This window comes from Bos indicus, chromosome 6 (assembly GCF_029378745.1).
Source record: "Bos indicus isolate NIAB-ARS_2022 breed Sahiwal x Tharparkar chromosome 6, NIAB-ARS_B.indTharparkar_mat_pri_1.0, whole genome shotgun sequence".
Lineage (NCBI taxonomy): Eukaryota > Metazoa > Chordata > Mammalia > Artiodactyla > Bovidae > Bos > Bos indicus.
Window position 1 is genome coordinate 71,241,409 of NC_091765.1, and position 144,179 is coordinate 71,385,587.

Sequence of the window (144,179 nt, forward strand, 5' to 3'; positions counted from 1 at the left end):
ACAAAGACCCAGTGTAGCCAAATAAATAAATAAGTATTTTTCAAAGCAGTAAAATGTAAAATAAAACCAAACAAGTCATTCCAGTTCACCTCATCATTCACAGTGAATGGTCTCCTTCATCCAGACTATTTTTCTTCATAAGAGTTTATTCAGGCACATGGTTTTGTGCTTTATGGCAAAGCCATGGGTGTTGGCCATCTTACTTTTGGTTCCCAGGGCTTCTTGATAGATCTAAGGATAATCCCATTCTCCTTACCAGTGACTGACTCAGAAATGGCTAACTCTGACAAATGAGCCATCAAGTGAAGTCCAAAGTGTGAGTAGCAATCATTTGCTTGCCTCTGAGAGAGAGCCCAAGGAGGAGATGGTTTCTCCTTCACTTTCTCTCACTGTGGTCTAGACCAACCACAGCCATCTTGCAGATCTTTGCAACTGCTGCCGAAGATCAGAAACCAGAGAGATGGAAATAACCAGGGTATCAGGTGGCAGCGCAGAGTTGCTGAAGTTTTACATCCAGTCTTACTGTTATGTGAGCTAATACATTTTATTATTGTTTAAATCAGTGTTTCATAACTTTCACTGTGTAACAGAATCTCTAGGGAGTTTAGAAACTACCGATCCCCAGGTTATTCCAAGGTTAAGTCAAGGTCTTCAGGGGCAAACTCATCTGAGTCAGGGTTTTCTGTTCATTACACCTAAAAGCATTTTGATGGATGAAGACACCTCTGCAGACACCTCCATTGCTATTTTCCTTAAACCTTCAAGTCAGGGATTTGTTTTGGGGTTTTCTCACATCAGTTCCTCCCGGGCTGAGCTTTTTGCCTCTAAAGTGCACCATGATCAACGTCTATTTCTTGCAGATCTACCAAACCCATCCAACGCCTGTTCCATGTGACTTTGCATATTTGTAACACATTAAGGATCAAGGATGTGGATGAATCTACTCAGGCATTCCATAAAAGTGTTTATTTTATGTTTTCAAAAAATATTTCGTGAAGACTGGGCTTCCCAGTTGGCACTAGCAGTAAAGAACCTGCCTGCCAATGCAGGAGATGTAAAAGATGCAGTTTTGATCCCTGGATGGGGAAGATCCCATGGAGGAGGGCATGGCAACCCATTCCAGTACTCTTGCCTGGAGAATCCCATGGACAGAGGAGCCTGGTGAGCCACAGCCCACGGGGTCACAAAGAGTCAGGCACAACTAAAACAACTTTGAAGCCGCTCAGTTGTGTCTGACTCTTAGTGACCCCAGGGACTGTAGCCTTCCAGGCTCCTCCATCCATGGGATTTTCCAGGCAAGAGTACTGGAGTGGGTTGCCAGTGCCTTCTCCATTTAACACAGTAGTTATATGATATTTTACTAAATGTTGAGTGTAACTATCAAGTGAATATGATATTTGAATATCTTATGTTTTTGGTTGGTACACTGTAGAAGGTATAGGATGCTAGAATCTTCATATATTCTATTTTTATAAATTGCCAGTAAGCTTCAAAAATACTTTTCATGAAAGTACATTCATAAAATCACTGTTAGCAAGGAAACTGTTATAAATAGTACCTGCTTAAAAGAATTCAACAAGGTCTTAAAGATGAAGTCTCTCAGAGCATCGATGCTCAACGCAAACCATCAAAAGCACGATGTCTGAACAGTTGGTGGGTTCAATGGAGGGGGTATGTATCATGACATACATAGTGAGAAAAAAAATCAGAGAGCCATAAATAAGAATGACAACTTTCAAACTGACCCACTACTCTACTTAACCAGGGCCTAGAAAGCAAACTGGTCTCAGGAGGGCCAACCCTGCACCTTCCAGGGACTAACCCTTCATAGAGATGGCTGTACAATTAACACAAGCTGTGGGCTGCCAATGGGCTTCCCAGATGGTGCAGAGGTAAAGAATCTGCCTGCCAATGCAGAAGACACCGGAGACGTGGGTTTGATTCCTGGCTTGGGAAGATCCCCTGGACTAGGAAATGGCAACCCACTCCAGAATTCTCGCCTGTAGAATTCCATGGACAGAGGAACCCGACAGGCTACAGTCCATGGGGTCAAAGCGTGGGACACAACTGAGCATGCGTAACTGAGCACACAAGAATGCCTGTGGGCTGCCAATAAAGCATAGTGAGCTTGCCCCACAAGATGGCAGGACCCCTGTGGGAACCCAGTCCGACCCACCACGCTACCGATGGTGTTCATGCCATTAAACAGCAAGTTAATAATTGTAGTGGTTTATCTCAACACTCCCTGCTGCTTTTAGTGCTTAACTCAAATGTGATGTTCATTAGCTTTTGCTGGGAGCAAGAGGCAGAGCATTATCAGAAAATGTAAAGATCACTTTGCGATTATTATTTCGCCCTAGGGCAAGGCTACCCTAAGTGCCCCCACACGGCTCCTGGTGGGATGTTATCTCCTGAAGGCTCTGGAAATGAGTACAACGGCATTTAGATTTCCATCCATGCCTGCCCTACTCCACCTCCACACACTCTTTTTTAAAAAATTAATACTGGACTTACTTAAGTCGCACAAAGTGCCAATTGATAAGATATGGAATAAGCAGTGTTTTTGTTTCAGCGTAGCCTGGCTGACCTGGTCACTCTACTCCAGTCCCACCTGGTTCTTGCTGACCACAAAGCCACTTACTTTCTTGTCATCCTAAATCTCTTGCACAAACTCCTGTCATCTGGTGCACTAAATGCTCAAGGCAGCCATACTGTCTTACTCTGTGCATTTTACATACAGTGCAAAGTTTGAGGGAAACCATGGGTTAAGAACCCCAGCAGCTTGTGAAGGTCAGTAGTGAGCTGAGACTTTTAATAAAGTGCCTGGTGGAAGACTCTCTCGTCATTTAAGAGAGATTGACAAAGCTTCCACTTAGAGTGAATCAGTCTCTAGGAATCTCCCATCACGAGTTGGTGGACAGAAGATCCAGCCAGCATCTTAAAGAGAGCAGTGACTTCATTAAGCCATCACATCACAACCTGCTTTGGCAAGGAATGAGCATTGGATTCTTAGATCAGACATCATCAGTATTCAAATATTTTTGATTGGAAGCTGCATAGAGGAGGCCAGAAGAGAAAGAGAATGTCACTTCAGAAATTGACATCTGCCACCCAGCCAACCCTTAAACATCTTATCCTGCCCAGGCACACAAACTCCGGGGAGCCCGACAGTTGGAGTGCTAGTTAGCTAATTCAAAGGAAAGAGGCTTTCCTAGGTTCTGCTTAAATATCCAAAATCTTAACTTGTAATGATTTCCCCAGCATCCCACCTGAAAAACAGGTTATTTGCCAAAAAAAAAAAACAAAACTGTAGCTATAAAATATGAAGATACTCATAGAAATAATTACCAGTGTTTTCACTGATTGCTTTGTTCTTACAACATCTTAAAAAGTTCCCAGACAATGTAAAGTTAACTATGACTTTTTTTTTTGAGCCCCAAATGAGTTTCTGAATGTCAGGCTAAATCAGACTGACAAAGCAAGGGGGTGGAGAAGAGCATATTGTTATGGGCTCTATAACATATTTTTTAAATTTTATTTATTTTAATTGGAGGCTAATTCCAATATTGTAGTGGTTTTTGCCATACATTCACATGAGTCAGCCATGGGTGTACATGTGTTCCCCATCCTGAAACCCCCTCCCACCTCCCTCCCCATCCCACCCCTCAGGGTCATCCCAGTGCACCAGCCCTGAGCACCTGGTCTCATGTATCAAACCTGGACTGGTAATCTATTTCATATATGATAATATACATGTTTCAATGCTATTCTCTCAAATCATCCCACCCTTGCCTTCTCCCACAGAGTCCAAACGTCTGTTCTATACATCTGTGTCTCTTTTGCTGTCTCGCATATAGGGTCATCATTACCATCTTTCTAAATTCCATATATATGCATTAATATACTGTATTGGTGTTTTTCTTTCTGCCTTACTTCACTCTGTATAATAGGCTCCAGTTTCATCCAAAAATATGGAACACTTCATGAATTTGCATGTCATCCTTGTGCAGGGGCCATACTAATCTTCTCTGTATCATTCCAATTTTAGTATATGTGCTGCCGAAGCCAGCACTCTACAACATATTTTTGTAATACATCTTATTTTGGGTTGATCTTGATACCAACTGGAGTCTGAGGAATGGCAAATTTCTCCACAAGCCTAGTGGAAGATGTTTCTAATGGGTCCTAAACTATTTACTGTGAGTTTCAGCATTTGAATCAGCTTCTGGGATTAAAACCTAAACCCACTATTTCTTCCTAACTGTACAGTTTTGTACAAATCAGTGAACCTGCCAAAACTTCTATTTCCTCATCTGTGAACTGGTGATAATATCAGTACCTGGCTCATGGGCTTGTTATGAAAACTATATTTTTATAAACTGCTTTGTACCCAGCCTAGCACAGACTAAGTTCCTAATAATTTATTGATTAATATTGTTTCTGTTATTTCTATGAAATCAATGGAGGTTATGAGGAGGTGCCATTGGTACTTGAGGGGAGGGCCATTTAGTAGCTACTTGCCCAGAAATGAGACTTTGAATCTCCTTCTGACGGATGCAGCTTTATTTTATTTCTTTAGCAGAAGGGAACTTTTTTTTTTTTAACATTTATTTTTATATATTTATTTGACTGTGCCAGGTCTTAGTTGAAATACATGAACCCTTAGTTGCAGCACACAGGATCTAGTTCCCTAACCAGGATGGATTCTGGGCCCCCTGAATTGGGAGCATGGAATCTAGCCATTGGACCACCAAGAAGTGCCCAGATTCAGCTTTAATGGCCTTGCCAGGCATCCACAGCTGGCCATTCTGGAGGGCACTCGACCTTCACCAAGGTCACCGGGCAACCTAATGCCACAGTGCCAAAGCCTGTGTTAGCAGGAGACACTGAGCGAGCTGGCTGCCACATGGAACAGTGATGGGACTTAAAAGCCTCTCTCAGAGATGACTCTCACCCTGCCAATAGAAGGGAGACAAATTGGTCCTTGGTGGCTGTGGCTCCCCCAGGTCCTTCCTCCTCAGGGGCTTCATGGTTGCAGAAACTGCAGAAAGCTCAGCCTCTTGATCCATTATCTGTCACCATTCTAATGATCTGGCAGGGAAAAATACCTGCCCTCAGTCCCCCTGGGACAGACTCACATTCATTTATGAGCCAGCAGAGCACCCCTTCCTCACAACTTAATATGTTTAACAGCTAATTGCATCTGTGTAGGGATTACACTTTACATTGTGCAGCTTTATGGAAACAAACCCCGGGCTTCCTCAGATTCCCCTAAACAGCTCCTTATCTTGGAGAGTGAGATCCTTATCAGGGCCATATGTTAGAGGGCCTGGGCTGCTTCCAAATGACCCCAAGAGAGTCTGGGGCCTCATCAGGCTGCAGGCGCCGGAATAGAGTCGCAACCTGAACCAGCTCAGAGCCCCAAGCCAAGGGAGGAGCGTCTTCCCTGCCTTCTGCCCTCCATAAACCTGTCGAAGGCCACTCAGGGCTGGGGTGGCCCACATCAGCTCCTCTCCCCAGGTGATTTCCTGTGCTGTCAAAGCCTGGGGGATTCATGAGCACCTCATGCAAAATCACAGTGAAGCCTCTGCCTGTTCCCGGGGTGCTGTGGAAGCACTAACACATGGCTTTTTAACTCACTTAGGAGCTAATCCCTCTAACCCGTGAGGAAACCAGTTAACACTAATGGCTTCCTTTTGCCAAGATGGCAAGGTGGGCTCCAGCCAGAGAACCAACTTGTTTCACACACAGTTATCACAAGTCTCGGGAGATTCCTGGCCTTGGCAGACACTAAAAACACTCCTTCCCCTGGGTTATAACAATTCAGTGAGAGACCTTGTCTTAAGGAACTCCTGGGGGAGGGAGGTCGGCAGAGCGCAAAGAGCAGGAAATGTCTCCCAGTGAGAGGAGCCTGGAGCCAGAGGGGCCCTGCTGGAGTTTTCCAGCCTGTGACTCATGTGGCTACTTCCCTACTTGACCTGGCCTGGACTCCTGCTCCTCGGCCACTGTGTCTCAGCGCCTCTTCCTGTCTCCATTCCGCCCAGGCCCCTGAACAAAGCAGAAGTCTGGAATCCACAGCAAGGACTGAAGTGTTGTGTATATAGTTGGGCGTCATCTGTGGAAGCAGCTCTTTTGAAAACAGAAAATAACTTCCCTACCCTGAGAAGAACTTGGTGAGCTCTTAGAAGTGTCTACTTTAACAATTGGAGACTGAAACTTTGATTATCATCTCTTGAAAAAGGAAGACCTAGTACATTCGTTTTCATTGATTCATAGTAATAAGTAAGGCACTTGTCGAGCACTTAGGTGCCAGGCACTGTACTAAATGCTTTAAATCTATTACTTTATTTAATACTCACCACAACCTTTTGAGGTCTGTACTGTTGTTATCTCCATTGCATGAATGAGGAAACGGAGGCTCAGAGAGCCTTGTTCATGTACCTTGTACATGATCACTTAGCTACTACATGGTGGAGCTGGGATTCAAACACGGGTCTGTCTTATTCAAGCACTCAGCTTCTTTGTCTCTAATATTCTGGGCAGAAAGGGAACTTGGAGACCAGCTGAGTCAACGGGTACTCTGATCCTCAACTCTTATAACTCCTTAACTCCTTTCCAACAACTTCACAGAACAGTCTCTGCTTACTACCAGGAAGGCAGACCCCGGGAGGCACAAAGGAAAGAGCATTAGGCATCAGATGACCCAGGGTCTGCCGTTCTCATGGTTTTTATCCATTGATCTAATCGCCATTTGGGAACACAGAAGAAAGTCAGAATACTCTCCATGGACACCTCTTCATATATGAAAAGAGAGTCCTTGCTTAGTCCCTTACATCTTCTCCAGTCCAACCAGTTCCAGTTTGCCAACCATTCTGTAAGTAAGGCCGTTGCAGGCACCGTCCTCTGGGTGTGAGGCAACCTGTTAACTCTTAAGTGTGGTTGCAAGAATGGAGAGTTAGAATTAAGTTGGTCTGATCAGCTTGGAGACAGTGGGAACCCTCCCTTCTTTATCTCCCCATACTCACCTAGTTATACAACTTAAAATTTCCTCACCTCTTTGGAAACCCCAACATACCCTGAAAATGCAGTCAACGAAAGTCCTTAAGGTGTTTTGGTCTTGCTGATGCCTAGGAAAGCAAGCTAAAATACCAAAAATCAATTTGCAGAGAGCCAATTGGCTAAAGTTCTATCTACCAAATGATAGATTTTATCATTGCATTCCACAGATACTGAGTACCTACCACTGTCTGGACATTGTTCTAAACACTGGAGATGAAGCAATGAACAAAATAGACAGAAATTCTTGTCTTGATGAAGCTAACATTCTTAATATAATGGAATTGCTCCAGCCACTTTTAAGTTCTTCTGATTGCTTTGAATGTCACTTTACAATGCCTCAATGGGCATATGAGCATTCATCTAGTATTTCTAGCAGTCAGAAAGAACAATTCAGCATTTCACATCAGTGTGGTTAGTTTGGATCCCTTTACAGAATTTACATATAAATGGCAAATAAATATTATAATTTTATGCTAAAATTTATGAACTTGAATGAATCATTGAAAATGATTAAATGTATTCATGGGAAATGTAAGCCTATGTCCATCAATTTCTGAAAAATTGAAGTTTCCATAAAATTCTTTTATGAAGACAGAGTGAAAACCAATCCATTACCACTTCACAGAAATTGTCAGTACAAATGGATGTAAACTTTGTAGATAATTTTTTAAATTTGGGGGCTTATTGATAATTTCTTTTCACTTTTTCAAGATTTTATTTTTTAGAACAGCTTTAGATTTACAGGAACACTGCATAGAAAGAACAGAGTTCTTCTATACCCCATCCCCCAGTGCTGTTTCTTCCATTATTTTTTAATAATTTTTTAACTTTTTATTTTTTACTGTGGTATAGCTGGTTAACAAACAATGTTGTGGTAGTTTCAAGTGAAGAGTGAAGGGACTCAGTCATACATATACCTAGTACCTGATGAGTTAATTATTAGGCAAACCAAGTATCTGACAAACTGATTCTTAGCAAATTGGTCACTGGCTAGCTGATTTGGGGCAAACTGATATTTGTAAACCAATGTAAAGTTATTGCTAAACTGTGGTGCCCCATCCCAAAATATGTGCAGAAAAATCAAATTAATTTATTTGAGTCTCTGACCAGTGAGTTTTTCTGAATCCTGACTCTGTCACACTTCGGTCTTCCCAGGCACTTGTCATCCAGCAATTTGTTCCTCATGCTGAGTCCTTATGCCAGTCTTCAAATCCAAGGGATCAGGGACGGCAGAAAATTCCACTGGAGGCTTCCATCCAGTTTGTCAATGGTAAGTTAATTAGCAATCTTTGAATCATTCAACACGCTATAAACTTAACTTCCCTATCCCCAGCATCATCATAGGAAAATAATTACCTTTATTGAATACTTTCCACTTATCAGGCAGTATGGTAGATGTCTTATGTACATACATCATTTAATCCTCATCAGGCTGAGGGAAGGAAGACTCAAAGCAGTTAAGTAATTTTCATGAGACCATACAGCTAGTAACACACTTTCTTCCCTCTGGCAATCAGATGTTTATTGTTACACTAAGCTTTTACATTTAGTCAAAATGGTTTTAATTTATAGATAAAGCTGCCTGAAAGATGGGAATCCTGAAGGCAACCATATATTAACTAAGACAGTCTTCTCCTGGTGGCTCAGTGGTAACAAACCTGTCTGCCAATACGGCAGACACAGGTTCAATCCCTGGTCTAGGAAGATTCCACATGCTGCGGAGTAACTAAGCCTGTGAGCCAAAACCACTGAGCCGTGCTCTAGGGCTGGGAAATGCAACTACTGAGCCCAGGTGCTGAACTATTAGAGCGCGCATGCCCAAGAGCCTGTGCTCTGCAACAGAAGAAGTCACTACAATGAGAAGCCCAAGCACCTCAACTAGAGAAAAGCTCATGCAGCAACAAAGACCCAGCACAGCCAAAAATAAATAAAATTATATTAAAAAAACGAAGACACTTAAAGGTACCAGACTACCTTCACATGTATCTTTTCTTTGGTTTTGATTTATCAGAAGACAAGTCAGTGCACTGCCTTCCATTAGGATTCCATCCTGATTCCCATCCCAAATATGAGCATGTCCTCAAGATATAAGCAGACAAGATCTAATCCTGGCATGACCTTGCCTCCTGGGGCTTCAAATTTTAACTGCCAGTCTTCACTTGTAACCTGGTGATGATCGCACCTAACATAAGGGGTATGACAAGGATTTAATGAGATAGTATATGTGGAGTGAATAGTTCAATGCTTGGCATATGGTAGACAATCAACGGTCAAGGTTATTTCTCTGTCTTTCAGGCTACTCGGGTCTGAGTGACTGCAGAGCTAATTGAAATGTTTATCACCATGAAACAGAGAAACATAATGAACGTGCAATCCATAATATATGTTTATCTAAAAACACTATTAAACTTGCTCTAATATATATATCATCTGAAATTAAAACTTATTGGTACTTCCTTTTAAAGTGAACATTGCCAATTCTGTAAGTTCTGACTCAGGAATGGTTCCTGGCATGACATTTTCTTGTCTTGTTCATCAGTCAGAGAAGCAATAAGCTCTCCTGCAGTTCAGAAGACTACAAGAGTGAAAGCTGGGCAGAACACTGAAATTTACTGATAAATGAGGTGATAAGGGAAGAATGAGGATCTTTTTTTCTGTCTTCATGACAGGTCCTCAAGGCAATTTGCCAACCATATTAGACAGCAGAGGTGGGGGGAAAGGTACAGATATCATGATCTATTCACAGTGACTGAACTAAAAGAAAATTCTGTTTCTATTGACTTCAGGTATATGCTGCTTAAAAGATTCTCAAGTTGGTTTATACAGGAGCACACTTTGATTTGTAAAACAGATATATTTATGAAATGTTACACCTTACCTGATAGTATTTTGAAATACCCAAAGGGAAGTCATTGTATACAGCAATCCCTACTGAAGAATTCCTAGTAAAACTAATGGCAGTGATGGAATTTACTCTTTCTCTACTTCGAATGTTCACTAACTGGAAAAGTTTAAAATGTGGACGAGTACTATAAAGGTCAAACAATGTTACTTATGACAAAACAAAAGATTCCTTCTGTGTTGCCATAAAATGCCTGCCAACATGGAATTCTTCTGAATGCATTATCAGAATCTCCTTTTGCTATATAAGTGAAATGCAAATTTTTCAACATGAGGTGAACCAGACCAAGAAAAGCCTCATTCCCCCAACCTGCTGTCAAAGAGCTTCTTACCTGATTTTTGCCATGAGCATTCTGACCCAGGTTAAGTTCCCCCACAATAGAATCTATGTATTGTAATACCTAGAAATGTCCTTGAACTCAGATCTTTGTTCAAAAATGACTGAAAGAAGAATGAGCCAATAATGAGAAATATGCTCAGTTGGTTAAAGGGATATCCTAAGAATATGTAGAGAATTCTGGGATAAGATTGAAATTACTCCTTTCCAGGGTTCTGCTAACTTTTAACCCAAGCAGCTAAGAAGACAGTTCTGACCACTAACTGTTAAGGTGCCTGGCACATAGTAAGTGCCTAACAAACATTGGTAGAAACCATCAATGAGCTCCTTTACTGTCTTCTACATGGGCTTGTCGCCGGATCTACACTATGATGCCTCTATCTTGCTTTAGAGTCTCTATTAATTAAATGGGTTAATATTAATAAACTCTTTTCAAAAGAGTGTCTGGCACAAGGTAGCATATTTAAAGTACAGTTAAATACAAACAAACCAATATTACTTGCTTATAATTGAGTATTAAAGGCTGAGTCTTTGGTCCTGATTTCTCTGGAAGGCCTGCTCTCGCACTACAGGCTGCCAGTTTTCTCGTTAGCTTAGGCAATGAATGTGGAATGCTGTTGCCCACTGTGCATCCAGCCTGAATTCTCAACATTGGCTCTGGGCTTTCCTAAGTCCATTTCTGCTCTTTCTGTGGCAATGAACGGAATGTTTTCAATCCCCTTTGTCATGATAAGTCATTTTGGCTTAACGAGATTCCCTATGTAAAGCACCAGGCTCCCATGAAATCTCTTTGCCTAACAATGGCTCAGAGGCTTCTTGATGAGTCATTTCTTGCCCCACATCCTGTGAAAGGCACATGGGATCAGAGTCAGTCAGTGCTACTATCCTTCCCACTGAAGCACTCAACCCCCTTTCCTGGATTTATTCCCCCCAAATATTACTCCTTGAAGAAGGGAGAGGACAAAGAATGGGACAAACTGGAGCAGAGGTCAGCTTCTCATTCCCCGCCTTTTTCTTTTTGTAGCGCATCTAAAAGTCGAGACCTTCAAACAATTCAAGTATGGGGGTATGCTGTCGCCAGTTCCTACTAAGTATGGTGTCATAGGTTCTAAAGTATTTAGTATAAACAAAATGTGAGACTAACATAACATAAAAAAAAAAAAAAATCAAACCATGTGTTTTCATTCTTTTATTTTTAAACCGAAAACTATGAGTGAAACTGCTGAATGTAATACTGTTCTACAGAATCAAGACATTACAGAAAGGTCATATACTGTGTTGTGTAAAAAAAAACCTAAGATCCAATCTGATGTCTTCTCATTAACATTCACTCGTCACATATCTGTCACAGTTTACTGTAATCCTGCTCTTATCAATAGTCTTCCTTAGAATAAGTCTAACTCAGAGCTCTTTCTTATCTCTGAGTCAGACCTCAGCTGAGTCTGTTATGTCCTACCACCTTAGCTCCAGAACTTCAAGCTAACTTGACTGTTATATTTCTCTCCAAGTTGCTACTTCAGATTTCCCTTCTTCTTTCCCTTCTGATCAAAACCAGAGTAAATGTCTTTTGTTTACCTTTTTAACCTCTATTACCTGGGAGCATTCTGTAACTTCCCCCCCAAAACATCAGGCCTAAAATTACTTTCACAAAGACTGCCCAGATTTTCACTTATGTCTAAACGCTTTTATGGGAGAGACTCATGTAGAAAACACAATTTTATAAAAACAAAGTGGAAGCCCCTTTAATCTGTGCTCACTCCTTACCTGAAAGCCTGGGCATGATATGCCTACTGCCCCTATGGGACAAGGGCACACAAATGTGAAAAGTTGTATATTAAGAGCTACTCTCTGATTATATGCCAATTTAAAAAAATAGAGAAATTTGTTTTTCAAAAAGAGCTACTCTCTGAAAAGCATTCACTTTCTGGGTTTGCTATATTTTACAATCAGGGTGATAAATATCTGAGTCAGACTTCTAAGGCATACTAGGGGAGACAGGAAAACTGGGCTAACTACAAAGTGGTGGGTTTTAGTTTTTCCTTTTCTTCTTTCATTGAAACAAAGGAATATGCATTGATAAGAAAAGCTACTCTGTGGGTAATGAACTTAAACCTCCCACCACTCTCCTCTCTCCTGTGGTGTGTGTGGGGAGAAGGACTGCTGGTGGAGGGGGAGGTGGGAGGTTGAGAGGAGAGGAAGTTTAATGGAAAGAGAGAAACAGGAGGTGAAAGGACAGAGGGTTTGAGAGGAGGGAGAAGAACGAAGTAAATCAAGGGAGAAAATGAGAGCGGCCAGGAGCCAAGGGGAGACAGCGTGGCCTCACCTAAAACACACCAAACATCTCCAGTGAAAATTCTGAAAATAAGGCCCTGCAGGAAGCACTTTTAAAAGCTACAAGGTTCTTTTCAACACAGGGGCAAATGAGGAGAGAAAAGGAACTAAGAACAAGGGGCATGGGAAACAGAAGAAGGAAGGGGAGGGCTAAACCTCCCCTCTGAATTATTCTGTCTGAGTTGCTGAAAGCATTTCTTTATGAAGTGCGAAGTTTCAACTGAATCCAAACCCCTGGCATTGGAAACAGTGCCAGGGGCCACTTATGAGAAACAAAATCTCTTTTTCTTAAAATGAAGAACATTGTTTTTCTGTGAAGTCTTCTCCATCTTGAATAGCCTAGACTCTCCTTCCATTCATTTACTGGACAACATTGTAACAATAGGAAAGACAAGACCAGACCTGACCTACAGTTTCTCATCTCTCAGAAGACCCTGCCTCACTAACTCCAGCCAATGGCTCAACCTGTAAGTGCAGTGCCCAGGAGCCACACAAACCTGGAACTGCCCTCTTTTCCATCATAAAGTTGTACAGAACGTCTAAGTGAAATGATAGGGTATGAAAAATGGTACACTGTGTATTTCCCCAACCACAGGGGAAAAGAGGTATATTTAATAAATGACGCTGCTACAACTGCTTGAAGAAAACAAAGCTAGATCCCTACCTCAGTCCATCGTCATTGCTGTTCAGTAGCTAAGTCAGGTCCAACTCTTTGTGACCCCATGGATGGCAGCATGCCAGGCTCCCCTGTCCTTCATGTCTCCTGGAGTTTGCTCAAATTCATGTTCATTGAGTCAATGATGCTACCTAACCATCTCATCCTCACTCCCAAATCCCCAAAGGATTTCAATGTAATAAAAGAAAAAAGACAATTTAGAATTGTGCATTATTTTAGAATTGGGAAGATCTTCCTCAATATGATTTTAAAAACTTAGAAGACATTTAAAAATATACACAGGCATATTTTTTGACTATATAAACATTTCAAAATCTTTTATGAAAAAAATCCCACAAAGAATAGGACTACTCTTCAGTGCCAATAATCTTTAGATAACTCTACTCACTGAATTCAAGCAAAAGTAATCACTCAAAATGGCAATGTTGGATCAGAGGTTCTGACACTGTAAGGATGGTGTGTGTTAGTCACTCTGTAGTGTCCGACTCTTTGTGACCCCATGGACTGTAGTCCACCAGTCTTCTCTGTCCATGGAATTTCCAGGCAAGAATACTGGAGAGGGTTGCCATTCCCTTCTCCAGGGGATCTTCCCGACCCAGGGATCAAACCCCATGTCTCCTGCATTGCAGGCAGATTTTTACTGCCTGAGCCACCAGGGAAGCCCCATAAGGATAGAGTAAAGCGTTATTGAAAACTATAAATATGCTCCATGCTTCCCTGCACTGCTGGGTCTGGTCACCTTTCTCAGATATCTTGGTCCCTGATTTTCATGGTTGGCTGTTCTGAGAGGCATGGGGGTTACTAGAGAGCCAGAAATACTGTTAGAGTACTTATCACATATCTCTCAGTCCATGTTTTAAGAATCTCAAAAGTGCTCGGAATTTAACAAGAGTTTGTGTGTGTGTGAATTATTTGTGCTATGAAGAAGAGGGGAAGAAGCAATTACACCTCAAGCCAGAAATATTCACCCTCAAGACAGCTGTGATAGTATTATACCATTGTATTTTTTTAAACTAATAATACATTTGTTTATAAAGTATATAAGCATTTTATGAAAATATCCTTTATAAGAAGAATAAGAGAACAAGCGAAAATAAAAAACAGCCACAGGAAACGCTGTCAGAATCTCCCTCCTCCATTTCAGAAGTGAGAGAAATGATGGGTATAGTGATGCAACCTTGCAAAGGATTCCTTCAAGTTTTTCGCTTTTTTTTTTTTAATAAAATGGCATCAATTGCTAAAAGCATTATGACCTTTGTTATGCTACATAATACTGATACAAAATGTGAATAGTACAAAGTTCATTATATATAATATAAGGTTTTAATATATTACATTTGTTTCTACATAAACAGACTATAAATATATGTGCCATAGCATTTTATAGTTTTATAGTCATTGCTCCCAGCCTCTCATACTATGGCACCAAACAGAAAATACATCTTTTTTAAAAAGAAAAGAATAAGGGCAGAACCAGTAGAAAGAGCTTTACGTGTTAAAAGTCTAAATAATACAATAGGTATTGTTATAACTTGAGCTACAAGGTAATTTTGAAATCTGGCTAAGAATTACTCAGAGAGTGAACAAACCAAATCATATTTTACTAGGGCATACAGGTCAAATGACTAGAATACTGACTGGCTGGGAGTGGGGAGGTGGGGAAGGGACAGTCAGGAAAATACTGAAGGGAAGGGGAAAGACACGGAGAAGGGAGAAGGAATAAGAGTAAAATCCTTCCTGAAGCTTTGACACCACAGCTCCACACCGAATCTACTGCGTTCAGGCTCAGACATATCACATCAGGACAGATAGGTAGGTGTCCATCCAGAAGAAACCAGAAGCTGGTTCACACAGTCAGAAATCCTCAACGTGACACGGAGCCTCCGTCTGAGTGTCCTTTTCTGTGGCATCTTGAGCAAAGGATCAGTCTGGAGACAAGAAGCCAGAGCTGCATCATTTCCTTCCTGGGGCTTGGCCAGGAGACACGTAAGAGAACGGAAGGAACTCTCATTAGGAGTCGGAAACAGCACAAGGAACTCTCATTTAGCCCAAATGAGAAGAGCACGCAACCTTCTAAAACCAGTCACCTTGTCTGAAGCCTTTACATTTCCTCACCAACCCTACATCCACCACCTCCACACCAGAGCCAACACAACGCATGCGCAGATTCCAGGGCGCTCCCAAAGCAAGTCAGCGTCTTCCTTTCCATCAATCCAAACCCCAGAGGTAAGACATGGCTCCAACAAGCAAAGCTTCCTAGATGGATTTAGCTCTAAAGGTCTTTCCCATCTTCAACACCTAAAGCACTTCCATTGTCTGGTTTATCTTCTAGTTTTACGAGGTGTCCGCTCCCCGGGCACCGCTACTTCTCTGAGAGTGAAGTCATTTCTTGAACTTCTTTTGCTGCAACCCTTGGGGCAACCCAGGGTAGGGTGCATCCACCATGCTTTTTAAATGAATGAAAAAAGGAATAAGGTCAACACGGGGAGAAGACACAAACACATTCTTGGGTCACAAGCATCTCAGGAAATGCCTAGGGGACTGGCTCCCTGCAGTCTGAGGTCCTTTTTTTGAAATGAAAATCAAATGTGGCTACTTCCTGGTGGTGGAAAGAACAACACTTGAAAATCGGAGCAGCACCTCTCGTGTGATTTCCAGGACTGGGGGATGCAGGTGCCTCCTTTTAAATCGGAGGAGAGCTCAGTGTGGTCCCAGAGTCAGGCTGGAGAATCGGAGCTGCACTGCCGACCTGCGGCCCAATCTCCATCAGCTTTAAAAGTTCAGCCTCCTCGCTGGAGTACACAGTGGTGTCCGTGTCGTCAGAATGGTATCCCGACTGGTAGCCGCTCGTCTGGTTTGAGCCTTCGGATGCCACAGACTCCTTGCTTTTGCTGGGCATCAGTCCACTGCGGAAGAGATGGCAACCAAATAAGTTGGCAGAGAGAAGGCAGTTCTTGTGCATCTTATCCTAACCCCATTCCCTACCCCGTGTGGGCTGTCAGTTTCCTGCAGACACAGCTCATCCCTCCCACTTGTTAATCAACATAGCAGGTTTACTCAGACAACGTCTATTTTCAGGTACTAGGATGAAATCTGAGTTTCAGATAAGTCCTCTTATTCAGGTCCAAATCTTTCAAGCCTGAGATGAGATGAAAGGCAGTTCTTTTGGATTATGCAAAGGCTCCAACCAATGGAACCTTTTTATGGCCTTGCAGACTGACAAGTTTGTGTACAAGAATAGGAGCCAAAGGGACTCTTTCATGACGTGGGAGGAAACTGGGATGTTCTGAAAGTCCAATGGTACTTGTCACACACTGCCAAGTAGGGGATCACAAGGCCCGTGTATGGTGTTAATAAAATTCTTGAGCAACTTTAGACTTTAATAAGCCTGAAGTGTGTGTGTACAATCAAGCTAGACATGTCAAAAACTGCTTTTTACTCATCAAAACCACATTCTTTGGAAGCATGGAGGACTGGATCACTCAGCAGCAACCAGAAAATGTTTTCAATGGTGTGGAACTGTGGTAGACGGTAATCATGTCAAAGCTTAGAAAAAAGCTTAAAAAGGCCTTTTATAGCTGGGTGTAGGCTGTGTGGAGCTTAAGTCATTCTGAAGTATAGTGATTTCCCACCTTACTAGGTGTTTTATCAATCTATGCATGTTACAAACCAAAAAAAAAAAAAAAGGATTTTATTAACTCTGTGTTCATATATGGTTTAAAAGTTATTTCAAATAACTAGAAATGCATCTTTTCTTTCAATCTAACCTCAATACAATGGACTTGGTGTCTCAGACAATGGAATGGTATATAGTCATTGCTAAGCAAATAAAATACTTTAAATCGGTGAATAAAACATATAATTGGCTCTCACAATTTCTCATCATGGGCCTAGGACAAATGATAAAATTGCACAATGGCACATTTTAATTTTTTTTTCTTAACAAGAGCATCACTCAATAATGCAAGGGGGCTCCCATTTTATCCAACAGTTAGATTATAGGTAGATCAAAATCTTCTCAATTCATACCTTGAGTGAAACTTCCAGCAAATAAATAACCATTCTACATCCCACTATTGTTGTAAATACAGAGTTTCTTATTTATTTATTAAGTTAAAAGCAGGTGGTGGTGGTTTAGTCGTTAAGTCATGTCCAGCTCTTGCAACCCCAAAGAGCCTGCCAGGCTCTTCTGTCCATGAGATTTTCTAGGCAAGAATACCGGAGTGGATTGCCATTTCCTTCTCCAGGGTATCTTCCTGACCCAGGGATCAAACCCAGGTCTCCTGCACTGTAAGCAAATTCTTTACTGATTGAACTACCAGAGAAGATACAGGAAGCCAACTGTAAAGGCAGGTACGTCTATTCAAAACAACTACAAATTCCTATAGAACCATGTGGAAGATATTATATTCAAAACCAAATTCACTGTTTTCCCCACAATTAAATACTCAATAATTCAGCCAATAGTATTTAAAGCAAGTAGACAATGGTTTACTTAAAGACAGGGGCACCCATTTCTGTTCAGGTTTGAAAATTCTTCACTGTAGAGTCCACAAAGATTTTAACTATCTCAAGAGTTTTATTAAAGATTAAGCCAGTGATCTCTTTGTCACTTAGCCAATATCACACAAACCACTGACCAAAGCAAATATGCTCAGAAATTCCTTAGTATACATAAAATCTGGTAAAAACCAACCAAATCCTCTTATTTCAGATTCTTTTTAGACTTGCCAGGTAATGTGTTTGTTTCTGTTCTTTATTAGTTAGGTTGATGCAAATTTGCCTAACCAATAAAGATACAAAAAAAAGAAAACTCTGCGCTTATGCTCAAAGTCCTAAGTTCCTTCCAAAAATTCCCCTTGAAATTTGTCTTTTCTAGTTGGCTGAACCTTACCTAAAAGATGGGGCTAACTTGGTTCTGTCTTCCAGGGTTTTCAGCTCTTCAGATGCAAGAACCATACCACTGTCCGTCTGGCTGTCCTTTTTAAGAGACAATGAGATGGCACAGTTGATTGAGTGTATATACTGACCAATCACTTAATCAAACTGATTTCCTAACCCATCTCTGAGACAGCATTTTCATGTTCTGCAGAGAGAGGTAAAGGTATTATAGCCAGAAACTGTACCGGCTATGAGAGGAAGCAACTGCTTCCACAATAGACCCAGGCCTGGAAGAAGAGAGGAATTTAGGAAGAAGCTAAGGAGACCCGTTTCTATCCCTCTTTCCACAATATTATTTACACTTCAATGGAATTGGGCATGAAGCTCAATTGTCTTGAGCCTTAACTAGGGGTTTCACTTATGGAAAAAACAAGGCAGCCCAATAAGTTCCATCGCTATAATGATCCCAAGACACATACCCACAAGGGAAGCCTCATAATGAGGCTCCAAGACTCCAATGCTTAGGCTAATATTTATCTAGCTAATGTTTCATCTTTGGTATTATTTCTAAGACTATTTTTAAAAGATGTACTTACATCTGGGATGACTTTTACTTCTGGTTCTTCCAACGGGATATCTTCAAACGTTTTTACACTGACGGGCCGGCTCTTTCGCTTACTGTTCTGCAGATACTGACTGCAAAAAAACAAATATTTATATTTTAGTAGTGGTATATATTGACTGCAGATTCCACAAGTGATACCTAAGTTCATTATCTTTGAACCACAAGTTTAATAGCGACCTGCAAAACATCCTCTGGAAAAAGAAAAACAAAACAAATATTTCTGCTAGCACACACCGAAGGCTTAATTTCCTGTTAAGTCCATTTAAAAGTATAATATAACGGAGGGGCCTAGATGAGCCCCCTTTCCTTTGAATCTTGCTTCTGAGGTCCAGGGCTGGACGGAAGGCTCAGTGGTCTGCCTACTACTTGGCTTCTTGATTACCTGCGATTCCTCCACTAAGCTCTCAGCATATCGCCGAGTGTTTCACATCTTTCTGGCCATCTACTAGGCAAATTATCTAGACAACGTCCACAGAGCAACCATTCCACGAAAGATGGGCAGAGGAAACACTCCCAGATTTCACTGGGTTCAGTAAAAGATGCTGAACCCAGCAGACTCTGGAAAGCACCTTCTCCTGCTATATGTAATAGAGGCTTAACGGGTCGAGGTGGGCTGAATCTCACAATCTTCTATTTTTGGCCCACAGAGCTGGGGCTGTAGTTTGAGAATCATGAGATATTCCGTCTATTTCCAAGTTTACCATGGATTACACAGACTTGGGAAAGCCACGAATATATTTCTATGTCCCTGTTTCCCCATCTTTAAGATGTACAGGCCAAAGCTTTCCTTCCCTCACTCACAAAGATATCTGGAGGATGAATGAGGTGATCAGTGGTGGGTGATAAAGGATCTTAGAAACAGTGATGATCCATCAACCAAAGCTCGTTTTCCTCCTTTGAATTTCAAAGACTACCAGTTTCTTTCAGGAGTCCAGAGGACAGGACATGTCAGATAGCACATCACCTGTTCCTTAGGGGTGCTTTTTCCCTGCCATGTGACTTTGGGTGAGTGGGAGTGGTTTTGTGAAAATCAGCCCAAGTGGAGAGAAGCAAAGTTGTTTTCATAGGAAGGGATAGCAAATTCACTCTTCACTTGAACCCCACTGTACTTCCCACCTGAGGAGCCTTTCAGATATATTGCATATTCCTTGTGTTTTCTGTGACCAAGTGAAGAGAGGACTCATTTGGGCAAAGGAGGATAATGGAAACCAAGTCTTCCTCCCCTGCCCGAGGAGGCTGGTTTTTCCTCTACAAAGAGAGAATGAGGCTCACCAGTGACATCCACACTCAGGAAACCCCATGGGAAAGAGGACACAATGTATTAAAAATAAGGAGATTGAAAACCCTACTTCTCCTAAATCCAGTCCCCAAAAGTGATAGTTCTACCAAATTACTGGTACCATAGTCAATCATTCATTCATTCACTCATTCAGGAACCCTCCCATGTGCCAGGCACTGTGTCAAATGATCCTCAACTACTATCTCATGGCATCTCCATGGTACCTCTCTAGGTGGGTTTCCTTAGCCCAACTACAGATGTGGAACTAAGACATAGAAAGGTTAAGGAACTTGTCCAAAATCACATAACTAGACTACCTGGATTATCATCCTGAGGGCAATGAGCAGCCACTGAAGAATTTTAAGCATGAGATTGACAAAGTCAGATACACCTTTTAGAAAGATGACTCTGGGTTCAGGAAGGTAAGACCCAAAATCATGAGATCAATTAGGGAGCTGTTCCACTTATCTAGGAGAAGGAAGGGCAGCTTGACCAAAAGGTGATGCCTCCAGGTCTGGAGAAGTAGACAGATTCCAGAGGTATTTGGGTTGTAGCATCAAGTAGAGTTGGTGAGCTTCCTTTGAAAGGCCACTTTCTTGGTTTCTGAGCCCAATAATTCCAAACATTGTTCAGCCAGTCTCAGTTGGCAAGGCATTTTCATATACATTGTTGCATCTGTTCTTAACAAATCTACACAGTAGGTTTTTCTTATTTCTTATTTGGAAAAGAGGAAGTGATGGCTTAGGGGGGTAATAACTAGAACTGGAGCTCAAACTTAGGTTTTTAGAGGCCATGTAGGGTTGTTTTTGTTTGTTTTTACCTCACTCCACATTGATGCCCTTGGAATAGCATTAGGAAGGAGAAGGGAGAAGAGGGCACTGGATATGATTGTTCAGTTCTTTATTAAGCACCTGATATGCATGCAGCCCTGCACGCTCCCATGTGTGCACTGAGCGTGCAGTGATACGGAGTGGAGGAGGGGGAATGTGGGCTATGAGACAGACAAAAGGTGAAGAAAGAACAGGTTCATTTCAAGCAGTCTAATATCAGAGCCAAATCCAGGAGCATCTAGCCAGCAGGCTGTCCCTGGCATCAATCTACAAGGAGCATTTAAATCATCACTAGCAATTAACCAAAATGAGAAAAAAAAAAAAAAAAAGTATGTGCCAGAACCTTTCTCTGGGAGAGAACTGAAAAGAAGTCTTTGATAAGCTGCTTGGAGTGGGGGGTGAAACTCCCAGGGGAAACAGTGGACCAACTGCAGATGGTCCCCAAACTACCCTGTAAGGAAGATGAGCCCAATTAAGATGTGTTTTCTTGCAGGAAGCATGCAAACTGGGGGCCGGAGCTGATTCATAGGGAAATTAGAGACAAAGCAGAGTCTAGACACTAGTGGTCCTGCCTCCTCACCCCTCCCCTACACACCTCTCAGCGTCTTCTCTAAATAAATGCTGAACAAATATTTTTTAAAATAGTTAATGGGGCAAAAAATCAGGAGGTTGGCTCCCACAGGGATGTCTCTGTCCTGCTCTATTTATAACACAATGAAATTGAAAATTATAAGCAGGAAGAAAGTGAGAAAGACACCTCTGCTCTCCTCCTTGACTGGCAACATGAAGATAAGGGAACAAGTCCCCTGAAGGGACCCCAACCTCTCCTCTTGCTCCTCAGGGAAGCAGAACCACAGGAGAGCATCAAAATGAAGTGTGCTGTGTGGAGACGCCTGGACTCTGCCTCTCTTTTAACCTAAATGATTAAAATGTGAGCGTGGTGTCTTATTTTTAGAAAAGGGAAAAAAGTGGAGGGGATTGAGTGGGGATGCAGACGAGAGATTCCAATTTCCGTTTTATTTTTCAAATTATGGCTGGATAAAAGACAAACTGGACTGCAAAGACCAATTCAAAAAGCACAGACAGCAAATAGCAGCCAGGCCTGCACTGGGAGTGTGGTGTCACATTTGTCCATGCTTCTGGGGATAAATGTTAGCAGCCCTGCTTCAGATCCAGCATTGCATTTGGCACTTCCATCACACATGCATGACTTCATCAACTCTCAGCACCATATGCAAAGCGCCCAAGCGAGCCAAGAGGCTGCCGGCTGGGTCCTCACCCCACCTCGTCACAGAAAACCCAAGGAACACAGCTCATGATCAAATGGCTTTCTGATCAAGCAGAAGGCAACAGTGTTGCAGGAATAATTACCACACCAGAAGGCCAGTTAAACTTGAACTAGGACTTTTTAAATATGAGGGTGGAACTATGGATTTTCAGATTTTCATTTCATTCCTCCTTCTATTTGAGGCCCCTTCCTTGGTTTGGGAGAAAACAGTCCTGAGTTAGATATCGGAAGAACAAGATTCATCCCCAGGATGTGTTTTAAGCAGCTCACACAATAGCTATTATTTATTGGGTATTCTCCAGATACCAAGCAGTTAGAAACTCATTATGTCATGTAATTCTCAAAGTCATCATTTTTGTACAACACCAGTGTCCTGGCCTAGGTCACACTGAAAATTTGCCCCAGATCAGAGCTGCAAAGAGCAGACTTGGGAATCCAACCCAGTTATGAAGTCAAAGTGTTAGTCACTCAGTCGTGTCTGACTCTTTGTGACCCCCTGGACTGTAGCCCTCCAGACTCTTCTATCCATGGGGATTCTCCAGGCAAGAATATTGGAGTGGGTTGCCATGCGTTCCTCCAGGGAATCTTCCCAACCCAGGGATCGAACCCAGACCTCCTACACTGTAGGCAGATTCTTTATCATCTGAGCCACCAGGGAAACCCAATTCTATCTGACTTTAAAATCTGGATCTTTAACCACAATATCATATTCTCCCAGGTAATTGCTCTGAGTCTCATATTCAACACTTACATCAAAAGATAATAGTATCTACTTTGCCTAACTCTGGCAAAACCTGGTAAGAAAACGTTCTTTCAAAAATGCCAAAAGTTCTTGACACAGATGGAATGGACAGCTTACTAGCTGGCTTCTACCCACTCTGAGCTTTCCTCTCTCCCATGGCAGCACTCCTGCTGCCCTCCCTGTGCAAGTCCACAGGGCACACTGACCAGGGTGACTCCCCACCTGCCATCTGGCACGCTGGCCACAGGCTAGAGCTCCATTCCCCCCCAACCCTGAGCTTCAAGGTGCTCCCTGCAGCCTGTGCACACTCAAGGGGGAAGGCTGGGCCTATATGGTCAGGGGTGCGGTTACAGGAGGAAAACACCCAAAGGGGTGGGAATGGGAACAAAGTGAAGTGAAGTAGTCCCAGGCTTAGGAAAAGACAATTTTAATATCATATTGTAGAAACCATATCAACTCTTTCCTTATGCACAGGTGCTGGGAGAGAATAAAAAGAAAGCTGCCTTTAGAACCCTTCTACAAATCAGGAAAATACTGCAGTGCATGTGTTTTAAATAAGCCCAGAAGTCCCATTATGCAAATAAAATGCTGAAAATCAGACTTGGGAGGGGCTTCTGAAGATGTGCTGTCCGGTCTAATTCAGGACACATCCCCACGGCAACTGTATCCCAGCCAGAGAGGCAAAAGTGTGCTTTCATAAACGCACAGAACTCTTCCTTCCTGAATCTTTCCTAAGCTGTTTAATTCACATTAATAAAAGAGTACATGGGGATAATTTAAATACAGATGTCTTTGTAAAATCGGTCTCTTTTTCTGGAGATTAACAAACTATGGCATTCCAGCTATTTGCAGCTGCAGGGCTTAGGATTCTGAAAGGAAGAGCTTCGGCCGCAATGTGGACCACAGATGGGAAGAGATTCACCTACCCAGGCACCCTCCAAGGAGGACCTCTCAGGGCCAAGGGTGAACGTGCAAGTGAATGCAGCAACTTCATACAATGTCCTTCCTCCACCCGCCTCCCCAGGATGACCTTGAAGCCCCTTCCCCCCAGGGGATGTTGACCTTAGACCGTACCTGATTCCTGCTGTGTTGTCATAATGGAATTTGGGGTCACATACTTCCTCTTCCTCCATACAGGAAACAGGTGAGGTAGGCAGAGAGAGTCCCGAATCCTCTTCCATGCTCAAAGTCTCTGATATGGGAAGAACAATGTAGTCTTTGCCATCCTGAAACAATAAACATAGAGTGCTATTGTTATGGCTTCAGTCCTTCAAGAGCCTTTACATGAAAAACAAAGCCCACGGGGGCTTCTTGTTTATGGGGAACGTGGCTTTCATATCTGAAGGTGAAACTTTAAGACAACTTTAAAAATGGCTTGTCAAAAACACAAGGGCACTTGAAAGGGATGTGTATATGAGAGTATACTTTAGGAACGAACAAAACACGAGATGGGCAAAACACAGAGGAGTACGCAGGCTGTAGTTACAGCTGGAGCAACAGAACAGGCAGAGCTCCGCAGGGCTTAGAAATCATTTCTTCACAAAATCCTATCTACACCAGCCAGGTCCTTTAAAGGGCATGTCATCCAATTTTAGCCTCTACACTTCAAAGCAACGGAAAAACTGATGACAGTCTAAAGAAAAGCAATATATGTGCAGGAAAATGGGTCTTCTGAGAAAAGGTTATGCAACTTAACATTAGTTCATGGAGAGAAAGAAATAAAGGGCAATTTGATACTTCTCAGTGTTTGGGAGGTTTATTGATAAAGACAGATTTGACACATTGTCCCCCAGCTGTTCAGAAGAAAACCAGGAGGAAATTGGCTTCCATTCACTGTGGTAAGAGGTGTTGACTGGAGAGTAAATAACTTTCTAAGGGTAAAGACTACAATAAAATCCTCTGATGGAAGTTATGGGGGCCTGGGATTTCATGGAGGGGGAAAAAAACAGAACATTTATTTTGCAGGATTCAGATATTTTTTGTCTGAAGAATGTATTTAAAATTCCTTGAAATTCTGTCCACTGTTGATATTCACCCACTACTGATATTCACTTAATCAACGAGGTTTTGTTTTTTTCAATTTGGGGGTTGTATTTGTTGTTTTTGTTTGCTTTTTTTTACTTCATAAGAGTACCCGAAGACACCAAAATATACATCAGTAAAAATAAATGTGATCAGCTGCCAGGTTATGAATTAGGATCTCATCTGTTTAAAGAGGCAACTAAGACTTTTAGAAAAGCATTACTGCTCAGATCTGGAATGTGGCTCCTTATTCAGTGGCTGAGAGGACAGCGTGGTGGCCATGAGAAGGCAGCAAGAGGGCCCTGGACAGCTACGTACTCTCTGCAGAAGCTTCTTGCATGGAGGTCACAAACCTGTTGAGCGTTAGCTTGTAACAGATTTCCCAGATGCTCCACCAGCTCTGAAAACGTGGGTCTCTGATTGGGATCCCCATGCCAGCAGTCAAGCATGGTCTGGTACCTAGGGAAGCAAAACACTGATGTCATCAACTGCCTCTTTCCTCCTGATCTGATGCTGAAAATAAGCACTTGAATGAGTAAACATTTATAAAGAGTCCACCATGAGCCAAGATGCTAAATAGGGATATGAAACTATGTAAGACATAGAGCCCTACACTTGGAACATGAAGTGTGTACAGAAAAGGAAACATCATAAATCAACATCTAGTAAAAACTGACTGGTTCGTACAGATAAACTGCTGTCATTTCAAGAAGGATGACTCTGTGGTTGAGATTATCAAGGAAGACTTCAAGGGAGAAGTAAGACACACACTGGGTCACAAAGGAGGTACACAGAATGGAAAGTCTTCTAGGCAGGGAGAATATTTGTGAGTAAAGAAGGAGGATAGAGAAATATGTGTAAAATCTTACATTTCTGGTGTGGTGTAATCAGGGGCTCTCATTCTAGTTCCTTCTTTCAGTCGCCTACAAAATTCCTCATCAATCTTGACTCCAGGATACGGAGAAGCACCTGAAAGAAAACAGGAATGGGACACAATTGATTAGATTTTCTCTTACAGAAATCCCTGAGTCTAATTCACATATATATGAGCCTGACTCACACCTTCTTCACATGTATACCTTTTTCCCCCTTTCTTTCTCTCTCTTTTTTTAAGATTCTTATAACCCAAAGCTTCCAAGTAAGTTTCATCCAATGAAGGTGAGATACAGGAGTAACTGACTTTTATCATTTTCTTTGCAGCATGGATGGAGGAACAAGGAGAAGGGACTTACCTAAGGAAAATATTTCCCAGAGCAGGACACCAAAAGACCACACGTCACTCTGAATTGTGTACACTCGGTCAAAAATCGTTTCTGGGGCCATCCACTTCAAAGGGAGGCGAGCCTGTAAGGGTAGAAGACAAAGAATGAAAACCCAACTTGGCAAAAACCTGAAGAAAAAACTTCCATTATCCCTGCACACAGCTTCTCAGGCTGGCCCAGGAGAGTTTGGATTCTGCAACTTAATAGATCGCAGGGTGCATCTTTGAAACTTACATCTCCTTTTCTGACATAATCTGGGTCTTTATAAATATCCCGGGCCAAGCCAAAGTCACAGATTTTAACCACGTTCTTTTCCGACAAGAGGATGTTTCGCGCTGCCAGGTCCCTGTGGATACACTGCAAAAAGAATTGTGTGCATTAGAGTTCAGCCTGGCTGATCTCTTCTACATCTGTTGTGACCTCATGCTTTAGAAAAAAAAAAAAAAAAAACCCACATCAGAAAACCAACTGATTAACAAGCACTGGGTTAACATCTTTTATCAACACTTCGGGAAAAAAGAAGTCTGTGAGGTTCACTAAGACACACATCTGCTTATTTCATAAACAGCCTCGGACTCTGAAACTAAATAATTAAGTTATAGCATAATGATGGAGTCATAAATAGACTTCTCTTGGGCACAATTAAGAATGTGTTTCTGGTCACATCCACACATCCCTTTTGCCTGGCACCATATCGGGTTAAAATGTGTTATTCTAAGGAGGCCCTCGAATGAATGAATGCACGGAAGTCAGAAACAAGGGGCTCTCCTTGGTTTGGTGCCCTTTGTTGGTTTCTCCATTTCATATGTAACCGAAGCTGGACCAGCTCTGAGAAACAATTCTGAGTGGGGCTCACCCTGTTTTCAAAGTGCTGGCTTATCACAGAGGCCAGTGAAGGCACTCTCAGCCTCTTGCCCATCAAGGAGATTCTCTGATGCACACAAAAGGAAAAGCTAGTTCTCCTTGGCTTTCTTTCTACTCTGTTCTGTCCCTCAGTTTCTCTCTTCTCTGCATCGCCTAACTTCATGTAACTTCCTACACTAAGCAGTTCTATCTCCACTGGACAGATCTGTGACGGAACAAGAGCCTTGGGGAACATTTAGAAATGAATGAAAGGCTCAGATGAGACACTCTTAGGTCTGTGGAACAGTGATGTGTGAGCCAAGCATGAGGGACCCCACACCTTGCATCTCTATAGCACTTTTCCTCTGAACAAGCAAGGCACAGGGATATATTGTATAACACGGGGAGTATAGCCAGTATTTTGTAATAACTGTAAATGGAGAAAAAAATTCTATACAAATTTCAAAGAAGTTTTTTACAAAGCACTTTGTATAGTATGATTAAGCAAACCAGGAGACTCCAAAAAACACAGTCCTTCCTACTTCCTTCTCCAAGCCCTACCAAAGAGCTTCCTTTTTTGAAGCAACCAGGTGTTATTCAAGAATCAGCTGGTATATGCAGGGAAATGAAAGGATCCTCTCCTCCATTCCCTTCCCTGTGAAAGGAGCCCTAACTAACTGGCAGGCTCTGACCTTTAAAACATAATAAAATAAAATCGTCAGGAAGGGCAGAAAGCCTTTCTCTTTGGGAAAATCCTCTAAGATTCCACTTCTCTCCCTTCTCCTTGGGAGCAAGAAGACAAGAGTTCCCAGGCAGAAACCTCTGGGATCCTGAGGCTCTGAAAGCTGTGACAAGCTTTAAACTCCAGAAAAAAGACACGGCTGAGGGATTTCACTCTAATTTAGAAACAAACAACAAAATAAAAATGTTAAGTCCTTCTTCTCCAAGTAGGCTGCAGCAATTGCATTCTGTCAAATGATCATTTTTCCTGAAACTTGATTTGAATTTGTCTTGTTCCATGTAAAACCAGCCACTTTACTCTTGCCAGGGTGGTGACTTCAACCTCACTCCCTCCACAATGTTTACAACCTTTGGAATGTTTGTGACTTGTCACGTACCCACCTCAGCCTTTGTTCAGCCTATTTTTCTAATTTTAGCTCTTTCAATTGCGCTCTCTAAAGGCTGTCCTTCCTGGTTTCTAATTATACTACTAACAAATACTTTTTGATGGATGGTGATGAATGTAAAAGAAATGAAAAATAGGCTCTCTTACGCCAAGATATCTGCAAGGCTCAGCCCCTCACCTCTTCCAGGCCATTGCTCAAATTCCATGTTTCCCTCAAGCCATGGGAAACACTCAGTTTAAAATCAGTGTACAGAGAGAGGCAGTTGTACATACAAACATACAGCTCCTACAGACTATAACTCTTTCTTGCTTATTTTTCTACACAGTACCTGCTCCCATCTAAACCACTTGTTTCTATTGTTTGTTCCACCCACTGGAAAATAATCTCCATGCAGGTAGACAGTCTGCTTACTCGCCCACATGGTGTCCTTAGTGCTTAGAACAGTGGTCCCCAAACTTTCTGACACCAGGGATCACTTTCGGGGAAGACAATTTTTCCATGGACTGGGAGTGGGGGACGGTTTGGGGATGATTCAAGAGCATTACATTTATTGGGCACTTTATTTTTATTATATCAGCTCCACCTCAGATCATTAGGTATTAGATCCCAGAGGGTGGGGACCCCTGGCCTAGAAGACTGCTGACACTTGGAAGCTATTTATCACATGAATTAATTTCATGAGCTCATAATATCTCTTTAATGAGTAGAAATGGAACCTCCCCAATAGACTCTCTTAACAGTCCCAGGAGTGGTGAATGAACTACAGTTCCAGAAAAACACGAATGGCTGGCACTGGACATCTCATTTCCAAATTTGTAATGTAAAGAGATACTCTGTCTCACCTTCCGTGATGCCAAAAACTCCATGCCCTTAGCCACTTGGAAGCTGTAACAGATGAGATGCTCCAAGGTCAGGAAGTTCTTGTACAGATCTTCAGAAACTGTCAGAAGATACAGGAGCACAGAGATTGGTATTTCAGTCAGAGAGTATTTGTTTCTAAGCTTAATAGAGTAATCTTCATTTTAAAAACTGGGAGTTAAATTTCAGGAAATAGAAACAAACAAAAAATGCTTCTCTCTTCTGTAAGTATGCTGAATCATGGTATATTATTAGCCCTCATCAAACCTTTTAGCAAAATATTGGTTTTTTCCATTTTAGCCAAATTGGGTGAACAAATCCAGGAGGCAAAATGGAGGTGAAACTGGCATAGATAACAGGGAGGTAAAAGAGGGCTTTTACAAATTTGCTGTTTTAAACTTGTTTTTTTCATGTACCCAGAGGGATAAACAATAGTTTCATATCAAGAACTCTAAAAATAAAACAACAATCTCCAGGGTCATTGAATCTTTTCTCTACAAGCTTTGTCCTAGGATAAAGGCCAAAGGTCAAATTATAATCTACAACGGATAACTAAAAATACCAAAAATATATTTACTTCTCTCACTTTCAAGCTGAGAAAATGCTGTAAACACATTAAATCAGGCCTGTGAGGATACTTCTTTTCCTTCAAGGATATGAACCAGAGATGACAGGAACATCGAAAGAAAGATAAACTTATGTAAACTCATGGTATTTACTTCCGGGCAAGTGGTACAAATAAACACTAAGACATTACTGGGTGTTTCAACATGATCTCTTAACTTTGGTCAGATAAGATAAGACATGGCTTCTCTCTTGGAGACAAATACCAGAGTAAATGAAAACTCAGATGTAATACTAGCCTTGTAAGTAATAAAAACACTTGAATCTTTTTCTCAGTGACTTTCTATGCTTAGGGCTGGAGGCCTGTCCATGAAAAATTAGTGAAACTTCTTCCTTTTCTAAAAAAACGAAGGCAAAATTCCAGGCCAACACCCCCTCTACTCCAATGGTTCCCTCAAGCTCTTGGGTTTCCCGCTTACTGGCCACCATTTTGTGAGAGAGAAGATGGGGCAGAGACTGCTGCACTCAGTGTGCGCTGGGTTATATGAGCTCTAGACAACCCCACCATGCTTTTCTAGACCACGTTCTACCTCACACCGCCTGCTTGGCTTCTCTGGGAAAGAGGTTAGTTTTATGTTCTGTGGCCTCATGTCAAAGGGAACAGAAGTGGGTTTCTTCCACTATTTCATAACAGAACTCTTCTATGCTTATGCCTCAAGAAGAGCCAGATGTCAAGAAGCCCCATCTCTTCCTCCACGGGGCTGTCTCTGCTCCTTCTGAGGGAAGCAGATATACAGGGTATCCTGAAGATGAAGAGGTTCTGGAAGTTAGGCTGGGAGCACAACCCCACTCATAAAGAGCACCAAAATATCAGTGGAAGCATAAGTGGATAAGGAAACAGGTATTTTCCAAGACTCCTCTGAAGAAGTATGGAAGACTTGATAAGCCACTTGGGATGGGGTAGAGACAATAGAGGCCTTTTCCAAGGCCTACACTGCCTTGGAAAAGGTTGGGTATGATTAACTGAAGGACTTCTGTTGTGCCGCTACAGCAAACAAGGTGGGGCTGAACCCCTGTGGACAATGGGGAGGCTGATCAACCACTAGGGAGTCTCCTTCACACTGAGCTTCTCCTGCTGATACATGTTGAACCAACTCTTGAAGAGCAATGGTTTGAGTGTTGCCAATTGCTTAGCTCTCCAGGAACACCAAGGTTTCTCAGGCTAGCCATGCTCTACTCACAACCTAGCCCACTGCTTCTTTAGACCTTCTGCCCTTCACTTTTGGAGAAACTGAATGGAAGCCTTCTAGAAATTTAGGTCTCTTCCAAATACTAGGTAAGACTTTTCCAGGACAAAATTCTTTGTCACATCCCGTCACCTGGTCTGTTCCCACAGAGCATGTATTGGGCATGGAGGAAGCAATGGCAGGTACCTTCCTCCTCCTCCACGTCACTGAGGGACTTCTCCTCAACAAACCCAGAGCTGGCTGAGCTCTGGCTGCTGGTGATGCTGTCTAAGCGGCGTTTAGGATCCATGGTGATCTCCCCAACGTATTCTTTCCCTTGCCGGAATTGTGCCCCTTTGGTCTATAAAGAAACAGATGAACAAACTCCTTGAATACCAGAAAATCTCTAAGATATAAACTATAGAAGCAATTGTAACTATTAGAAGAAGATGAGGGACATCAATTTCAGGATCATGAAATCTCTGGGCTGAAATTTTGGGCAGGTGTGCTAAATAATATATTTTCTTCCATAAAGCCTGGTTCCTTTTTAACTTAGAGATAAAGGCCTTGCTTCCAGTTTCCCTCAGACACGCTCCCAACATTAGGGCATTTTGACAGTGAGATTGATACTCAATAGGGCCAAATATGGCCAAGGAAGAGACAGAATAATCCTGAGCTGTTCTCCCCTTCTCATTCTTTTTCTTTAATCACCCACCTTCCCCTACTCAGCATCACCTGTAATGGGTCAGTAGATTACACTCCCAAAAACAAAACACGAGATGTGTCCTCCAGAAGGTAAAAGAGAAAAATACAACAGCCAAGAAAGTAACATGAAAAGATTCCTCACAAGTTCCTCGCAGAATTTTACCAAAACAATTCATCTGTACCATTTTGAGTTTTCCTCTGCTTTACGATGTGGCCACAGGTGAGGTAGAAAATGACATACCTTGTAGGGGACAAATTCATTTCTCTTGCTTCTTAAGTAAGTTGACAGGTTTCCAAACTTGCAGAACTCCACAATCACCATGAGTGGCCCTGCAGACAGCACAGCATGCCAAGGAAAATGTATTTTCACTCATGTTTCTCACCAAGTGTTTAATACATCAATGAGTCAGAAAACATCACAGACAAGGCTACAACCTTTCACTGGAAGCAGGATCATAGAAACCAGCTGCTTGCCATTCCCTTCCATTGTAATTTTTTTCTTTTTCTAACAGGCCTTTCCATAAAAGATTAGTCAAAATTTCAGAAGAAAATCCACCCACTTGCTTTTCCATACAACCATGTGAGCTGATTTCATTTTAGGGGGAACTACTCTTAAATTCCTTTGCTCTCAAATTTGGGAAGAAGTTTACTTTTCTCCTCTGAACACCTTTTACATAGGAAGCAAACTTTATTATAGTGATATGGCATTTTTTAATTCATAGGAAGTTCTAGAATAATCTATAGTTCCCATTAAATCTCCATGAAATATATTTATATCTAGGAATCTGCCAAAGTTTCCTAATTTAAGGAAACCAAGGCCATGGGAGTTGGGTGGTTCCCTCAAATACCAGCAGAAAAGTATATGCTGAAATCCCACAACCAGAGCTATCCACAGACACTTACCCCCTGGCTTGGTACAGGCACCAAGAAGATTGACCACGTTGAGATGGTGGCCAATATGAATAAGGATCTTGAGTTCGGACATGAGGGCTCGGTGTTCACCGTGTGTTGCTCCTTCTACAGATACAGAACGAAGAAGGCAATCGAACATGAGGGCATTACCTTAGGAGGGTGAATGCCACACTGCATGCATCTGTGCAACTTTCCCTCCAGGGATAATATAACTACGAGCCAATTTACAGACGAGCTACATTAAAAGACAAATATAAGTTATATTTTATAATTCTAGATCAGATTCTTTAAATGCTTGATATTAGAAGGAAGCCATTGTGAGGTCTTCTTGCAAAGTGGAGAAATACATCTGCAAATGAAATCATGCCCAGATTTTCTTCTTTTACAAAAGTGGATTTTCACATATCAGGTTTACCATGCTTCTTAGGGCTTGATTATTTCAGTGCTTCCTCATAAGGAAGCAACATCATGTATTAAATATCCTCATGTGTTATGGGCTCTGCTGAAGTTCCCATCAATCTGTGCCGAGCAGGAAACTTAACAAGGGCCAGCTGGCAAAGCCAGTTGGCACATGAGGCTGATGAGGCTAAGACTGTGAGTTTGATCCTGTCCAGATGGGTACACTTCACTGTGATTCACAGACCTGGTCCACACCTCAGACCCTGATGAGCCACCTCAAAATTACACACTCCCTTGTCCACAAGGGAGAAGAGGCAAAAGGAGAGAGATGGCTTCAAGATGCACAAGACCTATTGGCAAAGGATCAGCAGCACTGTCTCCATTAGTGAAAGCACATCACAATTATAGCACAGAGCTTTATAGGCATGACCTCCCCCAATTAAAATGGGAAGACCAGAATACCATTACTATTAGGCTTAACAGTTGTTTGCTCTTATTGTTTAGTTGCTAAGTCATGTCCAACTCTTTTGCGATCCCATGGACTGTAGCCCGCCAGGCTCCTCTGTCCATGGGATTTCCCAGGCAAGAATACTGGATTGGATTCCCATTTCCTTCTCCAGGGGACCTTCCTGACCCAGGAATCAAACCCGTGTCTCCTGCATTAGCAGGTGGATCCTTTACCTCTAAGCTACCAGGGAAGCCCCTAACAACTGTTTATTAAACTTTTAATTCTTAAAATGTCACCCATAATCCTTTTTACCCCAACACAACCATTCTTTTGCATATTATCGTTTATATACTCCAATTCTAGGGAACATGGCTAGTATTTTTACTTCTTAGATCAAATTTCTTTTTCTGCTTCTTGATTGTCTATAGTTATCTTGCTAATGCACCACAGTACACTAAGAAACAATTTTGAAGTGACCAAGCTTTTATTTTCCTATGGCCCAACAACTAAATATATATATAGTTGTAAAAGCTGTTTCTTGTATGAGGGCTCTCAGGCAAGGTGGGGCAGTAGGGTAGCTGAAATCTATCCCAACTTTGCCCACCAGGCCATGGACCCTGGCATGAGAGGAACTTTTTATCCAGTTTGCCCAAAGGCATTATAGAGTCTGGCTGCAAGTTTGGCTAGTGGGGCCATCTAGCCACAAAGCCACTGATACAAGCCTTTCATCATGTTTAAAGGATGGGATGAAACAGATGGAGGGACATATCACCACATAGTTTTGCTTTTACCTTTCAACATTTTGACAGCCACTGTCTTGCAGGTTGCTGTCTTGTCAATTCCAAAGGCATCGGCTTCAATCACTTGTCCAAAGGCACCACGACCAAGAGGCTTACCTAGAGTCAACAACAAAACAGACGTCGACTTTATCACTATTGAAACCACAGGCAGAGATTCTGACTTGATGGGATGACCATACATCCTAGTTTCAGGGACGGTCCTGTTGACCCCCTCATCCTGGCTTAGTAATTTAATACCTCCCTCTTCCCTGGTGGCTCTGATGGTAAAGAATCTGCCTGCAATGTGGGAGACCTGGGTTCGATCCTGCGTTGAGAATTTCCCCTGGAGAAGCAAATGGATACCCACTCCAGTATTCTGGCCTGGAGAATTCCATGGACAGAGTTGCCTAGCAGGCTACAGTCCATGTGGAGGGCAAAGAGTCAGACACAACTGAGACTTTCACTTCACTGGGCTTCTCCCAGTTCCTCATTATCTTCACTCTCCAAATGTCCTGCTCTGAGCAATTATACAAGCAGCATACTTCTCAGTGACTAAATGGATGATTACTTGAATTCAAGAGATGAAATGAATTTTCTAAACCAGAATCGAACATTTGAATAGACTAGATCTGTCATCAGCCTAAACGAGGATGAGACGGCCTGGTAAACCCAATAGCAAATCAATATCGATTGAAAACACACCTAGTTTCAGCCGGTCTCTGGGGAATTCCCATTTGCTGGCATCGTAAGGCAGGCGTTCACAGTGCTCATCCAAGGGGAGCTCGTCTGGATCCATGACGATGGATAAGTAGCCCGTCTTCAGTTCCCCTCCATTGGCCTGGAAAGCATTACTCTTCCCGGTCACACACACTCTGTTGTTTGGCTGTTGTTTTGTGTGCTTGTTATTGTTGTTTTATAGAAGCCCCATTCTTGGTGTCTCATTTTCTAAATGGCTCATGGAGTGTGAGGGCTGTCCTAGTATAATTCTGTTCCCAGTGTCCCCTCAACCCGCAAATGAGCTCAGAGTTTAATTCTCAAATCTTAATTACACTAGACAGTCCAAGCCCATTTCTTCTCCAGTTGCTTCTATCAATTAAAGCCCAGTGGTCCAGCCAAAAGTAAGTGGGTAAGAATGTTATTGTATAGAAATAAAATTGTGCCTATTGAGCCAGTAACAATGGAAAGAATCAACTCAAAGAACTCCAGTCAGCTTTCATTAATCATGAAAACCAATGTGAATGGGACAGAAGGAAAATTATTCTGTTACCCGCTTAACGGTCCGTAGAACGATGACAAGAAGTAGCCAGAAGAACATAGCAATCACTGCAGTGCCTACTAGAATAATGACTTCCAAGTTTGTCTTTTCCTGGGCACCTGGCAATACACAAATGAATGAACATCAACAACTGGAAACTCATACCTTTTGACATAAAACAACAAAGTTCAATCACTAAAGCAAAATTTCAATCTTATGAACTCAGAAAAATCCTAGGCATTAATAGTCACAATCTCTAACTTGGATGGAGCTTATAATATTCTTAATGGATAATTTACAGTTTGCAAAACATTGCTCATGAAAACTTCCAACACTAAAATTCTAAAGTAATTAAGGAGAGAAATATTAATATCTTAAAAGGGAAACAAGGTGTTTGTAAGAAGAGCAGACTTTGATGGAAAGAAAACAGATCATGTTCTATAGAAAAGAAAAGTATCGTATTTGGAGAAAATGTATGATTTTGTGCTGCTAGTCTATATTTTGATCTGTATGGAGTTTGAGGAGGACTGTTTAAGAAAACAAGCAGGGAAATAAATGTATTCCTTTGGCCAGAGAACTATTGGTGACCATGCACCTACTAACCAGGTGCACATCACTTTAAATATGTCATGCCACTTAAGTCTTCTCAATAACCCTCAGTTTTCAGATGGAGAAGACGCTCAGAGAGAATTAAGCTATTTCATCAAGGGCACACAACAAGTTGCTGGAATGGTCAAGAGTTGAATAAGGTCTGTTTAACATCAGCTAACATTACATTACCCCATCCTCATGTGGTAGCAGCCTCAGTGAGGAAAGAGAGAGAGCTTAAGTGAGTGCATGAGTGCACAATCACTCATGAAAGGACAGAGAAGAGAAAAAGCTGAAGGTCAGCAAGGAAGCTGCAGATGCTCAGGACTCCAGAGGACAGCTCTGAGGGGGGAAAATTAAGCCCAGAGGAGGCTTTCAACTAGAGTGATTAGCAAAGTGGTGATAAGGAAGCAATTATCACTTAGGGTCACCTGCCTGTTGGAGGAGTGCAATGTGAATCAGACTGGGCCACAAGCTGTGAGCGCGGCTCAGGCAGCCTCAAGAAGACAGGAAGACAAGTAATTCATTAGTTAGCAAAATAAGAGTTACAGTTGAGAGACAAGCATCAAGTCCGCTTGGAAGCAAGCAGACTTTGTTTTTCTGGTGGTCTTACTGAAGGATTTCTTTGTTTATACACAGAGATTGAAACATCTGTTTGTTCAGAGTAGGAGGTGCAAAGATACAACTGTCTATATAAGTTGGAGCATTAATACTCCCATATGAACATTTGGGAAACCAGCAGGAGCATTAAATACGTACCTCATCCTTTCTTAATATTCTCTGCTGGTGAAAAGTAAACATAATCTCAGTGCCAATGTTACCTAGTTAGGCCTCCTTGAAACCAGCTGCAGAAAGCTAACAGAGCTGAGGCAGGGCATGGGAGAGAACTGGAAATCTCCCTTAGGATTTGCCCTAAAGCATAAAGCAGTTTGAATGTGACCAACTGCCATGCCACTCGAAATCTTTATTTGCAAGTGCAGGTTATAAAATGGCAGTAAGCCTACAGATTCAAAACGAAGTCAAAGTATTGAGATGTAACACTTGGCATCATAGATTAGACAGATTAAAGGGACTAAAATCTAGACCCTGAGAGACAAATTAGGATGAGTTCAGAGAAATCTGTCAATTCCTCCATCTATCAACACTCCTCTCCTTTCCCCCTGCATACCATTCCTTCACCCACATAATACAGTTTCATTGTCCTGTTCGTGGCTTATTTTTTTTTTAAGATAGGGACACACTTTTGAAGATAAAATATTCTGTCACAAATTACCTTTCCCATCTGAGAAAAATGCTAGATTTCACATCATTCCTGCATATTCATTTAGATAAGAACCCCAAATTTTCCATTTCAGAGAAGCAATGGTCCATTGTTCACAATTGAATCTTAAGTATCTCCAGTCCAATAAAAACTATGAACCTCTGTGACTCTCTAGATAGCACTGATTTTCATGACTAGGCAGTAATTCTACCCAATAAATATAGGGGCTTAATTTTCATAACTAGTTAATTGAGCCAGACATATGAAGAAAGAATCAAGGAAAGAAAGACATTCTACCTGCCGGGCTAAGAATTTTTTCTGCAATGAGAACTGCAGAGATAGAAATGTGATGCAAGCAGAATTAAAATAACATTAATTATGTTTTCTGGTTAAAATAAATATATATTTATAGTAGAAAACTTACAAAGTACAAAGGATATTAAAAACCAGCCATAATCCTCCTACCCAAAGTACTTGAGTACAGATACAAGCTAATTTTTAAAAGCAATCTGATTGTCTATGAATTCCCACTGACCTTCTACTATGAAAAATGCCTCCACTTTTGCACACCCAAGAACACTGCATGCCTGGCAGGTGTACAGGCCTTCATCCTCCTTCCTCACCCTGCGGATAGTTAGGTTTCGGTTCCCATCCTTTAGCACAATGCCTGAGAAAGGGAGAAAATGCAGTTTTTGTTTTATTCTTAAATTTTTATTTGAATATAGTTGCTTTATAATGTTGTGTTCGTTTCTACTGTACAGCAAAGTGAATCAGCTATATGCATACATATATCTGCTCTTTTTTTGGATTTCCTTCACATTTAAGTCACCACAGAGCATTGTATAGAGTTCCCTGTGCTGTACAACTGTTGTTTAGATGCTGGGGTGTGCCTGATTATTTTGCAGCCCCATGGACTGTAGCCAGCCAGGCTCCTCTGTCCATGGGGTTTCCCAGACAAGAATTACTGGAGAGGATTGCCATTTCCTTCTCCAGGGGATCTTTCCAACTCAGGGTTTGAACCCATGTCTCCTAAATTGACAGACGGATTCTTTACCATTGAGTCATCTGGGAAGCCATGCTATACAGGAGGGTTTTTATTTTATGATGTGGTCTGGTGGAGCTTTCCAGGAAAAAAAAATTAATATACATATTTCCCTTTATCTTGGGCTAGTGTCTGACTCCAAGGAGTCAGGGTCAACTGCTATCTCAGTACCCGTGGCTTCCATGAGAATTCAGCAGGCTCTGGATACTTGAGCTCTGAGTCTACAAAATGAGTCAGACCACGGACACTAATACTGCTTTTTGTTCTGCCTAAAACAAATCAATTAACAACATAGATGTTATACTATATGACCCTTCTATGTGGAATCTAAAAAAGAAAACAAGCTAGTGAATATAACAAATAAGAAGCAGACTCACAGAGAACAAACCAGTGATGACCAGTGGGAAGAGGGGAGCGGGTAGGGGAAGATACCATAGGGTACGGGATTAAGAGGAACAAACTGCTATGTATAAAATAAATAAGCTACGAGGATATATTGCATAGTGCAGGGAATATAGCCCATATTATGCAATAATGATAAACAGAGTAATAATTTTGAAAAGTTGAGAATCACTATGTTGTCCACCTGAAACTTAAATAATATTGTACATCAACTATACCTTAATAAAAATAAATGAGTAAGTAACTAATTTTTTTAAAAAGATATAATATGGACTTTAGGTAATATCTATAGGAAAATTATGCAGCCAAGGTGAGATAGACATGCTCTGTTCACCTGAGTCCTCCACAAGCGTCTCATTATCTTTAAACCACGTAATCTGTGGAGAGGGATTCCCAGATGCTGTGCAGGAAACTTCGATGGTTTCACCAATACTTGTCGTCTGATTCTCCAGGTTTCCTGTGATCATGGGTGCCATGCGCTCTGTGTACACACACAACACACACACACACACACACACACACAAATCACAGGACATTTAGTTATGACTTTTGAAATGGTTTTCATATCAGTAAACTATTAAACCATTTAGTAAACTATTAATTTACTAAGCTGAAAATACACAGAGGTGGACAACAGGAATGTTGTTCACTGAGCAAAGTTAAATGAAACAAGTCAGTTCAGACAGATTACTGCATCTCTGAACATTCATACTAGTGATGTGACCTGGTAGTCAACACAAAATTAAAGTTGTCATTCTTATTGACTTCCCTCCTATCAAACAGATAGATAGATAGATAAATTCTAGCCACTGATACCCAAGAATTCTGCCATGTTGTTTCTCTTGGAAAGTATATAACTTCAGTGCAATTCAACAAAGAACACCTTATACGTATTTGGTGTTTTTTACAAAACTCATTTGTCCTACTTCTGTTGCTCACTGTCAACTCTGTGATGGGAGTAATAGTCTTATTTTGAAGATGAAATGGGTTAAACAACTTGTCCAAGTCCCTGTAACTAAGTTAACAGCTGAGTTCAGAATCTAGCTGGCCAAAAGGTTAGTTCAGCACTATTTCCACTAAAACATAGACAAAATAATAATACTCTAACAAAAGTCAAAGATTTTTATTTTTAAATGAAGCCCATGGGTACTTGTTTAAATGTACAGGACAACTTTAGATTTAACCTTTCCTACAAATCAGCAAAATGCTATGGAAATAATTTGTCCAAACTAACTGAATATCAAAAGGAATTTTGTTGAAAGAATCCACTTCAACATTTGGCAAAACGACAGTACCTCAACAGTGAACTGCACTAGGGCTTAAGCAAATAGACTCTAGTCTATTTCCAAGAATAATTTTTGGAAAGCAACCTGGGAGTCCTTAGGGAAGCAAACCAGCCCACCGTGAGCAAGTGTTTCCTGGGCATGGCAAGCCGGAAGCCTCCTTTACATCTCTTCCTGAAGTTTTTCATTAGCTTGAAACAAGACCAGTCACCAAGATGAACAGAAAAACCATGTTCATATATGGGCTGTGATCTGAAGAGCCTTGGGATGACTACACTCAAAAAACCTCTTCTTTTGACACCAGAGTCTTAACACTAGCAAAATCGATCCTAGTTCCCGCCTGAAAATATGCCAAGGCCTTTGAAATGTTATTCGTCTGAAACTGCAGTCTAAATTAACTTATCTGGGCAGTTCTCCTTAAAAAAACAGAACATATGCATCCTAGGAACTAGGAAGGGACACTAAGGAGATGAGAAAATGAGAAGAGAGGGCACAAAGAAACTCTCTAAATTTGCCTGATTTCCCCAGAGACAGAGGCTGCACAGATTTTGTGCAAGGTGAAATGTTAGAGGAGGTGTAGAGAGTGGCTTCATGTGGAACTTACAAAGCCTTTTGCTCATTAGAATGATCAACTCATGACTTTGAGCTGTACCACAGAGGTACGCACACTGAGTTCGCCCTCCCAGGGGCTCTCACAGGTCTTAAACAACCCATCACCACACTCTCCAGGCAGCAAATGTCTTATCAAGCAGTATGCGCCACTATGTTCTATGTTTAGAGCTCAGCAAGGAGTAAAGCAGAAAACAATCCCAGTCTTCATGGACACAGAGCATTTACTGGACTACGACAGGCTGTCTGTGTTCTCATCCTACCCACCGAGTCACCACTGTGACCTTCCAGAACCCTCCAAGCTCATGGTGGGCATTCACACATACACGTCTATTTAAAAAAATGAATGCCCAAGAATGAGGCAGAAATGTCCCTGGTTTAGGGTAATCCCCTGAAGACAGCAGTGAGTGATCCCACCATCAGGGTTGGAAAGAATAGGATTATTTTCTCTTTTCAATACATCACTTCAGCATGATTAGCTTCCTTCTGCCTTGAGGAGTTTTGGTGAGTCAGATATGAGCTCATCTGTCTAATATATAAGCACATAGAAGACAATCTTCTCATGGGCCCTGAAAGCATTGCATTGAAGGCAACCCAACTGCCTCTGGATGGTCCAGAGTGACTGCCCTACCTAGGACTGTGAGCTGCCTGGCCACACAATGTCTTTTCTTAGTCTTCCTGTCCTGAGCAAAGCAGACATAGTCTCCTTGGTCCTGCAAGGATGCGTTCTGCAGCTTCAAGATCAAGACGTCATTTGTGCCGTTAGAGTTCATGGTGGCATTCATTTTCCAAAGAGCATCCAAGTTCTTGCAGACAGGTGTGGGTAAATCGCCCATGTGGATGGGCAGGGCCTGTGGGCCGAGTTTGTACCACGTGAGGTTCTCAAACATAGTTCTGTCCGCAGAGCACCACAGAGACACATTCTCCTGCTCGGTGGGCTGGATGCCAGGTTGCAGTGTGATTTCAGGACCCCCTGAAATGTAAAACCCATGGTTAGAAGATAGTGATTTACCTTGGGCTTTCTGCTACTGCTTTCGTGTTGCCTTCAGTCTGCAATGAAGCACCAAGAAAAGTGAAGCCCTGGCATTCCCAGACAACAGATACAAGGAGACAACCAAACTGGACAATGTGCTTTCAAAACGTAGTGTTTTGCTAAAACACATTATTTGGAAATGTAAATGAATTCCTCAGGTTTTTATAAAATCTCCACTTGGAGTCTAAGTGTGGTTTTAAGATTAAAAAATGCAAATTGAAAGAGGATAATTATAATATGAGATTTACAAACTTAATTCCTCATTGATATGTAACACCCTCCGACAGGAAAGCTATGTTTATTACCATGAATTGGCCCAGACCGCAATATTTTACCCCAGTCAGCTAAAGCCAAACCGTAAATTAAGATGAACAGACAAAATCGGCAGCATTGGGATGGCACCGCTCCAATGTCATTACAACTGTCTCCCCAAGACCCAACTTGTCAAATGTTCAACAGCCAGCCCATAAATATTGATTGAATCTCGCTAAGCCAAGCACTGTGCTAAGACTCTGATGACAGACACAAAAACCATGGCGCAGGACTTGAGGGTCAAAGTCAGCTGTTCTCTCTCCTGTGAGGTCAAATGTGCTGACTTCCCATGAGTCCAGGAGCTACCTGAGGAGTTCTCATCTATGAACAAAAGCATCGATTATCCACCCACGTTCCCTACCTAAACCCACTGCCCCTCATGGGAGCAGTCAGGACGACAGAGTATCTATCAGCCAGCCCAGCCCCTGGAGAGCACTTACTGGTCACATGGAAGGAGATAACCCTCTCTCCTCTTCCAGCTTTGTTCACTGCTTCACATTTATACAAAGCAGACACATTGGCCGCTTGGATAACAAGAGTACTTACAGTCTGTGAAAAAAATAAATCCCAGGCCATAAACAATGGAGCCTATGTTTATGCACATGCACTCAGACCAAAACTCAGTACCCTCCCCGCCACTGCTGCGACCTGCCTACTCCATTCATACTCCAGTACTGACTGCACTCAAATCCGTGCAATTATAATTATGCTGATGCTACTCACACATCCTACAAAATGAGCTTTGGAACCGTAAAATTTTAAATGTTTTAATACAACATTACATACCTTTTCTCACTTTCATGTTTATAAAATCAGAATTACCATACAGCTGATGTACAGTTAATGGCATATGTATTTTATGTTTCTCTGATACAGTAATAGCAAGTCAATAGTGCTTCTAAAAGTCAATGGTGTTTTCAAACTGGCTTAATATGCTAGTATTTTATCATTCCACTTACCTGACAGTCAATCTCCAATATTCCTCACCTATTATTTTACCCTGCTTCCAGTCCATCCGTCCTTAAAAGAGAGACAGATTTTCAAATTTAAAAACGTAAAACTCACTTTGTTTCTTCCTTCAATTAGGGCAATCTGATTTTTGTTGACTTCGATTTTGTTTCCCCCCTGGAAGTCCTCCACGTTTCTCCATTCCTTACAAGTGTATGGGTTTGTCGTTAAGGCAGTGAGGCTGTAAGACAGAGGTAACAGGTGATGTCATGACTTAATTTTCCTTTAATTTAAATCAATATCAAGGAAAGGAGTCAGACTTTGGTTATTACGTTCTTAGAAATAACTTCGAATGCACTCCGCCGAGTTACAAGACTTGGCGCCAATTAAAAATAGGCCTCGGCAATGGAGGAAAAGGTTCTAGGTAGATTCATTCAGGATACAGGAGGGAAGCAGCTATTCTGGGAACAAACCTCCATTCATAAATCGGATCGACAAGACAATTCAAGTTAATTTAGTTCAAAGGAAGGCAAGGAAACTAAGAAGCCATTGGGCTTCTTAAAGTAATTTCCCTGGGACTGTAGCCTGTGTAGGAAACGGTCAGCATCTGAGGAAGAAACTAGAGAGGCCATCTCGAAAACAACAACAGGAAGTGCACTGCTTAGGGTGGTGGTGGGTGACTTGTTGTTGCTGTTTTTCCTAAGGATGTCTGGACTTGTGTGTTAGGACCTGATAAGCCGGGCCTGAGACTCTGAGGTATATCACTCCCTTGCAAGCATCAGCACTTCCTCTGAGATGGACCTTCTCACAGATAAGGAGATTGGGGTATTCACCAGCTGACTGGCGTAGGAAGAAAAACCAAGGCCTGGCAATTAACAAAGTGGCAAAGAAACTGCATTCAGAGAGGCAGACATAAGGGCTAATTAGAGAGAGCTAATCTCAAAGGAGGATACCCCAAGGAATGACATCTCCTAAGGACACAGCACAGAGAAAGATGGAAGGAGATGACGAGTACTGCTTAAGGAATAACCTTAGAGATAGCCTCCTTGGCTTAGAATAGAATCATATCATAGCATGGCTATGTCCACCAACAGAGGAGTGGATAAAGAAGTTGTGGTACATATTTGCAACAGAGTACTACTCTGCCATATAAAAGAATGAAATGATGCCATTTGCAGCAACACGGATGGATCCAGAGATTATCATAGTAAGTGAGGTCAGCCAGACAAAAACAAACACTGTCTGTTATCACTTACACATGGAATCTAAAGAATAAAACAAATAAATTTTTTTTTTAAGTGCAAAACAGCAGGGGCAAAGGGCGTGGTCCTACTCACGTGGGCTGGTAGGTGCACTCCGTCTCCAGCTGCCAGTACCAGCGAATGTGACTTGGGGGAGGAACGGCGTAGACCGTGCACGTCAGCGTTTGGGAAGTGCCGTACTGGTAAGAGTCCACGGGAGACAGCAGAGATTTCTCACCAATCTGAGGTGGGACTGGAGATGGGAAAGACGACTTTTGAACTGTCAGTCAGCTTGGAGGAGTGGAAAGTTGCAGTTTTCAGCACCCAAAGCCTATGTTTTGCCAAGCATAGGATTTTTGCCCCCATTTGCTTTTTCAAAGAACATTTAGACTTGGAAACAGGACACCTGACTTCTAGTGATACTCATGATAATAATAATAAACTAGTAAGTTGGGTGACTTTGTGCCAGTCTCACTGCCCTATGACTCGCTTTTCTCATCTGCATCAGCGGGAGAGCTCTCCTCGCCCTTCCAATTTCACAAGACTGGGCAAGCCTCCAGAAAGAAAATACTGTAGTTGTGAACAATACTGTAAGCAGATGTATTATGTGCTGAGCATTGTTCTAAGTGCTTTACACCAATTTATTCACTTAATCCTCACAGCCACTATTATTGTTCTCCACTTTACACATGAGAAAAATTTAAAAGTGAAATGACTTGACAAGGGCACCTACCCTGCCTCCCTCTTCATCTCTCCCTCCTTCTTCACCTTCCTGCCTTCCTTCCTCTCTCCTGTCCTTTCTTATCTTCTTGCCTTCCTCCCTCCATTCCTTCCCTGCCTGACCTCCTTCTTTCCCTTTTTTCTGTTTTTGGCTCCAAAGTCATTAATGTGAAACTATCTTCTCATCACTTCCAACTTAAGGCCCAAGATTATACTTTCAAAACTTGACTTCTTTTTAATGCTTGTTTTAGAGAGAAGGGTAAATGCTGGGGTGAATCAAATGTGGAATGACTTCCTGGATAAATGAGATGGTTATTCACTGTCCATTCTTACATCTTTATTTCTTGTTCATTTCCTTCTTCCCACCCTTCCTACCAGCTTCTCAGCTTCTCTCCTCTCCCAAACCCCTATATCCAACTGGCTCCTAAATGACATTTCTGGAACCTGTTTTCTTTAAAATACTCCTTGAAGCTGATGTCCCAGAAAAGAAATGAAGCCAAGCTCAGTAGACATACAGAGCATGGCAGGATATATAAGGAAGCACTTTAATATCACATGAGAAGGTTCTGAAGTTTTAATCTGCTATGCCAGTAGAAAGCATAAAGAATTACAACAGACAGGTATTTCCCAACCTGTGTCTGGAGCAAGATATTAATGGATGTACGGGGGAGGGGTGCACTAGTCAAATGTTTGTTAGACCTCGGCTACTCTGTCTGTCTGCCCTCTACCACTGGAAGATGGCAATACACAGTGTCCATCAACTTAGCATCTCTTGCATTGGCTTAACCCTGATGACCTTCTTCTCCCACCCAGAAGACTTATTATAATAAGCATCTTTCAGGTTGGAAAAATAAAGTTCAAATTATCCTTAAATCCAAAATTTAATATCTCCCCTTTACAGCCTCAGAGTCAGGTCCCAGACTTCTGTTGAAAAAAAGATTAAAACATGTCCAAGCAATGTCGACCTAGAAAAGCTTTCTGCATTGGAGCTACCTGTGCATCACTGATACATCAACCCCGAATCAAACTAAAACTTTCCCACAAAATTCAAGAAGAATCTTCAACTTTTGCATGCCAGAAGCACAATTCAAAGGTACTGCAATTGAGCCTGAGGACTGTCCCTGCTGGCACTTTTATTCCACAGTATTTAGCCGTGGGCTAAACCACCTACTTTAGTCTCACATTTGACCAAGGTTCGATCATCTGGCCTCATAAGCAAACGTGTCCAAAGCACACTGCTGCCACCTCGTTTCAAGCCACACTGTTCTGGATCATTTTTATACACAGGAGCCTACTCATGATGCCAGTGAGGCAGAGGTGCCCAGCTGCTCAGGAGGACATCATCAAATTATTTGTAATAGAACGGGGGCAGAGAAGGAAAACTGAATGGACTTACCATTCACCACCAGAGATACCATGTGGCTCTGTTTCTCCTTTGAAATGGGATTGGTAAGAATGACAGTGTAATTTCCTGTATCTTTCTCACTCACTTCCATAATAGTCAGCACATGTCCCACTTTAACTGTGTGATTGGACTCAATGGGTCTTCCATTTTTATACCTATGGGGAAAAAATTCCAGGAATTAGTCCAATCTGAGGCTTTGCTTTCATGTGGCACAAGGCTCTGCATTTATTTCCAGTCGTTACCATTTTATTTCTGGAGAAGGGTAACCAAGGTACTTGACAGGGACTCTCACACGTTCCCCCACGGTGGCTTCCACCAAGGATTCCATGCCACTACCGAAAGCAACAAAAGGCTTTTCTGGAAGAAAATAAAGATAATTTTTTCTCATAGATGGCAACTTCTTAGAAATGGCCATTTCTAAGAAGAGTTTCCAGTGAAGAGTTAAAAACTATGGCTCTGAGTCGCTGCGGTTCCCACACTCCTACAGGTCCCATTCCAGCTTCTCTCTCACCGCTGGTCTCTAGCTTTTGTCTCTCCCCCAGTCTGCTCTGCAAGCCTACTGAGCACTCCAATCTCACTCAGTCCAAGCATTTGCTTCTCTGTGAAGCTTTCTCTATGTCCCCCGGGAGCCCTTGGGTGCTCCTTCTCCTCTGGTCCCTTCACACCCTATACATAACTCCATGTGCACCAGGACTCGGGCCTCAGACCTCTTCTCTCTATCGACACCGCCTCTTGTCAATTACATTCCTCCTAAATTTACATCTCCTGCCCCAGCTTCTCTGGAATCTAGGCTAATATATTAAAGTTTTCACTTGGATGTTTAATGAAGCCACCAAATGAAGCCACCAAACCCTGGGTACCCAAATCTTACTCCCCTCCTTACCTTCTTTATCTCGGTTAAGAAAACTATCATTCACTCAGTTGCTCACACTAAAAACTCAGAGGTCATCTTCTAATTCTTTTCTGTACATTCCACAGGCAGGGAATCAACAGGCAGATGCTATTGGCTCTATCTTCAAAGTTATATTCAGAATCAGTTCACTTCTCACCACCTCTACTTCCACCAACCTTGTCCAGGCCACCCATCCATCTCTCACCTGGATGACTGCAATTAGCCCATCTCTACTTCTGCCCTTACTTCTCTAAAGTATTTCACATTAGGAAAAAAAACTTATATAGTAATCCTATAAAAAACATAAGCCAGAGCATGTCTCTCTCTGCTCAAAACCCATCTTGCATTCCCATACTATAAAATCCAAACTCTTATGAAGGCCTGTAAGTTAGATGCCATACAAATTATCATCTAAACTGAGACATTTATGTGAGTGAAAGAGAATAAATGGGAAATTAAGTTATTTTCTCAAAGCCCCACAGAAACTAACTAAATATAGCTTTCATCAATTGCAAGGCTTATGCTTGCAATTCAAGGAAGCCTCTCAGGCTTGTAATTGAGCAAAACTTGTAAAATGATCTTAGATAAAAGCCCTCTGCTTATTATAGTGATAATAAGAATAGCAGCAACAACAAGTAATATTTAGTGAGCACTAACTACATCAGCTCATTTCAGCTCTAAAGCTGGGCTCTGAACCTAAGCTATGTTCTTGACCCTGAGGTCCTAACAAGAGCTCAAAAACATCTTCTGAATGAACAAAATAGGATTCACTAGCTGACCTAAACGTATTTGAATTATCTCACTTTTCAAGGCAGAGCATAATTCCGAAGGCAATCTTCGCTTACCATGTACCCGGACAAACGTGCTGTTCTTCTTGGTCATCAGCCCACTGGAAGCTGCACAGATATACCACCCCTGGTCACTCCGGGTTACACCATCTATAGTCAAGGTGCTCAAAAACTTCTTCATTTCAGTCCCAGACTGGGTTTTTAGGTCCCGGTTTATAAGTTTTTTATGCTGATGCTGAAAAAGAGGTTACTGAACTTTCAAAGGCCAGCATAACATTCCCCAATAGCTTCTAGATATGGACAAAAGTCTTGGCCCTTGGTGAACACTATTTAATGCTAATAGTAGAGACTTCTGAACTTCTAACATTATGCAGATGACAATTACATTTGGTTTCAGGAGAAATAAATAGAATCAACGGAATTAGGAATTTTAAAACCTCACATAACAGGAATGAGAGAAATATAAACTGCAGAAACACAAGGAAATATGACCACAGTCTATGGAGAACAATGTCTCATGCCACTTCTTGCAAAAAATTTCCTTAAAGGGAAAATAGATCAAGGACTTTGGAGAATGGAGGAATAATGCAAACTGGAAAGACGTAATCACCAAAAGAAAACTAATCTTCACAGTTTGGACAGAGTTCTTGATTTTGCCTCTTTCTTTCTATGGGTGCTGTATGTCCTGTAGTTCTTTTAAAATGTATGTATATGCGTGTGTGTGTTAGTGTGAGCTAAGGCCCTTCAACTTTATCTGGCTAAAGAGGTCCCTGTCTCTCTCAATCAAACTTCGGTGGAGCTTATTATCAAAGTATTTGGAGGTCTGGCTTTGAGTTGTTAGTGTTACCTTCAAAGAAGGGTATTCCCAGTGGAAGTCGATCCCCACATTTAGCTCAGTTCTTGCCGTACAGTTTAAGATGAGCTTCTCTCCAACAGACAGCTCGACTCCGTGAGGGGGGCTCAGAACCACATCATAAATCTTGTACCCTGGAGCAAGTAAATTGGAAAAAGAGAAAGTGAGAGGGAAACCAAATCTATAACTTGGCTCACATTTTTCAGAAATGAAGCAACTTCAAAATTTATCACATCATTTTCCCCTGAGGGCCTCCCCAAACCTTGGGAACTCCCAGGAAAAATGGCCTACAGAGATTCACAAAGCAGCTCTAAAGGGATTTCCAATGTGTTGTAGCCCAGTGGACAGAAAAGCAGTAAAATATGAGAAGTCAGTAGTCACTGGGGCCAGCTTTAGAAAGTTACTGAACTTCCCATAAAATAGGTATACTTAAAAGAACTGATGCCAAGCAATGCTTGGAACATTGAATTTTTCATAAAATATACTCCTATAATAGAACTCTTATTTATCCTTGCTCCTGATAAGAAAGGAGAAAAACCTCAATTGCACACAGGTTTGGAGAAGGAAATGGCAACCCACTCCAGTGTTCTTGCCTGGAGAATCCCAGGGACCGGGGAGCCTGGTGGGCAGCCGTCCATGGGGTCACACAGAGTCGAACACGACTGAAGCGACTTAGCAGCAGCAGCACATAGGTTTATTGGATGGAGAAAGAGGGGATGTAATGAACTGCTTAACACTAAATCTTGAATTAATATATTTCTCAATATCTTTTGTCTTCCAGGATCTTAATATAAAAGCCAGTTTTTATTATCTAATATTAAAGATTAAAAAGGAATTGTCCTCTTACCTATAACCACAATTATGTACATAATAGACTGGTAACTTTCATCATTGATTTTTGCTTCGCAGAAGACCACGCCAGCATAACTGATCATATAGCTGGGAATACTGAAGCCTTTCTGGCTGTCCCAGGAAATTCTGTTACCATCAGGAACAAATCTTTTTTCTGGATACCTCTGGGTAGAAAAAGAAATATCAAATATTTAATTGCGTTATCCAAAAGTGAAAACCATGAACACTAAAGAATTCATCTTAAGATTACAAATTGGTTTTATGTATTGTCATATTGACCCTTTCTAAAGTTTCCTTTAAAATTCATGTTGATTTTAATGTTATATAATATATACAATATATAATATATATAATTACAATATAAACAGGCTAACCATCTTAATATTAGCTAAAAATTAAAGGTAAGAGATGATGGAAGAAGATGTAACTTACTGCACAGAGTGACACATTGAGGTCTGAAACAGTCCCCAAACACGGAATCACCACAGTTTTGTTTTTGTTCTCAGTGATGTACACAACTTCATGCTGGTCGCTAACAGAAGCAATAAACGGAGACCTGTAATCTAGATGAGAATGTAATTTCATTCATTAATGGCATTTACTAGAAAAGCTGGTCATCTTTCAGGTTCATAAACCCTAACCAGAGAAGTGAATGACTGGGAAAGATATTTCTCACTAGGCAAGGGAATCTGGAGGTAGGTCATCTGGTAGAAATCTGGCAGATTGATCACTACAGTTCTCAAAGTGAAAGAGCGCATGTCTTTATTTTCATAAACATTTTCATATACATTATACATCTCTCATATACATAAATTTTAAAGTAAATTTAAAGTTAAATCTGTATAGTTTGCCTATCGAATTTTATTAATATTTTTAAAAATTCACATTCTTTCTCTTTAAGCAAATAATGTGTCATGAAAGCAGATTAATGGCTTGCAAAGGATCTTTAAAATAAAGAAATAACTGACCATTTTTAATTCAATTCAAGAGAAAGCTTATGTATTTTAAAATTGTGAAGAGTAAATATAAGATTCTGTATAAGGTAATGTTTAATAGTCACTGCATTTAGCTTAAGATTCGGTAGTCATTAATATTTTCAGTGACCAAAACATGAAAAAACATCATGGCAAAGACTGAGAAAAAAACAAAAGAGATTTTAATGCTGTTCAAACATTGATCATATGATGTTAATATGGTGCTGGGAAACCACTCCTTTCCCCAGAGACAGAGTTGGGGTAAAATCATGCTTGAAATCTCTGAGAGATAATGGGTCATACCAATACCCCCAACACACCTGACCAAGCATTTTCACAGCTCTTCAAGGTCACTGGTCCAAGTGAAGAAAGAGTTAATTAAACCAAAAGGGTAAAAGCAGCTAATTCCCTGCAACAGCAGAAGTTTGATTTCCTTCCCAGCTGGAAAACACAGAAAGGCAGCCAATCCAGGCCACCACATGCCACAGCCATTATCTTACGAGGCCAAGACCCACTTCCTGGCTCCATCATTGCTGGAGGGAATGGGGTCAGAAGACTAAGGAAGTAAGGTGGGGACCAGAGGGGATATTAAAGGACTATCCACAGGGAATACTTCAATGTTTTCTTTTCCATTGTTAAACTTCATGACCAAAATCTTGGACAACTCACCTCCTAGAACACTAGGCTTAGACAGGAAGTAGAATTTGATGGTATTCTCAAAGACAGGCAGTGTACAAATAAACAGTGCAGGAGATGGCTACTTCTTAGTATTACCTATCTTTCAGCTACATGCTATGAAATATTACATAGCTTGCTTATAGAGCAAGTGTTTGGAAGCTAAATTAACCCCTTGACGTAAGACTAAAGCTATTCAGTAAATCAATTCTATTTCAGTACCCCCCAAAAAGGAAATAAACAAAAGAAACCCAAACAACCACCCATCCTCTCAAAATAAAATATTTACTGGAAATCATGAAATGAATTTTCGCATGTCTCCAGGTTTCCTGACTTGGGAAGAAGGAAATAACGAGATATTATGGGAGAGGTTCATCCCAGTAGTATTTCCAGACAGCCCGAAAGCAGGAAATCCTTGCAATCTTCTGAGAAAGCCTGATCTCCCAAGACTGCCAGATCAAAAGGAGCCAGAAATTCTCAAAGATCTGAGCCTTGTCTCTTTCAACTTCTGCAGAAGGGAGGAGGACACAGAATCTATCCTGGGTTGTGCTTACCCTGCACAAAAGTAATTCTCAAATATTGTGCAATCCAGGAGTGACATACATTATTTGACGGTCCTCCACTGCACTGACCATATTGCATTACTGAAATGTAGATGGCAATATGCAAGCGTGCTTCCCAAAGCTGATGAAATCCCTGATCTGTAAAAGATGCTTCTGGAAAAAAGTCTAAGCCATCCTCATCTGCCTCAGATTCTCTGGGATGTATAGAGGTATACAAATGTATAAACAAAATTTAGCTCATCTTTACTGAAAAGAAAAATATTCAGTATATCTAAGCAAAATACTATACTATCCAGTTAACACCCACCAAAGTTACATGATTGGTATCTCACTAGTTAAGTCAGTTTTCCTAGGAAAATTAAGTTAATATAAGACTTTTGAAACACAAAGGAAAGAATAATTCAGATTATAAATACTAAATACATGTGTATACCTATGGTGGATTTGTGTTGATGTATGGCAAAACAAATACAATATTGTAAAGTAAATAACCTCCAATTAAAAAACATAAATTTATATAAATAAATAAATAAATACTAAATACACGTGACATGTATTGCACCCTATGTGGATGGTAAGCTGGCCTCCACAGTGTAAATTCCAAATTGCAAGCTCTAGGATAACAGGGCACATCATCCAATATCTCAGACCACACAAGCAAAGGAAAGAAATCCTGTCTTCAAAAGGCTCTTTGAGTCAGTGTCTTCATTTGCGTGAGTGTATGGAAACTTGTTTTTCATAAAGTGTAAGAGGGGGGAAAAAAAGCTCTTATGAACAAAAAAGCTCCAGAGCCCTTGGCTGATTCCCTGTGCATTCTTGGGGAAATCTCTGAATCTGCTGTAGATAACCTATCTCCCCACAGAAACTGCTCCATAATTCATTCCTGAATCTTCCTTTTCAAGGATTTCAGGGTTTTTTTCCTCAAACATCAGAAGGCTTCTTATAAATCTCCATTGCCAGCTGCAAACACAGACTTCCCTTAGAAACAAAGATCAGAACCGAACTAATTGGGTAAAAGAGGTGTAACAGGGCCCAAGCTGCAGAACAAATCACTGAATCTTGTCCTCAGAGGAGGGCTTAGGAGTGAGGAATTCTGTGGATTCCTGTTGGCCGACAGCCTTCAGAGCGAGCCTTTGTTGTCCTCAATTCTTCTGTGCACCTATTGTGCTTTGTAACTGGTAAACCAACTTGAGAAGCGAACTGCATTTAACCACTCACCTTGAACATACACATAAAGAACGGAGCCCATGTCAGTGTCCTGGTAGAAGCACTTGTAGGCTCCAGTATCATTTCCAATCACTTCTGAAATTGTGAGCATCTTACAGAAGACGCCATCACTGCAGTCTGTGACCTCCACTCTTTTCTCAGAGCTGCTCTGATTGTTGGGCCAGAGCCACTGCAAGTCCCTCTGACCCCTGAAAAATTCATTCCAAGCAAGTATTTAAGTGAAATGCCTATGAGGCTGTTTCTAAGAAAATAGAAGGTTTAGTTCTCCAAATTATACAAACTCCTCAACAGACAGATTCACAGCCTTTTTACCTGTGATTACAGGATATTATGGACAATATGACAAAAAGGCAGAGTCTTAATTTCAGAAATTAACTCATTCATTCATTCAACAAATATTTATTAAGCATGTGCTATGTGCCAAACATTGGTAAAGACTGAGAATACAGCAGCGAACAAACCAAACTAAAATCAATGCCTTCATGGAACCTCAGTCTAACTGGAAGACACAGGCAAAAAAAAAAAGTAAATAAACTTCAATGAAGGTGAAGTGTTCAAAAAGTGAATAAAATATATTGTATAAAAGGTAGTGATAAGTCCTATGAAGAAAATTTAGAAGATGCAAAGAAACAAGTGAAGAGCTAGTTCTGGAGGGAGGCAACTTGGTGAAGTGGGCCGTATGTATATTGAGGGGGACAGAGCTTCAGGCAAAGGGAACAGCGATATCAAGGCCCTGGGGTGGATTCCTATCTGGAGTGTTAGGAGAATGGCAAGGAATCCAGAGTAGCTACAGAAGAATGGGCAGTCGGGAGAGTAAGAGGTGAGGTTAGGGTAGAAGGCAATGCAACTGTCTAAGGGCCTCACAGGACGTTGAAAGGACAGCATTAAAACACAGACTGCTTTCACTGAAGAATTTCTCTGCAAAGCCCCAAAGAAGACGGTCAACGTGAAGACAAATGTAACATTACTGACCCTTCTTTAGCGAACTTGACATCAAGTTGCAGCGACATTAATGAAGTTACTTTTAACATACTCTATCATTTTTTTCACGACATAAAAGGAGTACAGAATCTCAGGGGGTTTAAATAACCTATCTTGTCAAGGGTGGTTAAGAGGAAAATCTATGGAGAAATGCATCTTGAAATAGGAAAGCTAAGCCAACAGCACCTCTTCCTATGTTTCTTCCCCAAGGGCTGGGTATTGGTGACCTACCCTTGATAAGGGGACTAGAGTATCCTTTACACTCGGCAAGCTAAAATAGATAGGTGTCACTGTGCTGAACACTTCGCATTCATCACGCAGAAACAATGGCAACAAGCGCCCCAAGGTTCTTTGTGGACCCTCAGCACTCTTCTCAGAGGGCAAGGTTGCCTCCACCCATCATTTCATACCAAAGCCACACTGGTCCCAAGAAGCCTCTGGGTCTGACAAGCATAATCACTACATTAAACCCTAAGGTCTCTTCCTTTTCTTCCTGCGGTAGGGGCTGGAAGGCAAAATTTTAAAGCCTCTTTTTCTTGTCAAGACGACCTATTTCCCCAGTGAGCAAGAATCAAGAGCATGACTTCTTGCTAGCTGGTGAGTGACAGACATGTCAGAACCTCAAGCCAGAGCATGAGATTCACTCAGTAATATTAATGACTGAATATTAAATTGCTACTACAGTCAGAATTTTATCATAAAATAAAGTTCTTGAAAAATGTTAAACAGATGTCCAAAAGCCATGCTGAGAATAACAAATATGTCCCCAAACTTCTTTAACTCTTGGGGTACATCCTTGATAACATTTATTTATTCAACATTGATAGAGTATATATAACATACCACATGCTAGGTGCTACCAATAATGGTTAGCAGGTTGTATGTGTGCTGGTAAAGGACTGTAGGGGAAAAAAATATCAGTAAAATTGCACAGAATTTCGGGGAGAAGACCTTTCTCATGTTTTCATTATTACCTTAGTTCTTAGAAACCTCACTACTTATAAACAATTACAATGACTCTATTATAATTCTGCTGTATGAAAATTATTTTTTCTTTAATAAACAATAAGATATTTGACACAGGAAATCTGAATCTAAAAGGAATCCTTACCTGCAAGTAATCTGAAGCGTTGTGTTAGCCATAACTCTAAGTATGTCTTTTTGGATGCTGAGCCTGGGGGGATCAAGGGAAACACTAGAAAAACCTAGAAACAAATTAAATAAATGAATGCAATTACCACTGAGTCAGGGCCAATAGGAAACACCTTCCATAAACATTACACACTCTATACTTTAAAAGTCCTCTTCAGCAGTTCATTGTGTAAAACTTGTGAATTTACTTTTCACCATTCCCAGTAAAAGTTCATAAACTGTGTCATAACAGGAAGAATGGGCAGATGGTCATAAACCAACACAACAGTTCTGCAATTCATGGAGCGAGGGTGGAGTTCCTGTTTTCCTGCACTGCCAACTTCAAGGTCTTACAAAAGGATATGGGACATTGAAACCAAATGAACCTTCATCTGATGACCTCACTCCTTTGGGAAAGGACCCGCTGACATTTTTTATAAAACATAGGACGCACATTAGTTGATCAAACCGCTGATTACTGAGTACTACGTAGAGCAACTTCTACATAGTTCATCGATGTACTTTGGTGGGAAATGTCCATGACCTTATTTTCCTTTATCAATTTTCTAATGCACTTACTCTGGTAACTGAACTGCCAAGGTTGAACGATCGTACATTAAAACTAGGTGAGAGGAATTGAGAAAAGAAACATTTTCCAATGTCATATAATATGCATGTGCTTTTCCTCAGAGAACAGGACTTTAAAAAGGATAATGCTAATGAATTGCAAGTGGGGAATCTCAACTTATTGATCAAAGTGTTGAGCTTGTTCTGACACCAAGCGTGGAACACAGGAAAAGTGTCTACCTAAATATACCACACAGTTTCCTTGCCATGGGTCACTCCACAGCAAGAAAACTGAGATCTCTGCCAACTAAATGCAAAGAGCTACCAGGTGTTAAAAAACCATCAGAGAAAGAAAAACTGTCCACCATGCTAGGGTCTTAATTGATATCCAGATTTTCAAAACACCACCTTAAAAAGTGATTGATGCTAGGTAAGCACCCAAGTTTCATAAGACCCTTAACTCACATCCACTAAGAACAAATGACTCTATAGGCCTAAACTGGGATTCACATTGTTGAGCAAATAAAAGAGTATTAGCAAATATGAAAATGTATGAACAAACAAGTATGAGCAAATATTTAGTGTAAATGTGCAGAGCACTGACTCTGTGGACCCCAGCGTGAACATCTGCAGGCAAAACAAACAACTGATCACACGTGTTCTCATACACTCATTCAGATGTGCAAAATACATTGTTAGTAGATTTGTTGCTTAATATCAAATTTTATTTTAAAAACTGGAAATTGTTCTATCAATAAATCTCAGAAGCTAATAGGCATTGGACCTGACATGTTTCGGGGACAGCAGTCTTAAACCTTAGCATGTATCACAATATGACTAGGCCTACAAATCTGCCTTTTAACAAGCATTTCAGGTGAGGCAGGCAAAAATGGTTGATGGGCCACTCTTGGATAGCTGTGGTCTGGGGGGTAATGCTCAGTTATTCAGCAGAGCACTTTTCAACATGAAGGAAATAACCACCCTCAAAGTAGACAAACAGTAAAGCAAAATGTTTAGAAGCTAAAGAAAAGTCTTCCAATAATCGAGCCCTCCTGCATTTAAGGAAAGGAAAACGAAAACAATTCATTTGGATGAGCACAGATATCAAGTGTGACTGAGACATGCTCAGTTGAGAAACGTGTCAAAAACAGTAACTTAATACAATTCACATGATGACCCAAATGAGAAACAATCCATTATTTGTGCATATTCACAAGAGAAAAAAATGGTAGTAAAGACTAAGCTCTAAATAAGCTATGCTCCCACCATCACCAAAATAAAACATTCCTGAAAATCTCTGGTAAATCACCTCCACAGATTATCACACGCTTTGGACACTCTTTCCTATGTTAAAAAAAAAAAAAAAAGTTATCCATTCATAGGGAACGAAAACAACATCATACTACTCTAGAGATGTATCTCCAACAAAAAACTATTCTACAAGGCTATCAATAATGATAACTTCAAATTCATACATGTAGACCAACGCTCAATTTCTTTTTGCTCCAATAAGCTTCATTCATTTTCATTGGCAAGTTTGAGTTCTGCTTTTCAGAAAGTTCTAAAGAAATAACTCTAAGAAGTACATACACTGCTACTCAATAAAAAGCTCTTCTATGTTCAAATCCCATAACCAAAATTAATTCATTTGTGCACTATTACCCTTCCAGCTCAAAGACAGGAAGGAGAAACAACAGTGCCTCTGTCTCTAAAATCTGATGGCATCAATTATAGCCCGATCCAATTAAGCATGTCACACACTCCAAAAGGGCAACCTCATCATCATATTCAGGGCAACCAGATTACAGTTCCTACTGCTGTGCTATGGAACACCCTGGGCTTAAAAGCAACTCACATCTTTGGGAAATACAGAACAAACCGCAAGTTCCAGAACTTCACTCTTTACCCCTAAAGGGAGACAGAGAGAGATCTTGTCAGGGACAAATGAGTGTCCCCGGTAGAGCTGGCATGGATGAACCAAGTCATTATTAGGAAAATTCAGTAACTACAGACAGATAACCCTGTTACTGTATATGCATGTGAGTGTCCTTAAAAAAAAAAAAAAAAAGACAGGTGATTCTTTAATTTATAAGGAATTTTAATTTTATAAGAAGTTTCCCCTGAATTATGCCTTTTTTTTTTTTTTTTTTTTTGCTTTTTCACCCTCTTCCTTCTGGCCCTCGGAAGAGTGGAAATCTGGAAACCAGCAAACTGGCTACAGAGAGATGAGAGAGAAAGGCGGGGTAGAGGGAAAGGGGGAGAAGGGAGAGAGAGAAAGGAAATTTATTGCAACAAGGGCATGTGTGTTCCTAATCTTGAAGGACAGAAATTTTAGACGGCAAGGAGAGTGACGAGTGGCACCCAATCTAGGTACCAAATCGCTCAGAGTTTTCAGAACGTGAACTTCTGACCGTGTGCTTACCCAAAAGACCAAAGCGTTCTGAAAGATGTTAAACTAAAACTGTTTTACAATAAGGTGTCTATTACTTGGAGACACTTTCAGAAGCTGTCACAGCCCCGGGTCCAAGGCCCCATTCCCCTTTCTCTCCTCGAAGAGAGTGCTGTCCTGCACCAGGAAGAAGAAAACGTTTCGCTCTCCTCTGGACCCCACTTCATACAGTGGGTGTGTATAGATGAGCTCGAACCAAAAAGGAACATCCGACCATCAGACAGGGGTCCCGCTTCGACTACTACAGAGGCAGAGCTGAGCGCACGGTGCCCTCCGGCCAAGCTGGCTCCTGGCTCCCAGAGGGCTTCCTTCCCCGCGCTCGGGCAAGGATGCGCGCAACCGGACAAGGTTTCACCGCCTGTTCCCGCCTGCGGGGGCACCTCCTGCCTGCCAGCCCGGGGCGCCTTCCCACTCCCGCCTCCCAAGAGCCGGAGGGTGTATCGGCTTCTGCAGGACACTCTCCAGCCCAGGTCCCCGTCGGAAAACAGAGTCGTGGAAATGGAACTAGGCTCAAGAGACTACCAACTTTCTGGGTAAACTTGGGCTAGTTCAGTTCCCTCTTTGGTAAAAGAAAGAACACAAAGTGTCAAGTCACTTTCACCTCTCCAGCTTTACCAGTCCCGATTAGGTCCAGCTTCCAGGTCCTCTCCTCATCCCTATCTCTCCGCCCGCACCCGATCTCTCCGTTTTCTCTCTAGGGAGTGGGCTCCTTACCCACAGAGGCAGCCCGGGTCTCCACGCAGAGCCACAGAGCAAGGGCCAGCAGCGCCTTGCTCTCCATCCCGCACCTCGCGCCGGGCGCAAAGCCCAGAAATCAGGCGCCCGTTCTCTTTCTGGTCCTGCTCCGCCAAAAAGGCGCGGAGATGGACCGTGCGCAGCCGCGCAGGGCTTCGGGGCGCTCAGGGCGAGGGTGCCCCAGCTCCGGCCGCGGCTGCAGGAGCGCCTGCGGTGCCAGTGGGAAAGGATGATCCCGGCTGCCGGACAGCTCCTGGCTTTCCGTGGCGCGCAAGTGATGCCTCGCGCGGGCAGAGGAAACGCAACCATACACCTCCGGCTTTCTCGGAGTCCTGGGACTCAGTGCTGGGTGGGAGCCAGAGCCGAAACTCTAGAGCGCGGGGGCGGGGCTATGCAGGGCGGGGCTTCCCTTCGAGACCAGCCCCGCCTCTCAGCCGGGTTCGGTGCGTGGATCCGGTGCTTTCCCACGCCCACTCCATCTCTGCATCTCCCCCACTTGCCCACAACTGCGTCTGGCCCAGAGTGGCCCAAGGGAGAACGTCCCGGGTGCAACAACCCCATATCTGGCAGAAAGAAAATGTAGCCCGCAACGGGTTCTGAGGTACTCCAAGATTTAGTTGGTCACTGCCTCCTCCAAACCCCCGAGATATTGGGGAGCAACACCGGGAGACCGGCGAGGGACACTGCGCCGTCAGGAGGCGCGCCAAAGTTTGGGACAGTCTTGGCTCCGCGCGCGCCCGAAGTGACTGGGGGACGGGCCGAGGCTCAGCGGCAGGTTGAAGCAACCCGGGAGAATCGGATACTGAGCCGAAGCGAACGCAGGATCGCAACCTGGTGGTGACTCCAGCCAGACTCGAGTGTTTTGCTTGGCCAGCACAGTTGTAGTTTAAAAATCTGAATCTGAATGCCTTTAGTCCGAATATTCACTTGCCCAGTTCTCCAAAGTTCCCACTATTTCCTCTTATACCTGATGGCTTCGAACGTTCTCAAGTTACCTGTCTCGCCCCCTAAAGCATTTAAATCTGAGACCCTCCCCCTGTACCTACCTTTCACCAAAAACCTATCTCGGGCCTCCCAGGAGCTGGAGGTACCCAGGGCTCTGGCGTACCTTGTTCGTGTGTGAGTGTCTCCTTGAAAAGGAGCTTTTGTCCACCGTGTGGCCTGACCAGGAGTCCCTAGCGTGACGCTTCCTGGGCCTTCTCAAGAGCACAGCTTCCAGACAGGATCCCCTTAGGCGGAGGGGAAGGAGGCCTGCAGCGGCGGGCTTCACTGGAGGGGCAATGAAGCAAAGCTCCCGACCCTGGGCACCCGGAACGGTCTGTGCCAAACCTCTCGACTTTCTCGGCAGGTGTAGACTCTTGGTGGCTCTGTTAGAGGAGAACTCGGATTCCTTTCTAACCACATGTATTATTTTCTCTCCATTTCTCCCCAAACCTGGGAAGTGACAGCACATGTCCTCTAACTTCATTAAGTAGGATCTTCTAGATCCATCTCTTACTTTCCAGGAGCTTTTTTATTTTTCCTATTTTTTCTATTAAAAAATTTTTTTTTACAATATTGTGTTGGTTTCTGCCATACAACAGTGCAAATCAGTGGTGAATATACATACATTGCCTCCCTCCCTAGTCTCCCTCCCCTCCCCCCATCACATCCCTCCAGGTCATCAAAGAGAGCTAGACTGGGCTCCCAGTGCTGCACAGCAACTTCTCACTTCCCTGGTGCTTTTAAATGAAAACTTAAAGGACCATCTTTCAGGAAGATGGAGAGCTAGAAATATTTCATTTCTACATCTAATCCAAACTCCTCCTCCTTGAAATACACAATCAATGTAAAGTCTTCCTTTTCTTCTTTTTTTTTTTAAGCTGACTATATCTGTGCTGTGTTGTGCTTAGTTGCTCAGTCATGTCCCACTCTTTGCGACACCAGGGACTGTAGCCCTCCAGGCTCCTCAGTCCATGGGATTCTCCAGGCAAGAATACTGGAGTGGGTTGCCATGCCCTCCTCCATGGGATCTTCCAACCCAGGGATCCAACTGTCTGAGCCACCAGGGAAGCCCTTACTGTATCTACTCTTCTACTTTGCCAGGTTGACAATTGAAATACTTTAACTTCGAAATGTAATGCATGTATATGGTTAAAATTATTTTTTAACCATATGGAAACCGTATGGAAAGTTTTAGAATGAAAAGTCTTTCCTCCAGCAGAGGCAAGCATATTTTTAAAATATTTATTTATTTATTTTTGGCAGCACTGGATCTTGGCTACTGAGTGTGGGCTTCCTCTAGTTGCGGTGAGCAGAGCGTAGAAAGACTGCTCTCTAGTTGCAGTGTGCAGGTTCCTCATTGCAGTGGCTTCCCTTGTTGCAGAGCACAGGCTCTAGGACACAAAGGTTGCAGTAGCTGTGGCATGCGGGCTCAGCAGCTGTGGCTCCCTGGCTCTAGAACACAGGATCAGAAGTTGTGGCATACAGGCTTAGTTGCTCCAGGCATGTGGGATCTTCTTGGCCCAAGGATTGAACCCTTGTCTCCTGCATTGGTAGGCGGACTCATTACCACAGAGCCACCAGGGAAGTCCCAGAGGCAAACATTTTTACCTTTCCTATTTTTCCAAGCAAATAAAGGTATATCATGATCCTCCTTCCAAAGGGTAGCCTTGGTATAAATACCATTTGAGTGTTGGCTTTTTTCACTTAAAAAAAAAAAAAAACACTTGGAGATCATTCTACATCAAGTCTTAGGGCTCCATCTTGTTCTTTTTAATAGTGGCATGGTGTTGCACTATATAAATACACTAATATTTAATCTAGGAGCTATTTGTCAGGGCCAGGGGTATACTTAAAAGAAACTCTTCTCTTCCTGCAAGTAAACTTAGCAAGGAAAACAGGATGCACTCTGGCAAAGTTGGATAAGGGGGAGGGAGATGGAACCTGGTTTGGAGCAGGCAATTTTTCTCCATCTCCAAACAATTCTTCTCTCTCAACTTTATTTACAATTCGTGACACTTCCTTTTCCACGTCTCACTTAAGAAGATAGTGTCTCCTCTGAATGCAAACCAGAACCTGCAGGCCCGTGGTAATAGCCCCCTTAGAAGTCTTAGAGGAAATGATGCGTCTTTGATGGCCACAAGACCAGAATTTGGCAGGATCTCAATGAAATCAGTCTACCACATTCCCTCCCACACAGCACAAAGAAGTGCCTTGTGTTCATGAAAAATGACAAAGTGTGTTTTTTTCTTTTTTAAGTCTGTTCCACGTGCAATACCCTCCCATTATCTGGCACCGCTGCAAAGGAGTGATTTGTGAGTTAATCAGGCAGTACAGGTAAGATCACTACCTTTCCAAGTATGCAAGTGTGTTCAGCTTCCCATAAATGGTATTCAGACATCTTTAGGAACCAAGAGTGGTGCTAAGTACACACAGGCTACCGGCTTACCTCCCAGGTCTACCTCTTACTATCCACATGATCTTGACCAACTTACTGGTTGCATATCAGAAACTAAAAGATGATAATAGTATCTTTTGCCAAGGGTTTTTGCAGGAATTGAATAAGTTACTGTACATAAAGCATGACTTAACAACTGGTAGGTACAAGCACCTAGCACATAATAAGCACCAATGCCCATTAGAAAGCATTCTGCAAAGATTAATTACACTACAATGCCCAGTTTCTTTCATGTTGCTAAGATCTGAATGGCAAATCAGGCTCATTTCTTCAACAACAATTTCTCATCCCCTACTATGTGCCAGATACTACATGAGGAACTAGGGTATAGAAGGTAAAAATATAGACAACATGAACAGAAATGAGCAGTCCTCACACTAGCTCCACCCAAATTTAACTTAATCACAGTGTGCTCTGCATGTCCAGCTGTTTCACTGGGCTTTGTGCACAAAGAATATAAATGGTTCATATCACCAAAGCATAATGCATCAGTTACATTCCATGGGGCCAACGTTGGTTCCATCACCACCAGTATTTTGGACTTGATGTCTTAAAAAGTATGAAGGCTAGCAAAAGATTAATAACTGTGGAAGCTGGATGATGAGTAAAAAAGGGTTCATTTTACTATTCTCTCTACATTTACACATTTTAAATTTCCCACGATTAAAAAAAAATGTTTTAATTAACTATAATCAAAGTGCTGCCTGGTCTTGTATAATACCACTGACTTTTCCACAGTCAGTTATCTTGACTTTACCTCTGGGAAAAGGTTGGAGCAGAGAAGCAGATGGATGGGAACTTGCACTTTTTAATTCATATATTTCTACAACATTTTGTCAAAATGAGAACGTGTGACTTGTACAAATAAAATATATAAATCAAGATCAGCTCTCTCTTCTAGCAGCTGTTATATTTTTCAGCTATCGCCATTTGTTGATTACATATTTGCATGTCACTTTCCCCTGTTTACTTCACTTAATTTGTTTCCAATATTTGTTTTTGCTCTAACCTACCAGAGCCCTGACTACCTTGCCAGATGTTGGCTGCACTTCACAGCCCATTGTACTCATGACACTTATGCACTGGGAGATCACGAGCACCCTTTATCTCTCCTTATCCATCTTCCTTACACACCCATGTGTATTTTACTCTCTGTGTGACTTATTTTTAACTTAAATTTAAAACATATTTGTATGTTCAAGAAAAAGAAGATTTTCACCACAAAGCCAGGCTTGCCTTGGATATTTCTATCAGTGTTTGGTTTCATTCATAAAGTCCCCTATCCTTTTGGGGAGTTTGCAATATATTTATGAAACAGACTTCACTACTTGCCACCTGCATAGGAAAAATCTCAATTACTATAAATATGCACGCCTATGTGCCTTCCCCAAGCTCACCCATATAGTTTCTTGTTATATCACACAAGGATCAATGTAACAATTTTAAAAAGTGGAAAGCATGCAGAGAATTTAAATAATCAACTGAAAATCCACATGGCACCAGAGGATGTTAGAAAATAATAATAGCAGCCAACATTCACTGAGTACACTCTGTGAGCAGGTACTGTTGTGAATGCTTCACTGCATCTCTCACTTCATTGCTGCAACATCCCATGAAGGCAGCAGGCACTGTTAGCAATTCTCAGTGAAGAAGTGACAAAAAATCACCATCCTTAAATAAATGTTCCTTTGCCTTCCTCAAAGTTTTCCAAAACAGAAAAGAAGTTGTTTCATCTCTCTGCAAACAATCCATGCATAGTTTTCTTACAATTAGTTAATGATTGGCTAAAGGCCAAGAGACTCGTTGCTTTTTAAAAATAAAAATAATAACAGTAAGTGAATTTTTGGAGCACTTTATATGTGCTAGGTATTTTCCTTGAATTATCTTATTGTAATGTTTACAATAACTCAGTGGAGAAGATACGATAATTATTTTCATATGGGAGTAGGGGCAAGAGATTTGCATGTTTAAGAAATTTTCCAAAGTCCCACAACTATAAGTGGTAGAATCAGGACTTCAAAGCAGAGAGGCAGTAAATATACAAGAAGCACTCTTCCAAATACATACAGTTTCTTGAAGGACTGGTCTCCTTCAGGGGATGAGGCTGAGTCAGTAGGTGTCATTGGCTTCCTCAGCCTCTCCATTATGATGGTTTCCGTTTTGCTGGGTGGATGGAAGGCCAAGGGTGACTAGGAGAATCACTCTGGGTGAACGGTCAAGGCAGAATAAGGACACATCACTAGATCTCTCCACCTCCCATTCCAGAAACCCCATCCCAACTGGATCTTCACTTTACCCTTCAGGTAAAAGCAGGTACTCCTGTATACATAATTACTTGTGCATTTGGAGCATTTGTTCTCTACCATGGTTTTGGAGGGCTTCTTTAGTCTCCAGGACTTCTATTTGTCCTTCAATACCCAGTTCAAATGACCTTCCCAAGTAATGGTTTAGTTCTTTATTCAACTGCCTTCTTCAACTGAGATCTTCCCCAAAGAAATAGGCGGAGATTAAATCTTACCTGAGCAGGTAGCTGAGTTTAGCAGGATGGTTATTAAGGAATAATAAGGATGATGAAATGCATGATGTTGATGCTTATTTAATAAAATGTACCCTGTACATTACATACTTATCATGTTATGTCCGATTAAATAGAGCTATTGTCAAAAATACTGTGGGGTTCAAATTATATGTGCTAGCTATATAAAATGTACCTTACAAATCATTCTTAAATTCACATTTATAAAATAGTCATATAAAAATATAAATATATCCAAAGCTATACTGAATTTATACTTTACCCTAGAACAAGTTAGTTTGGACTATTTTGTTATGCACAGAGCTAAGAAATTACTTTCTTTTTCTTATATACACATAGCACTTACACAATGTATGATAATATGACTATGTTCATGTGAATGTTTCTCCCTCAAAAGCAGGAATCAAGTCAAATCTATTTTGCATTTTCGATGCCTAGCACAATCTCTGTGTATCCTTCCTTAATACACTGATGAAGCTCAAACTATTTTTATTATTTTGTTTTCTGCTCTTCTTTGTTTCTTCACTTTTTTCCCTCCTCAGAATTATGTGTCTCTTGGGTATCCATCACAATTACCTTTACAGAAAGCAACTTCCTGGAATAAATAGAACTACACAACATCAACAGACACAGAGTGAAAAAGTTCTCAATTTATTAATCAGTGAATATTGGAGTTTTGTTTTTTGAGTAACAAAAAAAGCATTATAAGATTTGCATGTGCTATACAAAAAATGTGTGCCCCAAATCTCATGTCTGTGCCCTTTGCAGATTGTAACCATTTTCCAGTGAATTAATGCCATCTCCCCTTAAAAGCTTATCAAGCTTTCAAAGAACTAAATAGCGCAAAAACAATTGCTTTGTCTCCTAGAGAATAATTATAAGTCACTCATCCCTCACAGGAAGAATATACCCACTTCCAGGTTAGTTGTATTAGTTTTCAGTGCTTTTCACATTTCTACAGAATAAAGACAGCGTTTCCCAGTAATGTTGCTTCACCAGCAATGAGAGCTAATCAATGAAAGCAGAAAAGTTTTACGTTCTTTGTATATAAATTTAGTCCCCAGAGTTTCCAAAACACTGGTGAGGAATCCCTTGAGGCACAAATAAAAATTTTCTTTCCGTGTGTTTCTGAACATTCATTTCTCACATGTCACTGTTTGGTATACGTAATAAAACCAAGTGGAACAACTCAGCAAGGAACACCTCACACAGAGGGAAAGTTTTAAATAAAATAAAAAGTATAACTTCAGATCTAACTGATAATCATCCCCAAATTGGTCAGGCTGGTTATAGGCAGATGAAAGGCCATAAGGGAGTCATTTCACGCATCTGACCACATAATATAAATAGAAGTTCCAGATGTGGAGAAAATGAGTCTAGTAACAAAGCAACACATCGAAAATATTAGACAAAATGATCTTTGGATTGTATACAAAAACACTTACATTTCCTTATCCTAAGGAATAAGGACTGTGACCTTGAGTCTCCCTAAGGCTACTTGGTTGTTGGTTACTTTAACCTTTCCTCATCTAAAACTTCTGGAAAGAGAAAGGCCACCCCTCATCTTCTCTTCTCAAACACAGTAGCTTCTTCTCAGACTTGACTCTGCCCAGCTGCCTGGTAGGCTACAGTCCATGGGGCGCAAAGAGTCGGACACAACTGAGCGACTTCACTTTCACTTTTCACTATCATGCATTGGAGAAGGAAATGGTGACCCACTCCAATATTCTTGCCTGGAGATTCCCAGGGATGGGGGAGCCTGATGGGCTGCCATCTCTGGGGTCGCACAGAGTCGGACACGACTGAAGCAACTTAGCAGCAGCAGCAGCACCTCGAGCACATCTATTCATTGTCAAGCCCATCTTGAAGCTCTGTGTTTGCTTGAGCCTCATTACACTGTATGTGCCTACCTCTCCAGCCCATGCCTTTCATCAGCTTAAGCTCCTTTGCTCAACTCTGAAGTGAAGTGTTAGTTGCTCAGTCATGCCTGACTCTTTGCGACCCCATGGACTGCAGCCCAGCTGGCTCCTTTGTCCATGGGATTTTTTAGGCAAGGTTACTGGGGTGGGTTGCCATTTCCTTCTTCAGGGGATCTTCCCAAACCAGGGATTGAATCTGGGTCTCCTGCACTGCTGGCAGATTCTTTACCGACTGAGATACGAGGGAAGCCCTTGCTCAACTCTAGACATACTGCTACTGCTGCTGCTGCTAAGTCGCTTCAGTCGTGTCCGACTCTGTGCGACCCCATAGACGGCAGCCCACCAGGCTCCCCCGTCCCTGGGATTCTCCAGGCAAGAACACTGGAGTGGGTTGCCATTTCTTTCTCCAATGCAGTAAAATGAAAAGTGAAAATGAAGTTGCTCAGTCGTGTCCGACTCTTAGTGACCCAATGGACTGCAGCCCACCAGGCTCCTCCGTCCATGGGATTTTCCAGGCAAGAGTACTGGAGTGGGGTGCCATTGCCTTCTCCGACTCTAGACATAGGGAATCCCCAAATCATTCTTGGCTGTCATCCCTTTTCCTCTCCCGTGAATTTCTCAGGAATCTCATTTTCCCTTGTGCTTTCAACTCTCTTCTTTATGGGGATAACATGCAAAGTTGTGCTTTCCAACTCTGACATCTACTCTAGCTCCAGACTCTAATTCCAATCTGTCCTGGATATATCCACGTGTATGTCCCACCAGTCTTTTAAATTCAAAGTATACAAAACTGAACACTTGTCTCTGCACTCCTGCACTGCCTCGTGCAGGCTTCTCAAGCGCAGAGTCCATCTAAATGCTTGTACTCCATACCTTCAGCCTTGCTACCCCCCTGCCTTTTTTCTTCCACCCAAACCAATCTTGTCTACTTTCTTTATATCTCTCATATCTAACCCCTATTTTGCTTCACAAACTGCCCTGATTCATGACCATTTGCCTTTGTTCTGGAATTTTCCAATCCATCCATCACTCTGCTGCCAAAGTTATCTTCCTAAAACACCAGGTTCATCTGTCCTTTATCTTTGACTGTTGGCACTTGCATTCAACATAAAGTCCCAAATACTAAGCCTGGTGCTCAAAGCTTCATTCTTTGTCTGCTTCCTGTTTTTCCAGCTTATCTTCTAGTATACCATAGACATACTCTATATCCAGCAATACAGAGTCCACTGATCACTTACAAAGAAATGCAATATACTCTCTGGTCTCCAGGCTTTTGCCCAATGTTAGTTCTCTTTGCTTAGAATATACTTTGTTTCAAAGTCTGCCTATAGGAGGCTGGCCTCCCTTCAAAACCAGGCACTAAGAAGTCTCCTCAACTCCTACTGCTGCACCCCCATCCAACTAAATTATTCGATCCCTACCTGCAATAGTCAGAAGTCCTTGGATTGTATGTACATTGTTGATGAGTCGCTAAGTCGTGTCCAACTCTTTGCATCCCCGTGGATGTAGTCTACCGGGTCCCTCTGTCCCTGAGATTTCCCAGGCAATGATACTAGAGTCAGTTGCCTTTTCCTCCTCCAGGGGATCTTCTTCACCCAGGGATCGAACCCATGTCTTCTCTAGCAGGCGGGTTCTTTATGGCTGAGCCACCAGGGAAGCCCCCTTGGATTGTGAGCAATAGCACATGTATACCTGTGATGGATTCATTTTGATATTTGGCAAAACTAATACAATTACGTAAAGTTTAAAAATAAAATTAAAAAAAAAAGAAATAAACCAACTCAATCTGGATTAAATGTATCAGATCATGTTGCTATAAGTTATGGGCTGACTTCAGATAATTTTATCTAGAATCTCAGTGTGTCATCCTGCTATTTTTCTGTATAATTTGCTCAATTCTGTCATCAGGCTCTCCTTACTGTTAAAAGAAAATAGCTGTACATCTCCATACCACAGTATACACAAAAAATTCTTTGCCAGGATCTCTTGAGAAAAAAAAAATGAGAAAGACTCTTTGTCTTCAGCAAAAATCTTTTGCATCTCATTTGCTCATCCCTATAGCACTTACAAGGAGGCAGTGTCTTAGTCCATTTGGATTTCTATAATAAGACACCAAAGGCTGGGGAGCATTCCAACAACAGAAATTTGTTTCTTACAATTCTGGAGGCTAGAGGTCTGAGATAAGGGTGAGGACCCTTTTGGGGGTTTCTCACTGTGTCCTCACAGGGCAGAAAAGGCTGGGGGGTTCTGTGAGGTTTCTTTTAAAAGAACACTAGATTTGCCTGGTGGCTCAGATGGTAAAGCCTCTGCCTACAATGTGGGAGACCTGGGTTCAGTCCCTGGGTTGGGAAGATCTCTTGGAGAGGGAAATGGCAACCACTCCAGTAGTCTTGCCTGGAAAATCCCTGGTAGGCTACAGTCTACGGGGTCGCAAAGAGTCGGACACGACTGAGCGACTTCACTTTCACTTTCAATCCCATTCATGAGGGCTCTACTCTCATGACCTAAGCACCTATCAAAGGCTCCATCTACTCATACATCATCTTTGGGGGTTATGACTTCAAAATATTAATCATTTAATATTAATCCCTTTGGGGAGGTCACAAACATTCAGACCAGGAAGGATGCCAATAGGGTGAGGTTAATCAGAGCCTGGTAGTGGTAGTGTGTTAGTCACTCGGTCATGTCTGATTCTTTGCAACCCCAAGGACTGTAGCCCACCAAGCTCCTCTGTCTATGAAATTTTCCAGACAAGAATACTGGATTGGGTAACCATTCCCTTCTCCAGGGGATCTTCCCAATCCAGGAATCAAACCTGGGTCTCCTGCATTGCAGGCAGATTCTTTACCATCTGAGACACCAGGGAAGCCCATGCAATTAAGAGTGGGGTTGATAACATCAAAACCACAACTCTGAAATGGGGTAGGGACTATTTCTCAAAGAAAAATCTAAAGGTTTTTGTAGAAAGTAAGGGGATATGAATGTTAAGGGGACAACCAACCAAGAACTACTATATTCTCCATACTCCAATTATTATTTATAATAATATATTATTATTATATTTTCCATACTCCATTATTCTATATCTGTTGTAGCACATATGATACTCTGCTTTATATCATATTTATTGGGTCCGTATTTGTTTTCATTTAATTGTGAGACTGAGGACAAGTTTAATGTAGTTTTCATAGCTATTTTCTCTAACCTTCCAATTAATTGAACACAAGCTTTTTTAGTCTTCCTCTGAAATATTCCACTGTCTTCCAATGTTATCATCAAAATGCATCATAAATATAACTAATTAAAATTTATTAAATCAGGTCTTCTTGTGTACACTTTATATGTGTTGACTCCCTTAATCGTCACTAGTGTCTTACAAAGTAGGTACTATTATTATCTTCACTTCATAGATGTGGAAACTAAGACTCAGAGAGGTTAAGTAACTTGCCCATTGCCACGTAGTTTGCATGTGGTGGAGCCAGGATATGAGCCAAGGCAGGATGAATCTAAAGCTGTACTCTAAAGCAGATTCATGGGATGGTCCAGTGGTTAAGAATCTACTTTGCAATGCAGTGGAATTGAGTTCGATCACTGTTTGGAGAACTGAGAACTAAGAACCTGGAGAACTAAGCCATGGAGCAACTAAGCTGGAGCAGGCTGTAACTACCAAGGCTGCAAGCCACAACTAGAGAACCCGTGCGCTGCAAGGAAAGACTGCACAAGACGCAACTCAGACCTGACGCTGCCAAATAAATAAATATTTTTTCAAAAGTTAATAACGCAGATTTGTGCTAGTTCATCTCTCAGTAAAATACACCTCTTGATAAAACAGTCACTAAAAAGCTATTTCTTGTCTTTCAGCCCTCCCATTCCAAGCATCACTCAATATTGCCAATTCTTCTTTCCTAACATATTGGTTCTTTGTAACTTACTCTTATATTAAGCTGACCATCAAGTTCTAACCATATCTTGCCTCAACTTTTAGAATAATATATTTGAAAATCAATCTCGTATGTTGACCCCAAACTATCCTCCTAGTCTTTACACTCTTCTTTCTGACTTGATCTCCAATATCAAATAGCGAATATTTTTCTCATTATCATGTAGCATGTAGTGCTACCTCATAATCATGTAGGTAGCATGCTACCTCATAATCATGTAGCGTAAGGAACTGATGTTGGGTTATATTTGGAGTTGCTTCTGACAATAATTCTTATGAGACTGCCTATCAACTAACTCCTTGATGCTGTCCCTCCCATGAAATGGAACTCAGAATTATAGGGGCCCTTATTAGATTACTTAACTCAGTCTCCTGTCTTCAGTCAACAGCCATTAGCCACTCAAGACAGGTCTTGATTAGTTCCCTCTTGAAGAAGTATTGAAAAGATTCTCTATCACCACACTCAGCAGCACAGAACCTTCTCTATCATGTGACAGCGACAGAGTCTTCCCAAGATGTCAACACCATAAGGTCTCACCTCACACTCTGTACCCAGAAACCCACTTTAGTACCAGAGGTCTGCTCCTTGAGTACAGATGGCAGACTTCTGGGCAATCCCTATTCATTCAGCAAATTATTCATTTCCTTTTTCATAGCAAGGGAATTATGACATATATATGTAAACACCAGAATTTTAGACTTTTTAAAAGTAATTGAACTACATATACAGTTCATGTTTTTTATTAGAGGCTTTATTGTATAGTTCTTACATTTGTTTTTAAATTACATTATTTAAATTACATTTTTATTTATTAGAAAATTCATTTATTAACAACAAAACAGTGGTTCTCAATCCTGACTACACATTAGAATATCCTGGGTCTGGGGAGCTTTGAAAAACTACCAGTACCTAGAATCATCTTACATCAGTTCAGTCAGAATCTCTGGGAATAAAACCTGACCAACCGATTTTTTGTATGTTTTAATGTGATTCTAATATGTAACCAGAGTAGAGAAACATCATGTTAAACTCTTGTTCATGAGAACAGAAAAGACCCCAAAACTTTGAAATTAGCACATTATAGCTCCAGGACTATTTCATGCACTGGATACTACAGTCATAGTGAGCTTTCCAAAGGGTACAAAAATTTGTGAGAAATTTTAACAGTATAACTCATAAGAATGAAATTATTCTTAGCAAACTCAAAATTATTAAGACTTTTAAATATTTTTCAACCAAAAAAATCTAATGTGAGATGGCAGTACCTTTGAATGTATTTGCCATGATTCCAGATTTGGTGCATCTTCCAAAAGTAAGAGCATTTACAACATAAAGAGACCTTAAATCCTCCTTAATAGAGTATTTCAAATTAGAATTCAGTATTTAGAGCTTGAAATGTTCTTATCTACTGCTGAAGAAAATATCAAGGAAGTAAAAGAGTCTGAAGTCAACAGTATGGTAACCACCATTCATTTTGATACAAAGAATAATAGCTTTAAACAGAAGATAAGATTTTTATGTTTATTGAGGCAATTCTTCCATTCTTTCTGAGTTATGTTTTTTGATAAGTGGTATTCTGAGACAAAGAACTGCTTGGGGGAGGTTGTAAAGGAGGAAGACACCAAAATGGAGTTTCAAGAAAGATGAATTATCTAAATCACTTTCTCTGATCTAGAAACACTGTTGAACACAATGCAGTTTGTGATGTCATTTTTCACTCTTCTTTAACTCCTAAAATCAAAAGTTAGATTCCAAAGAACTGGAGTACTATGGAGCACTAGCTCTGATAACCAGTTACAAGAATTCTTCAGGGTCTAAAATGAGGGCACTGGACTACAAACATCTCTCAGATTCTTCAGGAGCTTTCAGTTCAGTTCAGTTCACTCACTCAGTTGTGTCTGACTCTTTGCGACCCCATGGACTGCAGCACACCAGGGTTCCCTGTCCATCACCAACTCCCAGAGCTTGCTCAAACTCATGTCCATCAAGTCGGTGATGCCATCCAACCATCTCATTCTCTGTCATCCCCTTCTTCTCCCGCCTTCAATCTTTCCCAGCATCAGGGTCTTTTCCAATGAGTCAGCTCTTCGCATCAGGTGGCCAAAGTATTGGAGTTTCAGCTGCAACATCAATCCTTCCAATGAATATTCAGGACTGATCTCCTTTAGAATGGACTGGTTGGATCTCCTTGCAGTCCAAGGGATTCTCAAGAGTCTTCTCCAACACCACAGTTCAAAAGCATCAATTCTTCGGCACTCAGCTTTCTTTATAGTCCAACTCTCACATCCATACATGACTACTGGAAAAACCATAGCTTTGACTATATGGATCTTTGTTGGCAAAGTAATGTCTCTGCTTTTTAATATGCTATCTAGGTTGGTCATGGCTTTTCTTCCAAGGAGCAAGCATCTTTTAATTTCATGGCTGCAGTCACCATCTGCAGTGATTTTGGAGCCCCCCAAAATAAAGTCAGCCACTGTTTCCATTGTTTCCCCATCTATTTGTCATGAAATGATGGGACCAGATGCCATGGTCTTAGGTTTTTGAATGTTGAGTTTTAAGCCAGCTTTTTCACTCGCCTCTTTCACTTTGATCAAAAGCCTCTTTAGTTCCTCTTCCCTTTCTGCCATAAGGGAGGTGTTATCTCCATATCTGAGGTTATTGATAATTTTCCCTGCAATCTTGATTCCAGCTTGTGCTTTAGGAGAACAAAATTATTCTTAACAAACTCAAAAAGTTGGAAAATGTATGTGTGTGTTTGCATACAGAAAACAGACTGAAAACTTGAATAACCTCTGAGTTTAACAGAGGTTATTCAATAAAAAATATGGAGAACTTAAATGATCTTCAGGAATCACAGAGTACTTTTTACTCATATATGCAGAAAAGAAAACTGATGAAGGACACATATGAAACTTAAAAATAATAACTCCTGAGGACAAGGATGGGAATGGTAGATAGAAGCAGTTACATGTATTACTCTATCCTCTTTTGTGTTTTTTAGTATTTTCATTGATAATTTAGAATCATAATTTAAATAACAATAAACACAACAAGTGTTGAGTTCTCAGAAAGCTCTTAAAGGCAATCCTCATCCTCTGTAATTTATAAGTGTCTTTGTTAGCATCTCATTTGCCCATGTGGATAAGAGGATGTGAACAGAAGTGCTTGCACTTCTCTCTCCTGCTTAGAGAGCATGGAGCAATTCTCCTGGAATACTCCCTGCTTCCTCGTGGGTTTCATGGAGGTGCCAAAGCAGGAGCTTGATCTCAGAAAAGCCCTAACTTATCGATAATAATTAAGAGCTCAAATGTATTAAGTACCTGCTATACAAAATGTTTCTTACACATTATCTCATTTTCTCTTCAAAACAATCCTATGAGACTCAGAAATTTTAGGTATCTTTGACAGCCCACACCAATAGTAAATGGAAGAGCCAGGATTTAAATCTCTATCTTTATGGGCCTTCCTGGTAGCTCAGTGGTAAAGAATCTTCCTGCCAATGCAAGAGACATGAGTTTGATCCCTCGTCCGGGAAGATCCCACATGCTGCGGAGCAACTAAGCCCATGCACCACAACTATTAAACCTGTGCTCTAGAGCCTGAGAACCACAACTGCTAAAGCCCACGCACCCTAGAGTCCATGCTCCGCAACAAGAGAAGCCACCGCAATGAGAAACCCATGCACTGCAACTGGAGAGTAGCCCCTGCTGTTCACAACTACAGAAAAGCCTGTGCAGCAACAGAGACCCAGTGCAGCCAAAAATAATAATAATAAAGTGAATAAATAAATAAAAAGTATACATCTACATCTTTCTGGCTTCACAAACCAGTGTCCTAAAATAGAGAGAAATTAGAATTGTGAGACAATGAGGAAATTTGAACAGTAAATGGATATCTGCCTAAGTTGGTAACATTTCTGTTACTATAACCCTCCTTAAAACTTTGTAGTTCTCCTACAACTCTTCTTGACTCCATGAGTCAAAGTCCACAACCATAAATCTCTTTGAGGCAAGTGTCTCTCTACCTTGGGCTTCTGCTGACAAGGCTGGGGGACAACGGCCCCAAGTTTCTTAGAAACTCAACTGTTTGACTGAATAATCCCGAATACCTTCGGTCTTTCTGCTAAACTTGCTGCCTCCAGTGTTCAGTGATATTTTCCTTCTAGCCCTCACCAGCAGGCTTCTCAAATGTCATCATGCTTTTGCTAGCAACTTCAATATTATTTTTTACATATATAATTCCTCCCACACATACATATTGTAACAGTTAAAAAATTTTTTTTGTAGAGAAGTTTCAAGATACTAGGTTTGGTCCATATTACTTTTTAAAACTTTTACATTGACTGATTGCAAGTTTTGATCCCTGTTCAATTCTTCAGCCTAGGTCCTTTCCTCATAATAAGCTCCTAAATAATGATCCTCATGACTGAAAAGGGGGAAATCCTTCAAAATACATCTCCCATAACTGTGAAGGGGGGAGACTCCTTAAAATACAATAGGTGATTTTTCATGAACATATATATAATATATATAATAATACCTTATGTGTAAAGGCTGCCATTGTTTCTTTTCATCGATTTCCTATGGAGTAACATACTGTATTTAGTTTCAAAGGGCTTGTTCTAAAGATATTTCCCTCTTGCAGTTTCCCATATTTGTTTGAAGGGGAAGTACAATGATGTAGTGGAGGAGTGGGAGCTTTGGCGCCAGATGAACCAAGATTATAATCTCAGCTCTGCTACGTGAGCAATTTTAACTGTGCTCAACCCCAGTTTTCTTTTTTAAATTTTATTCTACTTTAAAAATGTTATTGTGGTAAGAACACTTAACATGAGCTCTATCCTCTTCATAATAAAATATAGTACTATTATCTACAGGCACCATGTTGTACCGCAGATCTCTAGAATTTATTCATCTTGCATAACTTAAACTTAATTCTGCCAAACACTTACAGCAGCATTAACACTAAACTTTTCCCCAAAAGATGTAGAGGAGGGAACATTTCCAAACTTCTTTTGTGAAGTCAGCCTAACCCTGATACCAAAGTCAGACAAAAAAAAGAAAACTGAAGGACCATATCCCTGATGAACATTGATACACAAATCCTCAACAAAATACTAGGAAACTCAACTCAACAGCACATCAAAAGGATCATACACCAGAACCAAGTGGGATTTATCCCTCAGATGCATGGATGGCTCAACATATGAAAATCAATTAATGTGATACACCATATTGACAGAATGAAGGATGAAAATCACAAGATCATCTCTTCAATATCCCTTAGGTTTTCACTAACAAGCTTCTCAAAATCCTGACAGCCTCTTCCAGCTGCCGCATTTGAAAGCCACTCCCACATTTTTAAATGTTTGTTGTGGCAACACCTCACTTCCAGGTACCAAAAGCTATGCTAGTTTTCTGTTACCACATAACCAATTATTCCAAAGGCTAATGGCTTCAAACAATAGGCATTTATTGTTGCAGAGTTTCTGTGGTTCTGGAGCGTGGGAGCAATTTAGCTCAGTTGTTCCAGTTTCAGGTCGCTCATAAGGTTACAGGCAAGATGTCGGCCTGGGATGCAGTCATGTGAAGGCTTGACTGGGGATAAAAAAAAACTCACATGACTACAGCGAAGGAGTCAGATCCTCACTGAAAGTTGGGAGTCTCCATAGGGCTACTTGTGTCCTCAGACAAGGAGGCTGGCTTTCCTAGAGCAAGTGATCCAAGATAGCAAGGTGGAAGCCCCAGAGTCTACCGTGACCTGGAACTGAAAGTCATACATGATCACGTCCACAATATTCTATTAAGCAGTTCAACCCTATTCACAGTCTGAGGCCATTAATACAGGGATTAAATACAGTAGACAGGGGTCACTGGGGATCATTAAGGATTTGGCTATAATTTCTATTAGTGTTGCATCGTTTTCAGCATTCAAATCTTGACCATATTTTAACAGATTTTCCCCAAAGCTTTTCATGTTCACTGATGCCATTTTAAGTTCTAACTTCCAATCGGTTTTCACCATTATATAAAAATACAATTAATTGTATTGTCCTAGTAAACTCTGCCCTTGCTAGACTCACACAGAAGTTCTAAGTAGCTTTTTGGTAGATTCTTTGGGATTTTCTTTTTCCTAGTAGATAATATTTCTGTGAGTAAAAACAATTTTGTTTTTTTCCTTTTTAATCTGTATGCTTTTAATTTGTTGGCTTCTCATATAGGCTAGAATCTCCAATATACTGTCAAATAGAAGTGATGAGGGTAGACATCCTTGCCTCAAGTCCATGCTTGAGAAGAAAGCAAGCAGAAAGCACAGTCACATTACTGTGAAATTGTAAGTTTTGCATAGATTCCTTTCATCAGGCTGAAGACGTTTCCTTCTAGTCCTAATTTATTAGAAGTTAATATGAATGCTGAATGCTGTCAAATGCTTTTTCTGAATCTGTTGAGACAATCCTATGGTTATTCTGGTAAATCGCATTTATGGATTTTTTTGAATGTTGACCCAAACTTGCATTCCTTGGATAAAAATGCAGTTCCTTGCATTCACTTGGACATGATGTGTTACCTTTTCCATATTTTGCTAGATTTGGTTTGATAATAAGGATGCTTAAAACCCAATTTTAGGAGGGATATTTGTCTATAATTTACTTTGCTTGTAATGACAGTTTCTGAGTATTTTTTTTTGTTTTTTTAATCATGGTAATAGTAGCTTCATAAAATTAGTTGAAAAGTGTTCCCTTCTCTTCTATTTTCCTGGACCATATATATTTACAGGTGAAATGATACCATTATCTTGGATTTGCTTAAAAGTAATTTGGAAGGAAGGGAGGGATGAATGTGAATATGGATGAAGTAAGGTAGGCCAGGAGTTGATAATTACTGAAGCTTAGCAATGGGTATGTAAGGATTTACTAAACTTTGCTCCTCTGTATATGTTTGAAATTTTCGATAATAAAATATTTTCTCTTAGAAATAAATGTGTCCTTTCCACAGCTCTCCCCTACTTTCCAATGACTATGCTAGACAAAAGGGTGCCCCACAGTTTCAGCAAAAAGTGAAGCAGAAGCTCAGACACTGAGAGTTTCCAGGTCCTTTTAAAGACTGCACTGATCATGAACACCCAAATGTGCACTAAGAGGAGAGTAGGATAAATCAATTACAGCTTCAGTTTAGACGTAGGATTTAAAAGTCTTAATTTCTTGGCTGTTTCTCCCATTTAGCTTTGAAAAATTCTATTCTGTAACTCAATGGTTTCAAAATCTAATGTACATGAGAATCACCTAGAGGGCTTCTTAAAACACAGATTGTTTAAGGCAGTGAAACTATTCTTGTGATACTGGCATGGTGGATCCATGTCATACATTTGTCAAAAACCATGGACTGTACAGCACCAAGAATGAGACTAATGTAAACTAGGGACCTTGGGTGGTAATGATGTGTCAATGCAGTTTCATTGACTATAATTCATGTACCACTCTGGTGGGGGCTATTGATAGGGGAGTAGGCTGGATCAGATCAGATCAGATCAGTCGCTCAGTTGTGTCCAACTCTTTATAGCAACTCTCTGTATTTTCTGCCCAATTTTGTGGTGAATCTTAGAGTCTAATTAAAAACCAACAACAAAAACACAGGTGGTTAGACTCTATCCTCAGAACTTTTCATGCAATAGATGTGGGGGAGAGCCCCCAAATCTACATTTCTAACAAGTTCCCGGGTGATAATGATGATGTTGACCCAACAACCACAAAAGAACTTCTCCTTTAATATAAAGCCTCAGATTTAAGCAATTCCAATTTTCTCACAGTTTAAACCCTGAGTCCAATCCAAGTAGAATATTATTTAGATCAAAGCTTCAATGACTCTAAATTTTGTTTGTTCTGTTTTGGCAAACTTTGAATATTAACCATGTACCAGGTCTTTTGCTAGCCTCTGGAGATACAAGGATACATATTAATGCATTGGCCTTGCCATTGAAATTTTATAGTCCAGTATCCTGGAATGTGAAGTCAAGTGGGCCTTAGAAAGCCTCACTATGAACAAAGCTAGTGGAGGTGATGGAATTCCAGTGGAGCTGTTTCAAATCCTAAAAGATGATGCTGTGAAAGTGCTGCACTCAATATGCCAGCAAATTTGGAAAACTCAGCAGTGGCCACAGAACTGGGAAAGATCAGTTTTCATTCCAATCCCAAAGAAAGGCAATACCAAAGAATGCTCAAACTACCACACAGTTGCACTGATCTTACATGCTAGTAAAGTAATGCTCAAAATTCTCCAAGCCAGGCTTCAGCAATACATGAACCGTGAACTTCCAGATGTTCAAGCTGGTTTTAGAAAAGGCAGAGGAACCAGAGATCAAATTGCCAACATCCGCTGGATCATGGAAAAAGCAAGAGAGTTCCAGAAAAACATCTATTTCTGCTTTATTGACTATGCCAAAGACTGGGTGGATCAGAATAAACTGTGGAAAATTCTGAAAGAGATGGGAATACCAGATCACCTGATCTGCCTCTTGAGAAATCTGTATGCGATCAGGAAGCAACAGTTAGAACTGGACATGGAACAATAGACTGGTTCCAAATAGAAAAAGAAGTACATCAAGGCTGTATATTGTCACCCTGCTTATTTAACTTATATGCAGAGTACATAGTGAGACATGCTGGACTGGATGAAGCATAAGCTGGAATAAAGATTGCTGGGAGAAATATCAATAACCTCAGACATGCGGATGACACCACCCTTATGGCAGAAAGTGAAGAAGAACTCAAAAGCCTCTTGATGAAAGTGAAAGAGGAGAGTGAAAAAGTTGGCTTAAAGCTCAACATTCAGAAAACGAAGATCATGGCATCAGGTCCCATCACTTCATGGGAAAGAGATGGGGAAACAATGGAAACAGTGTCAGACTTTATTTTTCTGGGCTCCAAAATCATTGCAGATGGTGACTGCAGCCATGAAATTAAAAGATGCTTACTCCTTGGAAGGAAAGTTATGACCAACCTAGATAGCATATTAAAAAGCAGAGACATTACTTTGCCAACAAAGGTCCGTATAGTCAAGGCTGTGGTTTTTCCTGTGGTCATGTATGGATGTGAAAGTTGGACTGTGAAGAAAGCTGAGCACCAAAGAATTGATGCTTTTGAACTGTGGTGTTGGAGAAGACTCTTGAGAGTCCCTTGGACTGCAAGGAGATCCAACCAGTCCATCCTAAAGGAGATCAGTCCTGGGTGTTCATTGGAAGGACTGATGCTGAAGCTGAAACTCCAATACTTTGGCCACCTCATGCAAAGAGTTGACTCATTGGAAAAGACCCTGATGCTGGGAGGGATTGGGGGCAGTAGGAGAAGGGGACGACAGAGGATAAGATGGTTGGATGGCATCACCGACCCTGGACATGAGTTTGGGTAAACTCTAGGAGTTGGTGATGGACAGGGAAGCCTGGCAAGCTGTGATTCATGGGATCGCAAAAAGTCAGACACAACTGAGTGACTGAACTGACTGATCCTTATCTTTAATCCTGTTTATAAATTTTATATAGACTATTTTGTTCAATTGTTACCTAAGCTTTTCATTTATAGTAGATTATTTTTAAATTTGTCTTGGTAAATTAACAGTTAAGTTCAACTGATAGTATAAAAATTACAGTGTTTTTTTCATATATCTTGGTTTCAGGGTCTAAGTCTTCCCAAGCTTCTTCCAGAAGAAAACTTAGAAATCATCTCATTCATTCACCACCTCCATTTCACAGCTGAAGAAACAGAAAGTCCAGAAAAATGTGGCAACTTTCCCAAGGTCACTAAGCTAGTAAGTGATAGAACTAGAAAATCCAAGGCATTGGACTCCAAACATGGTGACCTTCCCAAGACATCTAGCCTCATGATTTAAATTCCAAAATCAAGGAAAATTATAGATTCCTGGTGACTGCAGCCATGAAATTAAAAGACACTTACTCCTTGGAAGGAAAGTTATGACCAACCTAGATAGCATATTCAAAAGCAGAGACATTACTTTGCTAACAAAGGTCTGTCTAGTCAAGGCTATGGTTTTTCCAGTGGTCATGTATGGATGTGAGAGTTGGACTGTGAAGAAAGCTGAGCACCAAAGAATTGATGCTTTTGAACTGTGGTGTTGGAGAAGACTCTTGAGTCCCTTGGACTGCAAGGAGATCCAACCAGTCCATTCTGAAAGAGATCAGCCCTGGGATTTCTTTGGAAGGACTGATGCTAAGGCTGAAACTCCAGTACTTTGGCCACCTCATGCGAAGAGTTGACTCATTGGAAAAGACTCTGATGCTGGGAGGCATTGGGGGCAAGAGGAGAAGGGGACGACAGAGGATGAGATGGCTGGATGGCATCACTGACTCGATGGACGTGAGTCTGAGTGAACTCCGGGAGTTGGTGATGGACAGGGAGGCCTGGCGTGCTGCGATTCATGGGGTCACAAAGAGTCGGACACGACTGAGTGACTGATCTCATCTGATCTGATATTTAGGAAATATTTCACAAATTTCAGTGGAATTTTATGGTTACATTAAATTATTGACAATCTTTGTGAATTAAAGGAGAAAAGGTGGACAGAAAAAGATGAAAGACTGGAGTAGTGATGGCTGGCATCATAATAGGATTAGTAGCTGTAGTACAGTATAGCAATAATAGATGACTTCTTGTGTGCTGTTTACTGTGACTTTCCTAGAATGTTCACTCTTCTCAATAACACCACAAGAAAGGTACAATTATTATACCCATTTTACAGATGAGGAAACTGAAGCACAAGGAAGTTCAGTCATTTGTCCAGAGAGACATGGCTTTTGTGCTTGTTGTTGAAACATGTCTGACTCTGTGACCCCATAGATTATAGCCCACCAGGCTCCTCTGTCCATGGGATTTCCCAGGCAAGAATACTGGAGTGAGCTGCCATTTCCTTCTCCAGGGGGTTTTACATTCCATCTAATGGCCTTGACTATAATGAATCCCCAACTAAAGTTAAATTCTGCTAGGAAGAAAATTTAAATAATATTTAATCATTGTGTAAAGTTGCATAGCTCTTCAAAGCCCCAAATCCTTTCTGGATAGCTTAACAAATCTCAGTGAGATAGTTGAAAACAAGGAAATTTGAAACTCTTTCATCTATGCCTGTTAGAAACCAATTTAAAAACTCTATTCTTCTGAACAGGTCAAATATTAAATCAAAATACTCTTTGAGTAACTGGAATTCATAAATGGGTCACTAGGCTTCAGTGGAGTAGAGCACCGGGCACACACAGACACAGACATGTACACACACACCCTCACTCAGTCTCATGTGTAAACAAACCTCACCTTATACCCTTGGGAATTATTTTTAGCTATCTTTAGCCAAACTGGTTTCACTTGGCAAACTATAACCACTACAGGTGGCACCTATTCTCTGTGAAGTGTTTCCTTTTCCCAGAACTGAGACATTGGCACCACATACCTCCTTACCCTTTTCGACATCTGTGTCTACTTATGTGCCAGCTGAGGCCACCTGACCCATGAAAGGAAACAAAACAAAGGTTCATGGTCATTGTCTACCGAAATGTCGTGTTTTGGTCCAACCAGACCTTGGAAACACAGATTGGGATATGAGATGCCAAGCATTGGGCCACCTTAGGAAGGGGCAGAGGAAAAAATATTTCCCTTACCCATCAGATAGTGCTGGATAAAAAAAAATAAGGCAGGACTCTAGAGAAATCAATTTATAAAGCGACTAAGTATTCACTACCATTTTCAAAGCATTGCATTTTGCTTCAGAGGTGCTACAAAGGACATAGAGAGGGCCAAGCTTGCCTTGAAGGGGTTTATAAGATTATAATCAAGTCACAGTACATACATTACATTAGAAAATAAATCTGTAAGGTTAAGTACATGAGCATGTCAAATTTACAAGACAAGCAGCAAATATCACAGGCATTTCTTGAAACAAAAATTGAGAGTTGGAAAGGATAGGAAAACCTCAGTGATGGTAAGACTTGAAGAAGAAAAACATAATTTATTTTGTGACAAATGAAATCACTTTCTTCTAAATAGTTTACCAGGATAAAAATTACCAAGTCACATCTCTCCTAAGAGCTGAACTAGATGACACCCAAGAAAATCCTTGTCCCTGTTTCATATATACTTTTCAGCTTCTCTTCTTTTCCTATCGTCAGCTTTCAATTATCTGTAGCAGTTGAGGATAGAGACCAAAGAGGATAAATCTAGGGACATGTCATACCATTTATTTTTGCCTCCAGGTCTCTTTCTAGTTTTCAAAACTTTGCTTTTGAAAACTTTAGTAATGAGTACCAAAATCTAATGATTTGAAGACATATACACACAAATCTCGGAGAAGACAATGGCACCCCACTCCAGTACTCTTGCTTGGAAAATCCCGTGGACGGAGGAGCCTGGTGGGCTGCCGTCTATGGGGTCACTAAGAGTTGGACACGACTGAGCGACTTCACTTTCACTTTTCACTTTCATGCATTGGAGAAGGAAATGGCAACCCACTCCAGTGTTCTTGCCTGGAGAATCCCAGGGACGGGGAAGCCTGGTGGGCTGCCATCCATGGGGTCACACAGAGTCGGACACGACTGAAGTGACTTAGCATATACACAAATCTGCAAAGTTGCCTATAACAAGGATATTCATTGCAATGTTAGACGATTAAAAGATTTTGAAAACAACCTTAATATTCATCAACAAGGAGGATTTTAACATATTGCAAATCGAAAAGATAGAGCAGTAATGTCTCATATGATCCCATTTAGTTAAAACAAAAAAGGACACCTGTACCCCATGATTGCCCCTCATCCTCCAACCAATTCCAGGAGGCAATGTGAGACATTGTCAATAATGTGATAACTGTGACATCAGTAGACTTTTGTTTTTATTTAGTATTTTCTGTGCTGGTGAAGTTTTTTAAAAAAATGTATCACAATTATACTTCTAAAATAGTTTAAGTAATTTACATGTACATATATAATTTTGACATTTTTGTTTTTCAGATATTCTGCTTTGCAAATGAATAAGCTAGAGATATCCACTCAAAGTGAGGCAGAATATTAACAAAAGGGTCCATAAAAATGAACCATCAGGCATGAAGAATAGTCACTACATACAGATTTTTTTTTATTTCAGTGTATTGGTCATTCCCTCACAGAAAATTATAACTTCCTCAAGTAAATCTGATGGATAGATGGATGAATATTTTGATTTTGGGGTGCTAATCAATAGTTTAAAGCCTCATAAGCTTGAATCCTGCAGCTGAAAAAGCACATGCTTTTTCAGAAGAGAACCATAGAACTAACCATAAATTGTGAAAGGCTAACGTAAGGGTTTAAGAAGTGGGAAGCGTGTGGCTATGATGCTCTCTTAGTTGATGACATTCTGTGACAGCTGCCAGCCTTGAGCAAGATTGAAGACTTCCGGACATCCAAGTGGCCTTTCTCCTCCTTAGCCTGCTGGAACTCCAAACAGGGCAGCTGGATGGCCATGAACTTTGTGCGTGAGATCAGGAGGTAAGTGGGAGAGGCTCAGCCCGTTCTGCTGATGCACCAGTTCAGAGAAAGTTAGATGACGCAGCCCTTTGCTTTCCTCTTGGCTTGAATAAAATCAGGAAAAGTGGTTGAGATTCAGTACTTTCTCTGCTCTTCTCAGGGTCCACATGTTTCCTGACCCTTGCCCCTTTTTTGTGTCCAGGGGCAGTCACCTGCACATGGGATTAGCTGACAATGACATCCTATTCATCTCTATGTTCTGGACCCATCATTCTGCTTCATCAGGTTGCCCATGTCCCCTGCAGAATAATTCACTTCCTATCCAGCCATCACCTGTCCACACCATCACCTGACCACACCATCACCTAACCATATCACCAAGCTGGGATTTTTTGGTTTAGGAGGAACAAAACTTTTTGAAGGAGGTCTCTATAAAACTAACTAATTTATATAGTTAAACATAACCCTCAGGAAATTAATTGGAGCTCCTTAATTTTTAAGGAGAGTATAATGGCCAAACCTTTGAAGCTGGTAATGACACATCACTCAACACTGGCTGTTCAGTTCTTTCTTTCCTTCTAGGAAAATTCATGGGATTCTCCAGGCAGGAATACTAGGAAACTTTCTCTAAGCCCTCTTTACCTCCTTTGAACCCTTTATTCCAACATTATGGGGGGGAAAAGCCATCAGACGGAATGCCTCATCTCCCATTATTTACCATGTCAACCTACATACATCTGTTCCTGTCTTATTTTTGTTTCTTCTGACCCAAAATGATCTCTTCTTCTATGCTTTGTCACCCATCCTCTGCCACTTTCTTAGGACCCTGACTAACAGTTTGTTGTTCAGTAGCTCAGTTGTGTCTGACTCTTTCAACCCCATGGACTGCAGCACGCCAGGCTTCCCTGTCCTTCACTATCTCCTGGAGTTTGCTCAATCAAATATGTCCACTGAGTCAATGATGCCATCCAACCATCTCATCCTCTGTTACCCCTTCTTTCCTCCTGTCCTCAATCTTGCCCAGCCTCAGGGTCTTTTCCAATGAGTCAGTTTTTCACATCAGGTGGCCAAAGTATTGGAGCTTCAACTTCAGCATCAGTCCTTCCAATGAATATTCAGGGTTAAGTTCCTTTAGGATAGGCTCGTTTGATCGCCTTACTGTCCAAGGGACTCTCCAGCACCACAGATCAAAAGCATCAATTCTTCAGCACTTCAGCACTCTAGTACTTCAGTACTAGAGAAGTTAAAACAGGCCTCTGTGTGCTTCTTTATGGTTCAACTCTCACATCCATACATGACTACTAGAAAAATCATAGCTTTGACTATACAGACCTTTGTCGGTAAAGGTCTCTTTGTCTCTGCTTTTTAATATGCTATCTATGTTTGTCATAGTTTTCCTTCCAAGGAGCAAGCATCTTTTAATTTCATTAAAATGCAGTCACCATTCACAGTGATTTTGGAGCCCAAGAAAATAAACTCTATCACTGTTTCCATTGTTTTCTCATCTATTTGCCACGAAGTGATGGGACCGGATGCCATGATCTTAGTTTTTTGAATGTTGAATTTTAAGCCAGCTTTTTCACGCTCCTCTTTCACCTTCATCAAGAGGCTCTTTACTCCCTCTTCACTTTCTGCCATAAGGGTGGTGTCATCTGCATATATGAGGTTATTGATAATTCTCTCGGCAATCTTGATTCCAGCTTGGGCTTCATCCAGCCCAGCGTTTCTCATGCTATACTCTGCATAGAAGTTAAATAAGCAGGGTGACGATATACAGCCTTGACATATTCCTTTCCCAATTTGGTCCATTGTTCCATGTTCGGTTCTAACTGTTGCTTCTTGACCTGCATACAGATTTCTCATGAGGCAAGTAAGGTGGTCTGGTATTCCCATCTCTTGAAGAATTTTCCACAGTTTGTTGTGATTCACACAGTCGAAGGCTTTAGCGTAGTCAATGAAGCAGATGTTTTTCTGGGATTCCCTTGCTTTTTCTATGATTCAACAGATGTTGGCAGTTTGATCTCTGGTTCCTCTGCCTTTTCTAAACCCAGCTTGTACATCTGGAAGTTCTCGGTTCACATACTGCTGAAGTCTAGCTTGAAGGATTTTGAGAATTACCTTGTCTTACCCCTGCAGATGTTTCAGTGTCCACTCTGTTGCATTTAATACTTTCTGCCTGGCCCCTGAGGTCACTGAAGTTTATGATGCTCGCCTTAAATTGAGAGTATGGTGTATATCCTTCATACTTTTACACTTACATAATATAAATATATTTACTATATTTAAAGCTCTTATATTCTTAACTCTTATGGAGTTAAGATATTCTTTTTAGTAGCTGTATCATATTCTATGGGCTTCCCTGGTGGCTCACTGGTAAAGATAACACCTGCCAATGCAGGAGATGCAGGCTCAATCCCTGTGTGGGGAAAATTCCCTGGAGAAGGAAATACAGCCCACTCCAGTATTCTTGCCTGGGAAATTCCATGGACAGAAGGAGCCTGGTGGGCTATAGTCGATGGGGTCACAGAAGAATTAGACATGAATTAGCAACTAAACAATACAATCATATTCTATTATATGAATGTGCTATAATTTATTCAGTTATTCCTTGATAGGCATTTGGGTTGTCTACAGCCTCTAGGTAAATAATTCTCCAATATATAACCTTGTCAGTAAATCCATACATCTGGCGCTTTTGTTTCTTTGGGCTCAGTTCATAGGTGCATACTGTTAGGTCATAACTTACATCAATTTAAATTTTTAATGAGTACAGACATGTTTTAACAATTTCTAGAAATTTCAGCAATTCATCTTACAATGATATATAAGGGTATCTTCCCTCCCCCCTCCCCAGCTCAGGCCTATATTGGATGTTATCAATATTTTAAACTTTGACCAACTTAGTGGGTTTAAAAAAAGAAAAAAGGCCATTTCATTCTTATTTGCATGTCCTGAGTACTAGAGAGAATCCCAGGGACGGGGGAGCCGGGTGGGCTGCCGTCTATGGGGTCGCACAGAGTCGGACACAACTGAAGCGACTTAGCAGCAGCAGCAGCAGCAGTACTAGAGAAGTTAAAACACAGGCCTCTGGCAAGATAATATATCAAAATGTTAATCAAAGCGTTTTCCATGTTCTCTCACTGGTACCTTTGATCTCGGATGGTTATTTTTCTATCGCCCCACCCGCTACCACACTCTAAACTGAAACAAAGACTCCAAGATGCCTCAGGCCCAACTGCAGAACAGGAAGAGTTTAATGCCTGCTTTTCCTCTCCCAAAGGCTCTGGCATGAAAATGGAAATTGGAGGCAGAAGATCCATCCTAACTGGGGGCAGAGAAAGAGATGGAAAAGATTCCAGATCACAAAGTAGAAACGAGAAATATCTTTGGCTAAGAGGACCAGGAAACAGAGCAGCAGGAAATCACTGCCAGGTAGCTCTCAAGTGTTTGCTTTCTCACATCTCACTCCCCAGCTGCTGACAACCCCTCCACCCAGCAGTCTTGGACTCTCTGAACAGAGAGAGGGTCAGGAGGAACTTTAACATCATGAGAGGTAATGGGGTGGAAGGTGGGGTGGTGGAGAAAAGAAGGGGGGTGGGGAAGAAGACAAAGGAAAACTGTAGTTCCCTGACCAAAGCAAAACCAAACAAAACAACTGGGGTTTCCCTAAAAGCCTATTTGCACCATACACGTTGCCACTGTTATCTATTTATTGTTCATTTGCATTTTATCTTCTGTAAATTGCCAGTACACATCCTATTCAAGCTGACTTTAAAAAATATATATATCATTTTATAAAAGTTCATTGTGTAGTACAGACACAAATGCTTTTTCTGTCAAATGTATTGTAAATATATTTCCTCTTTGGTAAACACTGGATTTCTTTATTTTACTTGTGATATCCTGTCAACAGAAAATTTTGGTTTTGTTTTTAATATTGTCAAATGAATGTTTTTCTTTATTTTTTTCTGGAATTTCTATCTTGCTTACAAAAGTCTCTCTAATAGAGACTAATTGTTCCTCTGGATTATCTTTTTACAGTGTAATGATGTTACAAAGATGTTCTTTTATACAGTTAGACTTTTAATCCATCTGGATTGTCAGTTTTCATATTATAGCATAAACCAGGTAATGATCTGATTTTATGGCCTGGGTTCATATCCTGACTCTACCACACTCTATTAGCTGTGTGACTTTGGACCAGTTACTAAACACCCCTATGTTTCTTTTTTTTTTTTTAATTCAAGTAGGGACAAAAAACAGTTTCTACCTCAAAAGCTTGTATTGAGGACTGAGTTAATACATGAAAATATCTTAGACTAGTATCTGGCACATAATAAGTGCTCACTAAGTACTAGCTGTTAACTGATCCAGTTGAAAAATCCTGCCACCATCTACTAAACAATTTTTTTCAATCAAAAATGCCCATTTTAGCAATATGAAGTAAACATATACACTTGGGTCTGTTCCAGATTCTCTGTGCTCCATCAATTATATATGAATACTATGTTGTTTCATTATTACCTTTACAGCAAATTTTTTAATTTGGTGGTACAAGTCCTTCTCCCTAATTTTCTTTTTCAAAACTTTCTCAGTGATTTCCCATAGTATTTATCTATATAAACTTTAAAACAATATTATCCTCTAATATTCATCTATGAAAATTTAAACATTTCAAAAATAATTTTGGACAGAAGAACAGAACTAAGATACCAGCTTGACCCTGCCTGGAAAAGAACTAGTACCAAACTACAAAACTCTTACCAAGAGTGGAGATCAGGTCTACCTACTTCTACTTGAAGGCACCCACAACTTTGGGCATGGAATGCAAACTCCAGAAGTTGTTGGGGAAAGAAGAGCTATCCCATTCATTCAAACAAATTCCGTTATTTTGCTATGCATCGCTACATTATGGAAATCCAAAAATGTACACCCACAGGAGGACACACAGGCAAAACAAGTCATTTAGAGACAACTGTCACACCAAATTATCCTTAATCTGGAGAAGTGCTAGCTTCTCCCAACACCCTACCCATGAGGTGCAACACAAGGCTTCTTATGTGTTTACTTTAAACTTTGTTTGGCATTCATGCTTTCTAGGATAAAATAGTTTATCTGGATTTGCAAAATCATTTCCTGTCGTTCCAAGATCAAGCACCATCTTGACTGTAAACATGTACTCTTCTGTCTGCCTGAGCAACTTAGAGGGCACCAATTCAGGTTTCCCTTCCGATTGTGACCAGGAAGAGGCCCAATAAATATTTCAAACATGAAAGGATTGTTATAACAAAGGGGTCTTAAAATCCTCCTGGGTTATCTGAACAGCTTTCCGTTTCATTTTGTTTTCACCTCTACCCCACTGAAATTGGAAGAGATTTTTTTTTTCCCCTCAGGATGAAACAAAAGTTTATGCATAGAAAGGTTGAGATTAGAAAGTAAAACGAACAACAAAGGCAACAAAAGTAAAGGTATAGATATGAAGGGGGAGAGAAAGCTATGTGAAGACGATGATCTGACCACAGGCCAGCCTTGGTAATTCCCAATCAGGATGCACCTCCTGATAGCAAACAATTCCTGCCTCAATGACAACTCCATGTATTTGTGTCATAAACACAATCCCATCAAAGCAAGTATTACACATACCTTACTGTCACATGGCAAATGCTGCCTGGCTTCCAAGATAAGCTTTATGGAGAGTGAAGAGGAAGGGACAAGAGAAACAGGTGAGAAGCCTAGGGAAAACACTTCCCTTAATCCTTTGATGTTACCAAAGTGATCAGTGATGAAAGAAGCATCATTCTTACTCCTCCTCGCCACTTCCTTAGACTGAAACCAGAGGCCAAATATCACCCAACATGGTTCTCCCTTTAAGGAGATGACTTTCTAAGACCATCAAACCAAAACCCAAAGCAAAGGACAGTGGATGTGTTATCTGGGCAAGGTTGCAAGGCGTTTCTCCAGCTTTATTTCTTCAAAGTTGCTCATAATGAATGCCATTTTGAACCAAAAGACTTTATTTTCTTAATCTTCTCTAGATTAAAAAGGGGAAATGATAACCACCTTGCTATTGTTACAGAAGCCTGACAGCCCAAGGTAATTGATGAGAGGTTTAACTTTACAAAAAGTATACATTGGCAATGGAGTATTTAGCTCAATTAGAGATGACAATATCTGGTCCTATCACAGTATAACAAAAGCATCTGGATAATTAAATGAGTTGAAGATATATATATATTGGTTGTTGTTGTTGTTTAGTTGCTCAGTCATGTCTGACTCCTTTACAGCCCCATGGACTATAGCTCACCAAGCTATAGTGAAAATCCCAGAATCCCAATCTGTCCATGGGATTCTCCAGGCAAGAATACAGGAGTGGATTGCCATTTCCTTCTCCAGGGGATCTTCCCAACCCAGGGATAGAATCCAGGTCTCTTTTGTCTCCTGCATTGGCAGGTGTCTTCTTTACCAGTAGCACCACCTGGGAAGCCCAGAGATATATATATTCAGTTCAGTTCAGTTGCTCAGTCTTGTAAAACTCTTTGTGACCCCGTGGACTGCAGCACGCCAGGCTTCCCCATCCATCACCAACTCCTGGAGCCTACTCAAATGTGTCCATGGTGATGTCCATGGATGGTGGACATCATGTCCACTACGTCGGTCATGCCATCCAACCATCTCATCCTCTGTCGTCCCCTTCTCCTCCCATCTTCAATCTTTCCCAGCATCAGGGTCTTTTCTAATGAGTCAGTTCTTTGCATCAGGTGGCCAAAGTATTGGAGTTTCAGCTTCAGCATCAGTCTTTCCAATGAATATTCAGGACTGATCTCCTTTAGGATAGACTGATTGGATCTCCTGGCAGTCCAAGAGATTCTCAAGAGTCTTCTCCAGCACCACAGTTTAAAAGTATCAATTCTTTGGCACTCAGCTTTCTTTAGAGTCCAACTCTCTAATCCATACATGACTACTGGAAAAACCATAGCTTTGACTAGATGGACCTTTGTTGGTAAAGTAATGTCTGTGCTTTTTAATAAGCTGTTTAGGTTGGTCATAGCTTTTCTTCCAAGGAGCAAGCATCTTTTAATTTCATGGCTGCAGTCACCATCTGCAGTGATTTTGGAGCCCAAGAAAATAAAGGTTCTCACTGTTTCCACTGTTTCCCCATCTATTTCCCATGAAGTGATGGGACCAGATGCCATGATCTTAGAAAAAATGGAGTAGCAAAAATAGAAAAAATAGTCAACTTAGAAAAAATAGTCAACAGGATTATGGACTCTGTGGGAGAGGGAGAGGGTGGGAAGATTTGGGAGAATGGCATTGAAACATGTGAAATGTCATGTATGAAACGAGATGCCAGTCCAGGTTCAATGCACGATGCTGGATGCTTGGGGCTGGTGCACTGGGACGACCCAGAAGGATGGTATGGGGAGGGAGGAGGGAGGAGGGTTCAGGATGGGGAACACATGAGAAATAAAGGAATAAAAAATTTAAAAAAAAAAATCATTAGTGAACTAAAAAAAAAATAAAAAAGAGAAAAAATAAAATAAAATAAAATACAATATCTCACAATAAAAAAAAAAGAAAAAATAGTCAACAAAAGAGTCTGAAATGCAATTCTTGGGTGCAATCTCAAAAAGACAGAATAATCTCTGTTTATTTCCAAGGCAGACCATTCAATATCACAGTAATGCAAGTCTATGTCCCAACCAGTAATGCTGAAGAAGCTGAAGTTGAATAGTTCTATGAAGACCTATAAGACCTTCTAGAACTAACACCCAAAAAAGATGTCCTTTTCATTATAGGGGACTGGAATGCAAAAGTAGGAAGTCAAGAGCTACCTGGAGTGACAGGCAAATTTGACCTTGGAGTACAAAACAAAGCAAGTCAAAAGCTAACAGAGTTTTGCCAAGAGAATGCACTGGTCATAGCAAACACCCTCTTCCAACAACACAAGAGAAGACTCTACACACGGACATCACCAGATGGACAACACTGAAATCAGATTGATTGTATTCTTTGCAGCCTAAGATGGAGAAGCTCTAAACAGTCAGCAAAAACAAGACTGGGAGCTGACTGTGGCTTGGATCATGAACTCCTTATTGCCAAATTCAGTCCAGGTTCGATGCACCATACTGGATGCTTGGGGCTAGTGCACTGGGACGACCCAGAAGGATGGTATGGGGAGGGAGGAGGGAGGAGGGTTCAGGATGGGGAACACATGTATACCTGTGGCGGATTCATTTTGATATTTGGCAAAACTAATACAATTATGTAAAGTTTAAAAATAAAATTAAAAATTAAAAAAAAAAGAAATAGATACATCACAAAATTTTTTTAGGCTTAGTTCTGTAAAGGACACTGAGGGGAGGGGCATAAGAAAAAGTACATGATCTCTCTGCTCTAAGGACTGACCTTCCTGTTAGAATAATACTTAGGCAATAAAATGAAGTAATACAAGGCAATATATGATTACACTTTTAAAACAATGCAGAAACAATACACACAATTAGACTTCCATCAGGGAGAAAATAGTTCTTTGGATTTGATTGCAATGAGATTATCATGTAGAACTCAAGCTGCAGGCTCAGTCCTTTAAATTATAAATTATTCTAGTTAAAGTATACTTCTTTATCTTAAAATACAACTTTGGGCTTTTTTCCTCCTCCAAACTGTTATTTAGTTGTTTGGGGAAGGTTTTCTTTTTCTTTCTCTCTAGAGTTTTCAAGTACATATTTAATGTATTTAACTTTATTCAACTATTTGAAAATAATCTAACCTGAAATAACATCAATAATAAAATTGTATTCTCCCCCTTGAACAAAGTCAATTTGAGTTGAACTGTGAAGCCTCACATTAAACCATTTAATAATGCTTAATTATAGTTCTGCTGCTGCTGCTGCTGCTAAGTCGCTTCACTCGTGTCCGACTCTGTGCGACCCCATAGACGGCAGCCCACCAGGCTCCCCCGTCCCTGGGATTCTCCAGGCAAGAACACTGGAGTGGGTTGCCATTTCCTTCTCCAGCACATGAAAGTGAAAAGTTCTAAATAAGGTTAAATTAGATATAAGAAATAACATGGAAACAAAGCCAATTATTCGTCATTCTAACAGCCATTTTCTACAGAAAAAATGAAAGGTCAACAGGCAATCATGGAGAAAATGAACTGAACAGTTGAAGATGACGTGTTAGTAATATATACCCAACCCTCCCAAAAGTCACTGACGCAATCATAAAGGAGGCTCATGTTATTCAGACCAGCTGTCCACACTGATCAAATCCTACAGACAGCTCCTTACAACAGGAGTCATTCAATAAATATTTATGAAATTGAGCTGAATATTCAACTCTCCACTTTAAGCAGTTATACCCTAAATCATGAGATGAATCAGACAGCACACGGAGGAGTGCATTTGAAATTCACTTAATAATAGCTAAAGTTTATACAAACAATAGTTGATTATTATGACTTTCACTCAGAAATTGCCTCACTTGCCCCTACAGAACCCTGTGAGGTGATTAAGAGGTCATTACCGCCTCACAATAATGAAGAAGAAACTTGAGTCTCAGGAAAGTTAAATGGCTGCTCACCTTACCCAATGTAAACAGGCTGGCTGGCACTGCCACCCATGCTTGCTGAGCTGCAAAAGCCACCCTGCCTGTGCCTGTGTAACTCAATTCATCAGAAGCACACATACATGAAATGTTTCTAACTTTTCCAAATAACTGTCACCAACTGCTCTGCAGACAACTACCCACACCCCCTTTTCCAGCTATCAAGTATCTCCTTTAATCACATCTCAGTCCAGTTCCCTAACGTCTCACCCCCTTTCAGTTAATAAAGTCTCATTTTGGCTAGCTCCCTTCCTTCCCAGAACAGGCAGGTAAGGGTAACCCAGGGCTTGGAGTTGGGGCGCAAAGGGCAGCCCTGCCCATGCATGGCAAGGTGGCCGTCCCCTTTCATGGGCCAGCAGGGTGGCAGGTTGCTAGGACCTTGTGGAGGCCTTGATGGGAGGTGCCAAGGGCAAGTTCTGCCAGGGGGCCCCAGGCAGGTGTGCTAAAGCCTGGTCTGATCTCAGCAGAGAGTGCCACTGTGGGCCAGGAAATGCAACTCTCCCACGTGGCTTTTGTGATCCCCAGTCAGCTGGCAGCCCAGGCTCAGAGGACCGGACCCTGTGGCCCTCGTCAGAGATGAAAACTCCTTCACTGGCCACGTCTTCCAGCCACCCCGTCACTCCGCTTCTCCCGGGGCTCTTGCTCGAGTTCCCAGCCAGGATAGGTGTCAGTCTTGCCTACTTTCAGACATCCACAAAATTCAGATCAAAATCTTTTGAAATCTGCGTTACTTCAGAACTCACTACTGATCTTTATCCCCAGCACTGCCAGGTAACCTCTAAGGGTAGAAAAGGAGCTAGGAATGCCCCCAAGCTGACCATATGCTAGTGTGTGTGGACGTGGAGTCAGATTGAAGTAAAGTGTTTACCTTTCCGTATTTATTGTTTCAGCTTCGCTTCTAGGCTTCATCATGTGCGTTGCACAAAACAGGCTCTCAACAAATTATTTTTTTCAAAGCTATGTGACTCTTACCTAGATAAGTTTTATAAAACCTGCTTTTAAAGAACTTCACATAATTGCATTCATTTTTTATACTCTACATTTTTATCCTTTCACTGTGGATTTGAAGTGGCCTTTACAATAGTAAGTAAAACTTTGCAGCTCTTTAAGTTAAAAATAATTGCATCAGGTGTTATTAAAGTTAGCATACTGTAAACCACAAGTTCCAGGATATGTATACAGTCTTACTCAAATGACAGTTATGAGCTGTTAAAACTTCATTGTAATCATAGTATTGTAAACTTTCACTCCCACAGCCATTACTGTGTGTCAGACTCTATTCTAAATGTTTCAGGAATGCTTACTCAGTTGTAAGTGTCAAATCATGTAATCCTCAGAAGCTGTGGAGATAGACAACTGTATATCTCCATTTTACAGATGAGAAAACTGAGGCTAAAGGCGCGTGACTAGAAAGACAGCAAGATTTGACTCCAGGGGTTGTACCACTCTTAACCACCACACAATATTGTCTCTCTGACTTTATGCTTCTGGTGAATACAAAACATCTTACTTTAATTTCTATCAGCTCTAGTCATAGAATTGCTAGCATTTATGAAAGCTTTACACTTTTACAAAACTGCTGAGTAAGAGCTTTAAGAGCGTCATGTCACTTAACCTCAAAGTCTGCATCCCCCAAGCCTACCCACAAGCTAGATGCAACCCCGCATTACAAATGTGGAAACTGAATCCCTAAGATGTTAAATTCCTTGGCTAAGTTCATGATATTAGTAAGTGTCAAAGTGAAGCCACAAACCAGTGTCAGCCGACACCAGATTCTGTGCTCTAAACCATGACACTTTGGGTTCTATTCAAAGTGAACTAAATTAGGTTTAAACACAACCCAACTCCCAGCCACCGGGAACTGTCACCTATGTTATTATCAAGTCAGTGGTTACAAACGGATGACTCTGGGTTCCAGGCCCTCTGGTGAAGCATATAAGATCCACAGCACAGAGCCCATGCTGCATGTGCTCATGGCCCTCCAGTGGAGCTGAATAGTGACAGAGTTTCCTCGAATTGTGCAAGCAAGTACTCAGGCCCTACCCAGTCCACTTCACCCAGCTCTGCCAGCTGCCTGGCACCAGTAGGCATTTGAGTTCCCAATCCTTAATCTAGAGATGCTCAGGCGAGTACTGGTCTCATGGTACTACTGACCATTGCAAACTGGTGTAGAATATAAGCTGACTCATTGGAAAAGACCTGATGCTGGGAAAGACTGAAGACAAAAGGAGAAGAGGGCACTAGAGGATCATATAGTTAGATAGCATCACCAACTTGATGGACATGAATTTGAGCAAACTCCAGGAGATAGTGGAGGACAGAGAAGCCTGGCATGCTACCATCAATGAGGTCACAAAGGTTGGGCATGACTTAGCGACTGAACAACAAGCAGAATATGAAATACATACTTACCAACTGAGCATAGTTTCCTACTATATAAAGCAGACATGGAGTGAGGCAGTTCCAATTTCTGTGCCCCTTTGTCATTAGGCCAACTCTATTTTACAATCCCACATCAAGAGTCTAGGAGATGGCTCCTGGCAAAAGATGCGTGGCACTAACTCTGCTCTCTGGGGAAAAGGATTCCTTTAACATAGGGCTAAAGTCAACCTGCTTTTGCATGTGTGGGCTCAGCAGTCTTATTTCTCTCTCTGTAGACTGTCATCATACAGCTACATAAGCCTTCCAGGCCTTCTCTTTTCCTCAGACTGGGAGGGGTAATAGGCTATTCTGTATTGTCAGCATGATTCATGTGTTAACGTGGGGAGGTGCTCATCTGAAAAGAGAAACTTGGCTTCCACCTTCCACAGAGCTCCAGATAAGACCTAGGATGTGTTGAGTAAAGACAAAAGAGGGAGAAGGGACACCTAGTCTCTGCAAAACAGAGATCCGCTAAACACGATAAGGCTGGACAGCCAGGGGATTTCTACACGAATGCTGGCTATCTGAATACCATGTGCCTGTCAGAAACAGATTTGGGAGCCAGAAAAAAAATAATACGATTCCTCATCCTGACACATTTTGGAAACAAGCCAATAGGGAAACAGTCTTATCATTGAGATATTTTCCTTTTTTCAACACCATGAAAATTAACAGAATATTCTGACACTTCATTTCTCTAGGCTATAAATTTGTATATTGGTAGTCTTCCTTTCCAGGTATAGCATCCTTAGAATTCAAGTTGTTACCGACTTGGACAACAACAGAATACTTTTTGTTTGTTCATATAACAAACATCCAAGTAGTTCTGGCTTTAAGTGTAGCTGGATCCCGATACTCGTATGGTGTCATCAGGAATTAGTATCCGTCCATCCCTGGCTCTGCTCTCCTTTATGTTGGATGTCTTCTCTGGCAGGCTCTCTTCCCGTGGTAGCAAGATGACTTCCAGGAGCTCTGGGCGTGCATGTTGCCAGCTTAGCAATCCCAGCAGAGAGAAATGATCTCTCTCCCAAGCATCCTAGCGAGAGGTTCAGGGCTGTCTCTGTTTGCTCTGGCATCAGTCAAGGGTCAAACTCAGCATTAGTTACTGTGGCCGAGGGATGCAGTGTTCTCATTGGTTGGATCTGAGTTCCCACCAAAGCCAGAGGGTTGTGTCCTTTCCATCCAAATCATAAGAGCAGGGTCGGGGACATGTGATTTCCTTGAAGAAGGAGATGACCCCTCTGTAGAAAAAAGGCACTGGGCAGGCGGACCACAGATGGTCTCTATAACAGTCAGGGCTTGGAGAGGCTTCATTAATTCATTTTTCCTCTGGTCCCTTTTTCAAGTATTGAGTTCCTTAGCTTCTTAGTCCAACCCACAAATAAACCAGAAAAGTAAAAATTATTATTTTCATTAGATCACTGCACCAAATATAATAAAATGAGAGCCAATATATCAACCAAAGAACTCTGCATAAGATTTCCTGGCTAGTCTTACAAACCCAAAAGTTATCTCCAGGTAATAATAAGCATCAAAACATTATTCACCCAAACTCCCACATATTAATTCTGAGGCTTCCACATTACTCATACAGAGCCAACTCTTTATTATTAAATGCATAGAATATGAGAAACCATGGATAAAACCCAACATCTTGTTTTAGCCAACATCCTCAGCCTCTTTCCCAGATGGACCTTCACCTCAGCTGCAGGGAGCAACCGCACTGACTAATTTGACTTTCCCATCTGGTGGAACTGCTCCCACACATACCTAGATAAGTCATACACTCCTCGACACACTTCACAGAGTCTGATTAATTCCTATCAACTTACCCCCAATGCAAAAGGAGGGCACTTTATCATTTTGGCAAAAAGACTCAATTAACCGAGACTCAAAAAGCCAATAGTGAAAATCAAGTCCAAAGGGTAACATTTTAAACTGAATTCCTTCCTGCCCTACCCCCAGCTCCTACATTCCCAACCCTCTTTCCTCCCATCCTCATAATATAAAATCACTCTTTTCTCCTCTGTCCTTATTCTCTAAGTTTCTGTCACCACCAAAGCATAAAATGATCACTGGGGAGAGGCGGTAGATGAGAAATGGCAAAGGTGGAAGAGAGAACCTTGAAGGCAGGAGGATGCAGAGGAGCCAACTGTCCAGAGACGCTGGACGGGATGTGAACGGGATTTTCCAGTGGAAGGCAACACAGAAGGGGTTGCCTGTGGCGTCCACTTGGTGGTCAGTGTTATTTCACGTTAAGGTTCTCCTCACCCCATTCACTCCAAGAGCCAGACAACCTTGTTTTACTCATGTAGAAGCCTTCTCCTTGCTCTCTTTTGGAAGCCTGTGTACATGGAACCGATTTAATTACTAACAAACTGTCCAGTCTCCATCCTGGTCTGCTGCTGCCACTGCTCCCTGCTAATTCTGATTCAGGCCCCCAGTGTGCCAGGCACAGTGTCAAATGCTGGGCATGCATTCTTTGGTTTGATTCTCACAATAATCCCACAGAATGGGATACTTTTGTTATCCCCATTGTCCAGATGAGGAAATTTTCTTAACTTGCCCAAGGTTAATCTATTAACAAATGAGAGGGCAGTGACAATACACAAAAATGGAGAGAAGAAAGAAGAAACCTAGAAAATCTACGTATTGCCTAATGGGTTGTTCCATGATCAGACTGTGATTATATTAAGTACAGCTATGATCCTCTTTTTAGAATGTCCACTAAGCAAATAGTTGATAAAATATTGTATAGACTGTATTCCTTGATGTAAGGCTTGTTAAAACATTAGGAATAATTAAAACTATAGGGGGGATTAGATAAAGGTGGTCAAAAGGTAAAAACTCCCAGTTTTAAGATAAATAAATACTCGGGCTGTAATGCACAATGTGGTTAATATAATTAACACTGCTCTATATTACATACGAAAGTCTTAGGTGAGAAAATCCTCAAAGTTTTCATCATGAGGAAAAAATTGTTTTTCTTATTTTTTTATTTTGTATCTATGAGCTGATGGATACTCACTAAACAGGTAGTAATCATTTCATGATATATGAAAGTCAAATCATTATGCTGTACATCTTAAACTTATATAGTGCTGTATGTCAGTTATATCTCAATAAAACTAGAAGGGTTTCCCTGGTAGCTCAACGGTAGAGAATTCACTTGCCAATGCAGGAAGACATAGGTTTGATCCCTGAGTTGGGAAGATCCCCTGGAGAAGGAAATGGCAACCCACTCCAGCATTCTTGCCTCGGAAATCCCATGGACAGAGGACCCTGGCAGGCTGTAGTCCATGGGGTCACAAAAGAGTCAGACACAACTTAGTCACTAAACAGCAAAAACTAGAAGAAAAAATCCTATAGGAATCATTTTTCAGGATCAGCATATTCTAGTTACACTGAATTCCAAAGAAATACTTGTTTTTTTCCTAGGAGCACAAATCCCTCTCTTATCTGAGACAGAACAGAGACCCTATAAGAGTGACTGGCTTGGTGATTTAAGCTTAAATTCTGACTCCCAAGAAGAAACCACATGTACACACAAAGCCATTGCAATTACAGCACTAAAAGTTAGTGTACAGTGGGATTCATACAAGATATGGATCCAGGAATTTCATTTATTGATTAGCCATGGGACTCAGGACACATCTCCTAACGTTTACCGGTTATGAGGACAACCATGATACCCATGCATGAGGTTGCTGTAAAGGTTCAGTATGATGGTGAAGGGGAAAATATGCTGTCAAGTACTAGGTGCTCAGAAAATAAATTTAATTGAAATCTGACATACACTATTCTTGGACCCAGCAATCTCACTTGTAGGAGATAAACTTCAGACAGAAAAGCAAAAGGACATAAAGATGTAGGTTCATAAAGATGAACATAGAAGTGTTCATTAAGTGTTGAAATTACAAAGAAGAAAAAAATCGGAAAGGCCGACAAGTCATGGTCCCTCTAGGGCACAGTGGCTGCAAGTTGAGCGGGGACTGAGCTGTATCAGTGATGGAGCTGACTTGCCTGAGCTGGGGTCCTGGACACACTAATGTCTACGAACCTGGACACATCACACAGCTTCTCAAGGCCTCAGGCTCCTCCCTCCATAAAATGGGAATAAAAATAATGGTTACCTCAGAGGTTGTTGTGAGGATTATAGTTCATTCTTGAAAATGCTTAGAAGAATAAATAATAATAAAACAATAAATAAACAATAAAATTCGCTAAATATCATTTTGTAACCCCTTTTTTAAAAAAAATAATTCTAAGTGCTGATGTAGAAAATCAAGTTAAAAAACAGCAAACTAAATCCTGCTCTGTTTAAGAAAGTAGGTGTGTGTGTGTGGGTGTGTGTGTAATTGCACAGTTAAAACAAATGAGAGGAATATACAACTTTTTTCTTGACAATGTTACCCCAGGGACATGGAATAAGAGAGCTGAAGAAGACATTCTTCTTACAGAATTTGTTTAAGTGGTCAGAATATGAGTAATTTTTTTTTATCATCTTTAAATATTTTTCAAAGAAATAAAACCATTAATGTTACCTGAATCTATTGCTCCATTGGAAAGGAACTTCCTCCTTTCATAGGAATACTGCCAAACAGATGCTAAGGCTTCTGTTTCTCTGAAGGGTCTGAGGAGCTAAAAAGAGGGGCTCCAGGGGGTTGGTCAAACATGTCACAAAGTCCAGGGAAAATTATGCATTTGCCAGTAAGAAGGCAGCTTACTATAGCTTAAGCATTGTGTGTCTCTGCTTCTGCCCCAAATTACATTAATTCAGCGTGATAACACTGATTATATCAGGCTGATGAGATATTCAGAGGGGTAGCTTTATTCTTTACAAATCATGATTAATTATAAAAACAACTTTTGGCTGAATAAATGTTGCTAGTCATACAAAGTCTTTCAAAACACAGAGTTCAGAGGATTGAAAGATGGAAGACCAACGGGCCAACAGGCCTTTGCTGTCTGCTACCACTTTTAAGACGTTTCAAAAACCTCCAGGATGTTCCCTTTACTGAAGCGAAAGCAAGTAGTGTCTCCTGGCTCTCCCTGTCTGATACTAAGAACTCTTTAAAGGCTTCAAGTCAGGCAGCAGTTTTCGCCAATTAACAACTTGATGGTCTCCAGGTCCAACGTAACTGCCCTAATTGGTCACTTATTTTCACCAGATAGGGAGTAGTTAGTAATACCCTTCAGCTGAACTGTCCATCTCTCCTAAGTCACTTCTGGCCCCTCTTTCCACCGTGGCCATGGCCTCACCTCTGCCGGGTAAGCCCAGAGTGTCTGAACGTTTAGTCATCACTTCAGAGCCATTCTTCCAGGAAAAGGCTATTGTTCCTGTACTTCCTGATCACTTACTTCCTGTCTTTTTTTTTTTTTTTTTTTTCAGAAGGGAAAGAATAAAGCCCTTTCTAAAATCAGAGGATTCTGCTCAATTTCATAATTGTAGTTCACTGGATTATAATTATTTACTTGATTTGGCCATCAAAACACACCAATACTAGCCTACCCTAATCAACAGTGTCTCTGAGCCATGGTCAACTGCCACATGAATGCCCAATACAAGTATCACCTTTTCAAAAATTCACAAGACCGTGTGGTTCACAACTGATTTTGCTCCAAGACGTCAAAGAAAGCTTGCAAGAGACTCCACCTTATCAATACTACCCCCTGACCCATTTGATGAGGAAGATAATCAGGTACAGAAAGGGTCAACCTCTCCCTTGGCTGAAAAGGAGGTGGCAGGCACATGAAAACCTGGAAATGCCTCCCCACCTCTCCGCTCTTGCCCTTCCCCCGACTCACACGAAGATAATAACTGGGTCAGAAAACTAAGTCTTACTGTCCAGAGGGACTGAGTCACCGGGAGGGGAAAAATGAAGAGGTGGCGGCTCAGGAAACCAAGAACCTGGGTTTGAATCCTGGCATGCACACACATACATATACACATACGCACACAAACACACACTTGCTTAAGGGCTTGAGATATATGCCATCCCAATTAATTCTGACACCCCCCCATAAGGTAGGTATTTTTATTCTCCCAACTTTACATATTAACACACTTGTCTAAGTTTAGACAGTAAAGCAGTTGACTCACACTTGTCTGACAGCAAAGTTGCACCATTAACCCCTCTATTTGCCGTGTGACTTCTGTGAGTCACCCAAACATGCTGAACCTCAACATTCTTATCTGTAAAACGGGAATAATAAGGCATACAAAATCTGCCTGCATATTGAGTTGAGAATTAAATGAATTTATGTATATAAAGTATTCACAATACACAGAGGTGCATTTCTCCTTTCCTTTGCTTTCGTTTGTGTGCGTGCTGCAGTCATGTCCGACTCTGCAGCACTATGGGCTGTGGCCCGCCATGCTTCTCTGTACATGGGATTCCCCAGGCAAGAATGCTGGAGTGGGTTGCCTTGCCCTCCTCCAGGGGATCTTCCTGACCCACGGATCAAACCTACATCTCCTATGTCTCCTGCATTGCAGGCATATTCTTTACTGCTGAGCCACTGGGAAAGCTCCCAACTTTAGTTTGCTTCTAGGTAAAATGCTTACATCACCAGGTTATTGTAAGATTTTAATGAGAAAATATACAAAAGTGCCTTGGAAATGATAACTTGCTATATAACATTAGTAATTATTATTCTTAGATATATTTTAAACAAAGATACTTGACCAGGTAGTCTAACCTAATCATGTAGTTTTCCAATTATCAGAATGGCAAAGATCCGAATGTTTGACATTACATATATTAGGGAGGTAAGGAGCATGAGCTGGAGAAGGCAATGGCACATCACTCCAGTACTCTTGCCTGGAAAATCCCATGGACCGAGGAGCCTGGTAGGCTGCAGTCCATGAGGTCGCTAAGAGTCGGACACGACTGAGCGACTTCACTTTCACTTTTCACTTTCATGCATTGGAGAAGGAAATGGCAACCCACTCCAGTATTCTTGCCTGGAGAATCCCAGGGACAAGGGAGCCTGGTGGGCTGCCGTCTCTGGGGTTGCACAGAGTCAGACACGACTGAAGCGACTTAGCAGCAGCAGCAGCAAGGAGCATGAGCAAGTTTATGGGTGTATAAATAGTCACATTATAAGAAGACAAATGACATTTGTCAAAATTAAAAATGCAAATAAAGATGCCTTGATCTAGCTTATCCAATTGCATCAGTGTGGTAATATAAAAGGCTACTTATTATGGCATCATCTGTAGAAACTGGGGGAAAAAACTTGAAACAACTCAAGTGTCCAACACTTTAGGGCTGAAATATAATGCAAGCTGAAAATGCGAGCCACATATGTTAATTTAAAATTTTCTAGTTGCTACAAAGTAAAAAGAAACAGGTAAAATGTACTTCTGCTGCTAAGTTGCTTCAGTCGTGTCCAACTCTGTGCGACCCCTGGGATTCTCCAGGCAAGAACACTGGAATGGGTTGCCATTTCCTTCTCCAGAATATCCAAAATATGATCATTTCAATATGCACTCAATACAAAAATTATATATGAGATATTTTGCATTGCTCTCTTTTTAAGTCTCTAAATCATGGTGTGTGTTCTACCCTTAAATACATGGACGAGCTACCTTTTCTGCGCTCAGCACAGCTACATACACATTAACCCATACAGCAGCATGTCTTTATTGGACATTGCAGGTATAGTTACCTCCAATAACAACAACTGTTGTAACAACAGTTACCTCCAGAAAGAACCTCCTCTCTGGGAATGGGAGTGAAAGGGAAAATTAATTTTCACTCTATGCCTTTTCATGTTTTCTTATTTTCATGCCTTGGGCATGTATGGCTTTTTCAGAATAAAACTAATAAAATAATTTTTACAGTAATTCTTTACAGTAACTTTTTAATCACCCTGGCTTACAGTTAGGGACAGATGATTCATACAACATGAAGACAATCATCAGTGGTGACTGACTCTCCTATTCCTTTTACTATTGTCATTATTTAGTAATTCAAAGAATCTGTCAGAGAGGTGACAGGAGAGCCATGGTTTGCTACCAATAGAATGGTGTCAGGCTGGGAAATATTTTTTAAAGTGTGGAGGTCAGTCAAATTAGAAAGGGGGTTTTATTACTAATTTACTGCCTAGTAAGTGAAATTCACAAAGATCCTACCTGGTGGGGATTCTCTCAAACAAGCCCACTATGAGCTAAGAGAAACCTCATGGCAGGTCACAGAGCAGGAAATAGTGGGGGGTACATGAAGGCAAAGACAGGAAGAAGGGAACAGGAAGGACAGGTGAAGAAAGATGAGGTTTCCATAAACAGGAAACAACCGTATGGCCTCTTTACCTCTTAAATCTTATGTGGAGACAAGCCGAGAACCCCACTCCCAATCAGGAGGGAGGACCTGACTTCTTCCATCTGGCTTAGCCTGGTAAACACTCAACTAGATTCAAGTGAGGTAAATAACACTCCTTCAGTTCCTTCACTGTGGGTCAAGGTGGGGTTCTCGGGGGAGAGACAGAGTAGGGTGGATTGGTGGGTTGAAGGGAAGGGGACAATGGATGTGCCACGGGGATTTCACAGAAGTCAGAAGGACATGGAATCCAGGAAAGCAGTAACCAAGAAGACAGCTATGGCTGTTCTCAAAGACTTAGCCACCAGGACATTTACCAAGGCTTTGTTCATGACCCAGAAACACACCCCAGGATTTTCATATGGGGATTACTTGTGGTATAATTCAGGGGGGAAGCAAATTATAGAATAGGACATTGTAATTCCACTCAAAAATAATTCTACACACACAGATACATACACCTACACACACACAGGTGACCAGACTGGACACATATTTATTAAAATAAAAAGGGAAGAGGTGGGACCCTAGATATTAATTTTCCCTTTTAGATCATTTGTATTTTCCAGATATTTCAATAATGAGGACACATTCATTAACAACAATATAAAACAATATAAAAACAATATAAAGCAGAAATGTACTTCACAGCCTTTAGATATACAGAGAAGACGTAATTTCCTTAATTGATCTGTAACTAATTCTTTAAAATAACCACTTATTAGAAGAGAAACGCTACCTTTTCATCCTTTCTACTTTAAAATATAGGTCAGTCAGGACATTAAATAGCCTCTCCGATATACTAATTTTCCTGTATGGTAGTCACTAGCCATGGGTGGCTGCATAATTTTAAGTGTTAATTAACTCATATTTAAAATTCAGTTACCCACACCACTGTATGATTTGATTTCCCTTTTAATTCTTTAAAATAATTCTCACAAAACTACAAAATAAGGTTTATTTTCACCGCCCTTTACTCAGAAATATTTTGGCTTTCTTCCCAGACATCCTTAGAGATAAAATAATTAAAAGCTGATTTTTATCTTGTATGTGTTCAATGGTTTTTAAAATGTAAAACTAGATATATTGTTGTTTAGTCGCTAAGTTGTTTCTCTTTTGCAATCCCATGGACTGTAGACTGCCAGGCTCCTCTGTCCATGAGATTTTCAGGCAAGAATACTGGAGTGGGTTGCCATTTCCTTCTCCAGAGGACCTTCCTGACTCAGGAATTGAATCCTTGTCTCCTGCATTTCAGGTGGATTCTTCACTGCTAAGCCACCAGGGAAGCCAAAAAAATAAATAAACAAAATAATAAAGATTCAAGGATTATATACAAATAACTTTATGTTTAAGGTATAAGGATTTTAAGTCATACTGTTTGACTTACCTATTAATGTCCTGATGAAACTATTTTAAGTTCTCCATTTATGTTGTTTTTTTAACAATACAAATAATGGTTAAAATTTAAAAAAATTTCATTTTCTCAGAGTCTCTAGCCACACTTCAAGTGTTTAATAGCCATATGTGGCTCATGGCGACCATACTGGACATTTAGAATGTCTGCATCATTGCAGAGTGTTCTATTGAACGGTGCCACTCCAGATAATGTTCAGGCTCAGATTTCAGTCATTCAGCTCCTCCCTGACTGGACAGGGTCTGGGTGAGGTCTCAAGGTGGTCTGCTATATAAAGAAAGGGGTGTGACTTCCCCTCCTCCACACCTATGACCTGGGGCTAGTCTTCAGTGAGTTCAGGCTGCATCGACTTTGAGGTCCCTCAGCAGCCATCAAACGCTCATACAAACATCCCCCCAACTCAGCTTCCTGATTTCAGAGTCTCATGGAGGCCGAGTCTCTGTTGTGTCCACTGACAGGATCCTCCAGTCCATGAGGAGTCCTGAGAGGGGTCAGGAGGAGGCCCGCTAGTCTCTCTCAGTTAACCACCTTCTGTGACCTACTCTGCAGTCTAGGTCCATGGAATTGTCTGGACTTCCCATCACTCCAGCCTCAGTGCGAGCCCTGTTCCACCAGAGCCTCCCCCAATCTTAAGTCCGAAGGCTGCCCAGGTTTTCCAGAGTCTGAGGCACTGAGGGAGACGAAACTGTAGTCTCTCTACAAACTCTCTCTCGGTAGACTACAGTGGTCCTAGGCTGCGCTCACAATACATGGCAGGTCCCCAGCCCTCAGACGCCTTAAAACTCCTCTGGCTGAATTTAACACACATCCTCCCACAGAAGTTTCAACCCAGAGTGGGACAGGCTCCTGTTTCTCTCCTCTCTACTCTCTTCCTTTCCTCTCCGCCCATTTCTCTTCTTCCTGTCACTCCTTGGGGCTGGAAAGGAGTGAGATCAGATCAGATCAGTCGCTCAGTCGTATCCGACTCTTTGCGACCCCACGAATTGCAGCACGCCAGGCCTCCCTGTCCATCACCAACTTCCGGAGTTCACCCAGACTCACGTCCATCAAGTCAGTGATGCCATCCAGCCATCTCATCCTCTGTCATCCCCTTCTCCTCCTGCCCCCAATCCCTCCCAGCATCAGAGTCTTGTCCAATGAGTCAACTCTTCGCATGAGGTGGCCAAAGTACTGGAGTTTCAGCTTTAGCATTCCTTCCAAAGAAATCCCAGGGCTGATCTCCTTTAGAAAGGACTCGTTGGATCTCCTTGCAGTCCAAGGGACTCTCAAGAGTCTTCTCCAACACCACAGTTCAAAAGCATCAATTCTTCGGCACTCAGCCTTCTTCACAGTCCAACTCTCACATCTATACATGACCACTGGAAAAACCATAGCCTTGACTAGACGAACCTTTGTTGGCAAAGTAATGTCTCTGCTTTTGAATATGCTGTCTAGGTTGGTCATAACTTTGCTTCCAAGGAGTAAGCGTCTTTTAATTTCATGGCTGCAATACCATCTGTAGTGATTTTGGAGCCCAGAAAAAATAAAGTCAGCCACTGTTTCCACTGTTTCCCCATCTATTTCCCATGAAGTGATGGGACCAGATGCCATGATCTTCGTTTTCTGAATGTTAAGCTTTAAGCCAACTTTTTCACTCTCCACTTTCACTTTCATCAAGAGGCTTTTGAGTTCCTCTTCACTTTCTGCCGTAAGGGTAGTGTCATCTGCATATCTGAGGTGATTGATATTTCTGCGGGCAATCTTGATTCCAGTTTGTGTTTCTTCCAGTCCAGCGTTTTTCATGATGTACTCTGCATATAAGTTAAATAAACAGGGTGACAATATACAGCCTTGACGAACTCCTTTTCCTATTTGGAACCAGTCTGTTGTTCCATGTCCAGTTCTAACTGTTGCTTCCTGACCTGCATACAAATTTCTCAAGAGGCAGATCAGGTGGTCTGGTATTCCCATCTCTTTCAGAATTTTCCACAGTTTATTGTGATCCACACAGTCAAAGGCTTTGGCATAGTCAAAAAAGCAGAAATAGATGTTTTTCTGGAACTCTCTTGCTTTTTCTATGATACAGAGGATGTTGGCATTTTGATCTCTGGTTCCTCTGCCTTTTCTAAAACCAGCTTGAACATCAGGAAGTTCACGGTTCAGATATTGCTGAAGCCTGGCTTGGAGAATTTTGAGCATTACTTTACTAGCGTGTGAGATGAGTGCAATTGTGCGGTAGTTTGAGCCTTCTTTGGCATTGCCTTTCTTTGGGATTGGAATGAAAACTGACCTTTTCCAGTCCTGTGGCCACTGCTGAGTTTTCCAAATTTGCTGGCATATTGAGTGCAGCACTTTCACAGCATCATCTTTCAGGATTTGGAATAGCTCCACTGGAATTCCATCACCTCCACTAGCTTTGTTCGTAGTGATGCTTTCTAAGGCCCACTTGACTTCACATTCCAGGATGTCTGGCTCCAGGTCAGTGATCACACCATCGTGATTATCTGGGTCGTGAAGATCTTTTTTGTAAAGTTCTTCTGTGTATTCTTGCCATATCTTCTTAATATCTTCTGCTTCTGTTAGGTCCATACCATTTCTGTCCTTTATCAAGCTCATCTTTGCATGAAATGTTCGTTTGGTATCTCCGATTTTCTTGAAGAGATCTCTAGTCTTTCCCATTCTGTTGTTTTCCTCTATTTCTTTGCATTGATCGCTGAAGAAGGCTTTCTTATCTCTTCTTGCTATTCTTTGGAACTCTGCATTCAGGTGTTTATATCTTTCCTTTTCTCCTTTGCTTTTCGCTTCTCTTCTTTTCACAGCTATTTGTAAGGCCTCCCCAGACAGCCATTTTGCTTTTTTGCATTTCTTTTCTATGGGAATGGTCTTGATCCCTGTCTCCTATACAATGTCACGAACCTCATTCCATAGTTCATCAGGCACTCTATCTATCAGATCTAGGCCCTTAAATCTATTTCTTACTTCTACTGTATAATCATAAGGGATTTGATTTAGGTCATACCTGAATGGTCTAGTGGTTTTCCCTACTTTCTTCAATTTAAGTCTGAATTTGGCAATAAGGAGTTATTCATTTACAATCCAGTGTTCTGTGGCAGGGGCATCCCAGGTGGCACTAGTGGTAAAGAACTCACCTACCAATGCAGAAGATGCCAGATGTGGGTACGATCCCTGGGTTGGGAAGATCCCCTGTTGGAGGGAGGACATGGCAACCCACTCCAGTATTCTTGCCTGGAGAATCCCACGGACAGAGGGCTACAGTCCTTAGGGTTGCAAAGAGTTGGACATGACTGAAGCAATTTAGCACAAATGCACGTTGTATGGCAGAGTTACTAACCAGGCTTCCTCATCCCTAGTCAAGAAAGTAAGGCCTTTTCCTTTGAGTATTTTACGGGGAAATGAAATTTAGAAAAGCCCTCCTCAAAACAACAGCTATCTTTTATTTGCAACGTCAGGAGGCATTGCTACTTACACCTCTGTCTTTACTTTTTTTTATGTAAGATTTCTAATCCACACCCTCCCCTGGTGTTTTTCCACCCTATCCACCAAGGCAGATGAATGTCCTGCTTGTCCCACCAGGGTCAAGGTTATTTCCTCAGAAAGATGAGCATTAAAAAGCATATGAAGAAGTTCCCAATCATCATACCAGCTATGAGGAGGAGGAAAAATGTTAATTAAAATGTTTTATTACAATTGTTGGCTTAGACTAATCAGAAACTGTCTTTAGAGAGAAGGTAATTACCAAGGCCACATTTCTGGATGTAACTGGGGAGAGGTCAAAGATGCTTTAAAAAATGGACATTAAAGAGTTGACACCCCAAGTCTTCACCACACTCCTTCTGTGACACTGACCAAGTTGCTTTACCTCTCTTGGCCTCAGTTTCCTCATCCATAAAATGGAAATAATAATCATGCTATCATGCATTATTGTGAAAATTCAGTGAGACTGCATTTGTAAAATATGATGTCTATAGCATACCAGTTGTTCAGGAAATACCCCCACAATAATACTACAGCCAGACAGAGTAACAAAGCAACATCAGCAGAGGAAATCTTGTAATGGGGAGTAAAAGTATTAGCCTAAATCCTGCTTTGGGGCCCAGAGTTATGGTTTAAAAAGGTTTTAAGTGTAACCATTAAAGTAAACCTTGTTTATCTCCAGAGAAGGGGAACTCGCTACTTCCAAAGGCAACTGATGTTCTTTTTTTGAGTTCTGATGATTCTAATCCTCTTCCTTATATTATGCATTACTTCCTCTCATTACAACTTTTCCCTCATTTGTTCTTTTAAAAAAAAATTCATGGTAATTCAAACAACACAGCAGTCTGTAATATAAAACATTACAAAAGTTTATAAAGAAAAACTCTCTCACTACACTCTACCAAATTCTACACTGAAGCCTCTCCCAGTACACTCTGCCAAATTCTGCTCTCCAGAAGTATCTCCTCTTAACAATGGTTTTTCCATTCTACTTACTTAGACACTGTCTATGTATACACAGAGTTATATAGGTATGCATTTTTACGTAAATGAGATCAAACTCTATACGTATTTCTGCCACCAGCTTTTTAAAAAGTCAGCAGTGTATTGTAGATGTAGTCCTATATCCTGACACAAGAATTGACAGCACTGTGTGGACAGGTCATGATTGATCTAATCGATTTCTCATCGGTGGGCCTCTCCCTGGCCCTTCTTTGGCCTTCTGGTGCCACTTGGAAGAGTCTTAGTGGTTTTAAAGCACTTAAAGTCAGCTATCACATGACAGCTTTCTCTAAGCTAAGCATCCCAAGTGCCTAATGATGTTCCCCATAGAACACAGTTCTAGAAACCTCCAAAAATGCTGGAGCTTCTCTGAACCTCAAAGAACCAGACAGCATGTCCAGGACAGCTGCCGGGCTGGTATAGAGTACAGGAAGTCATGCCTCACTTCCTGCCAGGGAGCTTAGGAGCCCACTCATGTGCCAGGCGGCCAGGTTCACTCATCATTCATAGTTTTGTGACTTTCTCTTCTAAACCTGAACACTTTTGAGAGTGAAAAGTACACTAACTTGATGGGATAAGGAGAAACCAAGACTAAGGTGAAATAGAGAACTTTTCATACAAAAGTTTGTCAGTTAAAATGTTATGACTTTTCTCTGTCATACCAACTAACTGCTTTTAAGCTAAGCTCCAAAGCCACAGTTTCTCTAATAAAGACAAATTGGCCTCCATGGGAAGTAGGTTTGATTTTTAAATCTAATTCCTTTTTACAGATGAATAATAAGGCCCAGAGAGGTTATGAAACCTATTTAAGGTCATTTATTTAATTAATGACATATTTTTTTAAGGGAAAAAAGGTATGGGGAAATAGGACCAAAATTCTAGCCAGCACCTCCTATATGCCACTCACCACACTATGATTTTTTTTCCCGTTTTCCTGAGATATAATTGACATTACTGTTGTTTCAGTCACTAAGTCGTGTCTGACTATTTTGTGACCCCATGGACTGTAGCCCACCAGACTTCCTTATCCATGGGATTTCCCATGCAAGAATACTGCAGGGGGTTGCCATTTCCTTCTCTAGGGGATCTTCCTGACCCAGGGATCAAGCCTGAGTCTCCTATATTGGCAGGTGGATTCTTTACTATCACTGTACAAATTTAAGAAAGAGAGCATAATGATTTGATTTACACATCATGAAATGATTACCATGAATAAGTTTAGTGGGCATCCATCATCTCATAAGATACACCATTAAAAAAATAGAAAAAAAATTGTTGCTCCTTGTGATGAGAACTATTAGGATTTACTCTTAATAACTTTCACATATAATGTACAGCAGTGTTAACTATTTTATTATGTTATACATTACATCCTTAATAATTATTCATCTTATAACTGAAAGTTTGTACTTTTTGACTACCTTCATCTAATTCCCCTCTCCCCACACTCCGCCTCTGATCTCTTTTTGTATGAGTTTGCTTATTTTTGAAGTATAATTAACCTACAACACTATGTTAGTTCCTAGTATACAACATAGTGATTCAATATTTCTATACATTTCAAAATTATCACTATGATAAATCTGTCATTTGTCACCATAGAAAGATATTACATAATCATTGACTATACTCCCCACACTGTATATTTCACACTTGTGATTCATTTATTTTGTAATTAAAGCTTTGTGCCTTGATCTCCCTCACCTGTTTCTCTCTTCCTCCCATCCCCTTCTCCTCTGGCAACCACTTATTTGTTCTCTGCATTTATAACTCTGTTTGCACTTAATTATGTTTGTTCATTTGTTTTGTTTTTTAGATTCCACATATAAGTGAAATCACACAGTATTTGTCATTCTCTGTCTGACTTATTTCACTTAGCATAAACTCTCTAGATCCACCCATGTTGTTGCAAATGGCAAGATTTCATTCCTTTTATGGACGAGTAATAATGCTCAAACTACCGCACAATTGCACTCATCTCACACGCTAGTAAAGTAATACTCAAAATTCTCCAAGCCAGGCTTAAGCAATACATGAACCGTGAACTTCCAGATGTTCAAGCTGGTTTTAGAAAAGGCAGAGGAACCAGAGATCAAATTGCCAACATCCACTGGATCATGGAAAAAGCAAGAGAGTTCCAGGAAAACATCTATTTCTCCTTTATTGACTACGCCAAAGCCTTTGACTGTGTGGATCACAATAAACTGTGGAAAATTCTGAAAGAGATGGGAATGCCAGACCACCTGACCTGCCTCTTGAGAAATTTGTATGCAGGTCAGGAAGCAACAGTTAGAACTGAACATGGAACAATAGACTGGTTCCAAATAGGAAAAGGAGTACATCAAGGCTGTATATTGTCACCCTGCTTATTTAACTTATATGCAGAGTACATCATGAGAAACACTGGACTGGAAGAAACACAAGCTGGAATCAAGACTGCCGGGAGAAATATCAATCACCTCAGATATGCAGATGACACCACCCTTATGGCAGAAAGTGAAGAGGAACTCAAAAGCCTCTTGATAAAAGTGAAACAGGAGAGTGAAAAAGTTGGCTTAAAGCTCAACATTCAGAAAACGAAGATCATGGCATCTGGTCCCATCACTTCATGGGAAAGAGATGGGGAAACAGTGGAAACAGTGTCAGACTTTATTTTTGGGGGCTCCAAAATCACTGCATATGGTATTGCAGCCATGAAATTAAAAGACGCTTACTCCTTGGAAGGAAAGTTATGACCAACCTGGATAGCATATTGAAAAGCAGAGACATTACTTTGTCAACAAAGGTCCGTCTAGTCAAGGCTATGGTTTTTCCAGTGGTCATGTATGGATGTGAGAGTTGGACTGTGAAGAAAGCTGAGGGCCGAAGAATTGATGCTTTTGAACTGCGGTGTTGGAGAAGACTCTTGAGAGTCTCTTGGACTGCAAGGAAATCCAACCAGTCCATCCTAAAGGAGATCAGTCCTGGGTGTTCATTGGAAGGACTGATGCTGAAGCTGAAACTCCAGTACTTTGGCCACCTCATGTGAAGAGTTGACTCACTGGAAAAGACTCTGATGCTGGGAGGGTTTGGGGGCCAGAGGAGAAGGGGATGACAGAGGATGAGATGGCTGGATGGCATCACCGACTCAATGGACGTGAGTTTGGGTAAACTCCAGGAGTTGGTGATGGACAGGGAGGGTTGGTGTGCTGCGATTCATGAGGTTGCAAAGAGTCAGACACGACTGAGTGACTGAACTGAACTGAATATTCCATTGTGTGTATACATATATACTACATCTTCATTATCAATCCATCAATTGATGGGTACTCAGTTGCTTCCATACCTTGGCTAATGTAAATAATGTTGCCATGAACATAGGGTTCCAAGTATTTTTTCAAGTTAGCATTATTGTTTTCTTCAGATAAATACTCAGAAGTGGAACTGCTGGATCATATGATAGTTCTATTTTTAATTTTTTGAGGAATCTTCACACTGTTTTCCACAGGAACTGCACAAATTGCATTCCCACCAACAGTGCACACCAGTTCCCCTTTCTCCACACACACTAGGATTTTTAAAAATATATTTTTATTCAGTTAATATTGACTGAATATTTACTACATGTCAGCCACTGTGTTATTTGCTTGGGAGGCAATCTCTGTCCTTGTGCCACTTCAGGATCTATGGTGATACATAGGCGGAAGATACATGGGCAGAAATGGAGGCTCAGAAAAGTGAACATATTTTCCCAAAGTCACAAAACGAGTAAGTGGCGAGCAGGATTCCAACTCCCTGCCTTGCATCCAGGAATCACACGATAACTGCTCTTCCAGAGGGAAGAGTTTGGCATTGGGAAGCCTTTCTTCTTACTGTTGCCTTGGAGGTGATTTAAAGTACAAGGGCATGTTCCATGCACAGACCTCAGGCTGAGTCACATCACTGTAAGCTGGCCGACTGACTACTCAGGTTTCCTTTCCTTGGTGTTTTCTTATCTGTCTCCTACCAATGGCTTAGCTTCTATGGGTGAGTGGGGTCAGGAAGTGGCACAGAGCCTCTGTTTTTATTCTGTGTGGAAATTTTCTAATTATAGGTCACACCGAGAATTTCCATTCTCCCCCATGCACTTCACTCTGTTTATGTAACTTAATAAGCAAAGACCCAGAGCTTTTTTTTTTTTTTTCTTAAAGACTTAGACCATGAAGCTTTTAATGAGGAATCAAACTCATTCCCTTATCTTTCTGATTAGTGAATAGCCATCGTCTGTTATCTGCTTAGTCTGTAGCTGAAATTACGATCTCTCCTCTGGTCAGGATTTTATAGTCTGATTATGCCTTAAGCTTCCTGTGTAAGCCATCACGGGAAGTAGAAACACTAACTACTCCCACCTCCACCACCAAGAAATAGATTCAAATACAGTCCTTTAAAACACCAGCCTTTACAGAATAAAGAGATGATATAACACAGTATCAAGAAAAAAGAGCTCAGGATGGTAGATAGAGCATGGCATTTGATGCAACCGAAGGTCCCCATTTACAGCATAAAAGGGAGTGAGATTTCAGACAATCATGCTTTGGAGAACACAAGCTAAAGACCAACACTTGAATTGCTTTATTTTAATTATATGGCTATTTTTTCCCTAATTTAACTGCCTAAAAATAATTCTAAGTTTGTCATCTCAGTCCAGAATCTACTGGATATCCTATTCAGTAATAGTAACTTGTAAGCAAAACTTGTTCAGTAGCAACAAATCAGTTCCATAAAAGAAAATGAAAAAGAAGATCCCACAAAAACACATGTTTAAGCCAAATTTTTTAAAGTCAAAAAACAACAACCTAGGAAAGATTCCGCTTTCTCCCTGCCAGCACTGTGTAAACAGAAATCTTTTTTGCAGAACCTCTCGACAAATGGAAGCTGAAAAAGAAATAAAAAAGAAGTGGGATTTGGTAGAAGATTCTGACCTTGAAGAGCTATACTAATATTAACTATCATAAAATTAACTTTTTAATTATCCTCTAGGGGCTTTAGAATACACTATAATGAAGGGAAACGAATTTATGAAAAAGGCTGCCAAGTAGGAAAAAGGAAGGTGCTTGCTATTCAGGAAGCAAACAGCACCAAAGCAGGCAAGCAGGGCCCAGAAAGACAAGAGTAACTGACCCCAGGAAAGTCACTGAGCTTGGCTGAAATATCAAAAGTAGCAGGCTTACCACAAAAACATTTTTACCTTCCTCCTTGACAAGGTAGGGAGTAAACGAAGTGTGGTATGTTCCTGGCACAGAATCTGGCACAAAAATCAATGTCATAACTGTTATGGCTCTTGTTATATTTTTGGGAATTCCCAAGCAATGTCCATTTAGAAGATAATTGAAACCAGATAAGCAGATATTTTCCAATCTTTGGGTGTTTTTTTTTTTTTTGCCAATTTTGTTTTAATCATGTTCCATTTCAACAAATAGAAAAAATATTACCTTGCTGACTCAACTAGAGTGTAGTATGTTCCCCTCTAAGGGAATAACCCTAAGAATCCTAAAGAGCCTATCTATCTTCCAGGCAGGAAAATTTTGTTGAGGTTTACTTTTTTGTTGATTATATAATAAAAAGAATCCCCATTTTCTACTGTTCAATATAACACAGAATATTTCATGTATACAGTCTTATACTGCTTAATATATTACCTAATATATTTTCAAACTGAATATGACTTTCCCAAGTATACATAGCTATTTTCTTCTTTCCCTAACGCCCCTCACTAAGTCCTTCATAAAAATCACTGCTTTAGAACTCAGACTAGGAGAATTATTCCATTTCTAATACATATTGCAGAGTGGTTTTCTGAAACTAGTAGGGCTTCAAGAGCTTGCTAAATTCCTGTGAACTGAAGGCAGAAAATATCCAGAAACATGTGGCTAATGTGGAAATAAGTTGGAGGAAAGGGGGAAGCGGGTTAGATTAGTTATATGGACAGGTAAAAAAATTACATAGGCTGCTCTTTATCCCCTCAACAAAATGAAAGTGTTCACCTAAGCCACCAAAGTCTTAATAATGGGTGAATCCAAGTATATTTTAATGTAATTGCCAGGTGCACTACCAGCCCACACAGTGCCTTTAGACAAGTTAGGAGAGCACATCCCTTCCTAAAAGCACTTTACTTTCATATTCTGAAAAATCATTGTACTATACTGATTAAAAAAAAAAGAAGAAACAACTCCCGTCTGCCTAAAAAGTATCATGTAAATTTGCACAAATCTACGAAGTCTATGACGTGAATGATGCTCCACAGAAGGTACTTTTTTCAGTCTACAACTCAAGTTCAGTGACACACAGCTCCCCCGGGAACCACTTGTTTACTGTCCGTCACCCCAACCATGAGGAGCTGTGTCTGTTTTATGTACGGCTTCATCTAGCTCAGTTCCTGGTGCATAATAGGTTCTTAATACTGAATTGAATGACTTGATATCCATTGAACAATTGAATGAATGAATGAGTCAATGAAAGGTCCCCCTTTAACACAAGAATCTACTAAAAAAAGTAAAAACTAAGGAAAATGTACATTGGTGCAGCTGCTGTGGAAAACAATATGGAAGTTTCTTAAAGAACTAAAAGTAGAACTACCATATGACCCAGCAATTCCACTCCTGGAAAAAAAAAAAAAATCCACTCCAAAAAAACCACTAATTCAAAAGGATATATGCACTCCAATATTCATAACCGCACTGTTTACAATAGCTATGATATGGAAGCAAGTGTCCATCAACAGATGAATGGATAAAGAAGATGTGGCACATTTATACAATGGAATACTACTTAACCATTAAAAAGAATGAAGTTTTGCCAACTGCAACAACATGGATGGATGTGGAGGGTACTGTGCTAAATGAAATAAGTCAGAAAAAGATAAATACATATAATATCACTTATATGTAAAACCTAAAAGATAAAACAAACTAGTGAATATAACCAAAAAATAGACTCACAGATACAGAGAACAAACTAGTGGTGACCAGTGGGGAGAGAGAAGGAGGAGCGGCAAGATAGGGGTGGGAATTAAGAGGTACAAACTATTATATATAAAATAAATAAGGATATATTCATACATATATTTGCACAACACAGGGGATACAACTGATATTTTATAATAACCACAAATACTCATAACCTTTAAAAATTATGAATCACTACATTATACACCTGTAATCAGCTATACCGCAATTAAAGAAAATATTGTAATCAACTATACTTCAATTTAAAAAATCAAAAAACTGAAAACTAGGCATGGCTAATATTGACTGAGCACCTTCTATGCATCAGGCCCTACACTAAGCACAATCATGTGTTCCTAGGAGAACCCTGTGAGGTAGATACTATTTCCCTCCACAGCCCTAGAAGCTTAAAGAGGTTAAGTAACTTACTGATGTCATTCTGCTTATGAGTCACAGATCACATGACCACCATAATCACATTTCTCACCACTCCACGAGCAAGTCAGTCTGGAGTCTGCATGCTCCAAGAGGCTGCTACACCTGTGGGAAACAGAGCTCCCTTATATGGCCAGTCCAAGGAAGAGAAGGCACCAGAGGCTCCAAGCTCTGATTTCCTTTGCTGTCTATAGAGACAAAACTATCCTCTAGATGCAATTCAGGCAAGCAGTGAGGTCACACAGTGTTCCCAGTTCTGCCCAAGACTCACCTTTGAAAGCAGTTAACAGCAACTCATTCAGCTACAGAATAACAGGAGGCTCTTTTGTCAGCTATGGGCGCAACACTCAAGCCCATTGCACATTCTGAAATGTCCTGGCCGCTAGATGGCACTGAAGCTCAAATGTCACAAAACTGGAATCCTTCTCCAGCCATATTTTAATTAAGATAATGACAACACAGTAGCAGCATTGTTAAGCACTTACTATGCCTCTACATGGGCTTCCCAGGTAGCACTAGTGGTAAAGAACCCCTGCCTGCCAATGCAGGAGACGTGGGTCCAATCCCTGGGTTGGGAAGATCCCCTGGAGGAAGGCACTGCAACCCACTCCAGTATTCTTGCCTGGAGAATCCCATGGACAGAGGAGACTGGCAGGCTACAGTCCATAGGGTCTCAAAGAGTCAGACAGGACTGAAGTGACTTAGCACAGCACAGCACACGCTTCTACAAGCATTATCTCATTTAATCCTCAGAGCAACTTCATGAGGTTGATCCTTTATTAATTACATGTTACAGATGAAGAAACTGAGCTTTAAAGAGGCGACTCTCTTGACCAAGGTCACATGGCTAGATAGAAGCAGAGCAGGGATTTTTATCAAAGCACGCAGACTCTCCACAACCTAACATTCTTACCACTGTTCTGCTTCCTCCCACGCTCTCGTCATCCGGTCGCTCAGCTGCTGAGCACAGGTTCAATATGACCACATGTTATATTTGAAACTCCTCTTGGGAAATCCTCTCTCAAAGAGGAAGAAGAAAAACCCCATTCAGGCCACATAAGCATGTCAGGCACAAGTGAAGATTCAGATGGAAGGGCAACAGCCTCAAAAGGGTATCAGCCTGGTGATGGGAAAAAAGGAGACACGGCCGGCAGTGCAGTAAAGCAAAGTGGGCTGGATGTGGCTACAGGGTCTTACATGCTAGAGGAGTCCCAACAGATGGCTGAAGGTGAGCCCTGTCTCCCCCTTACCCGTCACGGGATCTAGAACAGGTCCTTAGCTTCTCCAGCTTCTGGTAGTAAAAGAGGTAAATAATGCATGCCTTGTCTTCTTTGCTGGGTAAAAATAAAATGTGTGAAAATTTTCATTGTTAATGTAGTCTTTGTTGTTCAGTTCACTAACTCGTGTCTGACTCTTTGCGACCCCATGAACTGCAGCACAGCAGGCTTCTCTGTCCTCCACTATCTCCTGGAGTTTACTCAAACTAGTCCATTGAGTGGATGAGGCCATCTAGCCATCTCATCCTCTATCATCCTCTTCTCCTCCTGCTTTCAATCTTTTCCAGTATCAGGGTCTTTTCCAATGAGTCAGCTCTCCGCATCAGGTGGCCAAAGCATTGGAGATTCAGCTTGAAGCCATGTCTCCTGCGTCTCATGCACTGCAGGCGGATTCTTACCCCTGAACCATAGGGAAGCCTCGTTGATGTGGCTTAACGGTAGGTAAAATATAATATCATTATAAGCCTTCTTGCTTCCTTTTTACTCAAGCGACCTCCTTTTTGATCTTTCTTAAGCCAATCTTCTCTTTTCACAACCCAAATCTGTTTCCAGAAAACTATTCCTAAAGAAGAGGTCTTACCAGATCCGCTCTTCCCACTCCCAGCCATTCTACCTCCAATTTCAAGAATGGTGACTCAGGCCTTGCACTGACCACTTCCAATCAGCCTCTCCTTCCTCAGCTCTTCCACCTTTAGTCCCTCCTTGACTGGATGCTCCCAACAGGCCAGATTCTCTACAATGCTCAAACATGCTCTTTATTCCCTGACCTCTGCATCTCAGCCATTCCATCCACCTGTCTGTGGTTTGTGCCACCCAACATCTGAGCCATTGGCCTTTTTATTTTTCTTTTTAATTAGAGGAAAATTGCTTTACAATGTTGTGTTGTTTTCTGTAATATATCAACATAAATCAGCCATAGGTATAAATATGTCCTTTCCCTCTTGAACCTCCCTTCCAACCTTCACCTCATCAGACCCCTCTAGGTTGTCAAAGAGCACCGGGCTGAGCTCCTGGCATCTTTGATTAGAGCTCAGAGCTCACGATCTTCCTTTAAGGAATGACTCCCCTGGCATTGCACTGGCCAAGAGGGGGACACATGATCCAAGTCATACCTACTAGGCCTTGTTACTTTGAAATGTGTACCTTAAGAGGCGTGACTCAATCCAACAGTGTTGGAGGTGACTCATCACACAGACCGAGCTCCAAAAAAAACACATCGGCCACCAATCTCCACACATCATCCCACGATGCCTGTTCCTTTATTTTATTTTATTTTTTATTTTAATTCAGGAGCTAATCCCAAACAGCTTCCTCTCTTTTCCTTCCCCACGTCCCTGTTTCAACTTAGCCACAGTCCATCTCTGCTGCTTGCAGCCACTAAACAAACCTTTAAGATTCAGTTCAAATGGCAACTCCTTCAGAAAGCCTCATTTCAAACATACTATAGCAGTCATTTGTATACATTTTTATTTCCCCTTTAGATGATTCACTCAAATTCAAGAACTGGGGTTCGTTCATTTTCATATCCCCAACATGCCTACCTATGCCTACCTAGCACATGGGCATTTCTTGATAAACAGTACTTGCAGACTTGGCTAGCAAGCCATTTAAGGAGCAGAGTTTAAAGCAACTAATAGAATTTTATGAAATTTTAATTCTGTGTTCTCTGATGTTCAGACATGTTGTTAGGTAACTGAATTTGTTTTACTCTAGGAATCATCTATCCAAATTCTACAACCATTACCACATTTTCAAGAAATTTAAAAGTGTCACTCAGACCCAGAGATTTCTGACTGTATTGTCCTGCTTCTCTCCCTGTTGAAGTGTCAAGGCTTCAGCAGCTGCCACCATTAGCTCCCAAACAAGCATGTGAATAACAATGGGAAGTGTGACAATTCCCTAGGTTTGGGGTTTGTTTTTTTTTTTTAAGCCTTCACAGGAAGAGCTTGACTATGGAGAAAGCTATGTTTAGACTGTTGTCTTTTGTATTTAGTTTAGTAAACTGAATTTCAAGGCCCCTAGTATGCAAGTTATACTCATTATATGCAAAAACAATTTCCCCTTCAACATGATTTTCACATCAGAATGATAAAGGGTAACCAAAAAGTGAAAACCATTGCAATATAAAACAGACCCACAGTTAATATAAGACCTTAAATGAATACAATTAAACTGTTGAAATATACGTGTACTATAAAGCCAAGCATGATGTTGTTATCTCTACCATGAAATGGTGTTTCTTCTCTCTTTCCAGATTTGAGATCATTTTGAAGCAAAGGAAGAAGGAGGGAAAAAAGGAAGTTGATAGCAAGGTTTCTGAGCCTACTGCTCCTTCCCCTTCCTACCAAGACATCAACAATTTAGGAAAAGTCCTGATGGCTGCTGAAGCCAAAGCTCCAATTCTTTGGCCACCTGATACAAAGAGCTGACTCACTGGAAAAGACCTTGATGCTGGGAAAGATTGAAGGCAAAAGGATAAGGGAGTGGCAGAAGATGAGATGATTAGTTAGTATCACCAACTCAATGGACATGGATTTGAGCAAACTCCGGAGGTAGCAGAGGACAGAGGGGCCTGGAGTGCTACAATCCATGAGTCAGACACAGCTTAGTGACAACAACCTGATGGCAGCAGCCATCTAGCAGAAGTATAGGAAAAGTTTTAGATCTACTGTAAATATTAGTTGGAGAAGGAAATGGCAACCCACTCCAGTGTTCTTGCCTGGAGAATCCCAGGGACGGGGGAGCCTGATGGGCTGCCGTCTATGGTGTCACACAGAGTCGGACACGACTGAAGTGACTTAGCAGCAGTAAATATTAGATCACCCCTGCCCTAAGTTATGTCTTATTTGCTTTCATTAATTTCTTACTAAACATCCATAATAATAATGAAAAATCATCACCAAAAAAAACCCAATTTTCCAACACGCCCATATTTCAAAAGTTATCTTTTGAATACAGAAAAGAATAAGGTTGAACTTGACCTAAAGGTCAGTAAAATCCAAGGACATTATCCATACAAAAGCAAAATGCAAAGTCTGGGAAGATGATGGAGTAGAAATACTTTCCCCTACTCCTCCTATAAATTATACTAAAAATTCAGAAATTATGTAGAAAACAGATATTAAAAGAGTCTAAAAGGTGGATAGAAGGCAGATTGAGAGAAAGGAAGGAAATAATAAAGAGTATTAGTCAACGGGGAGGAAGAAAAAGAGTAAAAGTCGATGAAAGTGAAAATGAAAAGAAAAACCAGCAGAGAAAATCAAGAAAACAGAGAACTAATGCTTTGAAAATATCAGTAATGACAAACCTCTAGAAAGACTAACAAAGCAAAAAGAAACCCCAAAATGCCAATATAAAGATCAGAAATGATAAAGGGCTATCACTACAAAATCTGCAGACACAGAAAGGAGAATAAGGGAAGAATGCAAAAAACCCTGGTGACTCAGAAGGTAAAGTGTCTGCCTGCAATGTGGAAGACCTGGGTTCAATCCCTGAATCAGGAAGATCCCCTGGAGAAGGCAATGGCACCCCACTCCAGTACTCTTGCCTGGAAAATCCCATGGATGGAGGACCCTGGTGGGCTGCAGTCCATGGGGTCACTAAGAGTCGGACATGACTGAGCGACTTCATTTTCACTTTTCACTTTCATGCACTGGAGAAGGGCATGGCAACCCGCTCCAGTGTTCTTGCCTGGAGAATCCCAGGGATGGGGGAGCCTGGTGGGCTGCCATCTATGGGGTCGCACAGAGTCGAACACAACTGAAGCGACTTAGCAGCAGTAGCAGCAGCACGTCAAGATCTCAATTTTCTCCAAATTGATATACTTTCTTAATTAAATTCCTAGCAAAATCCCATCAAGATTGATTTGCATATAAAGATTATATCAGGCTCCTCTGTCCATGGGATTTTCCAGGCAAGAGTGCTGGAGTGGATTGCCATTTCTTTCTCCAGGGGATCTTCCTGACCCAGGAATCGAACCCTGGTCTCCCGCATTGCAGGCAGATGCTTTACCGTCTGAGCCACCAAGGAAGCCCATGGAAAAGCAAAGGAACGAGAATAGCTAAAACATTTTGAAAAAGAAGAATAAAGTGGGAGGTATGCATATGTAGTTCATTCAGTCGTATCCAGCTCTGCGACCCCACCAGTTTCCTCTGTCCATGGAATTTTCCTTACAAGAATACTGGAGTGGATTGCCATTTCCTATTCCAGGGGATCTTCCTGACTCAGGGATCAAACCTCTGTCTCCTGCATCGCCTACACTGGCAGCCAGATTCTTTACCACTGAGCCACCTGGAAAATCTAAGGTGAGGGGCTTCTGCCTATGTGCTCTGGCAGTCGCCACAGTGATTACCGCACACTGGGCGGGCAGCAAAGGGAGAGGTATAGTCTACTCAATTTCAAGACGTGATATAGCTATTGTAATAAAAACTGTGAGATACTGTCAGAGAGACAAACATATAGATCAACACAACAGAATAAAGAACTCAAGAGATCTACATTAATATGCTCAACTGGTTTTTGACAAAGGTGTAAAACTAGTCAATTGAGGAAAGATAACCTTTTCAAGATGCAGGATAAATTGGACATCTCAAGGAAGGAAGGACAGGAAGATAAGAGGGATGAAGGGAAAGAAGGAGAGGGAAAAGAGGGGAGGGGAGAGAAGGGAAGGGGGGAAGGGAGAAAGAAAGAGAAGAAAGGAAAAGAAAGAAAAAAGAAAAGAAAAAGATCTTGACCTTAGTCTCCTAACTTTTATCAAAAAACAACTCAAAATCAATCATGGACTTACATGTAAAACATAAAACTTAGAAGAAAAGGGAGAATCTGATACCCAAAAAGTTGACACATAAAGTTAACCACTACATTGGCATAATGAAGTAATACAGCTGTTGAAACTCAGCCATCATGCCCCATTCCAAGAAGCAGGAAAGAGGAAGTGGGCAAGGACAAAGGAAGTGTGACAGTTTCTGATTTTATTAAGGAATTTTTCTGGCAATCCTAATCAACACCTTTTGCTTACATCTCAGGTGGAAACTGTAATATTTTAGCTGGGAAAACAAGCAGAGTGCGAGTATAACTAATTCTGATAAGCTAGGCCCCAGAGTGAAACTTTATATTTGTCCTGCTTGGGGTTCATAGAACTCCTATAACAGTAGCTTGACATCTTCCATCCATTTTAGGAACTCTGATTATTATTTAAATATTGAGCTTGCTCTCTTCTCTCTTTCCTCACCTGACCAGTGCACCAGTGAAGTTGCTCAATTGTATCCAACTCTGCGACCCCATGGACTGTAGCCTACCAGGCTCCTTCACCCATGGAATTTTCCAGGCAGGAGTACTGGAGTGGGTTGCCATTTCCTTCTCTAGGGGATTTCCCAACCCAGGGATCAAACCCAGGTCTCCCGCCTTATAGGCAGACGCTTTACCATCTGAGCCACCAGGGAAGTCCTCACCTGACAGTTACATCATATACATGTTTTCTCTTTTCATTATATCTCTGTACTTCTGCATTATACAGGTATATGTATAATCATAAACATGCTATCTCTTTTCATTATTTCTTTGTATTTCTAGGGTTGTTCCCTAGAAATGGCTCAGGCAATAAAGAATCTGCCTGCAATGCAGGATACCCGGTTTGATTGCTTGGTCAGGAAGATCCCCTGGAGAAGGGAATGGCAACCCACTCCAGTATTCTTTCCTGGAGAATCCCATGGACACAGGAGCCTGGTGGTCTACAGTCCATGGGGTCACAAAGACTCCGACAGGACTGAGCAACTAACACTTTCTTTCCTTGGTAGCTCAGACAGTAAAGAATCTGCCTGAAATGTGGGAGACCCAAGTTTGATTCCTGGGTTGGGAAGATCCCCTGGAGAAAGGAATGGCTACCCACTCCAATATTCTTTCCTGGAAAATCCCATGGACAGAGGAACCTGGCTGGCTACAGTCCATGGGATAACAAAGAGTTGGACATGACTAAGCAACTAACACAACACTGTATTTCTTACACTCAATTTTGTATTTTCCATTATTTCTTCTTTTGATTCCTTAATCCATTCTTTTCTTCTGATCTTTTTTTCTTGCTCTGTCTAATGTACTTTTAAACCCATCTATTGAATTCTTAATTTCAATTATTGACATTTCAGTTGTAAAACTACTGTATAGCTTTCTTTCTCAGTTTCCAGTTCTCTGTGGAAATTTTCCACCTTTTCATCTAATCTATTTAACATATTATTTTAAACCATTTGTCTGCTACTTCAGCTATATAAAATTTTTCAGTCTATATCTATTGTCTGCGGTTTATTCCCTTGATTTTTGATGATTGGTTTTGTCTGCTAGTATGCCTGGTAAGTTGCCAGAAATTAGAGATAAGCTACAGAGATAATTTGAGGCTCTGGGTGACATCACACCCAGAGATTATTTACTTTTGCTTCTACCAGGTATTCTGAGTAAGAACAGATTATTTTAACCCAACTGAGCTGGCATGATAAAGGATTTTGCTTTTTGTGAAGGTTGCCTACTTCTATTTCATCCTTACTGCTAGGATACAGTCTTTTGGGGATCCTTTGAAAGCCTGGAATATTTCGAGTCCCACCTTCTTGATAGGCCCTAGATTCCAATATTGTTCTTCAGCTATAACACTGGTAGAAATTTAGCCTCTTAGCCACCATTTTCCATTCAGCTTTTTCATGTTTCATCCTCCATTTATGAATCACCCAGTGTCTTAAGAGAGAAACTGGCAACAAAAGTCAGGTTCATTTTTGTGTTTCTCTCCTTTCCAGCATCTTAGCCCCTCAACCTCAGTCTTGGTAACTCTCAGATGCCTTTGAATATGTATTTTTAAAATTTTTATCCATCATTTATAATTGTCGTCATTTGAAGAATTAATCTGCAATTCAGTTTACCAGCAGCATCCTGACTGATGAATTCTGAATAATTGACCCCTTAAGGGCAGGAATTCTGACTTTTCACTTTCAGCCTCAGCTAAAGGTCTACAACACAGCAAACTGTTAAATGAATGAAGTCTTTTAAATTTATACAACTGGTCAAGACAATAAATATTTTAGGAATTCACAGAAAGACAGAAAAATCTGAACTGAAATCATTACATAAAAACATGATGAAGTGCAGATTGATGTAAACCTCTGTTTTAACATTTGAGCCAGAGTGTATAGAACTTAGGTAGTCTGTGATATGGAGTAGGATGCTGCATTAGTCTCTGCTGTGCTGTGCTTAGTCACTCAGTTGTGTCCAATTCTTTGTGATCTCATGGACTGTACCCACCAGGCTCCTCTGTCCATGGGATTCTCCAGGCAAAAAAACTGGAGTAGGTTGCTATGCCCTCCTCCAGGGGATCTTTCCAACCCAGGGATCGAACCCAGGTGTCCTGCATTGCAGGAAGATTCTATACAATCTGAGCCATCAGGGAAGCCCATATTTGTCTCTAGATCCTGCTGAAATCAATTGCCACAAACCTAGCAGCTTAAAACAACACAAATTTCTTAATATTATAGCTCTGAGGTCAGAAGTCTTGAGATTTCTTAATATTATAGCTCTGAGGTCAGAAGTCTGAGATGAGTCTTACAGGGCTAAAATCATTATTTTGGCAGAGATTTGTTCTTCATATAGCCTCCCAGAGAGAATATTTCCTTGCCCTTTTCATCAAAAAGTCACCTGAATTCCTTGGTTTGTGGCCCCTTCCTTCACCTTCAAAGTACATCCCTTGAACCTTTGCTTCTTTCATCAGTTCAGTTCAGTTCAGTTCAGTCGCTCAGTCATGTCTGACTCTCCACGACCCCATGAATCGCAGCATGCCAGGCCTCCCTGTCCATCACCAACTCCTGGAGTTCACCCAAACTCATGTCCATCGAGTCAGTGATGCCATCCAGCCATCTCATCCTCTGTTGTCCCCTTCTCCTCCTACCCGCAATCCTTCCCAGCATCAGGGTCTTTTCCAATGAGTCAACTCTTGGCATGAGGTGGCCAAAGTATTGGAGTTTCAGCTTCAACATCAGTCCTTCCAATGAACACCCAGGACTAATCTCCTTTAGGATGGACTGGATCAAAGGCAGAAAAAGGAGATTTGATGAAAGAAGCATGCTTCTTTCTGCCTTTGATCCTCTTGCTTCCATCTTACAAGGACTGCTGTGATTACATTGGGCACAGCTGAATAATCCAGTATCATCTCCCCATTTTAAGAGCCTTAACCACAGCTGTAAAGTCCCTTTTGTCGTGTGTTTGTTGTTGTTCAGTCACTCAGATGTGTCCAACTCTTTGAGACCCCATGGACTGCAGCACAGCAGGCTTCCCTGTCCTTCACCATCTCCCAGAGCTTTTGTTGTGTAATTTAACATATTTGCAGGCTCTGGGGACTGGGATGTAGACATACTCGGAAATCCATTATTCTGTACCACAGATGTTTTAGCAAAGGTTTAATGAAGTGGCCTAGAACCAACAGCATCAGTATCAGCTGGTGATTTGTTAGAAACACAATTTCTCAGCCCTTATCCCAGATCTACTGGATCAGAAACTCTGGTGAGGCCCAGCAATCTATGTTATAGCAAGCTCTCCAGGTAATTCTGATGTATACTAAACCATTTGTGAGATACTGTCCAAGAGGGTGGGAAAAGGCAAAGCAGGTGCAGAGGATTCATGAGTAGATGGACTTCGTGAGGATAAAGAATTTCTAGAGCATAAAAACACAGATGGAATCAAGAACATGAGGAGCCTGCAGTGAAGTGTTATATCACAGGTAAAATTTTGTCTCCAAATATGAATTTGCTGGTCTTCTTAAATATTTCACAGAATAAATACTTAACTGAACATCCCCATTGATTTCATGAGGCATAAAATTAATCTTTTCAAATACACAATCTAACAGATTGACCTAGAAAAATATTTTTTTTATTTTTAAAAATAAAAATCAAAAATTTATTCTAAGAATTTGTAGACTAAAGACATAATTTCTTACAGACTCAAAAATTTTTTTTAAAAATACAGAAATATTCAAAGGGTTAATTAATATTTTCATTATAGAACATCTTCCTCAAATTAGCTATAACAATAGCTATAATATATCAGCAATTTTACTATTTTCATTTTTTCTTCTAACAAGCAGCAAGTGAGGAATTCTTAACAGTGTTATCTCTAGAAGACTAGGGCCTCCAAAGAATCACAGGTGACTTCCCAAGAGGGTTGATTAACAGCAGAGGACAATTGCCTTTCCAAACACAGCTAACTGGGGCCATTTCAAATTGTGCTCTCCTAGAGGCAAACAGGAAACAGGAAGCTCTCTGCCAGCCATTCTTACCCTGCCCCAGAGCAGGAAAAGCAATGGGAGGAGCCTTATCAGTTACGTTGACTCAGCCCAGGGAACAAGATGGCTTGTTCTGCAGGCCTGGGCTGCTAGGTAGCAGACACCTGCAATCCACTGTAACTCTCCCTGACAGCCAAAAAACATCCATTCAGTTTTAATACTGGGGAAATGAAAATGAATGTTACTCAAAGCACATTTACTAGGCTTTAAACAAAAGGGAAGATCGTTTTGTCAAGTGGCAATGAACAAGCAAAAGATAAGCTACCTTCCATCAGCAGAAGTCTTTTGCTGGGCCCCAAACTGCTCTGGTGGCTCAGTCAGTAAAGAATCTGCCTGCAATGCAGGAGACCTGGATTCGATCCCTGGGTTGCAAAGATCCCCTGGAGGACAGCATGGCAACCCACTCCAGTATTCTTGCCTGGAGAATCTCCATGGGCAGAGGAGCCTGGCGGGCTACAGTCCATGAGGTCACAAAGAGTTGGACGTGACTAAGCAACCAAGCACACACAGGACAAACTCCTCTGGGAGAATATCACCATAGCATTCAGCTACAAAAACTCAAAATGAGAAGAAACAGTAAGACGAGTTATAGTGTCCCCTAGCAAATGTAACAGCAATAAGAGAATACTGGAGTTGGTAGCCGTTTTCTCCTCCAGGGGATCTTCCCAACACACCGATTGAACCCGTGTCTCCTGAAGCTCCTGCATTGGCAGTAGATTCTTTTACCACTGAGTCACTTGAGAAACTAGTCCATGCTTCCACATGAATTCCTGTACTGTAGCCTCCTGGACTTGGTACAGTAGTGCACCCACAGCTTATTCTGCTTGCATTTCTTTGCAAAATTTAACATACTCCCAACAAGCCTGAGTTTAGAAACAGAAGAGAGCTAAGTGCTGAATGTGCCAAAATATACCAATTTATGAGTATCATCATGATTAAACATTTTAAGACTTCTCTTCAGGTTACTGAAAAGGATCTACATCACACAGACATAGTGTAAGGGATCCATGCTTTGAGATTGTATTTGTAGAAGAAAAAAGGAGAAGAAGTTGAATTCATATAACAGGTGCTATTAATTAACTCAAATATTGGTTCTGACTGGGGCCAAGTCAAACCAACTGGTCATATGATTTAAGATATTTCCAAAGATGTTTTTTTCTCCAACCTTTCTCTGTTAGCAATGGCGTCAGCAACCCAGAAACCCAAAGGAGAACACACGGAGCCATTCTCATCTTTACCCTCTCCTTTACCACCTCCCACCCACTTCTTGCACACATGCACTTTTAATCACTTGAGACCCTTTCTCATTCCACCTCTGAAATACCCTCAGTTCTCTCTCTCTCCATTCCCAGTGCCCAACTTTTGGCTCCAATCATCTTTCTCTCCGGACTACAAACACTGCCTCTTGACCCATGTCCAAATCCTTGAAACCTTGACCAGAAGGGCCAAACACCCTCAACACAGTAGGCCAAATGTCCCTCACATGTGCATCTCATTCCCTCAGGAAAAGTCAGTGGTCTCCTCATCAATGTTTTCACATCACTCTCTTCTGGATTTAACACAATCATTCTATAAAATTATTTTATTGAGATACAACTTGCATACAACAAAGGGCACCAATCTTAAGTGTATAGCTTGACTAATTTTTACATATGTGTATGACCTGTAGCCCCACCCAGATCAAGACATCAAACATGCCAGCAACTCCTCAAAGTTCTCTTTACGCTGCTCCCAGTCAACACTTTGCCACCCAAAGGTAACCACTATTCTAATCTCACATCGCTAGATTAATTTGCCTATTTTTAAATTGTATATAAATGGAATCAAGAAGTATGCACTCTTCTATGTGGTATTCTATTTTATGAATGCACCATTTATCCATTCTGTGAACAGATTTTGGGATGCTTCAATTTGGGGGCAATTATAAAGCTGTCATGTCATATTATTGTACATATTTTTGTGGACATATACACTACTTCTGTGGAAAAGGCAATGGCACCCCACTCCAGTGCTCTTGTCTGGAAAATCCCATGGATGGAGGAGCCTGGTAGGCTGCAGTCCATGGGGTAGCTAAGTGTCAGACACGACTGAGCGACTTCACTTTCACTTTTCACTTTCATGCACTGGAGAAGGAAATGGCAACCCACTCCAGTGTTCTTGCCTGGAGAATCCCAGGGGCAGGGAAGCCTGGTGGGCTGCCGTCTCTGGGGTCACACAGAGTTGAACACGACTGAAGTGACTTAACAGTAGCACACTACTTCTGTTGGGTGTGTACCCAGAAGTGGAATCATTAGGTCATAGGAGATCTATATCTATATCTATATCTATATCTATGCAGGGTGACACATACCTATCCTAGCCTTGTCAACACCTCACTCACCCAAAGCGACGTGGAATATTCAAATCAGTTCCCTATATCCCTTGGTCCCCACAGAGTTGCCCAAAAGCTCATTTGTATCTATCTGTCTGGTATTACTGGGTTTTAAACTTGCTGATATGTATTTTATCCCCAGTTAAACTGCTGGAAAATTTAACAGGCTAGAAAACCTCAAATGTTCAACTCTTTTTTTTCCCTGTAACTTTGTGCAGATTTATTCTGAAATGTGCTAAGGAAACCATGCTCATTAACTAGCCATTCTGCTTTTAAGGTGGAATCAATTAGTGCCAAAGTTCTCCACCTCAACCCGGAGATAGAAAAGGCCTCGCGGAGAAACACCCCCAAAAGATGCATGTCCCTTGATCTGTTTGCGCAGATGGCAGGTATTAGTTACACAAACACATGGAGAGAAGATAGGATTACAGTAGGAAGTCCTCCAAAGTCCTCCAGCTCTCCCTGAAACTGAATTTCTTGCTCTTCCTGTTTTTGCTTCTGAGTCTTAAATTTTCACTGCTCTTGTATTTCTGTGAGTGTCATAGCATGAACCACTTTCTACTCCTTCTCACAGAGATGATTCTCTGCATTTTGATGTCACTTAATAAAACATTGGTTCCAGACAGTTTCAGCTACCACATCCAAAAGAAGCCCTTTGCAAACCTGAAACTGTAACCCTCCCTGAGCTAAAAGTAGAACAAAAGTCCCAGAGATAAAGTTTCATAAAGCTATGCAAAATGGGAAGATATATTGTTATTATTTTCTTTTACCCTGAGAAGTATTAATAAAATTTAAATGTCCTTTCGATTTTAAATAAAGATCTTCTTTTAACTGAGAGAAACTCAATGTGTCTGAGTTACTCACTTGTTGCTACCTTATTCAGGAGGAGAGGTTTCATGGAAAAAATTCTGATCTGGCAGCAGGCAGCCATTCTGTGCAATTAGGCACCTCATTCTTGTATCTTAAGAGATGCTTCTAAAATGAGTTCAACAAACAAGTGTTTCTGAACACCCTCAGGCAAAATTAACCAGCCTGCACCTCTCACTTCCCCCTCTCAAAATCACAGTAAAATGACAGCTATTAATTCACTGAAACCTGGCAAATACCATGATTTACCCTGGGCAAGGGGTCAAGTTACCACTGGCAGAGCAGGATGGACAGTGTAATACTCTGGCTACTACTTTAGGAAAACCTCAGGCAGTTTAAATAAAGTCATTTGTCCTGTGACATTTTTATTGATTTTACAAATGTCCCACCCAATCAACTCTGCCAAATGGTGATGCCACTTACCCCTTAGGATTCCTGATAGAGATGGCATATAATACCACCTCAAATACCAACTCAAATACCACTTTTTATTTAAATATTAAAAAAAATGGTGGCAAAGGTAATGCAGACATTGAGATGCTTTAATTATTGTTTAAAACAAGATATGAGGAAGATCAGATCAGTCACTCAGTCGTGTCCGACTCTGCGACCCCATGAATCGCAGCATGCCAGGCCTCCCTGTCCATCACCAACTCCCGGAGTTCACTCAGACTCACGTCCATCGAGTCAGTGATGCCATCCGGCCATCTCATCCTCTGTTGTCCCCTTCTCCTCCTGCCCCCAATCCCTCCCAGCATCAGAGTCTTTTCCAATGAGTCAACTCTTCACATGACGTGGCCAAAGTACTGGAGTTTCAGCTTTAGCATCATTCCCTCCAAAGAAATCCCAGGGCTGATCTCCTTCAGAATGGATGGGTTGGATCTCCTTGCAGTCCAAGGGACTCTCAAGAGTCTTCTCCAACACCACAGTTCAAAAGCATCAATTCTTCGGTGCTCAGCCTTCTTCACAGTCCAACTCTCACATCCATACATGACCACAGGAAAAACCATAGCCTTGACTAGACGAACCTTTGTTGGCAAAGCAATGTCTCTGCTTTTGAATATGCTATCTAGGTTGGTCATAACTTTCCTTCCAAGGAGTAAGCGTCTTTTAATTTCATGGCTGCAGTCACCATCTGCAATGATTTTGGAGCCCAGAAAAATAAGGTCTGACACTGTTTCCACTGTTTCCCCATCTATTTCCCATGAAGTGGTGGGACCAGATGCCATGATCTTCGTTTTCTGAATGTTGAGCTTTAAGCCAACTTTTTCACTCTCCACTTTCACTTTCATCAAGAGGCTTTTGAGTTCCTCTTCACTTTCTGCCATAAGGGTGGTATCATCTGCATATCTGAGGTGATTGATATTTCTCCCTGCAGTCTTGATTCCAGCTTGTGTTTCTTCCAGTCCAGCGTTTCTCATGATGTACTCTGCATATAAGTTAAATAAACAGGGTGACAATATACAGCCTTGATGTACTCTTTTTCCTATTTGGGACCAGTCTGTTGTTCCATGTCCAGTTCTAACTGTTGCTTCCTGACCTGCATACAAATTTCTCAAGAGGCAGATCAGGTGGTCTGGTATTCCCATCTCTTTCAGAATTTTCCACAGTTTATTGTGATCCACACAGTCAAAGGCTTTGGCATAGACAAAAAAGCAGAAATAGATGTTTTTCTGGAACTCTATTGCTTTTTCCATGATCCACTGGATGTTGGCATTTTGATCTCTGGTTCCTCTGCCTTTTCTAAAACCAGCTTGAACATCAGGAAGTTCACGGTTCACGTACTGCTGAAGCCTGGCTTGGAGAATTCTGAGCATTACTTTACTAGCATGTGAGATGAGTGCAATTGTGCCATAGTTTGAGCCTTCTTTGGCATTGCCTTTCTTTGGGATTGGAATGAAAACTGACCTTTTCCAGTCCTGTGGCCACTGCTGAGTTTTCCAAATTTGCTGGCATATTGAGTGCAGCACTTTCACAGCATCATCTTTCAGGATTTGGAATAGCTCCACTGGAATTCTATCACCTCCACTAGCTTTGTTCATAGTGATGCTTTCTAAGGCCCACTTGACTTCACATTCCAGGATGTCTGGCTCCAGGTCAGTGATCACACCATTGTGATTATCTGGGTCGTGAAGATCTTTTTTGTACAGTTCTTCTGTGTATTCTTGCCACCTCTTCTTAATATCTTCTGCTTCTGTTAGGTCCATACCATTTCTGTCCTTTATCGAGCCCATCTTTGCATGAAATGTTCCTTTGGTATCTCCAATTTTCTTGAAGAGATTCCTAGTCTTTCCCATGCTGTTGTTTTCCTCTATTTCTTTGCATTGATCGCTGAAGAAGGCTTTCTTATCTCTTCTGGCTATTCTTTGGAACTCTGCATTCAGATGTTTATATCTTTCCTTTTCTCCTTTGCTTTTCACTTCTCTTCTTTTCACAGCTATTTGTAAGGCCTCCCTAGACAGCCATTTTGCTTTTTTGCATTTCTTTTCTATGGAAATGGTCTTGATCCTTGTCTCCTGTACAATGTCACGAACCTCATTCCATAGTTTATCAGGCACTCTATCTATCAGATCTAGGCCCTTAACTCTATTTCTCACTTCCACTGTATAATCATAAGGGATTTGATTTAGGTCATACCTGAATGGTCTAGTGGTTTTCCCTACTTTCTTCAATTTAAGTCTGAATTTGGCAATAAGGAGTTCATGGTCTAAGCCACAGTCAGCTCTTGGTCTTGTTTTTGCTGACTGTATAGAGCTTCTCCATCTTTGGCTGCAAAAAATATAATCAATCTGATTTCGGTGTTGACCATCTGGCGATGTCCATGTATAGAGTCTTCTCTTGTGTTGTTGGAAGAGGGTGTTTGTTATGACCAGTGCATTTTCTTGGCAAAACTCTATTAGTCTTTGCCCTGCTTCATTCTATATTCCAAGGCCAAATTTGCCTGTTACTCCAGGTGTTTCTTGACTTCCTCCTTTTGCATTCCAGTCCCCTATAATGAAAAGGACATCTTTTTTGGGTGTTAGTTCTAAAAGGTCTTGTAGGTCTTCATAGGAAGGACACTACATAATGATCAAGGGATAAATTCAAGAGGAAGACATAACAATTGTAAATGTCTACCCACCCAACATAGGAGAACCTCAATACATAAGACAAACACTGCTGCTGTCGCTTCCAACTCTGTGCAACCCCATAGATGGAAGCCCACCAGGCTCCCCCATCCTTGGGATTCTCCAGGCAAGAACACTGGAGTGGGTTGCCATTTCCTTCTCCAATGCCTGAAAGTGAAAAGTGAAAGGGGAGTCACTTAGTCATGTCCAACTCTTAGTGACCCCATGGACTGCAGCCTACCAGGCTCCTCCATCCATGGGATTTTCCAGGCAAGAGTACTGGAGTGGGGTGCCATCACCTTCTCCGAAGACAAACACTAATAGACATAAAAGGAGAAATTGACAGTAACACAATAATAGTAGGAGACTTTAACACCCCACTCACACCTATGGACAGATGATCAAAACAGAAAATTAATAAGGAAACACAAGTCTTAAATAATACATTAGATGAGATGGATCTCATTGATATCTTCAGGACATTCCATCCAAATGCAGAAGAATCCACCTTCTTCTCAAGTGCACATGGAACATTCTCCAGGATCCACCACATCTTGGGTCACAAATCCAACCTCAGTAAATTTAAGAAAATTGAAATCATATTAAGCATCTTCTCTGACCACAATGCTATGAGACTAGATGTCAATTACATGAAAAAAATTGTAAAAAACACAAACACATGGAGCTTAAACAATACATTTCTAAAGAACCAACAGGTTACTAAAGAAATCAAAAGGGAAATCAAAAAATGTCTAGAAACAAATGACAATGAAAACACAACAACTCAAAACCTAGGGGATGCAGTGAAAGCAGTTCCAAGAGGGAAGTTTATAGCAATACAATCCTACTTCAAAGAAACAAGCAAAATATCGAAGAGACCACCTAACTTTACACCTAAAACAACTGAAAAGAAAGAAAAAAAAAAAAAACAAAATTAGTAGAAGGAAATAAATCATAAAGTTCAGAGCAGAAATAACTGAAAAAGAAATGAAAGAAACAATAGTAAACACTGATAAAACTAAAAGCTGGTTCTTTGAGAAGATTATCAAAATTGACAAACCTTTAGCCAGACTCATCAATAAAAAAAAGAGAGAAGAATCAAATCAACAAAATTAGAAATGAAAAAGGGGAGATTACAAGAGACAATGCAGAAACACAAAGAATTATAAGAGACTATTATGAACAATTATATGGCAATAAAATGGATAACCTGGAAGAAATGAACAGATTATTAGAAAAGTTCAGTCTTCCAAGACTGAACCAGGAAGAAATAGAAAATTATGAATAACCCAATTACAAGCACTGAAATTGAAGCTGTGATCAAAAATCTCCCAAAAAAAACAAAAGGCCAGGACCAGATGGCTTCACAGGAGAATTCTATCAAACATTTAGAGAAGAGCTAATGCCTATTCTTTTAAAACTCCTTCAAAAAATTGCAGAGGAAGGAACATTTCCATTCTACAAGACCACCATCACCCTGATACCAAAACCAGACAGTTCAGTTCAGTTCAGTTGCTCAGTCATGTCCGACTCCTTGCGACCCCATGAATTGCAGCACGCCAGGCCTCCCTGTCCATCACCAACTCCCGGAATCTACCCAAACCCATGTCCATCGAGTTGGTGATGCCATCCAGCCATCTCATCCTCTGTCGTCCCCTTCTCCTCCTGCCCCCAATCCTTCCCAGCATCAGGGTCTTTTCCAATGAGTCAACTCTTTGCATGAGGTGGCCAAAGTATTGGAGTTTCAGCTTCAACATCAGTCCTTCCAATGAACACCCAGGACTGACCTCCTTTAGGATGGACTGGTTGGATCTTCCAGACAAAGACAACACAAAAAAAGAAAAGTACAAGCCAATATCACTGATGAACATAGATGCAAAAATCCTCAACAAAATTTTAGCAAACAAAATTCAACACATTAAAAAGCTCATACACCATGATCAAGTTGGGTTTATTCCAGGGATGCAAAGATTCTTCAATATATGCAAATCAATCAACAGTGTATTTGTTAATACACCATACTGTATTTATTAACAAATTTAAAGATAAAAACCATATGATCATCTCAATAGATGCAGAAAAATCCTTTGACAAAATTCAACACCCGTTTATGATTAAAACTCTTCAAACAAATGGGCATAGAAGGAACCTACCTCAATATAGTAAAGGCCATATATGATATGCCTACAGCAAACATTATTTTCAGTGGTAAAAACCTGAAAGCATTCCCCCTAAGATCAGGAACAAGACAAGAGTGTGCACTTTCACCACTATTATTCAACACAGTTCTGGAAATCCTAGCTACAGCAATCAGAGAAGTGAAAGAAATAAAAGGAATCCAGATCGGAAAAGAAGTAAAGCTCTCACTGTTTGCAGATGATGTGATACTGGACATAGAAAACCCTAAAGATAGTAACAGAAGATTACTAGAGCTAATCAGTGAATTTAGCAAAGTTGCAGGATATAAAATCAATACAAAGAAATCACTTGCACTTCTATATACTAACAATGAAAAATCAGAAAGAAATTAAGGAATCAATCCTACTCATCATTGCAACAAAAAGAACTAAATATCTAGGAATAAACTTACCTAAGGAGACAAAAGAACTATACACAGAGAATTATAAGATGCTAATGAAAAACATCAAAGATGACACAAACAGATGGAGAGATATTCCATGTTCCTGGGTAGGAGGAACCAATATTGTGAAAATGACTATACTACCAAGTGCAGTCTATAGATTCAATGCAATCCTTATCAAGTTACCAATGGCATTTTTCACAGAACTAGAACAAAAAATTTTACAATTCACATAGAAACACAGAAGACCCCAAATAGCCAAAGCAGTTTTGAGAAAGAAGAATGGAGCTTGAGGAATCAACCTTCCTGAGTTCAGATTATACTGCAAAGCTACAGTCATCAAGACAGTATTGTACGGGCACAAAAACAGAATTATAGACCAATGGAACAAGATAGAAAGCCCAGAAATAAACCCATGCACCTATGGGTACCTTATTTTTGACAAAGGAGGCAAGAGTATACAATGGGGCAAAGACAGCCTCTTCAACAAATGGTGCTGGGAAAACTGGACAAATACATATAAAAGAATGAAATTAGAACAGTTCCTAACACCATACACAAAGATAAACTCAAAATGGATGAAAGACCTAAATGCAAGACCAGAAACTATAAAACTCTTAGAGGAAAACAGGCAGAACACTCGATGAAATAAATCAAAGCAAAATCCTCTATGACTCACCTACTAGAGTAATGGAAATAAAAACAGAAGTAAACAAGTGGGAGCTGATTAAACTTACAAGCTTTTGCACAGCAAAGGAAACTATAAGCAAGGTGAAAAGACAACCCTCAGAATGGGAGAAAATAATAGCAAATGAAACAACTGACAAAGGATTAGTTTCCAAAATATACAAGCAGCTCATACAACTCAATGCCAGAAAAACAAACAACCCAATCAAAAAGTGGGGAAAAGACCTAAACAGACATTTCTCCAAAGAAGACATACAGATGGCTAACAAACATGAAAAAAGATGCTCAACATCGCTCATTATTAGAGAAATGTAAATCAAAACTACAATGAGATATCCCCTCACACCAGTCAGAATTGGCTATCATCAAAATGTCTACAAACAATAAATGCTGGAGAGGGTGTGGAGAAAAGGGAATACTCTTGCACTGTTGGTGGGAATGTAAATTGATACAGTCACCATGGAAGACAGTATGGAGATTCCTTTAAAAACTAGGAATAAAACCACCATATGACCCAGCAATCCCGCTCCTAGGCATATACCCTGAGGAAACCAAAATTGAAAAAGACACATGTATCCCATTGTTCATTGCAGCAGCGTTTACAATATCTAGAACATGGAAGCAACATAGATGTCCACTGACACATGAATGGATAAGGAAGTTGTGGTACATATACACAATGAAACATACAGTTTAGTTCAGTTCAGTTGCTCAGTCGTGTCCAACTCTCCGCGACCCCATGAATCACAGAACGCCAGGCCTCCCTGTCCATCACCAACTCCCGGAGTTTACTCAGACTCACGTCCATCGAATCAGTGATGCCATCCAGCCATCTCATCCTCTGTCATCCCCTTCTCCTCCTGCCCCCAGTCCCTCCCAGCATCAGGGTCTTTTCCAATGAATCAACTCTTCGCATGAGGTGGCCAAAGTACTGGAGTTTCAGCTTTAGCATCATTTCTTCCAAAGAAATCCCAGGGCTGATCTTTTTCAGAATGGACTGGTTGGATCTCCTTGCAGTCCAAGGGACTCTCAAGAGTTCTCCAACACCACAGTCCAAAAGCATCAATTCTTCGGCGCTCAGCCTTCTTCACAGTCCAACTCTCACAGCCATACATGACCACTGGAAAAACCATAGCCTTGACTAGATGGACCTTTGTTGGCAAAGTAATATCTCTGCTTTTCAATATGCTGTCTAGGTTGGTCACAACTTTTCTTCCAAGGAGTAAGCGTCTTTTAATTTCATGGCTGCAGTCACCATCTGCAGTAATTTTGGAGCCTCCAAAAATAAAGTCTGACACTGTTTCCACTGTTTCCCCATCTCTTTCCCATGAAGTGATGGGACCGGATGCCATGATCTTCGTTTTCTGAATGTTGAGCTTTAAGCCAACTTTTTTCACTCTCCTCTTTCACTTTCATCAAGAGGCTTTTTAGTTCCTCTTCACTTTCTGCCATAAGGGTGGTATCATCATATATCTGAGGTTGTTGGTATTTCTCCGGGCAATCTTGATTCCAGCTTGTGCTTATTCCTCAGCTGTAAAGGGGAATACATTTGAGTCAGTTCTAATGAAATGGATGAACCTTGAAACTATTACACAGAGTGAAGTAAGTCAGAAAGAGAAAGATAATTACCATATTCTAACACACATATATAGAATCTTGAAAAATTGTACTGAAGAATTTATTTACAGGGCAGCAGTGGAGAAACATGGAACAACAGACTGGTTCCAAATAGGAAAAGGAGTACATCAAGGCTGTATATTGTCACCCTGCTTATTTAACTTATATGCAGAGTACATCATGAGAAACGCTGGGCTGGAAGAAGCACAAGCTGGAATCAAGATTGCCAGGAGAAATATCAATAACCTCAGATATGCAGATGACACCACCCTTATGGCAGAAAGTGAAGAGGAACTAAAAAGCCTCTTCATGAAAGTGAAAGTGGAGAGTGAAAAAGTTGGCTTAAAGCTCAACATTCAGAAAACGAAAATCATGGCATCTGGTCCCATCACTTCATGGGAAAGAGATGGGGAAATAGTGGAAACAGTGTCAGACTTTATTTTTTTAGGCTCCAAAATCACTGCAGATGGTGACGGCAGCCATGAAATTAAAAGACGCTTGCTCCTTGGAAAGAAAGTTATGACCAACCTAGATAGCATATTGAAAAGCAGAGATATTACTTTGCCAACAAAGATCCGTCTAGTCAAGGTTTTTCCAGTGGTCATGTAGGGATGTGAGAATTGGACTGTGAAGAAAGCTGAGTGCGGAAGAATTGATGCTTTTGAACTGTGGTGTTGGAGGAGAGTCTTGAGAGTCCCTTGGACTGCAAGGAGGTCCAACCAGTCCACCCTAAAGGAAATCAGTCCTGGGTGTTCATTGGAAGGACTGATGCTGAAGCTGAAACTCCAATACTTTGGGCACCTCATGCAAAGAGTTGACTCATTGGAAATGTTCCTGATACTGGGAGGGATTGGGGGCAGGAGGAGAAGGGGACGACAGAGAATGAGATGGCTGGATGGCATCACAGACTTGATGGACATGAGTTTGAGTGAACTCCAGGAGTTGGTGATGGACAGGGAGGCCTGGCGTGCTGTGATTCATGGGGTCGCAAAGAGTCGGACACGACTGAGTGACTGAACTGAGTGGAGAAACAGACATAGAGAACAGACTTATGGACATGGGGAGAGGGGAGGAGAGGGTGGGATGTATGGAAAGAGTAACACGGAAACTTACATTGCCATATGTAAAATAGATAGCCAATGGGAATTTGCTGTATGGCTCAGGAAACTCAAACAGGGGCTCTGTATCAACCTAGAGGGGTGGGATGGGGAGGGAGTTGGGAGGGAGGTTCAAATGGGAGGGGATATATGTGTACCTATGAAGAAGGCAATGGCCACCCACTCCAGTACTCTTGCCTGGAAAATCCCATGGACAGAGGAACCTGGTAGGCTGTAGTCCATGGGGTCGCAAAAAGTCAGACACGACTGAGCAACTTCACTCTTCACTTTCATGCATTGAAGAAGGACATGGCAACCCACTCCAGTGTTCTTGCCTGGAGAATCCCAGGGACGGGGGAGCCTGGTGGGCTGCTGTCTATGGGGTCGCACAGAGTCGGACACAACTGAAGCGACTTAGCAGCAGTAGCAGCAGCATGGCTGATTCATGTGAGGTTTGACAGAAAACAAAGCAATTATCCTTCATTTTAAAAAATAAATTAATTTAAAAAAACAAGATATGTAGTTCATAGCTGTCTGTTTTCTGCAAATTCCAGCTAAAGCAATTTTCCCTCTTTAACTTCTTCTCTCTTAGGTCTCGCTCCCTCACTTGTTACTTTTGCACCTACCTCTATCTTTTCTTCTCCCTCCTTTCCCACAACACACACATACACACACACACACACACACACACACACACACACACACACACACACAAGTGTACTTTTCTGCATTGGAATGCTTGTCCCCACATCACCACGACACCACATCTAACTGATGCTGTTGATCTGAACAACATCAGGCTATATAACTGTTCAAACTAACCCAGCACATTGGTCTTTTGTGAGGACCACCCTGTACCAAGCAAGTACCCCCTCTACACATCGCTTCCAGGTCCAAGCTCCAAGGAGATAGCAGAGTTCACACTGTCATCTGACAACTCAACCACGGAAAATTACAATTCAAGCAGGCACCATATTTTTAAAAACAAATTTGACACAGAAAGATTAAAGTAACAACAGCAACACTAATATTAAGTGTAATAATGATGATTATAATAAATCACATATAACCCTATCCCACTAATACTAATTTTATTTTGCATATTTAATTTTACAAAATTGAATACACTGCACGTACACATTAATTTTGTCTTTTTCCACTTAAAACTATGCTAAATATTTTCACGTATTTCCACATAGTCTTAACATTTCATGTGTACCTATGAAGAAGGCAATGGCCACCCACTCCAGTACTCTTGCCTGGAAAATCCCATGGACAGAGGAACCTGGTAGGCTGTAGTCCATGGGGTCGCAAGTATTATGCTGACTGCACAATACTTTTACCTAAAATTCATCTAATTTTGTCATCAGTAATGTCAGCTGTATATCTTATCTATTCTAAGACTATGCTGCTTAATTGCTTAACTTAATATACACTAAAGACAAATATGTTGTTAGTCATTCGGTTGTGTCTGACTCTTTGTGACCCCTAGACTACAGCCCACCAGGCTCCTCTGTCCATGGAATTCTCCAAGAAGAATACTGGAGTGGGTTGCCATTCCTTTCTCCAGGGGATCTTCCCAACCCACAGATCCAACTTGGGTCTCCTGTATTGCAAACAGATTCTTTACCATCTGAGCCACCAGGAAAGTCCAAAGATAAAATATATAAAAATATTAATAAATAGCTGGTTTAGGGTTTAGGACACTGGGTGATTTTTCTTTCTGTTTTTGTACTTCCTAAATTTTCTGTAATATGCAATAGAAAGTTTTTATTTTAAAACTTTATTTAATAATAATATCACTTATCAAGTACTACTATATAGCAGGCACTCTTCTAAATAAATATGTAATATTCCACCTCCTAACGCTTCATCCTATAAACTTTATCTTAAAAATCCTAAAAAACAAATACTATTACTATCCCCATTTTACAAATGAGAAACTGAGGCACGAGCAATTAAGGAAATTGCAAAAAGTTGCAGAGCCAATAGGCAGAGTAGCAAGAATTTTAACTCAGTTCAACTCCACTTGCCCTATATGCTGTATTTTTTTTAAATGAGTATGCTTTCTAAATATATTTAAGGTTTAACGATTTTAAATAGCCCACTGACTGGCTTCATGTTGCAATGAGACTTCATTATGTTTTTGCCATTTTGAGATTGCTACGTGCCCAATGTAGAACCATCTTTATCATCTTCACCACCACCACCACCATCACTATCAATCGTAATACCACCATCAGTTAAAGCCCTTTATTAAGCTTTTAGTGTGTGCAAAACACTGTACAAGGCACTTGGGGAAATACAAAGTATGTAAAACACACATTCGTTACTCTTGAAAATACCAGAGCTCGTCTGAAAACAGCTTCAAAATCAAAAGGAAGGAAGGAAGGAGCCCTGAAATATGAATTGAGAATTTACATAAATATCTGGAACTTATAGGCAAATAAAAATTTCTTCTACCTAAAATATGAAAATAAGCTAAGATAATGAATGAATAATGAAGTGTTTTATTTATTTAGGATAATTGCCTCAGATTCCCATTCCCTCTTACATATATAAAGTTTTACAAAAGAAAAAAAAATGAAGGTCAAAGTCAGCTGCATATATCATACCATTCCTTTTGGATATTTTCAGCCTGGATCACAATATTCCCTAGTTCTATGCCAAATTAAAAATAACTGTTTTCATATGCAATATGTAATTGTATACAACAAGTTTAATGAAATAAGATTCTGACCCTTTACCTTCCAAAATATTCTAAATATCATTAGCAAAAGGAAGTTTCTAGTTCTGATCAGTAGGTTGCAAGTCTAAAGTTGAGTAATGGCTCTGCCAATCTATTCAAATGAATGTGCTTGGCTTACATAACCTTTCTGGCATTTTTGAAACTCACCTGTTTATTTGATATAATACACTAAAGTGTGTTAGGCACTCAGTCGTGCCCAACTCTTTGCAACCCCATGGACTATGGCCCTCCAGACTCCTCTGTCATGGGATTTTCTTCAGGCAAGAATTCTGGAGTAGGTTGCCATGCCCTCCTCCAAGGTATCTTCTGGATCCAGGGATCAAACCTGGGTCTCCTGCATTGCAGGCAGATTCTTTACTGTCGGAGCCACCAGGTAGCCTCCCTGATAAAAGTAAACGTATATTTTGAAGAAAAGCTTTCTACTTTGTACAAATTAATATTTTTAAAGATTTTATATGTACATTTACCAGGTGGCTCAGGTGGAAAAGAATCTGCCTGAAGTGCAGAAGACCCAGGTTCAATCCCTGGGTCAGGAAGATCCCCTGGAGAAGGGCACGGCAACCCACTCAGTATCCTTGCCTGAGAATTCCATGGACAGAGGAGCCTGGAGGGCTACAGTCGATGGGGTCACAGAGTCAGACACAACTACTTTCACTTTTCACCTTC

The 144,179-nt window shown here is 41.0% G+C and overlaps 1 protein-coding gene and 1 non-coding gene across 3 annotated transcripts; both read right to left on the reverse strand.

Annotated features, from left to right (window-relative positions):
* Nucleotides 1-3,965: 3,965 nt before the first annotated feature.
* On the reverse strand, nucleotides 3,966-4,072 carry LOC139183752 (U6 spliceosomal RNA). Its single transcript, XR_011567369.1, has one exon. It is a non-coding gene; the product is annotated as a U6 spliceosomal RNA (small nuclear RNA).
* A 10,217-nt stretch (nucleotides 4,073-14,289) lies between these two features.
* KDR (kinase insert domain receptor) lies at nucleotides 14,290-59,232 on the reverse strand. Of its 2 annotated transcripts, XM_019962774.2 has the most exons (30): nucleotides 58,860-59,232; nucleotides 55,110-55,203; nucleotides 53,009-53,205; nucleotides 50,011-50,141; nucleotides 49,574-49,742; nucleotides 48,721-48,860; nucleotides 47,931-48,108; nucleotides 46,436-46,550; nucleotides 46,185-46,348; nucleotides 44,165-44,321; nucleotides 42,945-43,068; nucleotides 42,320-42,428; nucleotides 41,166-41,507; nucleotides 38,977-39,123; nucleotides 37,734-37,865; nucleotides 35,362-35,468; nucleotides 34,797-34,932; nucleotides 34,107-34,211; nucleotides 32,460-32,573; nucleotides 31,798-31,886; nucleotides 31,059-31,212; nucleotides 29,046-29,143; nucleotides 26,468-26,590; nucleotides 26,204-26,315; nucleotides 25,841-25,940; nucleotides 25,325-25,430; nucleotides 24,024-24,175; nucleotides 18,782-18,881; nucleotides 18,199-18,284; nucleotides 14,290-16,210 (listed from the first exon to the last, which is right to left on the reverse strand). In XM_019962774.2, the coding sequence occupies exons 1-30, from the start codon at nucleotides 58,924-58,926 to the stop codon at nucleotides 15,988-15,990; spliced, it is 4,071 nt and encodes a 1,356-aa protein (XP_019818333.2). In that variant the 5' UTR covers nucleotides 58,927-59,232; the 3' UTR covers nucleotides 14,290-15,987. The 2 variants fall into 2 exon arrangements, with proteins under 2 accessions (XP_019818333.2, XP_070647538.1); XM_070791437.1 differs by lacking the exon at nucleotides 18,199-18,284.
* Nucleotides 59,233-144,179: the final 84,947 nt, after the last annotated feature.

Excerpts from the sequence above, each read along its gene's own strand:
- KDR (XM_019962774.2), bottom strand. The coding sequence starts at position 58,926 with ATGGAGAGCAAGGCGCTGCTGGCCCTTGCTCTGTGGCTCTGCGTGGAG. Across the intron at positions 26,591-29,045 it reads AGTTTTTGGCATCACGGAAG|TGTATCCACAGGGACCTGGC; the intron begins GTGAGACAGAGT and ends TTCTTTTTGCAG. Across the intron at positions 25,941-26,203 it reads CTGGGAAATATTTTCCTTAG|GTGCTTCTCCGTATCCTGGA; the intron begins GTAAGTCCCTTC and ends GTTTTCTTTCAG.